Here is a 144,179-nt window from a genome sequence, read left to right as displayed (position 1 = left end):
CAGCACACATGATCACAAACCAAACCTCATACTGTCAGCTTAATCTTTGCTTTGGCTTGTTTATATTAGTAACCCATCAAAATGTGTCAGCGTATACCAACCTCTTCTTCCATAAACACTTTTTCCCTCTCGTAGCTGAGTTTTATATGCGCAGCATACTGCAAGCTGCATAAATATCAAGCTCCTTGTGGTACATAAGCATACCCAGGAAATAGTGATTGCCTGGTAAAGCATTTTAGGCTGGTAACTTGGGAACTCTGTAATGAGATCTTGCACAATGTTTGTTCACTCTTAGAAGATCAGAACGTTCCTTGCCAAACCCTCAACCTTTAAGTGGAAATAGGACATATTACCCTTCCAAGAAGATACAGATAGGATGGTACAACTCTTCTGACATGGGCAGAGGCAAAGAGACTTAAAAGAAGCAGGTATTTTCATCTAATAAGATGTGTAACCACAGTTTTTCTCTTCTTACTGACTCTTGCCAGGAGGTTTGTGCATTTGTGTTTTGGAACATGATGCATAGCAACCATGTGTGATAAAGCAAGAAGACCTACCACTATTAAAGCTTTCATACCTATTAAATAGAACTACAGCTCATAATAATGTGATTTGATCTATTTTCAGTTCTTCACATTATTTTAACGAAGTATAGTTTCTCACAATCATAATGACACATTTGATATTTAAAAACACAGCATTTTATCAAAACTAGGAATTGTAGTATTCCAGACAAATGCCCTAAATATGAGAAACTACTGTACTGACTTTTTTTTTTTTTTTTCTGGTGTTTTATTTCTATCTCCATTTATCTTTTCAAGAATATTGACAGTGGATAAAGCCGGTAATGGAACAAAAGAAAAGGGCTGCTATTCTTCCTTCCTAGATTATCCCCAAATTCTGATCATCACATCATTTGTTGAAGCAACTGACCCTAGGAAAAGAAACAGGCAAAAGAAAGGTTTTTTTGAAACAACAATGAAAATAGTAATTTTTTTGAACTGTTAAATGATAAATTGGCCCATTGGGTTTTTCAGAAGTGCCTCAGGTCCATTTGGAACAATCAAGTTTTAGTATATAATAATGGATTAAGTAATGTTACATTGCGTTGAGATTAGTATCAGACTCAGTATGCTATGTAAACTAAAGTTCCACTGTCATTTATGTGTGCTTGTCACTGTCAAGAATAATAATAATTTGAAAGAAGGAAATATTCAGTAAGTGTTTTAACTTTAAATGAGATCCAATGCCAGAAAAAGTACCAGGATAATACAGTTTCTCCTGAAAATGCTATTCTTCTTTTCTACTCTCAGTTAAACAAACTTTGTGGACCTAGTGAAAATACATGGTTTTATTCAGTGCAGAAAGGGTTGGGTATTTTGTTTAACAGTAGAAAACATTGTGTTTATTTCTTTAGATCAATGCAGAGATACAGTGTCACAAAGCAAGCAAAGTCTTGTTGCTTTCTGGCATCTTTGGGCAGTTTTGCCTTAAGCACAGTTATTAGGAGGTGATGAGGTGACTGTTAGTAAACAAATGAACAGAAAGGATGTTAATCCTAAAATATGCCAAGGAAGCCAGCTAGAGCACAGAAGAGGCATTTTTGTCCTGCTTCTACTTAGGCCAGTCAAAACTGAAATCCCAAGATTTACATAGGGTAATATCAGACATGCTCAATGCATAGCATGGTCATAGCGCAGTAAGACAGCAGATGTTATGACAGACAGCCTTCAGCTGAGGTTGTCAGAAATTTATATGGCATCAAAGCATCCCCATCTCACCAGATGTCCTACTCCATGAGCCAGATAGGCACCTACAAGCTGGCTCCCTGGCTGGCTTTTTCTCTGGGGCCCCAAGTGAAAGACAAAGCTGATTAGCTTGAGATCCAAGCAGAATAGAGTACTAAGCAGAACTGATAAATTAAACTCATTTACATTCTTCCTGTAAAGATTCTTTCTTGAAAAGAAAAAGTTTCAGATGTGTTGTCTACTCCAGACATATTATTACACATCCCCCCCTTCTTCCCCCCCGCCCCAGTTTAGGCTTTCTGTTGAAAAAGAGGTATGTAGCTGGAAAAAGCCAGATCTAGACTTTGAATTACAGTGCATAATGTTGCTTTCGCAAGCAATAAAGACCAGGCACACCAAATTTGGAATGGAAACGACAGCGTGTTTCAACCTCTTACGACTCTTACCCAGCAACAGCCCACTTACAAGGCTGGCAGAACGGAACACAGAGGATGACTGCTTTACAGCAGCATGCACGTGTGTGTCGTTTGTAGAAAGTTATGTGTCTTATGTGGCATTGTCATGTACTATATTTTTCAGTCTTTCTCCCCTATCATTTTTTTACTTGAAAAGGCAGATGACTATTTACTTATTTTTACATTGGACAGATATAGGTAGTTTCTTTTCCTTTCCTGTTTCTCAAGGTTATTTAAATAAGATTCTAGTGATTTTAACAGACATGAGGGATGTGATATTGAAGTCCCTGACAATGAAGTCCTGCATTAGCTTCATTTGTGAAATGATGATACAACAGTGTTTTACACAGGCTGCAGCCAGCCGACCTTCTGAACAGGTCAAGGGCAGGCTCTATGCATTTGAAATTAATTCAGTTTTTCTTGTTTATTTCCTTTTGAACTCTCTTCTAAAACTGTTTCATGGTTTTGATGCTAATGATGATAATGATGGCACTATTTGTATTACCCTGATACCACAAGCATGTCTTGGTAGGGCATATGTTGTACACCAGCAATTAAAATGCCGGTCGCTAATGACCAAAGATAGCCTAGTGTACTAGCTAGTACTTTTAAAAGTATGTGTTAATTAGATTAATGAGATCATTTACCAATATATAACCACAAATAAAATTCATAAAAATACAATAATTTCCTTAGACCCCCTCCCTTGTACTTATGGACAGATATATATTTTTGTACTCATACAGTTCGTAGTGGTGTGGTGATTCTTCCAGAGGGCACAGTGGTGGGATAATTACTTAGATATCCATTTTCAGTTCCAGTAAATGACAGTCTGTCTCTTAAAGTGTGGCAAGCAAACAGCTTTGAAAGATTTTTATCTACATTTTTAGAAAATAATTTATTAGGTTTTTCAACTAAGGAATTAAAAATCTTGACTGTTGTAATGTCAGCTTAAAAAGGGCTAGGAAAGCTGCAAATAGTATGTGCTGTAAATCTGTGCCATGGCAGAAACAATCAGAAGAGTAAAGAGGAATGATTAAACATTTAATCAGAAGCATTATACTTTGTTGTGTTCTCATTGTAGCTGCAGGAAAAGATGCTGTAACAGATCTTTAAATAGAAAACCTGAGGCTAAATTCTACTTCATCCATCAAAAGCAGCTGCTAGGAGATGACCTAATTTTAGTGGCTTATCAATTCCTTAGTGCTTGTTGGTTGATGTAACTTTGATCCTCTGATGCTAGATGACTTTTGTGCTGAATATAGCTAGAATTTAATGTGAATCTTTTGGATGGCTGCCCAGCCAAGCTGCATAATCCAAACAAAGACAGCGAGCAGTACATGATTCAAGCTACTCACGTGTACAATAATACAAATATATGTATCCTGATTCCTTTGGGCAATCAGCTCCATGTCACCAAGCACATATTTCAAACACAATGTCCTTGTGGGGTTTTTTGGTCTGATTTTTTTTTTTGTTTCCATTTTTGTCATTTTTTTCCCAAACAATGCTCTGCTTTTCATTGGAGAAACAACACAAGATGCAGTGAGACTCAGCTGCTGCCAAGAAATAATGATAGAGTCAATAATTGCAGGACGTTTTTAATGAATGTTTTCCAAGCAAATCATTGCCATTTCAAAGGGCTGTTATTTCTATTTATGTAGATATTAGCCTACACGTTATCAAGGAAAGGGAATAGTGATTTTTTTAATCATTAGTTTTTGTAGCATTTTTAACTGTTTTTTTTTTTTTTTAAATAACAGAATATCTTTGTCTTTCTTTCTAGCTTACTCTTTATCTGGACTTGTTTTCCTTTCCTTTCTCTCCTTCTCTTTTTGGCTCTTCACTAAAACCATCTGTGACACACATGCAAGTTGATGGGTGTGTGAGCAATGCTTCACACATATTTACTTGCCCTACTTGGCATTATTTGCTAGTCATTAAAGATTATGCAGGAGTTTTTCATGTCCCATTTTTTTACTCTCTTAGCAAATTAAGATAGAAATAAGAGTGTGGTCAGGCTATTGGACAGATTTTTTTTTTTCTTTTTTTTTCTTTTATTTCTTGGAGAGACTGTGTCTAGAGTTTAGACTGGGGAGGATTTAGACTGGGAGGATTAGACTGGAAGGATTTCTGGGTTTTCTTCCTGGCACTGACAATCATGCATTGTGTGAGCTTGAGCCAGTCACTTAGGGCCTGTTTTTCACACTCCAGTTGAAATAAATGGAAACTGCATGTGCTCAGCACCTCTGCAAACCAGGTCATTTATCTCTTCTCCTTTCATTTATGCACTGATAAATATAACAATCTTTGCCTTTGCATATGCAAACTGGATAGAAGGATACAAATATGGGCAGTTAAACATGCAAATCCCTCATTTTGATGCACAACCATCCATTTCATACAACCAGGGATTTCTACATTTGCCTTGGGTCCTTTTTGAAAAAATGGACAATAAATAACAAAATCTATACAGACTTCTCAAGGAGTCACAACTGAAATCAATATATTTCTGTAGCTTCTTTTCTGTACTTTCACTTCTGTTAAAAATACTATTAGCTAAAATAATCATTTTAGCCTACTTTATTACTGGATTAAACCATGTTGTCAATGTGCAAATGCCTTGGGTATTACATGCTAATTGTAGGTTATTACACAAGATTCAGTGTTAGCTGTTTGACACAGTTTGGGATTCTTAGGTGGGCTTAATTATCATTTCATAGTACCTGCATTTCTTCAGTGACAGTAAGGATGTCCACAGTGCAGCAACTCAGGATTGCCCTGTGAAATGCCTATAGTGTCCCAGTATGCCCTCTGGACATATAGTAAGGGCCAAATCTGGTACAAAAAGCAGGAGAAAGTTTGTCATAAGCAGTCAGACTGACATCCATTTTCACTCTGCCTACCACTGCTCAAAAAAAAAAAAAAAAGTAATAAGGACAAATTTCTTCAGTGGAAATTAGCATGTTCATTTAAATGCTACTGTTCCTGATATACAAATGTCAGTGGCTCATGGCCCCTTGGCTTCTGTGTGCTGCTTGTGCAGAAACTTTATGTAAGTCAGAAGCACTTTCTTGAGTCACAAGGTATTGTCCTCCAACTTCAATGCAATTCTGCTGCTTTAAAATGATCAAATTTTGGTGAACATAGCATTTTTAAAAATATAATATCCTCAGCTTTGTTGTGGAAAAAAGTTTAAATGCTCATGCTTTGCCCAAGGTCTCACAAAGATACCAGAGCATAACAAGGACATCCTAGCTGGGGATGGGCTTCAAATCTGGATCATGCTTTGCAGGGAAAATTCTGCTGTCTATACACCCTTGTTAGCCACTTTTCCCTGGAACCCCACAATGCTCCCTTTGTCATGGGATGGACAAGCCCATCACCTAGCTGAAAGGCAGATGGATACTCATATATCCTAGAGGAAGCCTTTTTGCCCAAGGTATTGTGCGTTCACATCTCTGGTGCCTGCATTGGCCACAGGCTGGGAAATGCTTGGATTTTTCCTTGCACCTCTAGCAATGACATAGGAGGATACACAGAGTGCATGCAGCCCTCAGCTTCATTTCAGGCTACAGGAATTGTCCTGGCCAAAAGACTGGCCATGCTTGTGGCAGAACAAAGCTGAGGGTTGCATGCACTCTGTTGTGTTACTGCCCCAGCCTTCTGCATGTGCCACTCAGCTTCCCAAGCTGAACCTGATAATTACAGAGTTGTGTGTAACCATGAGTTCACCAGGAGTCTTCAGTGAAATTGGGCCAGTTTAAACACCTATGACCCAATTTTTTTCTCACTGCAGAGATTATTAACGTCAATGGAAATAATCTTAGATGCTCTATAAGTGTCAGAGAACAAACAGCTGCTGTCTCGAGAAAGGAACTGTGTATTTTGAGAATGGGGCTGGCAGCCAGGCATTCCAGACTCTTCATGCTGGCCTTGGGCAGATTCTGTATTCTCGCTGCCTCGTCATCCCCATGTAGCACAGACAGAATTGTTTTGCCTTCCTTCATTGTGGATGTGTGTGAAGATTAAATAAATCACCTGAAAATTATAAGCATTAAAGTCACTATTTCTTTATACAAAATTCAGTAGCCTCTTGCTTCTAATCAGTCCCCTGGCTTCTGATGTTTTGGTTAAAAATTTGTACTGGATGTTTTTTGTTGCATTTATGTCCCTGTATTTCATTGAGGAGTTTGTGGTCCTTGTTAGTAACTAAGAAAGTTCCTACCTCATGTTCTTAAAGATTAATTTAATACTTCATGGCAGTGAGTCAATATTGCAAAATGCTGGGCTTTACAACTGTCAGGACTGTGTGAGCTGTTTGGGTTAATAGTGAAAGTGCTCTCCTTGCAGGGTGAGCTGCTAAGCAGCCTCTCCAAGTGGCCTGGTTGCCTGGTTTACAGAGGAAGCCAGCTGAGGCAAGGATGGGCTGAGAACCCAGATTCATCTCATTGACCTGGATGTTGCAGCTGTACCCTTCCACCTTTCCTACCTGTACATAACCTACATTCTGGATATCTCTGGATGTGGGTTACCCTATCTGCTGAATATCCCTGTGCATTTTTCAACCCACTTGCTAAGTTTGTGAATACAAGGCAAATGAGGCTGCAGTACTTATATTACCTGGGTGAAAACAGGCTTTTAGATCCACGAGTGTCATAGTTACAAGACCAGATGCAATCAAACATGTGAAATGACCCCAAAATGTTCTTAGGAGGCCAACTTGTTCTACTACCCTGCTTGAACTTTTACATTTCAGCAGTGTGAAAGCCAGTTTAGACATGAATTACTTGTTATAGAGACATCATCACTGAGTGTTACTAAATGATCACAAATGAGCAGTCAACAATTTGAAAGAACTCAAATTCTAAAATGTTTATTTAATGGAACTGATATCCTAACCAATGCTTGCTACAGGTCAAGTGAAAAAATACAGATACAAAATCAAATAATAAAAATATGTACCAAATTCTACCCGGCTTTTAGATTTTTATGCTTATTTTTACTTTACCCGTAAAGTGCCATTTACAAAAGCTCATCTTTATAAACGCTTGTGCTTTGTAACACTGTAGTTGCTGTGGTATGCTGAAAACTGAGTTTCCCTGTCCAAAATACTATTTATTATTGCAATCAGACATTTGTGCATGGAACAGCAGCAGCATAAAATACCCATATGTCTCCCCACAAGTGAACAGAGACCTTAGGCCATTTCAGCACCTTCTGAGGAAAAGGCATATTCAAGAACTATCTGGACACAATCCTGGCCACATGTTCTAGGATGGCCCTTCTTGAGCAGGGAAGTTGCACTGTGGTCCCTTCTGACCTGACCCATTCTGTGACTCTCTGATGTGTGAATAAAGTACCAAGCACTGATCACAAGCATGCAGTCCCTGTGCTAGTAGTCCATAAAATTCCACCTGTCTAAACTTTTGGGAAATAATTGAGTAAAAAAATTTTGTTTGGTAGTCAAAAAGAGGACTCCAAGAAACACCTGAACTGCAACATGTGAGACCCATGGCACTGGAAATACAGTGTTGGTGATGATCTTGACTTAAGTGGAACTTGACAAGCAAATAATTTCATGGCTTTTGCTGTAAATGGTGTAACAGACATCATCAGCACTGCTTTGGGCCAAAAACCTGTTTGGAAGTTTTAGAAGCCTGTTGTTCTTCCTGCTGCAATGGGGTGAAAACAAGAAGGGGCAACTGTGCCCTGCAAGGGCCAAAAGAGCTCTGGAGGCACCTGACTGAGGCGGCGAGACCTGTGGACAGGCACATCAAAGTTCTGCCTCAGTTTGTTATTCAAAATAGTTCTGCATAACAACCATGTGTGAACATGGTTTACCATGTGATAACAGGGAGTGAGCCCAGGTCTTCTTAGGTAATGCACCAGTTTCCTTACCTTTGTCTGATATTCCAAGGCACAGAAGAAACTGGGAATGAAGAAATCTGTGAATCTGCTATAGCCAGTGTGACTCAGACTACTGTGAATTTTTCTGCTGTCCCGGTGATATGCTGTGTAAAAAACTCCTAAAATTAACAGTGCTGGAATTACTGTAACAGGTAGTTATCAGGTATAGGTTTTCAAAATTAATTTCTTTAATTTAGGTATTTATTTTCTTGCCACTTAAGAAAATTCAGGACACAAGACCTGTGTTATTTAAGAATGCTCAGTGTCTTTTTTGGAAGGAAGACCCAGACTGTGCTACATTACCATCAATGGAAATGTGAGTTTGGAGCCTAATTCTTTTGCAGCAGGAGAGACTGGAGAATATTGTGAATATCATTTCAGTACATATACTGCGTTTCCCAAGGGTATCTCATCAACAACTACTTCAAAAGTTACTTTTATGCCACTTCCACTCAGCTGACAAGAACACTTGACATTTTGAGAAGGTTTAGAATAGAAAACATTAGCAGTTCGTGTTGATCATGCAACTCATTGGCAAAAACACTACTGTTTAAATATCATGTTCAGTCATCGCTGGATTGCAATCTAATGAGCGTAAAAGATGAGTACTTCTCAAAAGTGACTTGTTTTGTAACTTTTACAGTTACAAACTTGCAAAATGAAAACTGTGGACTTTTACTTCCAGGCAAATAGTATTTTCAAGGTCAGTGTCCTTTTGTGCCTTAGAAACACATTCCAAAGAGCTGTTAATAAATAGTCAGGATCCTGTACTTTTTGCTCAGTGAAGTCTCAATAGGAGTTTTCATTATTATGAACAGGATGAGTAATCTTGCTAATGCTATAGTGACCAAGTGTGTTCTAGCTTGTCTTTGAGCAGTTCTAGCTTTACAGATGTATTCAGCCCTTTTAAAGGAGTAGCATTCCAGGTGTCTCAAATAAAAGGAGATGTCCTTTGTCCTCTGTCCAATGTCCTCTGTCTTCCAACTGACATAATCACTGCATGACTTTTCCTCCAATTGAACCAACTAGTGTTTAAAATTCACTTTGGCATGGATCAAGGAGTGGGATTGTTGATATCTTTAACTTGGTTGTTTATTTAACTTTCCAGTACAAAATAATTTGTATAAAAATGACCTTCCCCTAAATATATCTGAGTGCTTATGTTATATTATACTAATGACTGCAACATGCAGAAAGCCAAAACAAGTACTTTGCCAGTATCAACAGAAATTATGAAAATACAGTTTGCAGCAATGTATGAATTATTGCTGCCAGCTTGCAGCTCCCAAGTTAACTCCTGATGAAGTTATAAATTGTGACAATGAGTGCTGTTTCTATCTTGAGTAACAGTGTGGCCCAATTTCTGCTGTCATAAATGGAGACTAAATCCATTACAATTGGGTGGTTCTATTTCTGTCCAACTAAACTCAGAGTTATCCTTTCAACAATGAAGTAACGATGGTGTGAGTTGGACACAGAACTACACAGTAATTTCTTTTGTGTGGTTTCAGCCAGTTCATGTACAGAGGTGGAAGATAACTCAGTGACTCAGTCTGGGAGTTAACTTTCACCAGGATGGGCGGTTCAGATCTTTGTTCACTAGCAAGGTGGCAAAAGAAATTTCATTTCAAGCTCCATTGGAAATTGAGGGGAAGCAAACAATATCTGAGAGATAGGAAGCAAGGAAGGGATAGCGTAAAAATTAATGAGAGATATAAGGGGTGGGGAGAGAGGAATGGAATTGTTTATCTGAATCCTCCCTAAATGTCTTCAGAGATTTCATTCCAGGCCATACTAGTTTTAGCTTCTTAAAAACACATCCTCCCTTCTGTTTTAAATAGGAGTAGGCTAGAATTAGAAGCACTTACCCAAGCCATCCAGGCTTTAACTTTCAGGGCTCAGAAAAAATGAGACCTGGAACTGAAACAGCTTTGGTTTGGCTTTTGCAAAGACCAAACCACCCTTTCCCTTTCCCCCTATATTTAGGCTAAAGCCTAAATCAGAGAACTAGCAATGAATGTATAAAAACAGCATACACCAGGAGAACAAAACACTAAACACTAAAACAACAACTGCAATTCATCTGCTTCACTCTATGCAATGAGGACTTATGGGCTACTGAAAACATAGTAGAACTGTTTCCACCCAGAAGTAAATATGAAAGGAAGCAGGACCTTTTGGGGCCATATTGATGTAGTAGCAGGGTTGTCTCCACAGACTTCCATTGATGTTACATCCCAAATCTATCTGTGATAGATAGCTTACATCTTGGTTCAGGATATCTGAAAGTCTGAAACACTTTAAAGTGTACAGGTATGTGTACCCTGTTTTACTTCATCACTTTGCTTCTTTACCGGAGTAATTTTCACTCTGTGTGTTTATAGAAAGCTTGTGCTTCAGGTTAGAAAACAAGAATTGCTTTCATTGTTGGACTTCTTCCAAGCTCCATCATTAATTATAAATATATCTTCTTCAAATCTTTTTTACACAATCTTTTGTTTGGAAACTTCACTATTTAAAGACCTGTAGCATCACAGTTTGCCAAAGGCCATATTATCTGAGGGGAAAGAGTACCCAGGATAAAATGGTTTTTATCTTTTTCCCCTTGTACAGTAATGCCTCATTACTGTTATTATTTGCAAAATGGATGATTTTTCTATTATCAGCATATCTCTTTACTGCACTCTCAACATAATAGCTATTAAAAGAAATAAATTTTAAACATGTTTTGCTACAGATGAGTTGAATTAAGTCCCTGTCAACCTCTAGAATCCTTGGGACTTTTTAAAGTTATTTCCCAAGACTTTTAAAAAAGTTTCTGGAGCACAGAAATCTTGTCTATTCTAATCACAATGGAAGCATTTTAAAATTAGTATATTCCTTCTGAAGATACATCCACTAACAAAAAATCATGTGGAAAAAATTAAATATATCTAAGAAAAATCCTAGGCAATCCTAATGCATTTGTCATGAGATAAGTCTCCATTTTATGAGCATTCCACTGATCCTTTTCAGTTTTTATATCTTCTTTTCTGTGTGTTTTGTTAGAGAATAGTTGCAAACTATTTGTCTTTTCAGGTAGAATATGGAAGGGTTGTTGCACCTATCCCTGGAGCCTCTTGGTCAGAATTTTTGCTGAAGAGAATAGAAATCATAAACACTGCAGATACTTTCATGCACAAGAAAAACTGGATGCTCTAGGACACATTTTGAAATAAAATTATTGCATAAAGTTTTAAAGCTTACCTAACAGCAACTTCCTCACCATGGAAAACATCTGTACATGATGATGATGATGATGCATACAGAACTGTGATTCAGTATTAGTGTAATTTCCTGTAACAGACAGCCAAATTTTAGGACTCTGCATAGAAGACAAACATCTTCTGCTGACTCACCCTCATCTTGCTCCATATTCAGGTGTTACAGTTTCTCTGGTCAGTATCACCTTTGGGTTAATACACATCTGTCCTGCTTTTATTCCCTTCTATGGAAGGAGTTTAGACACAACTTAAGTGAGATGTGAAAACAGGTGAAATTTCCAACTGCTGTTTTACATCCTTTTTCCTATGCAGGAAAGTCTGGGGTCTGGGTTGGGTTGGGTTGTTTTTGGGGTTTTTTTACAGTTTGAGCTATAAAACCATCACAGATAGACTCATGGGTGGGTATATATCCCATATAATACTGCTGTAAGAACAGGTGGGAATAGCTGTGGGGACTCATAATTTTTAGTGTTCCAGTGTTGCTGCCAGAAAATTACATGCTGCTTTTCCCCAGTCCATTTTAAACAGGAAGAGCTGCCAGAAGCTTACCCACTGTTTTCACATAAGTAGTATATGATCTGAGAGGTGGGAGTTTTGGGGCGTCACATCCATTCACTCCCATGTCCGAGAGACAACCAAAGCCATTGGGTTTAACCTGGACAGAGAGGCTGTTCAGACTCACTGGGGAAGGAGTTGCTGCTACCAGTAACAGACATGAGCTCCCTTCTCTGCAGATACACATTTGCTGGAGCCTGATGAATGGATCTGTTCATTTCTTGCTGGTAAATGCAAGGGCAGTGCACAAATTGTGTAAGACTACACAGTAGCACTGGTGGTAGGCAGACAGTAAAGTATAGGATTACCTGATGTCTTACCTTCTTGAGAAACTAGGATTACTAAAATGGGAAAAGAGTTACTTCAACCTACAAGAGGATTGGCACAGAGAAGAACTGTGAGATTGTTTATATTCCAAACAGAAGCAAAAGGGACTTCAGACATCTCTGCTATTTCTGCCTATCCTCCTTTTCTGCACTAAGTGTTGGAGCATGCTGTCCTTCTGGTTTACAATGAAATTTCCTCTCAAGTGAAGCATTTCAATCCATGGTGGTGCCAGGGAACAGAATGCCTTGTGGAAGCAAAGTGTCATCCCAAGTGAAAAATGTATTGGGTTTGGGGACAGGTGCTTCTACTGTTGCTGATGTGTCTCAGTGATTGAAATTTCCAGGGAGTGGAGCAGATCAGCTTGCTGGGGGAGCATGTGCCATCCTTGACTGTGCTGTTCTATGGGCAGAGAGGCTGGGAGAACTGACTTAGAGCAACACTCAGCGACCTGCTTTGCTCCTAGAAAGAAGAACACCTCACCAAGGAAGGATACAAGAGTTTTTGGAAGGATCCTGTAGCAATCCATGGACTGAGATAATGCACACTATAAGCGTGAGGTGAGGAGAGAGGAAATGCAAGATGCTGTTGAGTCCTGGCCTAAGAGAGGAAGAGTGTGTAGCAATATTAAATTTAGTTTGTCTCTGTGTGTAATGCTCTTTGTTGTGCTAGATAACTTCAAGAATTACAAACTGCCCTTATGAATAAACAAATCAGAGGATTGCTGCAGGCACACTGAGAGCACAATATGTGTATGAGATGTTATACAGCAAGTAATGGGATGTTGTCTTCATGATATTATGGCCACATGCTTTGCATGGAGCACTTAGACATTTACTATTTGTAAATCCATTAGGAAAAACAATCATTCCCTCATACTGACTTTCTCCAAGCCAGTGCATTGAAAACAGGCTGTTTCCTGCTCCAGACATTCCTTTAGAGATGACAGGAACTCGCCCACCACAGCCTTAGTACAGGAACAATTTATGTTAATGCTTTCTTTTTGCTAAGAATTTTGTACTTTGTTGATGTACTGCTGCCATCTTAACACAGATCCCAATGTGATCTTGAATTTAGGGAATGGAAAATCCTGATAAACATCCGGGCTGATGTGAATGCAAAGGACAAAGCCTTTGTAGTAAAATGTCTCTGACATACGCCCATGAGAAGTGTTTGATGTGCTGTAAAAGACATCTGTCTGAAAAAAAAAAATTGTTTTTCCTCTTTGGCTTTGTTGAGCAGACTGTAGAAGTAAATGACACAAAGTAACCCTTCTTTTCCTCTCCTACTGCCCCTCTCTTTGTTTGATCTTGCAGTAATGTGATAATGGTGAGTCTGTAACTTGAAAGTAATTTCTGTAAAGACTTATACCGTGAACAGAGGGGTTTTATTTTCTGCTGCTAAAGGGAGATCAAAGTATGATGTAGAGATTAGACCTGTTTTGAGAGAGAAAACTGAGTGGCCTATTTCTACCTCTGTCAGTGAATTGCTGCATCAAACTGAGCAAGTCACTTAACTTCTCTGTGCCCTGGACCTTTGCTGTGTACTGAAGCATTCAGCTCTTTCACTAATAACAAACATTTTATATAGCTTAATCATAAATGATTGCCTGTGCGCTAATTAGCCACAGTCAGTGCAAAGTTTATTATACTTGTTTTCAACCTTTACACCAATTCTGGGAACGTGATGGCTGGTTTTGATTTCATTTTGGTCACAGCTTGCAGGAAGGAAAGGAAGAAAGCACAGAGATCCACAGAGGAGCTGGAGGCAATGACACAGACTGCAGGCTGATGGGAATTTCTGGGCTCAAGGCTGTACTTTACAAAGGATGCTGGCATCAGAGAAGCATTATTACAGTGTTTTATATTGGTCTGGATGAGTTTAAACAACCAGCTGAGCTACTAGCAGCAATGTACACAGTGCCGACCAACCTTCCAAATAAGTCCTGTGTCTCACACTGACTGTACTTGACTTTTGGTCACCAGGTTTTTTCTGTTGCTCAACCCAGTTCAAATAACACTAGCTGAAGCATGCTGACCTCCTCTTACAGCTGTAGTTTGGAGGTAGTGCTTGCTGGTGAGCTCAGACCAGCAAATAATAAGTCAGGTCTGCAGTCTGCCAGTGTGCTTGCATCTGCACGAACGCACAATCTGCTGAAAAGCACTCAACTGCCCAAGCCCTTCAAATACCAGGGTAAAGCTGTGTCAACAGTTGTCTCCCTGACAACCTTCTGAGCACTCTTACACGTGGAAGAAATCAGTCAAAATTAGTCTATAAGGAAAAAAGACTTGTGGAAATCCCTCTGCTTTAGGCAAGGCTGCAGTTTTACCATTTGCAAAAAGAGAAAGATGTCAGCAGTGTCCCACTCTGTGGCAATACTGGAAATCTAATCTGTAAGTACATGCAAAGGCACTGTGATTAAATCAGAGATACAGCAGCAATACAATACTATTCTGTGCACAAAAGCAGCCTCACATCAGTTCTGCATTTTGTGCACGGGCAGCCTAAGAGAAGAGGGTCCATGATTCAAAAGGTCTGCACTCTGCGTCCCTGGAGAATCAGTAGGAGTTAAAGAAAGCTTCCAAATGTTTTAGGTGTATGTGAGGGAAACAAGAAAACTGCCTTCTCCCAAGGTATCAACAGGGAAACTGAGGAATAAAGAGATTAACAAGTTCTGTGCATGGTAACACATGTTTGGGTTTGTTTGTTTATTTTTTGTTTTTTTCTTTTTAATTTTCTTTTGATGCATCTGAGAAAGCAGTAAATTCCCCGAGTTTCCCAGTATGACACGGCAAAGCAAACCCCATGAATCCCTGCAGCAGTTGCAACAGAAACTTCATGCCCTCTGTCCTTTGTCCTTCTAAGGGGAAATGTTGGGTGGCATACAACATTTAAAAGTTAATGATAGGCTAGCCAGTAAAAGTGAAGACTTGCAGCTTTGGACTGCAGCAGAGAAACAGGAGGGCAGTCTGTTCATACCAAATGCCTGAGAGTACCTTATTCACGGGAAGCACTGGCAGACTATAAAGTACTCTGTTAATTATTGTTGACATTGCATAGAGAGCTTCATGCTGTTCTTTCTCTGCCTGCTTTGACTTAATTTGTTTGAGAAAGTACTTTTTCTGTGCTGCAGATTATGTAAATTCATATACTCTACTGCATTGACAGATGTGTCTTTGTTTTAGAAGAAGCCATTATTTTTTTCAGTGCTGAATGTGAATGGAGCATTTCACACTGGTGGCTTCCAAAAATATTTATAAAGTGAAGCTGAGCAGCTCAAAATATTTTGCCCTCCTACACTGACATTCACAAGCCTTTATAGCAGCATTATCAAAAGCATTTGCAAGTGGAACGTGCATGAGTTGGCCACAAAGACTGGGTTAGTCAACAAATCACTGAAGGCACACATTTTAGTCATCTCTACCCCACACAGTGTGTACAGCAGAATCCACCTGCAACTGCAGCTAACAGGGCAATTATTCTATATTGTGGGTCAAAGACTATCTGGTAATGATCCCTTTCTCTTGTAACTCCCGCATATCTGAGGAAACAGGATGAAGAAGTAGAGAGTGAGTAAAATTCTCCTTTCTTCCTCTTTCAGCTGGTTAAACGTGGTTTGACCGTGCACCAACCACCTCAAGCAATGCTCATTCTGAGGGCTGATGGCTGCTCACAGGTCTGATATCAGGCTGTGAGGGCTGGCATTGTTTGCCTTCCATATTTACATTCCAATTCCACCGACCATTGCCTAGGTGTTCTCCAGCTCACTCTCCCACTGATTCTTCCATTGATTCTACCTGAACAAGCTGCTAGGAAACAAAGCATGCTGCAGCCACCTGGGCAGAGAAAAAGGCTCCCAGTGAGTACAGAAATGCATCACACTTCCTCTTAGATTTCACTATAAATTAAAATGACCTCTCTGCCAGTTGATTGTAATGACTTCCATAGTCTTCACTACTGTATTGAACCAGGGCTTCCCACACATTTCTTCCCACTAGGAGTTATCCAAGAGAGCTACACCAGCAATCTGTGCCCTCCAGCTGCAGGTAGAAGAGCTGCCTGGCTAACTTCATCAGTATGGACATGATAACTGACACACAATTATTTCAGTCATAAGACTGGGCGTGCTCCATGTCCATTCTCAGCTTTGTACATTTCCAGCTTTGAAGTTTTAAATATATAATGAATAGCAGCGAGTCCAAGGAATCCTACTTATAAATCCACTAAATAATGTTAGCTTTTGTCAGTTCCTCCCCATCCCCAGGAGTGGGGACTATGCACCATGCTTAAACATTCTGATTATCCTCAGCAGGCAAACGGATAGAAAAGACATTTTAAACAGGGGAAGTCTCCCCACCTGAATTGGTACAGTGGGATAGGGAATATTTCTCATACGCTACCCTGTCTACCTAAACACAAGTTTGCATTGATGAAAAAATAATGGAAAGTTTTACTCAGCAATGAACAGGGAGTCCAACTAATCCCCCCTTCTTCATTATTTAGGAGATATCTCTCTAGTATATACCAAATGATTCCACACTGCATAGGACACCATTTCCCTTCAATGGGCATAGAAGTTTCTTTCCTCATAATCCTTGCATTGTTTGGACACAATCTTTTTTCAAACACTTGCATTTTTGCATTGCTAGGTGTTAATTTTTTAATTCCTGATGAGTGTATGACCCTTTTGTTGTCTATATGCAGCATTAATTCTGTGATATTTAAGCATGGCTAAATGAAAAGCATCTCAGCTGAAGATCATTTTTAGTGGGTTTTTTTTCTGGTAAGAAGACAGTTATTTTGGTTTTCTTGCTGCATTTTGGAGGCGTGTGCATTAAAATTACTTCTAAAACCTTGAAACAGGAAAGAATAGCACACTTTAAAGCATGTGTTTGCTACCCTCTTGCTTATAGTTTGCAGCAGGTGAAAAAGCAGTGACTAAGAATGCAATAAAGAAGTCTAGAGAACAGTAACAGCAAACACATGTGGTGTTTTGTATTCTTTTGTATCCTGTGAAGCATTAATTTCCTTTAGTGAATTTGTAGCTTAATTAAAAAAACCCCAAACAAAATCAAAACAAAAAACAAGCTGAATTTTCCCCTTTGCTCAGCAAAAAGTAAGAGAATACTAATAATTTTGATTAAAATATTACTGAAGAAGCTATGACTCGAGTACTTGTGGCCTTGTTTTGAACAGAACAGTTTGCTTCTAATGCTATCATGCCAAGGAAAGAGGAAATTGATATGACAGACCATTTCAGACTATACGAAGAACTAGGTTACAGCATGAGGGTTGACAGGGATGTTCTTCTAACATGAGGTAGCCCTCCAGATGGAGGCTGATGTTTGTCTGTGCAGGATGCACGTGTTTTCGATGGCCAAGCCATGACTGTCAAGTGTGCTTCCTTTCCCCTGGGACCTTATCTCAGATTACACCAGCTCCTACTGCAAGTGAAGAACACCTTTCTTTGACCTTGACATTACTGGAATAAATGTTTAGAGGCATGTAAAACCTCAAAACAAACACTCCTCTCCTTGGGGAGCAGATAAGTGAACTAACACGTGACAGATGATAGTGACTTACTTAATGCGTGACCGACTTGCACGCATACTCTGCTCTCACTGGAGCTGTAAGCGGCCACAAAAGAAAAGCAGGTCATGCTACTGGTGTGCCTGGTGTATTAGTGAGCAGGTCCGTAGGCATATGCCTTGACATAGAGGCAGTGTTTGAATATACTGGATTTCCCAAGGAAGCCCTGAACATGATGCAGAAATCTTGCTAGAGCATTTGAGTTTTGTAAAAATTCAGTTTCAAAATTCACCTCCCACCCAAAAAGTACAAATGGGTTTTTGCAACCAGCTCATAAAATCTTCCCATTGCAACATGGTGACTGTCTTGAGAAAGGCATTTTTGGAAAACTTTACTTTGGGATTGCATGCTTATGGCTGATAGGTGTACAGTCCTTATGTGAACCACCTTTTATCGAGAACAGCCGTGCCACTGCCCCTCATCAGGTGGAGACAATAGATGCCCAGCAGCAGCTACAGGTCTGGACTGCTCGCTGAGATGTCCAACTGCATGGAGAGACAGGAGAAACAGAAACTGGTCAGACTGGTTCTGGAGGCCCTCTTAGGGGCTCCGTGATGCTGGGTCTTGCTCAGGCAGGCTATGAAGCCTGGTGCGACAGAGTGGCTTCCACTGGAAAGAGCCCTGCACTCCCATTTTTTAATCTTCTCTCACTCACATTTTTGTCCTAATTCCTTCTCCCCGTTTTACAGCATTTTGTGTGAAAGAATACACTGGCAATGCTGAGTTCTGCTTTGGAGAGAGGCCCCGGTTAAACTGGCTCCAGATGTGCTTGCACTGGCCTGGCTGTGCGCTCCCAGGAGCAGAGCCTGCCTGCTGGGCTGGGAGCAGGCACCCATGTGCCAGGCGATGCACGTGGCTGCCTGCCACAGTTACTAACCTAGCATTAACTGCATTAATTGTGGACATAAACAGTGTTCAGTGCCAAGCATGTCACAAGCTGATTATAAAAGCTGTGGTGTAGGCAGAGTTTCAAATTGTGCTTCACTTTTAATTTCTAGCGCCCTTCCCCTGCCGTCCTATCCCCCCCTCCCCCTCTTTTCCCCCTCCCCCTCCGAAATTCCTTGAATGTGTCTGTGTATTTACCAAAATACAAATGTGTGCCGAGCGGCAGAGCCATCGTGCTGTAAATACTATGAGTACCTGCCAATGGCCGGGAGCGAGCTGCAGGCGCCTGGAGTCAGGGCTGGAGCGCCGGCAGACCCCGGCGAGGGAGAGCCCCCTGCCCGCCCTGCCGCCCCTGACCCGTTCCGTCCCGTTCCGTGCCGTTCCGCTCTGCCGCTGGGCGCCGCTGACCTACTTTCCCTGCGTTTCTCCCCCACTGCCCCGACCGCTCCCACGCGTTTAACCCGGGGAGCGCAGCGGGCGCGGTCCCGGGGCCGCCGGGCCTGCAGCCGGGAGCGGGCCCGCGGGGTGCGGCGGCGCTCGGCTCTCGGGCCGGGCTCCCGAGCGGCCCTGGTCCGCAGCACCACCCACCGAGCACCGTGCGGACCGGACCGCGCTGCGCCGCCGCTGCGGCCCGCTCGCCTCTGGCCCTGAGCTCCCCGGGCACTGGTGTGCGCTCGGCTGCCCGCGGTTCGCCACTGTTTCTCCCTTTAACGAACCTTTAACAAAATAAATAATAACTGCAATGAAATACGAAGTACCTAGAATTCACAGAAATGGCGCTGTTTGCATTTCTGTGCAATGCAGCCCCGCCTTCCTGCAAGGGACAGGACATCAAAGCGTTTTGGAGAGGCTCTGCCCTTTGTGGCTCATGCTCTGGCACCTGGTGTGGGAAAAGCTGTATGATGGTGGTGGCAAAACACGTCTGACACAGCATACGCTGAATACTGGCTTGGTGTGAAGAGCACGTTGTAGGTGCTTTGTATTTGATGTGCTTTATGTGGTCAAATAGTGCTCAGTATGATATTCAGCTGATTAATTGTAACTCACTTTTGGATTGCGCTTTGCTCCCCGTGTTTTTTGTTAAAACAGTGGGTTGTCTTTTGTGCTTTTTAGAAGAATATTAGAGGAAAAGCCCTTTAGCTGCACAGAAGTCTGGAAAGGGAGAAGATAATACTTTCACATTTTTAAATATAATATTCTTTCTAGAAAGGCCAGAAGTAAAATGTTCTGAAATAAAAAAAAAAAAAAATTGCATTGCATACACGCCTTTTAACATGCAAAAATTTTCGTGTGCATTGAAAAGTATCTCCTGGGCTTTAGTAAAGATTATTAGACAACTATGGAACTTGTCAGCAAAGTGTTTCCTCAAGTATGTAAACTCCGCTGAGTATACAAACAAATTGCATTCAAGTACATGAAGATAACAGCATGGTCACTTTGTCCGAAAAAGCTGACGTTTCCCTGGTGCAGCTGGTGAAACTTGGAACAAAAGTAAAACTGCTGGGAAACGAGTTTCTTAGCAGCATGTATTTCATAGGTTCAGGACCAATGGGCGTCCATGGAGTAATCGAGCTCCGTGGTCACTGTGACCGTGGAGTAACAGCTGTGGGTCACTCTTCTGGCTGTCGTTGAAGGATGATGGGGATGGGCAGTGAACCTTGTTCTTGTTCTAGAGGAAGGCCACTTGCTCTGTGGGTGAGAGCATTATCTGTGTTTTGAGAACGTGCTTAGAGCTGTGCTCCCTCGCTTTGACACATTTCCACTGAGTGGCCACTGACCTACTTGTAATCTGTTTCGCAGAAGTTTTATTTTGAGGTAAGTAGAGAGTTGCAGGGACATCTGGGCATGATCTTCCCCCCCCCACAAAGGAGGCACCTTGAATCAATCTTTGGGCTATCTAACGGTGTTGGATTATCGTTAGCTAATGTCATACTGCCTCACTCTTAAGGGTAATAAATAAATAAATACCCCCCTACTGTCAGATCTTTCAGCAGCCTTGATAAGAATAACTGCCAGGTGTCTGCGATAAGGCTGTGGTCCTTGGCAGCATTTTAGGATACTGTTCATGAGGAACTGCTGGGGTAGTTCCTGGAAAAGCTGGATTTTATAGAGGGATTACTGGTATTTGTTAGTCTAAATGAAGAGTGCTGCTGGTCCTCCTATGTCTTTCTCAAAACACAGTATGAATATTCGTTTGCAAATGGCTGTCACTCAGAAGTATAAATTAGAAGGGCTACAGGGTACTGCCAGTGAAACTCCCTACCTCCTCTGCAGTTGTCTTTGAGCAACTATCCTGGTTATCAGATAGTTCAGTCATGCCTTGTTTCTCTTGTTTCTTTTCAAAGAGCTGCATGCAAGTTGCAGTGAATAGTTAAGGGACAAGGAATTTGCACTTTACACAGGGAGTAAATTTTAAGGACCCATGAAAGCATAAACATGAAGATTCTGCAAAGTAATTGGTAGGCAAAAACATCTCAGCTCAAATTTGGTGATCAGTTACTATCACAAAGTGATTTTTAGGGGATTTTAACAAAAAAAATAAGCTATTTCTTTACATTATTAATGATTAAGTTGAAAAGTAAGTAATGACTGCAAAAGTTGGTCTTAGTTCCAGAGTTCATAGGAGACACTTACTAAGGGGAATTTTTTCCATGTTTTTAGGTTAACCCAGAGAATCTGTGGTATAGGAAGTAAAAATGATGTTGAATGACTGCCACCAAGTGTCTTCCTGAAGAATATGAAAGCCCAAGCCTTTAGTGGGAGCAAAAGCCAGACTGTACCATTAAGTTCTGTAATTTTGAGTGAGACATCTCAGAGGCAGTGAATTCTGTTAGAGCAAGAGTAGTTGCAATTATTATTTCACTGAAGTGCAAGAGCAAGCTCTGGAAAGCTGATGAAGGTGAATATCTGCGATAGGGGCAGAAAAAAAGATAATGCTGTGTATCCATCCTGTCTGTGTCTCTGTTCCATTTTCCTTATCTTCTGAGTGAGTGCTCAGCGTTGACACTGGACTGTCTGTGTCTGTGCTGTGTCAGGGGATGACATGATAACACCTTATCTGTAGCAGGGCTGGTGCGTGCCACAGGACCCCCTAACAGGTAAAAGGTGTTACAGATCTGGCTGTTAACAGTTCAGTTTTGGCCCTTGTTCTGCTACTATTGATCACAATGCTGACCATATTGATAGCTGACATGGGGGCGAGACTGAGACTTGTGTGTAGGAACATCAGAGATTCAACAGAAGAAACAAGCTAGCTGTTGTCAAATGCCCTCCAAGGCGGTTTAATCCTGAATTCCCTGTAGATTAAAAGTTCCTGAAGGATCTTTAGATATGCTGTTAATACACAAGAGTGGGTCCAAAGGAGGAAGATTTGTATCAGCCTCACAACTTTCTGAATTTTGGTTTGATTCAAGAAATAGATACCCTTGTGTGCTGAAACTCCAGTTGCATTTTTCTATGCTGTATGTTGAGGTAAAGATTGATGCCAAAAAGCCATTTTACATTGCACACAAGAATAGCTGCTCCTTGTCATGCTGGAGTTCATTGCCTGAATTTCCACACTGCAGCCAGAAACCATGTCCAAAGCAGCTACACAATAGTTGTGGTGGGCAGCAAACCTAGTATCTCTCCTCAGAAATGTAAAGTGCCTTTTGTTCTGGTTAAACAGCAGAGGGGGAGTGGACTAGGACAAGGGTCTAGCCAAACAGACTGTTTATTGCAGGGTTTTGGTAATGTACTTATTTGGACAGAAATAGTTTAGGTCACGAAATGTGCTGAAGGCTGCATACAGAAATTGAACTTTTTTTTCCTGGAATATATTTATTTATAGATAAACTGATCAGTGGCACCCATTAAACTTGGAGGGGTGCCAGAGAGTAAAGAGAGTACCATATATTTTGGGGACTCTGGGCAGTGAGCAGCACAGAGTCTCTGTTTAATCAGCAGCCCATTGTATGTCTCAAGGCCTTTCCACAGAAGTTAATGGGTGAACAGTCTTCTGCTGGCGCAGTCTTTCCAATGTAGCACTCTTTGTTCTGTTCTGTTTTATTATTTCACTATAAATTAACTTAAAAGGGTCAGGTTTACCATTGTCTGAGCATGCTGTGAAAAAACTCACCTTTGAAACAGTGTATAAGTCTTCTTTGTGTGATGAAGGGTGGAACTGCAAAGTACAGAGACAGCCATCAGCATATTGACCTTGAATTATTTGGAAGGACCTCCACTATTTGTATGGGTGATGTATATTTTGTGGACCTATTGTGTCCAAAGGGGGCAACTCTCAGGGTATTTGCTCTCGCTGCATGTAACATTTGTGCTGTTGATTTGGTGTTTTCCAGTATGCAGGGATATCCAAGCACCCCTATGTGGTGTGTGGGTAACTAGGCTGCCCTCTGTGTGCTGGTAGGCAAAGCTAGGTGCTAGATGTGTACCAACACCGTGAGGAGTTGAGCCTTTGGAGGCTCAGATAAATGTCTAAGCTTTTGTTTAGTCAAAATTAACTTTCTACACAGAATATTAAGTAATTAGTTGTCCTTTTCCTCTTGTGCCCTTCCCAAGCACAACAGACAAAATTATCAGTATTCTTGCCAGTAATTCACCTATTATCTCAGTTTAAAAGAATTTCATTGTTTCATGGACAGTTTTTAATATACTGGAGAATGTTCCTGTCAGGCTGTGATATCTGGGCAGGATCTCATCATTCATTCAAGAGGAAAAATAAAAGCTTCTTCTCTGAAATGGCCAACCTTACTACAACTTTAAAAGCACTCTTTGGGGAGCTGAATAAAAGCAAATGGCAAACTAAAAAGTGTTGCTAAGGAACAAATCCAGATGCTTTCAGAACTTACAAAAAAAAAAAAAAAGGCACAAGGACACACCCACTAAATTGGACTAATGATTTCCAAAAGGAAATTATCAGAGAGATATTCTATTATCCAACACTGCTAGTTTACTAAATAGGGAAATAGTAAGAAAATAGGAGCTTTGAGAACCAGTAGAATTAGTAAACATGAATGAGGAGGTTCTCCAGAGGAAAAGATTTGCACAGGACCGGAATTTGTAGTAAACATTCTACTTTAATAGCATCCATGGAAAATCACTTAAACAAGTTGAACAGTGGATTGGACATGCCGAGTTGGCGAGGATCAGATGGAGAACCCACAGCAATGGTGTGCTTTGATGCGAGGAAGGTCCGTGTTGTCGTGACAACTGATGTGTGGTTGTGCAGACATGCCCTGCAAGGCAGTCCCACACTCCCAGCCACTCACCCCAGCAAAACATGCTCTCAGCTTCCACTTTCCAGCTTTTACATTGTTTTAAGAGAATGACCTCACAGTTGTAGCTGTTCCCAGATAAGTTTTCCTTAACGCGCACAGCTCCAGGTGTTTGGTTTTCTGTGCTACCTATCAGCACTTCTTGGTGTTCCTGCTGAGCTTAGCTGGTTGACCGGGCTCACTTTTCCTTTGATTCTTAGTTTTCCAACAGTGTGGATTTTCTCATTGCATGTATTAAGGACTATGTTAACATATCTTAATATCTGGCTACAAAAGGTCAGAAGTTATACAAAACAGTTCATGAATAGCTGATGCCCAAATAAGTAATTTTTTTTTTAATGTGAAACCTTGTATCCATGAAAACTTGCTTCAAGAAATGTTTCCCGGGAACAAGTGAATGGCCAAAATACAGATTACTTGGTACAATTTACCAGAGCAAAAATCTATGGAATACCTCCCAAAATGAAATGACCAGTATGCTTTTGGTCTTGGAAAAAACTATGGTTACCTTAGGTTTTATTTGATTAAATAACATAGGAATATATTGATTTTGTGACTCTATTCTCAAAAGGCTCTCTTAATGAAATTATACCTTTATATGTCTTTGTAGAATATTTTTTTCCCAAGACAAATAATGTATATATTTTATTACACAGAATTATGTTGAAAAGCAAAAATTCTTTTAAATAATTACATGACAAAGAATTTCCCTCCTTTAACAATGAAAATACTTCCATTTCTAGCTAATGGCAACAATAAAACCCTGTTTATTTTGTTGAGGATGCTTTGCTAACACCATGCTAATTGATGCTTAATCCAACTTCATTTGAATTATTTCTGCTAAAGGCATCTGGAATGGACTCTGAAATACTGGTTCATATGGAGGAAGATAGTTAATCTGACTTTTCTTCCTAAGGTTTATTGGAAATCCCTTTGGCTATAGGGTGAAAAAAGTTGGCTTCCTTCAAAGAGCAGTTTCCTTTTATTAAAACTGCAGTCAGAGAAACATAGCTTTCATTGTGCTTTCTCCTATCTGAGTCATGTTCTCAATGGGTGATTGATCAACACTTTGTCAAGCCTGGACGTGGTAAACTACAAAAGCAACATGATGGATGGAATGTAAAATGTGTTTCAAAATAGAGTTCCTTCTTTATTATCAAAATGAGAGAAAATAGTCCATGAGCACTTCAGATCACAAAATAAAACTGCCAAGTTAAACATGAAAAAGTTAATTTAAGATTGTGTTCTGCCATATAGACCTTGAAGAGAAAAATCAGACAGAACAAGACAGATCAACAAGTAGACTAAGCAATGTTACCTTTGGTGCTCATCATTGCTCAAGCATCTTGAAAAGTCAAAAGAGAAGTGACAGTATTTGACTACATTCCTGGACTAAAGTGAGTCTCCTGTTTCTCCTATTATCATGTACCTCTAGTCCAGATCTCTCTGGATAGTGTCCAGAAGGAAGATGGGAGTTCTTCCTCCCTGAATGTGAGGCTTTTGATTACCGTGACTTCCTTGTATAGTCAGTCTTCTGGTTTAATTATATTTTTCTTTTTTTTTTTTTTTTAAGAAATGGCACCTGGAGATATCACAATATTCATCTTCCTTTAGTTGCATTTCTTTTTTTCCCAGCTACTAACCTCATGTCTCATACTGCTTCACAAGGTGACACCTGCGTTTACCTTCAGTCCTATGTGTGTTCTTGCTATTTTAGGCTACAGGCTTTCTGGGATAATTCCTTTCCCAAAAAGCTGAGCAGCATGATCTTAACTAAGTGCTTAAACATAACAGCACAGTAAATAATGAAAAATGGACAACTTCTTTTTCATCTGTAATAGAAAAGTTGGATTTTGATGTGACTGTTACTTGAAATAAGGATGATAACATTTTACAAAGTTGCTGTCAGGAAGCTGCCAGTAAGTAGTGGCCTGATAGCAACACCTTGTGATCAGTTCCCCAGGGGTGGCAGTTTCCAAGGTACCCCTGGCAGAATCTCAATGACATTTTTCATTTTTTAGAATCCATCTTCTGGTTGATGAATGTTGGTGGCCTAGCGCATGCCTCTGGCCATCCAACAGGTACTGCTTGATCTCCTTGCTTGGATGTGCTCCTTGTTAGATGGTGTGGTTAATTATGTGCTTGTGTATGACTCCTCAGCCTGACTGGGCAGGCCCGTGTGCTGCTGGAGTGCTGGAGAGCCCCAAGGATGGTGTGAGAGAGCCTGCTCCATGTCCTCATGGCTGCTGGAGGGATCCATGCCATGCCCTGCTCCATGTCCCCACTGGAGGGATCCATGCCCTGCTCCATGTCCCCACGGCAGCTGGAGGGATCCATGCCCTGCTCCACATCCCCACTGGAGGGATCCATGACCTGCTCCACGTCCCCACAGCTGCTGCAGGGATCCATGCCCTGCTCCACGTCCCCACTGGAGGGATCCATGCCCTGCTCCACGTCCCCACAGCTGCTGAAGGGATCCATGCCCTGCTCCATGTCCCCACTGGAGGGATCCATGCCCTGCTCCATGTCCCCATGGCAGCTGAAGGGATCCATGCCCTGCTCCACGTCCCCACTGGAGGGATCCATGCCCTGCTCCATGTTCCCACTGGAGAGATCCATGCCCTGCTCCACGTCCCCACAGCTGCTGAAGGGATCCATGCCCTGCTCCATGTCCCCACTGGAGGGATCCATGACCTGCTCCATGTCCCCACGGCTGCTGGAGGGATCCATGCTGTGTGTGCACCCAGATCGGTCTCTCACGGAGGGACGCTCATCCCAGCTGGCCCCGAGGGAATGAGACAGGGTCCCCTGCAGCACCTGTGTTTGTTGAGGCCTGTGGAGAGAGTCCCTGTAAGATCTATGGATTGGATAAGTGGGTCCCAGTTACTCCAAACGACCTACAGCTGCGAAGTCCTTAGTAGCGCAGCAGCTGTAGGTTGTAAAGATAACTGGGATAAAAGGGGGTGGGCTGAGAGTCCTGGAGGAGCCCCTGTGGAAGCAATGAGGAACTGTGCTGTAGAGAAGAACTGCATGGTAGAAAACTAGCTAGAAGGTATGGACTTTAAGAATATAATAGCAACAGTATGGGACTCTAGAAATATGAAATACAACAAGATATCAACCATTGGTGACCCCGATGTGATGGAGGTATGCAGCCTGAGAGTTGTAGCAGCCTGAAGAGCTGTAGAGAAGAATATAGCTATTGAATCAAGGACCTGTGGCAGCCAGGAGCTGTGAGAAATATGGCCTTTGAGTCAAGAAGCTGTGTGTGTTGTACAAGACCTTTAAGTCATGGGGGAATGTGTGTATTGTATTTGTGTGGTGTGTGAGGCCATTGAGTCTCGGGATAAAACATGTATTCTAAGGAAATGCATATATTGTACTTGAATATCTGTACTGTATTTGAATATATTTGTTAGTAATAGAAAAAGGGGGAAATGTGGAGAGAGTCCCTGTAAGATCTATGTATTGGATAAGTGGGTCCCGGCTATTCTAAATGAATAGCTGCTGCTGTTGGGCAGCAGCTGTAGCTTGTGAAGACAACTGGGATAAAAGGGGTGGGTCGAGACCCCAGGAGGAGCCCCTGTGGAAGCTGTGAGGAACTGTGCTGCAGAGAAGAACTGCATGGTAGAAAACCAGCTAGAAGGTATGGACTTTAAGAATATAATAACAACAGTATGGGACTCTAGAAATATGAAATACAGCAAGCTATCAACAGAGGCCGAGTGTGCCTGTGAGTGTGCGTGGCCCTGCCCTCGCACTGGCTCTGCTGGGGCAGTGTCACCCTGACCCCTGTCAGGCCACCAGCTCTGTCAGCACCAGAGTTTCATAAATCCTTTGCATCTCAATGGGTTGCTGTCCACAGGGAAAGCGACACAGTGCAGCAATTCCACGATATTTCAGATGTCTTCAAAATAGCATGTCTAAAAGCTTAAAAACCAAATAATGCCCATTTCTACATTTATTAGGAATTTTAGGTTGCGTGCATAAAGTTACTGGAAGCATGCTCTTATAGTTTGATTAATAATATCTTTTTTTAATAAGTGGAGTTTTGAATGAATGGCAATTGTTTCCTTCAGCCTCCTCCACAGGAGGCTAGTCTGAGTTTGCATAAGCTAACTTAACTTTCCTGTATCCCAAGAAGATAGATGCATGGAAATCCTTTGATAAAGTTGAAATGCACTTTGTTATTTTGTTTGGTGGATACTGTTGCCCCCTGGAGGCCATTTCTCAGTTATCAAAATATTAGATTGGAACTTAAATTAAAACTTAGAAATGTTTGCTATGATAAACAAAATATTCCCTTTGGCAATTAAAAATATTGCTACTTTAATTAAAAGGGTTTATGAGCTTATCAGAGAAATAACTTATTTCTTACTATGCTAATTATTTTTCTGCATTTGCTGTTTAGATTTGCAAATTGCTAGAGAGTAAAATTTAATTGGTTTTTAAGGGAGATGAATATTTAATTTGAATACAGTGCTTGGGAAAAACAAGGATTTTGTGAATATGTGTGTGTGTTTTTTAAACAGCATGGATAATCAACCCAAGGAGCGTGAATGTCTCCACATGAACTGTAGACAGGTCTGTATGCAGTGCTCCTAGGAGTTGCTCATTTTGCCCATGGAAGAATCACAGAATCACAGAAATTCTAGGTTGGAAGAGACCTTTAAGATCATCGAGTCCAACCCATGTTCTAACACCTCAACTAGATCATGGCACCAAGTGCCACATCCAGTCTTTTTTTAAACTCTTCGAGGGATGGTGACTCTACCACCTCCCTGGGTAGATGATTCCAGTATTTGACCAGTATTTGAAGCTGCCCGTGCTGCTGATCTTGCTCCTCGCAGTGCAAGGGAAAGGGCAGAGCAGGGCTGTGGCTGGAGGCAGCCCTGGGCCCTGCTCAGGCTCTGCAGGAGCTGTCTGGCCGGTGACAGCAAGGGTTCAGCTAATGGCCAAGTGACCCAGGCCTCACATCCCTCTCCTTCTCCACTGCATGGCCTCCTGGAAAGGGAGCCCTGCAGGCCTTCGTTCCGGAGCCACACAGGGTGACCTTCTGAAAAGAGAGTGGAAACGAGATCCTGCATTTGTGTGAGAAGCATGTCCTCTTTTCCCTTCATTCCTGGGTCTACTAGTCTTTCAGCTTTTTATAAGTTTGGTACATGGCTATCTGCAACTGAGATTCAGGCTAGACAGCAATGAATGTCAGTCACTGACCATTGGAATAAAATCCCAACTACTGACCCCATTCCACTGTTAATAATTAATTGGGCTGCTCATGGAGAAAGATTTTTTTTTTTTTTTTTTTAATGTGACTATAAGCCTATTTCTAAACACTTAGTTCTTGCTGGCATTTCTAAACATTGTCATTCATGCTATGAATTAAGTGTTAAGTCATACATGTTTTAAATTGTTTTGCTTTTGTAATTATTCCCTTGCCTATACTTGTAATAGACTTTTTTCTTCATAGGTGCTGTACCTGTCAGTTGGTGCTCTGATTTCTGCTGCTTCCCCTGCCTCCCAGAATAGTTTTGCTATTCTGCACCAGGCTTCCTGCCCTGGTGAGCACCAGCATTTCAGGACATAGCCATGCTGGCAAAGAAATAACCTTGTGCTAGTGCAAGGAGTATCAGGTCTGTGAAGGGAACAGAATAAGGGCAGTGCTGGGCACTGCTTCTCTCACATGTTGTCTAACCCCAGTACAGCTGATGTGTCTGGTGGTTAGTGAGCCATACACCAGGACAGACTCCCTGTTCTAGACTCCTTCTTGGTATTTGGCTGTTTCTTGCCATCCTCACATCAATCCCATGTTGCAGGAAGTCTGGCAGCTTTCTGAACAGGCATAAGGAGAGCATTTGTTTCTCCTTGCAAACTCGTTGTCTGAAGGCTGTGAGTGTCCCTCCTTCTCCTGCTCTTTCTTTTCTTCCTCTGTCACCATTGGGTTCAGTACTTCATTTTATGCAAAACGTGATTGGTTTGTTGTACTGAGCTTCATTAGCACTTCATGTAACCTGAGTTATGGCCTTTAAAACTACTGAAAAGCAAAGAAAGGGTGCCTGGTAAGGAGTGCAATATCTGGGCTAGAACGAGTTATTTTCTGCCAGTAATGTCGGTACCACATGCAGTAGGTTCAAGTGTTATAATAGAGCTGTGTAATATCAATGGTAATTATTACTGTTTTTTTCTGGGCACACTTGGAAATATTTCCTTAGATGCCAGGAATTTGTAGTTGAAGCTCTCTTGATACGCTTCCTAACAAATGAAAAGGATTACATTTTCTGCTGGTGGAAATGTTCAGTCTGTGACATAGCTCAGCAGTGTTGATAAAGTGAAAATACTTAAATTTTGAGGATGATCTGATGATTTGAGTCTTATCGAATCAGATTACATTTATATGCTTCCACATGCTTCCACCTTGTTTTTACATATCTCTTGCATATATTAAATTAAAAAATTTAAATGTACACCAACATTAACAGTGTTTATTACTGTTCCTTCCAAAATTCTAGCTTTAGAAATTAAGACATACACAAAAATTACGACAGAAAAGCATTGAGGATGCTCATTACAGTGAATAGCAAAGTCTTTACACTCCTGCCTCTCCGTAGGTTCCTTCTATTTCTTCCTGCTGGCTCTCAGCCTACTTCTACATACCTAATCCTCCAGCCAGAATCCTTCTTATGTTGCTTTCAGTAGATGTAAATATACATAAATATAATTTAAAAAATTCTCCCCAGTTCTTGAATGATCCAGGATGTCAAGTAAATGAGGTTCCCCACAGCTGCCTCCCTCACTCTTACTGCAGGGGTGCTGGCACAGCCTGGGCAGGTGGGGGTCCTGGATGATGCCACAGCCCAGGGGGTCTGAGCAGCCACTTTGCACACTGAGGCACAGAAGAACATCAGAGAAGGAGCAGGACGTAATGTGGAAGGAAGGAGAGGACTGCAGAGACTTTACCCTATAAACAAGCCAGTTCAGAGGCAGGTGGGATGTGCAGTTCATCCTTTTGAGAGCATCTGGGACAGACCTGCCGAAATGGTCAGAATAGGTCTGATTGATGAGCCTTAGACTGGGGTATAAGGGGGCTTTTAAGGTGTTCATGATTAGGTTTCACCAGGTTGAAAATGGATGAAATATCCATTTGCTATCCTTTTGAAAGGAACAAATATAAATCTATGCATTATTCACCGGCAGGAGGATTAAAATGATGAGTGAATGTTTTGGTATCACCTGGGATACAGTTAATTTTCTTCTTACTAGCTGTGGTTTGAATTCATTGCAATACCAATGTTGCTAAGGTACCTATGTTTTGGTTGTTGCTAGGTAGTGCTAACCCTAAGTCAAGGACAGCTGGCCTGAACTGATAGAATGGCATGCCCAGTGTAAACTGGGGCAGTTGTCTGGGAGCTGCTGATCTCCTCTGGGAGATGGCCTGGGTGTCAGTCAGCAGGTGGTGAGCAACTGAGTTGTATATCACTTGTATTTCTTGGGTTTTATTTCTCTTTCTGTTTCTGTTGGCTCCTTTTGAAGTACAGTTTGTGTTATGTTTGTTATTATGTCAATTATCAAAGCTCATTATGTAAGCCCACCTCCACTCCCCCACTGGTGTTTAGGGTGCAGTGAGTGGCCATGTGGTACTTAGTTGCCTACTTAGGCTAAATCATGGAAAAATCATTATTTTTGCTTTCAAAATGTTATTTTTAACCTCGTTATACTTGAGTCTTTGGTTGTGAAGAAATAAAGACTGCCTATGTAATGGGGCCTCTTGGGGAAACAAAAGGACTCTGGCCTAGGACTTAAGCTAAAGGAGGGTGACCAAGGTCAAGGCACTGCTCTCCAGTGAATGTGAGAGCCTTTACCATAATATTTAACACATAGAGAGTGCTTTCCCAGGAAAGCCTTTGAGAAACCTGAACAGCCATTATGGGGAGGCTGAGGCACAGAGGAAAAATTAGGTGTCTGCCCACAAAGCAACCACAGTCTCTGAGATAAATAATGCTGACTTCTGTACTCGTACTTGTTCTGTTGGTTAAAAAGCTGGGGAGGGGGGAAGGTATATCTTAAGGCCATATTTCTCTGGAGAAGAGAGGAAGTTAAAATGTTTGGAATATGCCTCTATTTCCTTTTAAAACCTCCTGTTTTAGGAACAAAACTTTAATGGTCACCACAAGGAAGGTTTAGGCTAACCATGGTAGCACAGACAGCTAATCCCACTTTCTGCTTCTCCTCTGACAACAAAATGCAAACCCTGAGAGGTTTGTAGGCAGTGATGAGGTGAGAGCTGCCCTGCCTGCACGCTGGGTATTTACAGCTACAGAAATATGAACAAAGCGTGCTCCAGAGGGGCGTTAATTGCCATCAGTTATGAGCATGGCAGCAGGAAGGAGAACTAAAACCAGGATGCAGCTTCTTTCCTTGGTGATGGAGGGCAAGCATAGCCACACGTGGTGGGTTTGTGAGAGAAAGAGTTATTTGTAATTAACAGCGAGGAGGAACTCTGAATTGAAGCTGCTCTGTGGTGACCACAGTGCAGCCCTGGGGCTATCAGGACTGCCAGCATGCCCAGGGTTTGGCTTTGTCTGCTGTGGCAAACGGGTGCATAAATAGGAGATGGCACGGCTGCATGTGTGTGCATGAAGCAGCTGGCCAATTGGCAGGACTTCTGGCACTTCTCTCCCTGCTAGAAGTGGAAAAAAACTCAAAATCAAATAGAGTTACTGACACCAAGAGGTGTTGGGCATTGTGATGCATCAATAGCCCTATCCTTAAAATCCCTGAAAATCAGTAACTCAGTGTTCTTCTTTCTGGGTCTAAATTCCTGAGCTCAGTAAACCCTGAGCCTGTGCACAGCTGTTCTGATCTAAGTCAGTGTCACTGACTAGGGGAAAAAAACACACAAGACTTTTGGAAGGTCCCTTCACATAAATTGCTTCCAATGAATTATTTACAGTTTACATTAGCAGCCACACTCTACACGACATCATTAAATTTTACAAGGCTGTGATGAACAGCTGCATCTTGCACAGTATTTTTTCATCTTTGTGTGTAAGGCACTGATTTTTCAAGGTTGTTCCCTAGGCAAGTAGCATTATTTTTTCATTCAGCCACAGGGAAAGCTGCCATTACTTCCTTGCAAAATTGTACCTCTCTTTACTGTGAAGTATTAACAGTATTTCTAGCTAGTTTACTTTGGCCTTACAGGTAAGGTGTGTCAGAGGGGAAGCATGCTCTCAAAATAATTCAACAGATGAGTTTATTTCCTAGTTATGGTTACAGCTTACAGTGCTAATGACTCAGTGCATAGAAATCATCTGTAGAATACCTGTGTTGGAGAAAACTCCCTGGCCTTCATTGTCATGTTAACGTGGGAACTTCAGCAGCTGCTAGATCAAAGGCTCCAGGTGTTGCCCCTGCTTGGGGATTGGAGATGCTCCAAGCTTGGGCAAATTTAGCCTAGTGGGGTTATGGTGATGAAGTCAGTTTTGCTTACATGCAAGCTGACACAACACAAGGAGAGCTGGTGCCTGGGATCTGACTGGATTTACAGCGCTTTCTGTAGAAGGGCTGAGGTAGACAGGGTCTTCCACAATGGACCACAAAGGAGTCTATCCCATAGACATACCCAGCTGATGGTGAAGATCAGTGAGCATAGACACTAAATAGTTTTATTCCTGTACTGCTAAGTGTGGAAATGTTAACTGGAATTGATATATCTGTGTGCCAATGATTGGATAAAGCTGGCAGCAGGTGTGGAGTACCTGGAGCAACTGTGTACCAGCTACACTGGGCATCTGCCAGACCCTTAACCTCTCCCAAATTTAAACTAAGAGACAGGGCCTGGCAGTTCCTTCATGTCTGGGAACACCTTCACAGCAGAAGTGATATGCCTGTACTTCCCTTCCCATTCTGGGCCCTTCTGGAAGAGATGTGATGCAAGGATTTCTAAAGCAGAGGAGAGACCAAAAAAGGGTGGTGCGTCACTTGGGGGAGAGGATGGCAGACTGGGAGAGATGGACTGGTACCCTAGGGCTCTACTAGCTGTCTTGCACGTTTGTAATTTGTTTCTGACTTAAAGAACAACATCCAAGTGTGATTTGTTAATGGACAAATGACAAGATATTATGTGGCTGCTCTTCTTATTTCTCTACCTTATAAGCAGCGGCTGCTCTTCTTGTTTCTCTACCTTATAAGCAAGGATTCTCATGGGATACCCCCTGCTGCTCAGCAGAAATAAACAATATTCTCTGGGACAAATGTAGCTTTCCTCTAGCTCTCCATAGCACTCAGCTCATGGCAGTTAATGCCATTAGTCAGAGACCTCCAGGTAAAGTGTCATAAAATATTAATTATAATAAGGCGTTCAATGTCTCTCCCCAGGTGTACCTGCTCAGGATGCTGCTCAAGTCCTCTTGGGCAGGGATTATGGGGACAGAATGAGAAAGATGTTTTTATTTGTGCTGTGGAGAAGGCTAATTAGAAAACTTCTCACATTATTGGTGAATCTAATTAATTTGATTACTTTAGAAGAGAGTCCTGATTACACCTGGAAAAGAAAAGCCTGAAAGCAAATTATGGGTAATTTGATACAAGACCACTCAAGTTTGTGGTTACATGGCAACTGCATGTTTTGCTGCCTTTTGAGTAAGAGGAGTGACTAAGTCATGGGCACAGAGAGCAGCACAGAATGTTCAGGGGTCAGAAATTGCCCTGTTCTGATTTTCTGGGAGGAAGTCCTGGTGATTTCAGGGAGTAAAAGAGAATGCTGCCATGGAAAGAGACTCCCTGGCTGTTCCCTTTTTTTGCTATAAAAATTATCTAGAAATCAGCTTTCCAATGATACTATTCATCAAATCTTAGCTATTTGCCCTATGTTTGAGCACTATTACACACTATTAATAAACTTCTTAATTCTGTCTGTGGGTTTATAAATAACTACAAAATAACTATGTTTTCAGAGATGTTATGCACATAAACTTACATGAGCTCTAAGTTTCTATGACTTTCAGCCACACTTCCACACCTGTCCTTTGTGAAGATGTGTTTCAAAAGCCATTTTTCCACCAGCATCTGAGCTGTGATATACGGGATGTCATTAGTTAGGCAGATAGATACAAACTGTTGCCTTGGTTGAATCAGCTGTTGGAGCTGGAGCTTACAGGAAATCCCTAGGGATGTGTGAACAGGCACATTGGTGAAATGGCCAAAGAAAGGAGCAATATAAAGAAAGTCTATATCTTTAATATTGCTCAGAGCTGCAGCGGTCTCAAAGATTAGTCTGGCTTGGGAACCACTATCTGAATTTAAAGAGAATCCCTATTGAGCCACACTGAGCTAAACATGTGCTTTATATTTTGCAACATCTCCTTCCTTATAACACATTTACTATACCTTGCATGTTAATGTAATAAATATACTGTTAGATCTGGCTTTCTATTGCCTGTTGCTATAAATGCCTGGGAGGCTGGCAGAGCTTCCCATGGGTTCACCAATGTTGGGAAGTCCCCCTGAGCTTTTTGGGGCATTCCTTCCCTTAGGAGCATGGTCTCCTGGGCATGTGCTGTCCCGTGGCACTGCAATGTGCAGCGGGGCATGGGCACAAGGCCTGGGATTCTCTGTGGGACTGGGAGGCTGACTGCTCTGGCTGCCTTGAGTGGTCAAACAGCGGTTCTGTAGTGAAATGAAAGAAAAATGAAACCTCTTCTAGGCCCTCTGTTAATACAACAGGGAAGGGTTTTTTTGTCTAAAGTATTTTCTTTTGTCTGTGTTGGCAATTACTGGCTTTTTGCCAAATTGATCTTGCATCTAGAGGTTTTGCTATTCTAAATGTGTCAGGCAGTGAATGAAAAGGAATCAAAGCTGCATTGACAGTACCTTTCAACACTGATGAGGAATCACACACAGAAATGGGAGGTAAGAGACTCAAGGCCGCATTCTGCTCCAGCTGTGCAGAGACGATATGCTGAAGAACAATAAAGTGGAGCAGTTTGCTTAGAAAAGTCTCTCAGGGCTGTGGGATTTTGAATATGTGCCCCTGGACTTTAGGAAAGTAATAGCATTAAGTCATGGAGAAGACAAAGGAAGACACACAGGCTTCTGAAAAATGGCCTGTTTAGTGTCTGGTTTTCTTTGTAGCAGTCCAGGGAAAATATTGTGCAATACAGGTGATGGATATGTTGCCTTTACAATATCAAATGATGAAAAGTCAGTTCTTGCAAAACTCATACTCAGGTTGGATTTTGTAAGAGAACAGACTTGACATTGCACATGATCTGATCATGAGTGGAAAGTTGTACATGTACTTTCATGTTTCTATAGATGAGGGACTGGCAGCAGATTGTATCCTGCCCCATCCAACTTTCATGCAGTTAGTGGAGTTAGGTGGTGTGAGACTATTTCTGTCAGGAAGCTTTGGCAAGCAGAATCCCCAACTGCTCTGAGCCTTGCAGCATCAACCTGAGTGTTTGTGACAGGCAGATTTTTGATCTACAAAATTTGAACTGTTCAGGTTTGCACACAGACTGGCAGTCTTATCTTGCAGCCTTCCCTTTATGCCATGGTTCAAATCTTAAAGTAGGATCTCAATAAAAGACAAATCTGAAGTCTGTGTAAGCATTGTTAGTCTTCATTGGATATGTAATGTATATGTTAAAGCTGAAGATATTCTGCCCACTTCAAACTGTCAAACCCATGCCAAAACTTACATCACACTATTTACTTGCTATAACTGTCCCATACAAACCGTAGTAATTGCACTTTAAATATAGTCTTTTCAATGCAGAGCTAATATGACTGTAAGGCATTGTTTTTGGTTTTTTTTTTTTTTCTAATTCAGTTGCTAAAGATCTGGCAGTTCTGTATCTACTAGCAGTACTGAAATGTTTATAATCATGCCAAACTGAACAGCCATAAAATGCTCAGGAACACATCCAAAAAGAGCTAACACCAGCCTGCATATTTAGTGGAGAGTATTTCTGTAAACAGAGAAGGAAATCAAGCATGCAGATGTTTGAGAACAAGTTTCTTAATTTATGGAACTCATTGCTGCCCAGTGGAAGTTGGTGAAGCTATGACAGTTCATTCCCTGCAGTGGATCTGCCTTTTGGTTTCTGGAAATGTGTCTTTGTATGGGTAATGTGGTACAAACTGAATGTGCCCATCCACAGTGACTAATGTCCTCCCATGGGAATAGAACACCGCTGTCAAAACCATAACTTTTGCAAAGTTTCTGTGCGCTGCATAGGAGCTGGTTTCTTTTTGGCTATGCAATACAATGATGCCACAGCCTGCATTTATACTCTGTTTCTTACCAGTTGCTTCTTAAAAGCTCTCAAATTATATCACTGGTAAAACTCCTACTCCCTGAGAACTATCTAGCCAAACCAGAATACATCTAAAAATTTCAGTACATGTCCTTACCGATAAGAATATGAAATCACCTTTCAAGGCGTTGCCACTGAAGACCCCAGCATGCCTCTAGGTCTTACTGATTCAGACCTCTAACAGGAACACTATTAAATAGGTTCAGGAAGATTTCAGTACTCATCTTCACATTTTTATTTGGATTTACTGTTACTAATGGGTTTTCTGAAGCTGATAATTTTGCCAGCATGTGGAAATTAATTTGGCCCAAAAAGGAAAAGAAACAACCCATAGCTGTAAACCAGAACTACTTACAATGAACTTGTAAAAGAAAATCATTTGCTGTCCCTTGTTCAAAACACAGTGCAATTTCTCTAAATTGATTTCTACTCATTTTCTTGTCCCTGTTGGTTATGACATGAAGGAACAGAATCAAAGTAAGGGTTGAAAGACTTAAGCAAGGCATTAAAGCAGAGATAGTGAAGTGCAGGGACAGATTGCCTGGAGAGGCTGTGGAATCCCCACTATTGGTGTTTGATGTTTGCCTTATCTAAAATAGGAAAAAGCATTTGTAGGCAATGACAGAGATAGCGATTTTTGTCTTAAGAAAAAGAGTGGATGGCTTCTTGAAATCTCTTCCATAGTCTTGCCATCTGTCCCTGTATATTCCCTGTGATTTACGTTTTTTTGGCTTTTCTGCCTATCCTCTCCTGTTTTATAAATCGTGTATTATGGAAGACCCACATGTAATTGTTGAATACTTGAGTGTCACAAGCTGTTTTTCATTTTCTTTGATTTTCCAACTACATTTTTGTTGTTACATATCCAAAATAGCATATGACCTTGTTAAACTGCACTTCAGTAAACCATAGTTTGGAATGAAGGATGCAGATTTGGATTCAGAGTTCAACAATGAAGAAACCAATCTCATGCCACTTGTCCTGCCAAGGAAAAATGTGATATATTTGAACTGTGGGCCCTCAGAAGCTGCTCAGAGGCCAGTGAGCCATCTCCTCAGCCACAAAGTATATGGGTTGGATCATAGGTAGGCTGTTAACCATGGAGTGATCTGGGTGGTCTTCATGCCTCAGCCTGGCTGATTCACAGACTATGCAAATCTTTGCTCAGCCGATGAGCGAGTGAAAAAATGGAAGACTACTTCTTTTCATCTTAGGTGAGCAACATATTTCACTCTGCCCTTCAGTCATGTCACTTGAAGCCAAGTGGTTCAGTCATGAACCCAAAGGAACCACTCTGTTCCCCTGTGATGTTGAGAAGCTAAATCACATTTTCTAAAAATATAATTTTGCCGACACATTGCGATACCCTTTCTTAAGGAATTTTACAAAATTTCCAAAGCAGAATTTTAATGTTATTGTCTCTTTAGTGCACACATACATACATATTTGGGATTATGTCTTTGGCTAAGTAGGCCTGTAGACCGGGCTGGGTGCTGCAGCCCTTATAGAGATAATACCCTGACTTCATTTAGAATATGTGCCACAGAAAAAGCAAAATGCCTCAGGAGGACTTACAGATCATGACTGCACACTATCTTCTCAAAGCCTTAAAACAGCATTACTTCTGAATACAAATTGTCTGTGTGTTTTATCTCACTGTGAGCACAAGTGACAGCTGCCATTTCTGCAAGAAGTGGAGCAATTAGATTGTGATGAAGTTTTCCTTCTCATATCAAAACTACAGTGGGCAATCCGAAAAACCATCTACTGCTTCCTTGCCACACTTTGTACTCAGAGCACCCATTGATGCTGAAAGATACTGGTTTAAGAGCGTGGGTACCTTGGTTTAGGACAGGGGACCTAAGTACTGGATTTCGCATCACAGAACTGACCTTAAGAATCACCCGTGAAAATAATGAAATGGTTCAAGTGAAGAAAAATTAGACATTGAGGCTATTGCTGTGTATTTGTGTTGTGTTCCCATGAAAGAACCAGTGCCTGAAACTGGCACTTGAATGACAGTATATGAGAAAGTGAGTGTGAATATGTGTGTGTGTGTGGAGAAGGGGATGGGGGGCAGGGGAGCAGGGTGTCTTTCTGTTAGCACAGATCAGGATTCCCTTACAAACACAGGCTGCAAGTCATGATGTCCTGCCATAACCATGCTCTTATTTTGTCTCTTCTCTCAGAAACAGGATTTGGGGAAGTACAGAGACATGTGGTGGATGTTGCAGGTTTTTGGAATTTGCGCAAGGTGTACCTGACACAGTAATACTAAGCGTGACTGATAGCAGTTTAATGCAAGCTAGTTTGTTGCTTTGTTCTGCTGTTAACAGAACATGAGAAGCAGACCAGAGCTGTGGCTTCAGCAACCAGCAGTGTGATGCTGGCTGAGCTGTGTACAAGGGGGGTTTGATTCTCAGCAGATGTCTCAGATACCAAGCCATTAGATCCCACCGCAAAAATAGTTGTGTAAAATGTTTGTGCATTGGTTCTGGCCTGGCAGCAATGGGACTGTTCCCCTTCACTGAGTGGCTTGAAATATCCCACTTGGGCTGGGGCTTCTGTCCAGCAAGCCTTCTTCTTCCATGGGTTGGCAAGGTTCCTCTGTGTGGGAATGAGAAAAGAAAGAGGTATGTGGAAGTTTTCCCTTCATTTTTGCACTTGCACATTTAGAAACTGACGTGCATTTTCCTAGCAGGCTGCTGACATGTAGGTTTGCCACCAGAAGGGCTTGGAGAAGGAAAACAGCAAGGTTTAAGGCTTCTCACTACTTTTAGGGATGTTGTTTGGCTTCAGGAAAAGAAGGACCTGTAGTCAAACCCACAGGTGATGCCAGCTGGCAGACATCAATGATGGCAGCACTGGGAAGATGATTTACACTGTCTGGGCATCTGGCCCTGCAGAAGAGGAGTGTTTTGCACTGCAGAATATGAGATAATTTGGAGCCTGCACACTCAAGGGTATGTTTAGTGTCAAGATAGCTGTTGGTCATTCTTCTCTTTTTGGTGTGATGTGTTTCCCACCTGTGGCCTTTCTTGGCCTTGCCAGAGGCATGGGTGTGCTTTGCAGAATTTGAAGATGGTGACCACTACTGACCACCATATACACATATTTTTCAGCTAATCTCACTATAAAAATCCTGCCACAAATTCTCCCCATTTCATTCAAATCAGTGAAATCATGCAAAAATGCTGCTTTTGAAAACAAAATGTTCTTAGGCAGAAAAGCCATATGTTTTTTTCAGGGAGTTTCAGACCTGAGTGAAATCTGGCTCTGGTGTTTTTGTTGTTCTTGGCTTTATAGGATGTGTACTGTCAAACTGAACTGTGAAAATGGGCCAAGCACCACACCCAGAAAATAACTGGGCACCTTCATCAGCAAAGTGATGGCATCAGAGCCCCTTTGTTGTTCTGCATGTGACAAGACCTTTGTCACCTGATTTTCAGGGAGAACTTCCCCTTGTGAAGTTCAAATGTGCTGCAGCCACGTGCACATGGCTTTCATAATCTTCACAGCCTACAAGAGGCTAGGGGTTTGTTTGTTTGTTTGTTCATTTCTTTCAGAAGAATCTTTAACCACAGCAGATTTTTCTATTTTCTACAAGAAGCACTACAGGACAAGAGTGAGAGTATGAGCAATGACAGGAAAAACTAATAGGTTAATAGAGTGGTAGAATCATTTAGGTCAGAAAAGGCCTTTAAGATTATTGAGTAAAACCATTAACCTAACATTGCCAAGTACGCCACTAGACCATGTTTCTAAGCACTACGTCTTCTAAACATCTCCAGGGAAGGTGACTCAACCACTTCCCCAGCAGCCTGTTCCACTGCTTGACATGTGGAACGATCCTGTCTGCTGAAGACATTGTTACTAATATCCAATCTAAACTTTCCCTGGTGGAAATAGGGGCCATTTCCTCTTGCCCTGTCTCATTACCTGGGAGAAGAGACTGACATGCACCTCACCACATCCTCCTTTCAGGGAGTTGTAGAGAGCAATAAAGTCAGCCCTGAACCTCCTCTTCTCCAGGCTAAACAGCCCCAGCTCCCTCAGCTGGTCCTCACAGGACTTACTGTCCAGACCCCTCACTGGCTCTGTTGCCTTTCTCAATGTCTTTCTTCTAATGAGAGGCCCAGAACTGAACACATGATTCAAGCTGCAGCCTTGCCAGTGCTCCCCAGAGTCAGGGGAAAAACCTCTGCCCTGTTCTGCTGGCCACACTATTGCGGCCACAGACCAGGATGCCATTGGCCCCACACCTGGGCATGGCTGGCTTCTGTTCAGACACTGTGGAGCAGCACCTCAGGTCCTTTTCCCCTGGGCAGATTTCCAGACGCTGCCTGAAGTCTGTGGCACTGCCTGGGGTTGCTGTGACTCAGGTGTGGGACCTGGCACTTGGCCTTGTTGAACCTCATACCACTGGCCTTGGCCCATTGATCTGGCCTGTCCTCACCCTTTTGCAGATGCTTTCTAGCCTCCAACAGATCAACACTCCCATCCAACTTCGTGTCATCTGAGAACTTACCAAGGGTAACCCTCACCCAGACCAGGACTGGCTCTCAGGATTGTGAGCCCTGGAGAACAGCACTAATGACGACACATCAGGTGGATGCAACTCCACTCATCAGTCTCTGGGTCTGGCCATCCAGACAGTTCTTAACTCACCAACTGGCCAAGTCAAAGGAAGCCAGTTCCTCTAGGATAATAACTGGGAAATGGTATGAAATGGTGAAAAATGTTTAGCTAATGTCCAAGTGGACAACATGCACAGCCTTTCCATTATCCACTAGGTAGGTCACCCTGTCACAGAAGGAGGTCATGTTGGTCAATGAGGATCTGTGCTTCCTAAGTCCATCCTGACTGTGTCTCATCACCTGTTGCCTCTCTTTCTTCAGTAGATCTTTTAAGGACATTCCATCTCTGGCTTTCCCTAATTGCTTTCTGCAACTTTATGATTCTGATACACAAAGCATCTTGTGGTGGTGAGTTTCTCCATTTCACAAAATGAGGACAGAGTGAGGGGATAGCATTCCTTAGCCTGCTGCAAGAAGATGGAGACACAGAGAGCACAGGGAACCACACTGCACATCAGAACCGAGCACTGATGTGAAAATGAGAGGAGTGGGATTTGTCTTGTGCCATGGAGCAGGGGCATCTACTACTAAATAGATGTTCTTTCTAGCTTCCTTCCAGGTACAGAGGGCTGGTGCCAGGTCCTGGTCCTAGGTGAGTTCCTGACTTCTAGGAGATCAGTAATATTGATCAGTTTTAGTTCAGCAGTACCTAAAGGCCTTGGATTTGACATGCATTGTTCAAATGCAGCAAAAAGGCAGCTCAACTCACCAGCACTGGCTATCAGAGCACTTAGTGAAAATAAGCAGCAGGATTTCAGTGGGTGCTGTAGATAGCCCCTGCAATTCTTTACCTTTTCTATATTTGCTGGATGCCTGATTTGGTACTAGACCATGCAGGTTTTACAAACACCTGTTAGACAATAACCAGAGAAATGAGGAGTACCAGTTGCATTCTCAGCAACTTATGATGCACTTAGAAGCAACCTCTGGCCTGGGACAAAGCACAGAGCTTTGTCTGATGTATCTGCCAAATTAATTTCTGCTCCTGATATGCCCAGAAGGTGTTAGTTCAGTCAAAACTGAGACTTTTCTTGCCAGCAATAGACTCTCAGAAAGGCAACAGAAGTGTGTATCTGCATGCTAGCCAACACAGAGCTTCCCTGTGGAGGAGTTTAAAGGGGAGGGTGCCCAGATCACTGTCTTTGTTCTTTTCCTTCTCTGAGATGTTTCAAGTCTGAACCATTGCCTGACGGTGAAGAAAACAGCTTCTTCCTCTGCTAGCTGCAGGGTGTTTTGAGGTAGGTTGCCAATTTACCTACTAGTGATAGAAACCTAACCTTTTTTTCCTGTCAATAGACCAGAATATGTCTGAACAACCACACACAAATGATAGTTTACAAATAAGAATTATTTTCTATAAGCATGGAAGTGATATAGAAGCTTAAGCTGCAATGGATATCTAAAGCAGTGTTTCTTACAAGAACCTGAAGTGTCATTGATACACTTGCTTTTCGTATGCAAGTGTATTAGTCCTAAAAAATGCTTTAAGTCAATGTTTCTCATAAGCCACCAGCAAAAGCTGTGATATGCTGTTGGCAAAAAAAACACAACAATTGTGTTTGTACAGTAGGTACACACAAAGGATTTGTACCTTTTCAGACTGAGTTTTAGATCAGACTTGAAGAACTGCCAAGAGAGTTCTGCAGGCAGAAAAATCTTGTGGGAACAGGGTAGAAATGGCCCAAGTTGTTGAAACAAGCCAAAACAAGATAATTTATTCCTAGATAATTACATCAAATCAAGTTTGACGTACATGCAATTGTGCCTGTGGAGGGAGATAATATAATGTAGCTAATATAGAATAGGAACACAAGACGTCATGAGCAAAATTAAATCCTAGTGTAGCTTCAGTGCAATTGGTACTTATTACCCTGCAATGAATATGACTCAACTTTTCATATAGAAATTATATATGACTGCAAACTTTTCAATATATATGAAAAAGACCTTTTCCATATGTTAGTAATCACTTCCAATAATGCTATTATTAAATGTCATTATCCTAATAAGTTAGCTAGTGCGTTGTAAAAGCATTTATCTAAGAATTTTTTAAAGTCTCGGGAGAGGTACAGCAAAGTGACATACCTGCTTATTACTACAGCATTTTGAAGTAATACCATAGACTATTCAGTAGATTCTGAATTAATTTGAGAGAGGATAATTATTCTGCTAATCCCAATAACAAACAACAGCTTCAAAATACAGCTGTAGTGTCCCGAAAACTAAGATTTGTGCTCTGGCCAGAATACATTGTCTAGGCTTAACAGCGACTCCTGAAATAAAGTGGAGAACTACTAATCGTTTTAAACTACTCAATCTAAACCAATAAACAGCTTCACAGAGGTAAAGATTATGAGGTGCATCTGTCAGAAGATTTCACACTGGTATTACTGTCAGAGAAAACTAAGGGAGGGAAACATGTTAAGATTGGCTCTTGGGGAGCAAATCTTCTTTTTCTATCCACCTAAGGTCTGTTTAAGTCAACACATTGATCCAAAAGGTACCTAAGAAGACATGAGAGTGGTGGCTGAAACTTACTAAGACAACTGGCTTACCCTTCTGTTTATGTTTATGTTTGTGTTTATGGTTATGTTTGTCCCTTTTTTAGTCCACTTCCTCTTACACACAGCTTGAGGAGTGTATTGAAGTGAAACTAGGATAAAATCTGGATACTATAAGGAACTGTACAAGGAAGCCCTGGAGGGTAGTGATGACACGGGTCATGCTTACCATTTGTCTGTACCAAGCACTGCTTATGATCTTGTGATCTTGCTTATTGCTGCCAAGAGCTGTCAGCCCACAGTGTGACTACTAGGCAGACTAGCAACAACATTGAGAAAATATGAAATATATATAAGTATTCAGAATCTGAAGGGAGGATAGTGAAAATTGCTTATTTCACATTTTTTTAGCCCCTTCTAAACATATAAAGAGTAGAGTGCATGTTTCTATTAAGGAAATAATACTTAGATGAGAAGTGTGAAAGAAATGCAGTCTAATACTGCTTTGGGCAGCACCACCTTCCCTCCACACTAGGCCTTCCTCCTTTTTGGCCTTGCTGTGGCTGAAGGGGCAGTAGCAGCTGCAGTGTCACCTGTTGGACAGCCAAGGAAGGCAAAGAGGGCCTCCAGCAGCACATGGGCAACTTGCCCTGACAGGCAGTTTTCCCACACGGTTCCTGGCACAGGTGCTGTGGGCTTTGGTGCCTGTCCTCTGCCATCCATCCTGTCACTTCTGGGGACACCTTGGCTCCTGCCCCCATCAGCACAGAGCCTTGCTCTGCCAGGACCAGGCATTTCCCACTGCAACCACCACAAAACTTCACCCAGCCTAGAAAAATTCCCAGGAGATGGATATTTTCATATCTGCCCCCCCACAGCACATATTTTCTGGACAAGTCAAACAAGAAATCATCAACACTGTTGGTTCTTGGCCTCTGAGAAGAGACACAGGTGATTTTCACAGACAGAGAAGGAATCTGTTTTTTGTAAATATTTGTTTTTACTAGAGGGATATTCTTACTAAGGTCAATGGTTCAGAATAGGGGTAAGAGTGGATAATTTCTTCATTTTACTATGGGCTCACTGAGTGGTCTGTGGCTCACCAGAGACCCCAGGACAGTGTGGAAACATAGTTTTCCATATGTTTTTTTCAAGTAAAGGATAAGACTTGAGTTTGCTTGGGATGCAGTGAGGCATGAAGAGCATCACTTCAGTGCAGGCTTGGCAAATTTGTCTTAATTTACTCCTTTGAACAACGATTTGATCTATATATCCATAAAAGGTTTCCTGATTGTGCATATGTGTGTGCATGCCTGACATACATAAAATATGCAGTAAAAAACTGAAAATAATGAAAAGAAATTCCATAGAACATTTTTACACAAAACAGCTGTTTGTCAGGTCTCTTTAGCTTTATGCTAATTTCTGACATGAAGCTCCAAATTTTTCAGTGCGAGAATCTTGCTCTTTCAGCTATTATGTAAAACTTCTCTTTTAAGCCCAGGAATCAACATTGCTCTCTTTTCTCTTCTTTCCACATACATCTACAGCAGACAGTATAATTCTTGCTGAATTATACTCATTCAGCAAGACAGATAGTCACTGCCTTTCAAACCTGTGCTATGTAACATGTTCTCCTTGACTCTCATTTTGAATAAAACTTTGTTCTTCATCTACCTATAGACCGGGAAAAGGACAATTTGGCTGAAAAAAGACATGCTCTGGGATCAAAAGGGTGGGGGAGAGGGGCTTGTGGAATGGGCATAAAACCACATTTGAGTTTCTCTTCACCTTTATCTTCCATCATTTGGGGTTTTCTGGGTTTCCATCAGTAATCCATGCAGCTCATTTTGACAGATTTAGTGTTTCATACTCTAATTGGAATCTCAGTGCTTTAATGTCTTCATTCAAACAGTTTCTCTGATCGTGGCACTGAAAGGTAAGTCTTATGTTATACATAGCTTTATATGAAAGAAAGGAAGTTTATGTGATAATGGTAATACTTCTTAAAATCCATCAGACAAAGAATAATTTAGAATTCATTTATTCATAACAGCAGAAGTTAATATTCTTTCCTACAAGAGATTTTCTGACATTTATATTTTCTTCAGAATTTCTGCTATTTTTGCAGAGGTTGTTTGGATTGCTTCACCATTACCATGGCCGAAACTTCTCTTTATTTTCTTTTGGTTTTGGTCCTTTTTAGTCTTTTCAAAATACTGTTTTTCCTTAAGCAAATAACATTGCTTCCATTAAGATGGTATCAGAGCTCTCTTTCAGCTTTACTGTGGATTTATGTAAGTATTTGAACAGAACATTCAATTCTGTTCTCTGTTTTGCAGCTAAACATTTTAATGATACAGAATAAATCACTCCCCTACAACTGAAGATTTAGGATTTAAACAACTTTGCATATGCTTTCATAATTTGAAAATTTCTGTTAATGGTGCATGCTTAGTTAGGAAATAGGGGAATAACATGTGTAAATGCTGGTTTATTTATGTAACTTCTATTATTTCAGTAGGAGTGATTTTCCTTTTTTTTTCTTCCTCTGCTGATCATCCTCCTTTATTTGTTCAGCATCTTTCTTATCTAAGATGCTTCAAGCCTCCCCAAATGTCATTTTGAACTGAGCTCATAAAAGGCTGGAAAGAGTTTCAAATACTTAAGTAGTTACTTGGGACCAAATTGTGTACTCCCTTGGCCTGACTGTTGAAAGCCATGCAGTTGAAAGCAGAAAAAAATTGGCATGTAGCCCTGAGAGAATTGAAGAGTGGCAACCATAGGAGCAGTGATTCAGATTAGTCTTTGTATTAAATTCACTGAAGCAATACATCTGGAATGTATTAAAACAATTTTGTTGTGTGATCTGTCAGTTCTGTGCTATTATTCTAGGGTCTTTAAAACCCTTTCCTCTAGGTTAAATGAGTTTTTTGATTGCAAAGTGACAGATGACAGGAGATGTTTTTCCTTTCCATCTTTGTCAGGGGAATCTGATGAATTTCATGCTAGGCTCAGTACCTTTTCATTATTTTACCATGGAGTTGAAAATATAGGAAAAATTGCTTGTAATAAAATTTGCAGATGACAACAGATTTGCTAGAGAAATATGAGTATAGAAAAGGCAGGAAATTTCAGACACAGGTCTTGCTATTTGCCTTTTATTAATAAGGCATGTTGGCTGGTAAGTATCCCTGACCAGTGATGCCTCTGTGTACATGTGTGCGTATGTGCACAAAGATAGAAATAACAGTTCCCTTTTTTGTTAAACTTTGGTGACCTCTGGTGAGCTTCTTGCACTCTCATTTCATTCTAGAGCTCTTTGGCTGGAAGGAAGTTTTGTCCTTTTGGTCACTGGATGAGAGACCCCCTGTTGAGGCCATTCTCAATCTTGGCAGTTTTGGAAACTTGATTGGTTTGAGCTGGTTTTCTCTGTGGCCTTGCTGAGTTTATGGCTGCAGAGCATTTTCTGGAGAGCTTTAAAGGAAGTCACCTTTTGGTTTATTCATTGTCACATGCAGACTGTGAGGAACAGAAACAAATAAGCATCACAGAACCAATTTGAAATGGTTTTGAACTGCAGGTCAAATAATTATAATAAAAACAGACCTTGACATGTATGGGCACTTGGCTACTCACTGTACAAGACATCTTTCTGTGTTCTGTAGCTTCACTTCATCACCTAAAGCTAGGTGTGTGTTTTTCAGTCTAAACTAAAAGGGGGGGAAAGCTCAGCTCAAAACCTATGCTCCAACAGAGAAAAGAGACACCTTTCTAGAATATTAACAAAAGATCCCCACCAATATGAAAACTTGCTCTGCACATCATCATACCTGTGATGACATCTAGAGGCTTATTTCTCCCCTTGCTTTCTATATTCAGACAGGTAGACTGGGATTCCTACTGGGAGAACCACAAAAGTACCTGTCTGAGACATGGGAAGAGGAAACAATTGATTAGGCTGATCAGCACTCGTCTGATAGACAGAAACAGCACCCCTACCAGCCCTTCATCTGAGGTTTGCATTGGCATCCTCAGACTGCCCCTGGCTCATCAGCAGCAAGTGGTACTGCAGAATAGCTGTGCTGCATGGCAGTGCCAGGACTGTTGCCACCTCAGTGGAACAGGATCCCAGATCCTGCTCCCCAGCAGTGGCAGAAGGGGACCAGGTGTTCTTTGCCATTTCACCATTGTCTGGAGCATTTTCCCACGGAAGTGTCTTAAGGCTGGCAGCTGTGCAGTGCCCTTCATGCAACTTACTTTTGGGTCAAAGCAGTTTCTCTGGGCAGCAGGAGAATTATGGTTATGGTCAGCCCAATGGGAATACAAATGGCCGTGTAGAAGCAGGGGAGCAGTGAGCATGCAGCAGGATCTGCAAGTTTTCTTCCTTGAAATGAGTTGGTCTGAACCAAGTTTGTCCTGCTGCTGAGGACTTCCTGCAACCAAGAGCAAGACTGGAAGGTACTTGCCTGCTAAGTAGTGGTGAGAATAAAATATTTCTGAAGTAAGGCATATTTATACACGGTTGCATGTTGCTAAGCACAGTTAAAGGAAAAGAAGCCAAAGAATTTAATTTAATCTTACATGGGCATTGTTTTTACAAAATGAAAGACCTTTGTAAAATTGTGCTCTGTCACATTGCCTCCACAAACATGGTACTGCTTGCTAGGCTGAAAGGTGAGCCCTATTGGTGACCTGAATGTTCCAGACCCAGTCTCCAGCTACTTCAAATTTCTTAGCTTATGAGTGAAAGTGTGCTTCATAGTTTTTTTTGCAAGAGATTAATATAGTGTCTGCCCTTCCCTTCCCTTCCCTTCCCTTCCCTTCCCTTCCCTTCCCTTCCCTTCCCTTCCCTTCCCTTCCCTTCCCTTCCCTTCCCTTCCCTTCCCTTCCCTTCCCTTCCCTTCCCTTCCCTTCCTTCCCTTCCCTTCCCTTCCCTTCCCTTCCCTTCCCTTCCCTTCCCTTCCCTTCCCTTCCCTTCCCTTCCCTTCCCTTCCCTTCCCTTCCCTTCCCTTCCCTTCCCTTCCCTTCCCTTCCCTTCCCTTCCCTTCCCTTCCCTTCCCTTCCCTTCCCTTCCCTTCCCTTCCCTTCTTTTGAAGTTACTGCTTTCCTGGTGACCTCCAAAAGGTAGGCAATAACATCTAGCCAGGACATGCTGGCAGCAGGTGAGCTCCTTGGATAAGAAGGAGCAGAGACTGGCTGCATTTACTGGGATAAATAAATTTAAAGGCTCCTTCCCCTTCAAGTACATGTCCCATGTATGTATGTATGACATCTTCAGCATAGGATGTTTATGTTAGGTGAAGAGGGTGCAGTACTTGGGTGTTTTTTCCACAAATGTTTGTTAATGTGTAGTAATCAGCAGGTTCCTACTGAGGCCTGGGGGCCAAGCAATGGGACATGCTGGCTTTGTGGGCCTGGCAACACCTCCAAATAACGCAGTTTTCAGGTAAAAGGTGTAGGTACGACCAGTCTCATAGCTGTCTCAAAGTCCAGTTTTTGTGTGGCATCTGATATCTTCATTCCTTCTAGCTGTACTTCAAACACACTGGGACCTTTTCATTTTGGGGGAAAGACAGAGACTGTCCTCAACCCAAGCAAACCTTGAGTGCATTTCTTTGTCCAGGCCTTGGCTTCCTTGTAATTAAATGACTCATAAAATTGCTCACATACAGTTCTGCAAACAAACACAGGAATGTGTCATATTATTAAATGTTGTTGGGTTTTGGTGTTTGGTTAGGTTTTTGTTTTTTTCTTTTATATAGCTGGCATGGAAAAAGCTGTGGGAGTTTTGGGAACAAACTGTGAGCTTTGTACTTGTGCTTGTATAGCAGGAGTTCTGGTTTGCATTAACTTGGGTACAATGTGACACTGGAGGGAGAATTTCTGAGACATGATTCAGCCTTTGCTTTTTCCTGTAATCTGACTTGTGTAGTACTCCAGCACCAACAAGAACCACTACTTGTTCTGCTTATTCCTTATAAGTAGAAACCACAAAAAGATGAGGAATGCCATGCTCATTCCCTATGGCAGCTACAGAGTGGACAGACAAAAAGGAAGTCATGGCTGACTGAGGAGTTTAAAAATAGTACCTCATTGCTGCATGCCCCTGGGGAAGCAGTAAAACCAGTGAATATACAATTTTAAAATGCCCAAAATATGTGTATCCATGACAGAGTGAACAACAAATTTACAGAAGAAAAAAAAAAAAGAAGGTTTTGTGCTCAAGTGCATTAGAAGTGTGCAAAAAATGAGGTGGGTCCTGAGTGCAAGGTGTGTAGCTGTATGCATAGAAACAGCCCAGTTTGGGGCATTTACTAGCACCAGAGGAAATCTTGCTGAAACAAAATGATATTGATAATCTAGGTTTTTATACCCAACTATGGATATAAAGATGTGTCATTACTGGGGAAAATTAAGGAAACATTGATTCTAAATATGTATCTTTTGGGAAAAGAAACATCAAACCTAGCCAAACAGTCAATTTATATATGCTCCAAAGTAGAGTGGGAAAAACACCCCAAAGTGCTGCTCTTTGACAAGCTCAGTAAGCTTGTACCTCTCATGCATTTCTTGATGTATTCATGCACCCTGAAGCCATCTCCTTGTTATCTAACAGGATAACAAATTTTCGTGTTATCTTCTAGAACTATCACTGAAAACCAACATTATTAATTCTTCCCAGATTACTGAAGGTGGAATCTGATACACCAGTCAGAGAGAAATCTTGTGGTAACACTGGTGAAATCTGCACATAAATTAGAACAAGACATGAAGATGCAGCTACAATGGTTGTTCAGTGTTCAGTAACAACTGAGGAACAAGTCATTATTGAACTCAAGTATAAACTAATGACAAGAAATATTTGCATATATGCATAAGTGTGTAATATTTTTAAAGGAAAGTCTTCAAGCTGTTTAAGAGACAGCCATTAAAGTTCTCTGCTCCATGTTCTGCTGCTCAGTGATGCAATTATAGTCTTGCTGTTGCTGAAACGGGCACAATTTCTCTTTATTAAAGCAGGAAGTAGAAAGAACAGATACTGGTGTTAATGCAGCCACTGGCAGGTGACAATGGAACAGGACAGTGTCATTGAATGGTTCTTTGCAAAACGTTTTCTCTTTTTCTGTCACTGCAGAAATGTGTTGCATTTCTAACATGGCAGAGCCTGGCAGGGAGCCTGACACTCAGCTGACTGAACCTCTGACACATGGAGCGTGCTGCATGGGCAGTGTAGCTGCAGGTGCAGGGCAGCGGCATTCCTCCACAAGCACTTTGATACAGACCTGACAGTTTCTTGGTGACATTTTAAGGCATTTGCAGCAGCGGATAGACAAGGGGAGTTTAATGATCTCTGCACACTTACACTGGACTGGTCATCCAGGGATATTTACATTTGAAATAATGAATTTTAATGGACAGTAGTGTAGTGCTTTCCCCAGCTGCCTCATTTCCTCTCTTCTCTGGTTATCAAGAAATGCGCACACCTCCACTGCCTCAGGGAAGCAGCTGTTATACTCCATGCAGGGTTAATTATACGCCAAGGAAACGAGTGGGTCTTTGTCTCAATTATCACATACGTGACAGAAAAGAGTAAAATATCTACTTGGACACAGATGCACAGCGCTAGCTTGGCTTCAGGGAACTCTGAGTTCAGACTAGAGGACTGTTCTCAGGATTTGCCTAACATCTCTCTGACTGTTTTTTTAACAGGAATCTATTTTTTCCGTCTTTTTCTGCATGCCTTGCAGTCTTCAAGACTTCTTGAGTCCGTCCTTCACCTCCCCTAAACTTAGGGCTGGTAATTACAACTGCTTGCTTAATGTTTCCCGATGTTATTCAATCCATATGTCATCCTCACTCCCTTCTAGGCACGTGTGGGGCGTAGTCTGTATCTTTCTGCGTGCAATCCCTCATTGCTGCGATCATTTAAAAGACAAGGGGACACTGAGCCTCAGAAGTCTTGGTTAATCATCCACAGCTGACTATTCACCATATAAATAAATGATGATTCGTCCTCACATGCAGCATTGCTTCACAGCAAGGAGCAAAGAGAGTGTGTCCTCTGTAACACGCAGGCACAACAGCAGCCAGGGCAGAGTAGAGGGTGCCAGAAATGGCCAGACAAGTGCTTCACTGCAATTGTGTTCAGGCATTGCCACCTCCTGGCAGTGCTTCGGTGAGGACACCCTGCTGCCTTGATGCATGACCTGGCTGTGCAGGCCAGGCTGCTTGCAGATGGGTTCTTTGGCAAACTGGCAGGGCTGACTGTGCTGATTTAAGGGGTGAAAATTATGGGTATTCCTCACTGTCTGATTAAAAGCCCCCTTTTTGCACAGTATTAGAAGCAAGGACAGGCTAGATCAGGGCTTTTAGGATGTTTGGGTGTGTTTTTATGGAAAAAGCCACATGCTTCCCATACTTCAAAATCATACTCCGCGATTTTGTAAATTTGAGCCCTAACTAAATGTGTAAATACAGAGTTTTCCTCCAGTGAAAAGCCCTATTAGCATGTTATCACCTAGTCCTTTATTTCCACCAGCCTCCCTAACTGCATGCTGCAGTTTTCTACCCCTTAACTCTGTCCTGACAATTATCTGTAGGCCTACACCACCAAGTGGCATTTCTGAGACAAGTCAATCTAAAAACAGACAACCAGATCCAGACAGCCAAAAGAGAAAAAGTCCCTTCATGTCAGTTGATGGTGCAGCCCTACAAGTGGGAAGGTCAGCAAATAGGCCAGATTTGCTACGCAGGAAAACATCCACAGAAGAACAGTCAATCAGCCACTGACTGACTTATCCAAAGGCAAACAGCTGCTTGAAGTGTTGCCTACCTTTCCGCCTTTCTTGGTTATTGTTCAAATTCACATTCACACTCATCTAGCCTTAGCTTTCCAGAGAACCTGAGCATGCAAAAAAGCAAAATGAAACACTAAGATGTTGCTGTTATTATTTTAGAATACCTAGAACAGCAGTCTGCATCTGAGGGAGGCCCCATGTCATATAATGTGACTTAAGTCTTGCATAGCTGACATCTGTAAGGCAGAAATTCTTAGCTAGCTGATACAGTGCATTGACTCCTGGCATTCTCTAACCTTACAGATTCAGCACAGAATTGCTGTAAATCACTTTGAAAGTACTTAGGTGCAATAACAATATGCATATTTTGGGAATTTCCTGCTATTCCTGAATTGCTCTGAAAGCAGCCCAAGCTTCAGTGGCTTTATCTGTCCTGGTGGGTACCTTTCACTGTCAGCAGGTAAAACTCAGTGTTCCACAACAATCACGATAACTCAGTACATATACAAACTGCACAGAATCAGGATTTTTTACAAAATGAAAGGATTCTTGTTAAGACAGCATATTTTATAAAGTATCTTTAATTAAAATGTTAAAACTGAATCTATTTATTTCACGATACTTTATATTCTCATTGTAAACTTTTACTATGTAATAATGAAGTTAAAAATAATCAAGTAACTCCAGAAAGTGATGTTGCCATTCACTCAGAAGAGAAGAAATAATCCTCTATGTTTGTTGTATCAGACATCACTTTTAAAGAGAGTGAGAGATAGAGATGACTATATCCCTCATTCTAGAAAACTGAGTACTGTCACTCGCTGGTTCATAGAGATTTGTGCAATTTTTTTATAGCTAATATCCCCATAACTGTACTAATTGCACATGAAGAGATAACAAATTCTCTGCAACATAACTAAAGTGACAAAACACGTATGTATAACTATTGCTAACTTCTACAGAATCTGGTCTTGTAGAAAAATGTTTCTTAAAAACAAAACAAAATTAAATCATCTTCAAGGCAAGTCACATTTGGTCACATTGAAACACAGTCTATTACACTCAGTATCTTCCAGTAGCTTGTGGTGCCTTGCACTGGACAGCCAAGACTAAAGTACTAAAAGGCACCAGATATTATTTAACAAACAGGCCATAAACTTAGTAAAAATTAAAAAAAAAAAGTACCAGTAGCTTCTATATTTGTTTATAGTCTCATCTTTTATGGAAATTATTTCACCCTTTTTCAGTTTAATTGCTCACACAATTTAATTACTAGAGAAAAAAAAATACCACTGCATCTCTAAGAATACTCTGTTCACACAGAAATTAAACACATATATACTAACCAGCCATATGCAATAAATATATCTAACTCTAAATCTTATTATTTATATTCTGCTAAAATCTCTATATCTAGCAAACAAAATGTAAGTAGATTCCTGAGATATATGCAAATGACAATAAAATAGCTGCTTGTAAGTAATAAGTGATAGAAATGTCCCTATTGATAATATTTAAAATGAGGTTGAGCAAGCAAAGCATAAGGGTAAAAACAGAATCAGAAATTGATTCTATGATTTGTTATTACTCTACTATACTTCCAATTTAATGGAGATGCACACTACATTACAGAAGACTGGGAAGACAAATGCCTTTTCCTGAGATGCCTTTTACTGAGATTTGTCCCACAGGACAAATACTAAGATTTTGGACCTGGTAATCTTGTTGTCCATGTGCCCATTATAAAATATTTCAACTAGATGTGAAATTTAAATTTAGAGGGAGTAAAGTGTCATGAAATTCTCACATGCTTTCTAAAGAAAGGTTTGAAGAAAAGATAGAAATGATTGCTATTCAAAGCACAACACAAGGAGCTATGGTGTACCCAAATAGATCCATAGAAAAAGTATCTCTGGAGAAGGATGGAAGAGCACAGAGAAAGGTAAGGGCTGCTCCATCACAGGTGTATTTTCAGGAATGCAGTGCTGGAGTTTATGTTAAAATATAGAATCATCTTAGGTGCTGGTATGTTTTCTTCCAAGATGAGATCAAGCCTCTGAGTTCCCAGTTTTCACTAGGAAAAAATAACTCCCTGAGGAACAGCTGAGCTGAAGAACAAAAGAAGAGATGAGGAACAAAAGAAAATGGCCGCATTTAAAGGATGTGACAATGTTAGAGAGTCAGAACTCCCAATTCCCCTCTGCTTACTTTACTACTAGAAATAATGTGATTTGGTTTAAAGGGGCTTGGTGATAAAATCAAACACACTGTCAGTCAAAGCGTCTGACACACCTGCACAGCGAATCTGCTTCATATTGAGAAATGCTTATGCTATTCTTCATTGAGGAAAGGGAAGGCTGGAACAACTAAATACATTTAAAGGATAATAATGCCGATGAGAAGAATTTAAATTCCAATTTGCATTGGAATTTAAATACGAGAGGAAGAGGGCTCAAAGTCATTAAATAGGTTTTACAAGACTGCAAAATATAATGCAAATAAAGCTATAAATAAAATGAAATGGAATGTAGCAAAAGTAGAAGCATCTTAGATCTAACATCCTTGCTGCACACTTTGAGACTGTTACAGTTCCAAAACTCTTTTGGGGCTGGATTTTGTGCAGAAGGTAAGAAAAGGCAACCTTACGGATGCAAGGCTCAGCTCTGAGCTTTGCAGGTTGAAAACAGAAGTACAAAACTCGAGGTTGCTTGGTTTTGGAAAATGTGCTGCTTCTCAGAGGGTGCTGGCTGGAGATGAGGAAGCTGCCGCTCTTCACGCCGTTAGTGGGAAATGTCATAATAGTAGTTACGTAACCTCATCTCCACTGCAACAAATCCTGGTCGGTCGTCAACGCTGTGGGAAGATGACAAGTGTCACTGGGCAGGAGGGACAGAGCTGTCAAGGTTCATGGGCCTTACAGCCCTCGAGACTCTACCTCAGTGACAGCTCACTTAAAGATGCTCACAGTATATTAAGGCTACAAAAATGACTCTACAAAATTAATACCAAGTGACAAATACTACTACAGAGCATCCTGTCAGTGGGTTTACTATCATACCTGTTTATGGTTGATGAAGACACTAGAAGAAAGAAATGGTAAATCAGCTCCATTTTCTACTTCATTTACTTTAGTAATAATCTGGAGAAAAGAATATTTGCTGTGCAATATCTGCCTTTTAATGGGTAGTACCATCACACAGAGTGGTTGGAAGCACTGAGAGGAGCCTATCCACACATCATATGACTGTACCATCTTTCTTTTATATCTGCAATTGTTTCTTTATTTGGAGAATACAAACTGACAACAAGCCCTTAAAATTTTACATTACATATTGAGATAGTTACTCTGCCTGACCTGAACTTTCTTTTTAAAATGTATTTTCTTTCTAATAATAAAGATATTTTAGTATAAAACCAAAATTAGTATGCTTTATGATATGTTTGTTACTAAAAGCAAAACCTGATCCCTTTCACTGTTGACCTGCTATAGCATTCCTTGAGTCAAACCAAAACGTAGGAATTACTTTTTGGTTGCACGTTCTTTTTAGAGTACTAGGTTTAATAAAGCTAACATGAAGCAAAGTACCTAAAATGAAGTACCACAGCACCTTAACATAGAACTTTTGGACAAACCTATTCTCCTGATGATGACCTGAAAGAATTAGTGATGTTAGAGTAAGTTTGGGTTCTTTCTACAGTTATAAGTAACTTCAGCAGAATAGCTTAAAACAATAAATCATGAAAGAGTTTTAATATATTTTTGCAACATACTAATTTAAAAAATCAGGTAGGCTTTATTTTTTTTTCTGTATTTCATAGTTCTAATTTCTAAATTGTTATGAAACAGAAAAAAATGTTTCTGACATGTCAGAAAAGATGGTTTGCCTCTCACTGATAAGAAGTCAGTGTGGTATCCAATTTGAATATATTCCATTATTAGAGAAAAGATAAATAGCTCAAAAAATTAAATATTGAGAAATAGAACAAATATTTTGGCAATATGACTTTGAAATTTCAGTAAAACTAAACCCTTGGAAATTCAAATTAAATCAATCAAATTCAGAATGAAACAAAAATATTTGCACACTTTCAAATATTCTTTTCAAAATGCATTAGACTGACATCTTTGTGTCATTATTTTTTATGATACCATGTATTTTATATATACATATATAAGTTATGTTCTGGCAAACTCTGTTCTACAAAATTGGCTTTTTGTAGTACACTCTGTAATTTAGATAATTTTCACCTGAAAGTGCAATTGACTTCTGAGCTTGGAGTATGGTTGTGAAAAGATGCTTTTTGAAGTAACCCCTACTCACCCTCTTTCTGCCTATTAATCATGTATATTAAAATGTGCTTCTATCAAAAGAGCATCCCAGCACACTCACTTGTATGTCCAACACAATTTCATTAGACTATAGACCTCTGTTGGGCAGACTTCAGGACGTTCCATTCGTTCTCCTCTTTCAATCATCTGTGCAACTTCTCCACCTTTCATTCCCTGGAACAGGGTGACCAAAACAGTCATCCAAGTTGCAAATTATTACAGCACACATGACAGCATAAATCAAACACAGGACTGGAACTGGTTTTGGGCTATCCTTTGACTCACTTCTTGCAGCAAGTCCCTTTAGTTAGGAAAAAATATTGGTTCAAATTTCTTATGAATTTTTAAAGAAAAAACATGACCAAATAAAACCACTCACCTTATATGGTTTTTGTCCATAAGAGAAAGCTTCCCACATTAAAACCCCAAAGCTCCAGACATCACTTTTGCTAGAAAATTTGTAGAAATTCATGCATTCTGGAGCATACCATTTGACTGGCCATTTTCCATGACTTTGTGCCTAAAATATGTCATAACAGAAAGGAAAAAAAGCAGACTAGATTAACTGATAAGCAGTAAACAACATCTGAATGCACATAATTAACATTAACTTAGGTCTACACACATTTATACTAAGTACCATAACATTTCCGATGCAGTTAGCATTAGAGAAAATGGGTAACAGTTTCTTTGAAAGTGTTACAAAATTGTTCTAATCTTCCACTTTCAAAATAAAGTATTGAAATGAAATCCATGGTAAAAAAAAGTGTAGCTAAATGACTTTGAGTCATGCTTTTAGCGGCATTTAATTTAAAGTTGCTCTTTAGAATAATTTTTTTCCATTTGGATCTCACAAAGGCTAAGAGACATGTCCAGATGGCTGAAGAGGTTGCTCTATTTCAAAGCACAGTGACTTGTGGCAAACTGCAGTTTACCTAAATGATGCCATAATACTGCTTTATGAACATTCAAGTGTCAAGCTATACCAGCACAGTGCTAGATCTAGTGACGGGGCCCTACTGCATCCTGTGGAGTTGTAAAGAAAATGGACTTTGATATTAATTCTTGAGGCCCTGAGACCGGGATTGAGAAGCTAGGCTAGAGATTTAAGATGCCTTTTCTGCCACCAGTGACTACTGTTCCTACACAGGAAGGTCTTCACAAGGGAGTATGGGCTTGCTTCTCCTCTGCAGTGCTTCAGGGGTTGGATTACTAGTTTCAAAGAGCTGATGAAAGGGAATAAGCAGAAGGAAGAAGTAATTTGAATCGCAAGAGTGTATATCAGGAAAACAAATATACACATGGTAACAGTCTTTGTCTCCCACCTTCTACCTTATTAAATGTTGCAATTATTTTAATCACTTGAGCTGTACTGAGGTCCAAAGAATTTAAAACCAAGATAAACAAATTTTGCTTAGGTTAATTTATTATTTAACAATGGTATTCTTTCAAAAACCTCCCCTAATTATGTTATATAAGGCAGTGTATTAGGGGTAGCATACATTTTACTTGGACATAATGGAAACTGTTTCTCAACAAACACACTTCCCCCCACTTATATAAGGTAGTATCTAATTTCCACAATAACTTGAAATCTTCTAATGACAAGTTTATCAAAAGGAAATGAAAGTAGACAAGTAAATGGAAGGACAAGCTTTTTCTTCTCTACATGTCTTAATGTTGATCACAAAATTTGAATTTGGTAATCTAATATTAGGTCTTACAATAATGAGTGATATATAATATTTCTCATTTTCAACTGCATTTCAACTGAAAATATCCTTATTAAGCTATGATACTACACAGTTTTCATGTTGTGTTCAGACCTTACCTTGTAATAATTTTCATCAGCACTAAGAGCTTTAGAAAGTCCAAAGTCACTAATTTTGGCATAATGTTGGGTGACTAAGAGCACATTTCTTGCAGCCAGATCCCTATGAACAAAATTATTCTCCTCCAGGTATTTCATCCCCATGGAAACCTGATGCACCAGCTCTGTTATATTCTTCTCTGTGACATGTCTGAAAATCACAATTGAATTTTAAAGAGGTCAGTAGTTCATTTTCATGACTTTTCATGGAGTTTAGATACAAATCTTTACTCTGAAGTTGTCCACATTACACTGGGAACCTGATTCACTTACATTTAGCTAAGCTTCAAATTGAAAAGGCAATCTAAGTTCTTATCCTGAGCAAGATGATGTGTGATCACATTAATAATGGAGAAGTTGGATATATGAAGGAGATATAGAGAAGGAGAAGAATGATATATGAAAAGTCTTTCATTTATTCAAAATACTCTATTTTGGCAGAAGTATTTGACAGTTTGGAAACATGTTCTAGTGAAGAATAACTAAAATTATTACATTAACAACATATCAATTTTAATTGTCCTTAAAGAAAAAAATAAAAGAAAGGAACTTTTCCATGCCTATGGAATGGAATCAAAGTTTACGAACCTATTTTTTTGCAAAAATTTGTTCAATGGCCCAAGTTCAGCCATTTCCATTACTAACATCCAGGCCTCAGCTTCACATATACCTATCATTCGGACAATATATGGGTTATCCAGTTGCTGCATTACATTTGCTTCTCTCAGTAACTCATCCTTTATGGCTGGATCATTACTCTCATTCTTCAGAATTTTTACAGCGACAGGCTTGGCACCCCTGCAAAAGAGAATCCAGTTCTGAGACTAGCTGCTGAAAAATATGTGCACCAATGCACACAATCTTCATCAGATATTTCCATTCACATGGTACAAATTGTGACAAAAGACAGAATTAACACTCAGAGGAAAAAAATCCAGCCATAACAGGAACACCTCTCTATCAAATGCTCAGAAGACAGCTAAGCAAAAGAGCAAGAATGAAAAGAACCTCAGAAAATTACAGATTGTCATAACAATGCCTAAAGAAGCCTGAAAAAAAAACCACTGGACAAATTTTTCTTGTCCACTCTGGTAAGATGGCATAAAGCTTTTCGGGCAAGAAAAGCTATAAAGAGTTTTCTAAGCACTGGGGCATTTTGGGGTGGAGACTGGAACATGCATCACTGCCAGTTGCCAAGGCAGGGTTCTGAAACCCTGAGAATCTAAGCCTACTTCTGCAACATTCCATTCATACAGCAAACTGACAGAGTGACTGATGAGATCAACATAGCTTGTGTGAAACATGATTAAAATATACACAAGCTGAGATCAGAGCCCTTCAAATTCCTACATCCGACATTAGAAAAATAGAAATCCTTTCTGCCTCTGAAAATCTCATTTCTCATAAAGAAATGCCTCCAACTTCAAGAGATGAGAGTGTGTACATAATCAGTCCATGCACATAAACAGCATACTGATAACATTTTACTATGAAAATGCGTGAAGAGTCAAGTACAAACAGGGTCTGTTCCTACTGACATGATGTGATGGAAAATGTTACATGTTCTGTCTCCTTGAAAATCAACATTCCAGCTTCAGGAAACTGGTATTTATCACACTTCAGGCAAAACTCTCTTTGCTATAGGTAAACTGTCCATGGCACTCTCCCGGTTTTCTGACAGAGATGTTGTGCAGATGGGAAATACTGCGCAGCATTAGTACTTCTGCAACCTATGGAGCAAGACAGTGGGATTCCTACTCTACTATCCCCATCAGGAAAGAAAATAGTCATAAACAGTGCTTTCCCACTTTATGACAGAAATGAGTGCACAAGTGTACATACAAAGAGAGAAACTGGTGAATATTAACTGAAATTATTTACAGTGTGTCACTCCAAATGACACTCTACTCCAAAAAGTTAAGGCTAGAACTTTTACATATTGGATTCCATGAAAATAGAAGGCAACACTCACTTTTTCATCTTATAGTACCCTTTCTTTACAGTACCAAAGTTGCCAGAGCCAAGTTCACCTTCCTCTAAAGTCAACAATTTCCTGTCGAGAGTGACATTTTTTGGTTTAATTTCATCTGGATCGGCGTATGGACTTTCATAGACCTCAGTATCCATGGGTAAGGCCTCTCTCTGATCACCTGCAGTTCAAACAATGAAAAATTTAGATATGATTTCAGACATTTTTGCTGCCACAGATAATATATTCATTTTTTCTACGTTCAAGACCATCAGTGTGTATGACTTGCAAGGGCATTATAAAGAAACCATATGCTGTCCATCTATATGCATTTTAGAGCAGACCAAAAGACAGAGGCGTCCCCCTGGTGACATGCTGTAACTACTGAACATCTGTGCAGGGTGAAACCAGGAGGTTACTTGATAAAAGGCTGGCTAAAGGTTGGCCCTTCTCCATGGCAGTTCCCATGAGTTACCTCACACAGTTCTTCACTCAGAATGCTGCCTTATATGTACTTCATTCTCAGGCACCCAACTTTAACTGCATTATGGTTGGCACTGCGGATGCAACTGGGCACAATTCTTTCTGAGACATGAGAGGATATAGTTTTTAGAGTCCAGGAAATAACAATCCATTTCAAAATGGAAAAAGGGATTTCTGCTAAATTATTTTTGTTATACATCGTGACAGCTGGTATCTTCAGCTACCTGGCTTCACTTATGATAGTGGTTATACCAATACATAACAGAACGTGAAATAGATGCAAGGAAAAATAAATAAGGATTGAGAAAGAGCTCTGCCATAAGGAAGAAAATTGCATTAATGATATATATTACTCTGCCTACCTCTTTCTGCTCCTGTAGGACCTCTGTTCCTTTGCAGCACATATGGATTAAAAGGTGCTTCTTCTGGTTGGTGGCCGATAGTTGACTGAAGCTGTAGCACACAAATAAAGTTTTTCTCTTTAACAATAAATAGGTAAGTTAAAAGCACCTTTTTTTCCCCCTAAGAATTTTGGTATAATGTTTGCAAGAGACACATAGGTGAGAATCAGAAAGCAAGGGATCCAAAAGCGGTTATTTCATTCTGAAGGTTATTAGAGCAGGCCAAAAGCACAGAAAGATCTTACAAATATTTCAGAACATTAGATAAGAGAGAATTAACTGTAGTGGGTCAGGCACAAATCTTTTTCTGCAGATATTAAATTTACGTGCTCTTTTCAAATTTGCCATGTAACACAAGCAGTTAGAAGGATTTCTCTTTAATCTGTCCTTCCTCCTTCTTCAAGTTATCTCTCCCCCTATCTGGGCCACAGAGAAATTGCTAGCACAAATGAAAACAAAAACCAATTTCCTGTTTCTCTTGTGGATATTACAGAGGAGCTATATTTTAAAGAAGTGGAAGCAACTGTAGTAAAAAGTTACTACTTTCATAGACTTGTGTAACATCAGGGACAAACATCACGGACCAGATACGAGGGGTACAGCCTGTTTGTCTGCTCTGAGGAGGGACAAAATTAATTAAGCATCTGGTTCAAATACAATTCCTCTGCCCTTATTCTTTACAGAGAAATAATATGGTGTACACAAACCATCTCACCCATTGTGTCTTTTGAAGCTCCTTGCCTGGCACAATAAAGTAGAGATGAGAGAAACGCTACTAATCTGGTCACTTCTGTTTGTGAGCTGTTGGGAACATGCAACTACAGAATCTATTTCTGCACATTAGTTTTTTTCTCAAGCAAAGAGAAACAAAGCTCTAGTGGAAGCTGTCCCTGACCATGGCAAAAGGATTTTAATGAAATAACCTTTAAGGTCCTTTCCAACACAAACCATTCTATGATTCTGTGAAGTTTCCCATAGTGAACTATTAGATGCAATAGAAGTCTTATCATTTGGAAACAGCATTTAGTAGGGGAAACACCAGACCTGGGAACTACAGACGTTGAAATCATAATTAAGTTATCTGCCCAGCTGGATGAAATAGAAAAGGTTTCACTACACAGATTTTACTGCAATTCATGTGTAGGAATCCAGTTTTCAGCAATATTCTGGCCTAGTAGGATGAGTACATTGACATCAGGCACAGTAAGGGTAGTATTTCTGACTTGGAACAGTGTGAAAAGGCCATTTGCTGTCAAGGCAAGCCACAAAACCCCAAGACAGTTCTGGGATATGTCAAGGAACAAACTGATTGATCTACCATTCTCAAGGCAAATGAAAGTATAAACCAAGATCCTTAGCTCTAGTTTTGTTTTTCTAGACTGATTCACCCTGACAAGACCTGTATCACTCTATTTCACACAGGCAATTCACTAACCCCAAACCCCCATTAAGACTGGAAGTCAACTGGCATACTTTGAACTGGTCAAATGTAATTAATGTACAGCAAATTTTGCACACCTCAAGAATCCTTTCACCAGTAGAGAATTGCTGTTAAAAACATAGCTCTGGCCAAGACATAGCTGAGTCCTCAACTAGACATGTGATTTATGACTGCTCTTTGCAATTCAAGAATAACAACAACAACAAAATAATAACAACAAAAAATCCAAAAGGATTGAATGCTCTTGCTCTGCATAAAACCAAAAAAGAACATCACTTCCATGCTTACAAATAAAGCTCTGCAGCTGTGAACTGAAAATCACACAGTGACACCAGATATATCAAAGCTGATTTTCTTTCTCAGAGAGCTGCTCATGTTTAAGAATCATAGTGCCTTATTTATCATTACTTAGTTTGGTTAATGCATACAGAATTTCTAATTGCTGCAGGTTGATTAAATAACAGTGATGCCTTTTATGTTAATATTCCTACTTTCCTTTTTATTTAACTATCACTTAAATGCAGAGTCCTTTCTGCCCTACCCTTTTAAAACAGCAAGTATAATTCTGCAGATCTTTTTTGGACATAATACATGTAAGGTACAGGACAACTGATTACTTCTTGTATTCTTACAAGAAACAGAGAATGGGCAAGAGGACCAAGGATTTATTCAACCAATAAAAAGGAGTACAAGAAAACAGTCCTCTAGAGGAGCCTTTTAAAAATGTGACATATGAATGAAATGGCTCCAACTACTTTAAATCTGACTTTTACAGTGATGATTATAGTTTTATAGTAAATAGCATAATACGATTCTCATGAAGGCAAGTTGTACAGAAAGTGCAATATTCTTTCAGGGCAATAACTATGATTTGAAAAAATACATGAAGTAATCTTATTTTATTAAAATCTAGTAGCTAAATACTGCATGACAAACATCTCATCAGCCATGAGAGAAGTTTTGCCTACGCCATCTCAGTTGCCACTAGGTGGCAGGATTTCACTTAAATTGTCCAAATTGCCGACTTTACACGAGTAAAACAGACTGAAAATTTTTCAACTGGATCTGAAAATGTAATACAAATAGTGCATTTTTAAAATTGAAAAAAAATTCCAGAAGTGAATAAATATAACATAACAAATAAAATAAATATGGTTTTTTCTGGTTTACTGTCTGAAATAGTAGAAGTAATTGTGTAATTAACAAGGTCTAAAGTAAACTGTGCTTATTGGGGTGAATGAATAGTTAAAATCTTTGAACAGTTCAAAGCACAACTTTTGTCTAGAGTCTAAAATCTGGCAGTATGATGTGGGGCTGAGTATTCCAGGTAAAGTACACGTAAATGGCAATCAAATCGGGTTTTTGAAATTATTTTCCTGAATGGTTTTACTCTGCCAATATGCTTCAGTCTCTACTCTGTGTATGTTTTCCAGAAGTCAGGAAATAGGTATTTGACTGCAGAAAGTGACCAGAGCAAGACACAGGTTTTACCAGGTTAACAGACAGCAGTGTGACCAAAAATAGGTCTACAGAGTTCAGACCCGACACCCATTTTTCTGAATCAACCCAAAATGTGTGACAGTTTGGCATTCTATTTCAGATGGCTGAGAGCAGGTCATAAGACTCTGTCTGTATTCGTATATAACAAACACACATTGAAAAAGAGGTATGGGTCCTGTAGGGATACATAGCTGACAACAGCTGTTGGCACTTCAGCATAAAAGTGAACTGAAGCTGTAGGAAAACAATATTTGTTATTTATCAGGATTGTCAAATACAGTATATATAAAACATAGCTTTTCACTCTGAACAGTAGCATACCTCTAGGGCTTTTCAGGCCTGCTCATTTTTGTTGAAGAGCAAGTGGAAATAAATCAATAAACATACAGACTCATGGACCAAACAGGGGCATACATATAATTCTCAGCATGCAAACAAACTCACAACTACATGCTTCAGAACTACATCAATTACTGGACAGCACCATTTTCTGGCCATGCAAAAGCATTTTCATAGGACAGGGCAGGGCTCCCTTTGGCTCCCTGGCATCTGGCCAATTTTCCCATTCTGCTTGGTCTTGTGGCATCTTATGTTTGTCTAAATTTAAGTAAATGCATAAGAAGCTCTGTGCACATAGGTTATGTAAGTATGCGTATGTTGTTGTTTTTATTGTTCACTAATGTTCACTAAATGTGTTCAGTAATAAAATTGTGTAAGTAAGACAATTTTCTGATTACAAAGGAAAGTAGAAATATAATTTTGTTATATTATAACTGAGTGGTTTTGAAAAATATTTTATCACATTTCATTCGGAGAAATATTGAGATCTGCATTATTTTGGTATGCCAGAAATAAAAATAAAAAAGAGTCCCTCTATTTTTAAAACTCCTTTTCAAACCCATCGCTTCAGTTATAACATCAAGCTCATAATTATGCACATGATTAGGATAGATAGAGAAAGCTTACAATATCTTAACAATCTAATTGTTAGTAGTCAAGACAGCAAGCGAAAAGAGGGGAGAAGCGTGAAATTAGTAATTTAAGTATTTTTAACTCAGTCAAAAACCTAAAAAAAGTATATGAGGCACCTTTTTGCTGCCAGGCTTTGGGAAGGTGTACGATTTGAGTCTTGAGATAATTCCACCTCCTGCCCAGTTCTAGAAACCACAATGTCAAAGAGGAACAGTAAATATGTCATGAAAATAGCTACAGATATTTCACAAAACAAAAAACACTCTAAAAGAACAAAACACTCCCAAACTTTCTGTTGCTTCTGCCTTCAAGTACACACATATGATGCATCAGAAAAATGCAGTACAGGAAATCTTAGTATTAAATTTTATTTCATCTATATTACCGTCAAACCATCCTGAACCTGTGGACATACCTTAAGGCAGTTTTTAAATTCAAATGCACTGCCCTTTGTCCAGATCTTTATTTACGGAGTACACTGTATGTTTCTCCTGCCTCTGTCACTGAACTTTAGTCCCCCTTCCCCAGCCCCTGAACATATGCAGAGACAAGTTGACAACTTTTGTGTCTGGAAATACTTCCTAATTGTAATGAACCTAATGTATCAAGAAAAATGTAAAGCACACCTTGGTCAAACAACAAACACTGTGGTTATTGAAGCAGAAAGCATGCTAAGCATGCTAAGTAATATTAATTTCAAACAAAAAGGAACATTGAGACACATACTTATGTTCTGTGTAAAGATACCTTTAAAAGATATGCAAATATGTTTTACAAAAACACATTAACTTAATTAAATGTGATAAATTAGCATTTTTAGGGGTCACTGAAAGATCATACATGACTATTAAAAACTGAGATGGAGCACATACTGTTCAAACATTTAGTCTGATGCTGAAGCTAAAATAACAATCTAAGCCACATTTTCAGTCATTTTAAACAGCCTTTGAACTTAGATATTCAGAACTTTTTAATAGCCCATTTGGACTTCTTATTTTCTGAAAAGGTAACTTTTTCAATTGTTAGGGTTGGTATATTCCCTAGTATTCTTTTAAAATAAAATTTTTGATTTCACATTAGAAAGGTGTTTTTTGTTTCAAGACATCAAGGACAGCCATGTAGTCCCTGAGATGCTACTGGAAGAACAGAAACCTTTTTGATGCTAGACATTCTTCATAGCTGCGATACATAAAAATTCAGTATACTGCATATTGAAAAAGGTTACTGAGTCAGCTATTTTCTTTTACTTCATGAAATTTTCTTTCCATATTGGGAATACATGAAACCTGAAGTACTACTTAGTTGCAGTTTGAAAGTAGATAAATTCTCTAAGAGGTCAAGTGCTCTGTTGCACAAGCTAAGCATGGTTCTCATTATACTTTTTCAATGAGAGTATCTCCTAGCACTTGGGAAAGCAACCACCTGTAGTTAGGATAATACTGCTTAACTCACATATTTGTATTAGACCTATAAATGCATGTTGAAATGAGTAGCTCATCAAGCACAGCAACTAGTTAATTAGGCTCTACTCATAAAGTTTAGGTCTATTATTACCACCTAAAAGACTATGACTAAACAAAATACTGAGAAAGATTAAGAGGAGAATTTGGGAAATGGCCAGAATTTGGCAGTTTCACTATAATGTCATCAGCTCGAGAACTGAAATAAAGAATAATCTCAAAAGCTCCTCTGCTGGTTTAAATATATATTGAGATGAAATTGATTGCAAGGAGAAAAAAGTAATTTACAAAATGTAAAGGGTCAAAATCACCTTAAATCTAGGCATGGAGCCTCATTTGAAAGGCAAGAAATATCTCAGTCCATGCATGTTCTGGGAGAAGCAAGAACAAGCAACTCCCCATATTCTGCATGGGAAATTACCTTCAATACAGAAATTTAGCATAAAGTCCTTTCTTTTGCAGAGGAAGCATGTTAGTATGACTAAGAAGGAACTGTCCATGTTACATTAAATTTAAGCATTTTGTTACTCCAGATTTGCCCACAGAACAATAGCAAATATTAGACAAATCTGATGCAGATTCATGCCCCTGGTGTAAATTTTACTCCAAGCTCTTATAACCAACAGTATACAGATAATAATTGGATAATTTGCATATCACCCAGCAGTTGTTTCTACATTTCATGCAGCTTCTTAAATTCAACTTCACATTTGGGCATTCTATTCCACTAAGACTTTGGAATAGCATCACTTTTTTAGGTTGCAATAAACATAAACATAAACATAAACTAGATATATGTCTATTAAAAATATTTATATATAAATGAAAAAGATACTGAAAACTTGGTCTGCATCCTGGGAGCACCAGTATTAGACTGTTGCTTAGAACTGGCCATTCTGATTTGTTCTTCTACTTTCTCTCCTTTACTTCTTTATTATAATCAATCCTTTCTCACAAGTCATGATCATCCCTGTTGTCTTGCTCTGGATTATCTCCTCCTGGAAAACATTCTTCCATGCAGTGCCAAAAACAGGTGAAAGTCTCTCAGCTGAGACCTTGCCAGAGTCGAACAAGCTGGAAACACATTGATGTTTCCCCTTCCTCTACCAGCATGGCGGCTGCTCATTCTTGTTCCCATCCTGATTCATCACAGGCATAACATCCTCTGAAAAGCTGTGTCTGCCCGCTTTTCTGTGATTTATATCTGACTATTAAAAGTGCAGTATCTTGTACTGCTTTCTTCTGAGCCTCACCCTTTTTATTTTTTACAGGACATTTCCTTAATTCATCATAATTATTTTTGATACCCAATTCAAAAATTCACTATTCCAATTTACATATTTTGGCAATGCTTTTCATAGATAAAAAACCCAATGCAGTACACTAGAATTGTCAGAAACTCCTAAATGTTAATTATCATGGTGTAAATAATATGAAGATAGATTGCACATCTTCCATATAAGATTCTGTTTGTATGTTGGTGACTGTACACCTTCTCTTCAAGCTGGCATAATTTTTGGTTTTGTGTAATCTGAATAATTGTATTTCAGGTATATTAAAAGTCTTCATGAGTCACTGCTTTTACACACAAGTATTAATGTGTGAGAACCTGGAAATATTAAGTGAAATTTTTGAGGTCCATAAGCAGTATTAGTTATTTACAATTTTCCATTTTCTATGTTTATAGTACAAGAAAGTAATTTAGCAGGCTCATTTTTAAAAAGTCCCAAAGAAAACACAAAACACAGATTTCAATTTTGAGAAATGCAAAATATCAAATATATTGAGAATTAAAACAATATTTTAGTACACTCTTTGCAAAATAGGCACTTTCACTTAGCTTTGGTGACTTTCTTTTTAGCTATCATGACACGCCTTAAGCAGTAGCAGTTAAATTTACACTTATATTGTGAATTTTTCTGTGTATATTATGATACATACACACTAAATATGCTTGCCCTATCTCTACAACTGCATGTATACCAGATGATACACATGTGGGTCTTGTAGGCTTAAACTTCATGGACATCCTTGCAAATGGCACAGATACAAACCTCAAGGCAGTATTTTTATATTTATTTTTTTCTAATTAAAAATATTATTAAGAATAAAGAAGTAATAAACTTTAAAATATTTGTAATTAAAAAGGGACTGATTTTTTTGCTTAATTTAAAATTCTTTATAAAGGTACCTGATGTACAGAAGTGAAGGTATGAGAGTGGTTATTCACAGGCCTGCTAGGAGTCAATTGTATTGAAATGGAAGTAGTCGCTTATGTGAATAAATTTCTTTTCTGTAATATGGAACTGCATCAAGATAATGATCTAAATGATTAAGTTATGCAGGGAAATTACTAAAATTCACTCCCTATTTCAGATAAAACCAACTACCTTGAACAAGACAGTATTACGTGATTCTGTGGATGTATCACACCTCAGATGGCTTCTGTATTCAATGGACTTTGAGAACTCAGGTAATTATAGTAACAGGGGGACTTGCTCACTCTTCATGGAGTGGATGAAAGAATCTCCCCTAAAGCAGTGCATAAGAAACGAAACCCTTGTGCAAAGTCTGATGTTAACTGCACAGACCAAATATGAAAATAAATTGAACTTCCATTTCTGCTTCAGTCAGCAGATTCTCAAAGTGAACAGTATAAGCAATGTCGTATCTCTCCTCCTAGTGTTGCTGGTACAACGTTATAGAATATGACTATCAATGAGGCACCTTGCCTATGTAAAATACTGTTTTATCACATACATGATATGTGTAAAAGAGGTTCACAAAATTAAATTATGATTAGTGCATTCAAAACACTGATGAAAGCAATACCATGATAGAATGTCAAGGTTCTTTTCAAATCACTGTTTATAACCCAAGAAAAATAAACTCACAGATGAAATAATACCCAAGAATTAGGATTCCCAGAACAGTATGTGACAGTAATCCTCCTCAAATGAATGCTATTGCTATACCACCATGTTCATTTACCTTAGGAAGTGTTCCAGAAGAAGGATGAGTATTAAAACCAAGATTATCTGCAAAAGAATCAAATGTAAAATGATACTGAACAAGGTGAAAAATTTGTGTAAGAACACAAAGTTTTACAGAGGGGACCAACTGTGAAGTTTTTAGATCCCATTACAATGTTTCTCTTGGACCATCTTTGCTTTTTGTCTCTTATATGCAGCAGACTCTGCTACTTTTGGCCACAGAGACAGAAGTAAGTGGAGATCCTAAATGATTCAAAGGAGAATGAAAATAATGGTGGAAAAAAAGCATGTAGTCATTCAAATGAATGGAAAATGTAAAAACTTCAGGGTTGTTACTTTATGATCTTAATGTCTTTTCTAACCTAAATGGTTCCATGATTATATTTTATTATTCTATATCTTCTCACAATGGCACTGGCATCCAGTTAGAATGACAGAAGGTGACCTTACAGAGAGAATACTAGTTCTGGAAGAGCACACGCTGGACACAGATCAGTCAGATCCATCTCTTTTCCCTCTTCAGTCAGGGAAAGAGGGAGGACAACATCTCTTCAGTGTGATATGACATTAAAGAAGAAACAGGATAAAAACCAACACTGTCACCCAACACTGACACTTTCCCCCACCTCTTCTCCTCCTTTCCCACAAGTTATCAAGGAATGGCTCTCTGACCCCACTTTCAGTGCTGGGTGCAGCCAGTGCCTTGCTCTGCCCTGCTCCCCCCAACACAGGAACTCACCTGCTGGGCGCATGACTCATTCACCCATGATGAATTCCTGCAGCAGCACTGCTGCTGTGACTGCTTCAGCTTGGAGTAAGGACCACTGGAGCAGTGCTGGGAAAAGCACTTTGTTCATGTTTGTGGTCCAAGTAACACACACTACCACTTTGGGCAGCAAAGCACATTTCTGATCCAACAATAATTTAGACCCAGCAGTAATTTCACTTGGTAGCCCTAAGCTACAGGATACCACCTCCATCATGCACAGTCTGGCAGATATTACCTCATTCGAAAACACGGAAAATCTGCACCCACCTATATGGGAAGTGGAAAAAATTCACACACATTTATCATAATTATGTCTTTTAACACATATAAAAATAACAGGAATAACTCACCATTTTCGGAGCCATGTTGTGGACAAGGAATGGTAAGAACCCTTAATAATCCATCTGGTTTGTATGAGTAATGCTCAACTAACTAGCAGAATGAGAGGGGAGGGAAAAAAAAGAAATAATGAGAGAAAAAGTTAAGAAAATATGAGGGTGGTATTAAATATATTAAATATACTGTCTCTTTAGAAATGTGTGCATATGTACAATAGCTGATCTATATTACAATGAATGACCTTGGAATACCACAATTCTTTACTGCACATGTTATTTGCTTTATTTCTATTTAGCAGGGGTGCATGTTTCTAAAGTAACCTTGTGAATAAATGTACAATGTGATGGGTCAGTACTTCCCCCCAGTTCTGCTATTACACAGCTTTGTAACTCTGAGCAAATAACTTATTTTTATGTCTCTGAGTTCCCACTTTCCTTCTTTTCTTTTTTCTTTTTTTTTTTTTCTTTTTAATTTTTGGGGATAATTACAGTGCAAGAATTGCCCTAATATGCAATGCTTTCTCTGGACCTCAGAATTACAATGGGATGTGCACAGTTAATAAAGGTAGCACCAGTAGTTGTGACCATTTGTGCTCCTGGATTGTCCTCCCCACATCATGTTTTACAGGTTTGTTACTGATATTTTCCATTTGGGTATAAAGGAGAAGGTCTGCGAGTGTAAGAGTTGCAGGCATGTTCACAGTTCACAAAAACTGTAAGATAGCAGAGCTGCTTTTAAATTTCTAGTGAGATCAGGAAAGAAACACAAAACCCCTAAGAATGAATATATGCAAGCAAAGATTCATATTTTAGATCTGTGACTCACTTAACTCATTTTAATAGATTTTTAAGCAGGAGGACATAAGAGATTTCTGCAGAGATTTCAATTCCCTTAGTATTTTCAATTTACACAGTAATTTCACCAGTATTCAGTTTTAGTATCAACTATGGCATAGTCAGCTGTGGCTGTCTTCATTGTTTATTCTTTACCAAGATCCAGACATATTTGGGTGGTAAGCCTCAGCAAGCCACGCTTTAGCAGACTTGAAGGTAGAGAATTTCAAAGCTAAAGACTGCATTATGTGTGCAAGACCTTAAACCATCCTCTTTTTGCCTGCTAGAATTCTGTTGCTGCTGTCATAAATTACATTAGCAAAAGACTAAACCAAGCATATCCATTATTGAAAATGGTTACTTGCAAATGTGAACGGATTTTCATTCTAGAGAATGTTCAGCTAATAATATAATAACTAATAAAAATCACAGTTTTGAACTCAGCCAGGCTGCAACATCATATTTAAAAATTATTGAACTCTCTACACTCACATAGCTTTCTACATCAACATATATTTTCTTCATATACAGAAACCACACAATGTTGGAACCATATCACAAATCACAAATAACCTGCCAAAATGTGTTGGTTTTAGCCAAAGACTATTGTCACAGGGCAAACTAAAACAACGTTGGTCAGTTGTATAGAAATGTGATTACAGATATCCACGTGATATAAATTTAACAGACCTGCCACAAGGTGTCAAATCTTTTTCCATCTGGTATGGAGAGTTTTCCTGTCTTATCTCTGTCAATACGATAGTGCAGTACTTTTCCATCATTCAGTAGGCACAGGGCATAGGAGCCATTGCTATCCCTTTCTCGGATACTGTAGAAATAAGAAAGACTTTCAGGATTTACCAGGAATGAACATTCTTTTATATTTACCCTTTCCTTAAAGATTTTGAATTAAAACCAAAACAAAATCAGCACTGCAACTTCTGAAAACATTTTGTTAAACCTTTCATTTATTTCTTAGTGTAATTAACTTTCAGGTTAATTGACTAAGGTTTCTCTTTTTTTCCTTCCAAAAAGGCAACAGATGAAAACAAAAAATCAATTATGTAAGGCACTTTAGGGCAGCTCCAGAACACTGTACACTGCATAAAGCACTCTTGGGGCAAATATGCATTTTAAAGGTTCTGCAGTACTGGCTTGCCTCTCTTTTATCTTTTATTTCGAAATAAAGAGATGACAGTAAGAACAGAAGATAAAATATTAAAATAACATAATGTGAAATGGCAATTTTTTTGTGTTTGAAATAGCTTGCTGTGTGGCTGGGAATTTAAAGAAAATAATATATTTCTGTAATCATTAATTCTTATAATTTCATGAAAGACATTAATGTTTTGTTGCAGATTTTACATAAAATTCCTATGAAACTTGACATGGTATTGAAGTGTATATATCTCATCTAAACTTCACCATGGAGAGACTGTCAAATGTAATATAAAAACTTTGTCTAAAATTCAAAGGTAGGATGATCTCCTCCTTCCAGGAGACCTATGAGTGCCCTCTGAGACGCCTGTAAAGCATGACAGAGTTGTTATATGTGTACTCAGGGCTAGCTGACACTGAGACCAGCATACCCTGACTACTGGATGCAGAATAGATGGGAGTTTGTTACTACCTCCAACATAGTTGGTGCAACATTTCTGAGTTTGGAAGGCAGGCTTCTTCTTTCAGTCAGGCTCCCATGCTGACTGACAGCTGACAGTGTGACAGCAATAGAGTTAGAATAAAATTGACTGGCTTTTTTCTTTTTTAAATGAAAAGCTTAGATTCTGGAGCACTACAACATTTCTTGTTCTGGTGTGCACAGAAATCTACTTTCTCTCTCTTGAATTTTTGAGCAGCCTTGAAAAGAATTATAAGACAGCCTTGAAAAGAATTATAAGACATAATTGAAAAGAATTCTCACTGAGGTTTTAAGAACCTTTGCTGGTGCAACACTGGTATTTGTTGTTATATCTCAGGAGATTGCAGAGTCAAGTATTAATGCATTCTCGTCAGCTGACTTTCTCAAGGTTGAAGTAAGAGTGTATTTTGCCTGAATTACTTATGTACCTTTTTCCTTCAAATAGAATGATTCTTGTTGCCTAAGATGTGAACAGGACACTGGCTAAAAGAAAAGAGAAGCAGGTTTTTTTTCCTGACACCAAAGTAGGTTGTGTAAGTCTCTAAAGCAAATTGAAACACATTGTGGTTTCTTCATGGCATATAGGTGTTTTCTCAGCATGCTGATTTCCTGTGCTGACTGACCAGTGAAGAGCAACAGGCTCTGCTACAATGAAGAGTGGCTTTTACTTAGTCTTCCTCTGACCTGCTCAAAGCAAATAAAGCTGAGAAAAATATTTTCAGAATAGAGGGCACTGTTTCTAAAACACAAACAAACGGCATTTCATTGTAATCAGGCTTCTGTTGAGAACAGCACAAATAAGATAATAAAAATGCAATGGATTGTTTCTCAGTAACAAATATCCTTCATGTTTCACAGGAAGAAATGGAGGCTCTAATACAATTCAGTTCTACTGAAACAAGTAATTTCCAAGACTTGTTACTCTCAGGAGAGGCATTGCAAACATTTCTTGAGAGCAGAGGCACCAATGGGATGGGAGAGCCCTGATTTCTGAAGACTATGGCACAGACCCAAAAAGCTCTATCACTCTTCAGTGCAGGATTTAGGTGGAGTTCAGGTTTATAGGGCTGTAATTGCATTTCAGAGGTTTTCCTTCCCCTAACCAAACAGCTACACAACTCTGGAGCCATCTGCAGCTTACAGCCATGACAACTTCTGTCAGAGAGCTCCATCACTGCACATCCTGAAAACACCTCCATTCTAGCACATGGTCAGTCAGGGTCCATGGGACCCTTTCTCTCTAAGGGTTATGGAGCAGGTGGGTTTTAAACTACAGTCAGTCAACTCCAGCACAACCTAGATCCCTACAGAAGATAAAATCAGGAGGTACACAACCTGGATCCCCACAAAACACAAAACCAGAAGATACTACCTTTTTTCTAAATATGTCTGAAAGGCAGAAGTATCAAGTGCATTGAATTGACAGCTTAAGTCTTAGTTTTGGCAAACTGAACCCTTACTGCGTGGCATGGATTGCCACAAGCCACGTTTTACAATTTCACTTTGGTTTTGCAGACTGTGATAATAGCTGTCTAGGTTAGGCTAAGCCTCCAGAACTGCAGCTGGGTAACGGTATTCCGTTCTATGTCAACAGCTGCTGTAAAAAATAGAATAAAAGACAAATGCTATTCAAACTTAAAGGTTATAACCTGAAACCTCTTTGAACAGACAGAAAAGTTTCACATCTTGATGGTACTGCCTGCATTACCTAGGGCCTTCACATCAAATCTGGGAGCTCTCCTCACATATGGAACTTTCCTTGTATGGAAAGTAACAAATTCTGGAATGTTAAGAAAAAGAAAAATCAAAATTCCAAATGCACTCTCTGCTTTAAAGGGCTCTGAAATGAAACACAATATTAACTGTTCTTCAATAGAAACTGCTAAATAAAAAGGCCTTAATTGAAAAATTTTGGCAAGGAAGGAAGCCAACAGTCAGGTATCACCTCGTCTTCCATTTCATGCTATTGCAGAGAATTGCAAATGTCCAGAAGAAAAACATAAAGATAATAAACACCTGCAAATAAACAACACTGTTGTTTCATCCACTGGATTCATCAGAATTATGAACAACTTCACTGAGAACAGATTTGAGTACATAGCTACATAGGTATATTACAGAAGTGCCAAGGTATCTGGATTTTTTTGTGACATACATTTTTAAAACAGCAGAATAAGGAATGTAGAAATTAAAATTGTTACCTGATGCAATGCAGAGAATATTTAGGTATTGATTTTATATTTCATGCAATGTGTGTTTGAGTATTTTTTGTGATTTTGGGAGTGTGACCTAGACAGCAACCAATAACAATCTGGAGTGTTATTACATTCAGTGTAAATAGCTATTCATTCCTTCCTTTGGTATTTTCATTTGGAAGCAAAAAGAACAATGTCCCAATTTTTTCTGTTTCCATCTGAAAGCCCAAATGATCGCCCTCTTTCTAAAGAAAAATATCCCTGAGGGTCAAAGAAATAAATTGCTATCACAATATGCCTCATTGACTGTGTAGAAAAAACAGAATTCACAGCATTCTGCAGTGGAGAATTATGAAGAAAATAAACAAGCAAAATACTTGCTTTAGGAATGGTGTGAAATTATTCTTGCTCCTGGATCCAAAGGCATACTAAATTTTATTCTTGGCATTGCTTTGCCTTCTCAGCAATTACAGCTTTGTTGGTGCCAGAGACATTGACATTCCCCACTGCTGATGGAGCTCCAGCCATTCCCTGTTTGTCTTGCCCTCTCTCTCCATGGCCATCTCTCTGGTAATGCTATTAACAACATGGCTACTCATTATCACTTCAAAGATCTGCTCCACATTGCATATGTTCCAAGCTTGCGAGTAATAAGTAATGAACTTGGCACCATCTGTAAAAGAATTATATAAAGGGCAAAGTGGATTAACTGCTGTCTTTATTTGCATCATTTCTTCTCCCCTGTTCGCTAACACATTCAAAGCTATTTCAGAAATGTCAGAACACTACAGATTTTGGGAGATATCTCAGTTTCACACTATTGCTATCTACAATAGATCCTAAAAATTCATTTCCTGGTGAGTCTGCTGCACAGTTATAAAATAATTTTGTGAGAAGGATTGCATCAAATTAGTCTATTTAGTCAACTTCACCATGGCACAAAAATACACCATGCTCCACCAAACCCCTAACAAACAGCTCTGCAGTAAAACTGCATCTGAAATAGGAGATCTTAGTACAGCTGTCTCAGTTAGGTCACAGCTTTTCTTCACACCTCAGACCCACTCTGCGGCTGAAGCACCCAGTGCAGAACCTGTCTTGAGAGGCCATAGCTCTGCCATAGTGGTCTGCAAGTGGCACCCACCATGTACCTAACTGAAGATCAGTAAAGAGCTCTCCCAAAGAGTCATGGGCATCATCCAGGCTGCTGTGGAGAGGAAGACAGCACCTCCAGAAACACAGTTCAATGTCTGTGTATTATCATTTATCTAGAAAAGGTTTTATGGTCTTTTATAGCTTGTCTAAGCCTAGCAACTCCTTGGCACTTAAAAGAGGAATTTCATCATTAATTAATATCCCTGAATGAGGGTCACATTTAATAGAATTGTTTTCATCTTCTATAATGTCAACAATATCCAGACCCTTTTATGGATAGAAAGTTAACACTAATAGAATTATCTTAATAATGCTCTATATGGTCAAAAATGACCTAGCTCAGTATGCAGTCTGGTAGCAGCAAACTCCTAGAAGGCAGCAATATTAGTGTAAATATATACTGCTACATATCCCAGAAACAAAAATCTTTGGTCAGACAAAAGACAATAAAACTCTTACAGACAACTGCACTTCAAAACTTATTATTTTGAAATGTTGTTACTAGTACTAAGCATTGTGACATGTAAGAGACAGTTTAGTTTCTAGTTGTCATGGAATGCCATGATGTGGCATATTACTGTGGCTCATTATAATAGTCTAAACCAGTTTTGTCCTCTTTAATATTCTCATTGCTTACTGAAGATACTCATATGACACCAAAATAGTTTTATACTTTCCTTTTACACAACTGTTCATATTTTATGTGAACCAGATACAGCCATGAACACATGTAAAAAGTTTATATAGACTTAACTGCTAATTTGCAATGCCTTCACTCACAATTTCCCTAATACTGAATTTTTAAGTTTACCAGTATTTCTGAATATTCTTTATTCTCCTCCAACTCCGTAACTCCTGGTTTTGAATGCATATGCAAGATCACATGCTTGTATAACTGAAGTGGTCAATACTGATGGCAAGATATGCCAACCCTTGCCACACACCAGAGGCGTTTCTTATGTGAAACTACAGAGGAAACTAACTCTTCTGCTGTTTCCTTTTAGTGAAGTTATAATTTATTTTTCAACTCTTCCACATATGCATGCATGAACTCAGATAGATATCAACAATATTATAAATATTTAATGATGCATTATTAATAAAATACTATTGCAATATTAATAAAAGTATTACCAATATTAACAGTTTAATCTATTATCAAAGTTCCCTACCAGACAAAATGTAATAAACCCCAGAAGTTTGGTCAAGAACATTCACCCAGTATAGAATGTAAAAGTGTTAGCGTAAAGTGGGGCTTCAGACATAAAGTTCTCTATTTTCAGTTTCTTTTCAGATAATTTTAGAAATATTTTACTTCGGTTCCACTGCAATTTTTTTCCCCCAAAGTTTTTGCCTAGAGTGGCAATCTTACATAAACATTCTTCACAGAAGAGGTAGAAAATACTTCCCATTTCATGTCATGGTTTCTGTGTTTAGTTCTGAAAACAAACTCTCTAGCATCCACATACAAACTTTATTGACTTTTAAGCCATGAAAAAAACTTTTAATAGATCTTTGAAAACTTCCTGGAAAAACATCCACATTTAGCTCAGAATTTTTCCTTGGATGCATTGTAGTGTTATTTTTATGGTGCTACTCCTGATATTTTGAACTGAAGTTAGGAATTTTTTTTACTATTTACATATTTAAACCATTAAAAATAATTATAGATTTGATAATCTTGTATTGCTGCACAGCAATGCTAAAGAAATCTACATGTTAGTTGTATTATTACACAGACTGCTGTATTGGATTTTGCTTTAAGATAGGTATGTCAGATGGATAGCAAATTTCTGGTGTAATGAAGTTTTGAGAGCCTTGTTAAAAATATTTATTTTTATATAATATAAAAATATTATATCCTTGTAAGATTTATTATTTTCTCCATAATAAACAATTTGATTTTTGTCACCTACAAGTATTCACTCATGGACTTGTTAAATAACCTCAGTTTACCTAATCTCTTCAATAATTTAGCTCCTCTCTTTGTTCCCATGTTCCAGTTCCTACTTCAACACGCAAACATCTCTTAGACTTACATGTCTGAAAGTTTTACTTTTCAGTCAGCTACTGGGCTTAATTATCTTGACCAGTGTTAGAAAAACACTAACTCACAGTCACAACTTCAAAGCCTTCAATCCACAGATGTACAGAATATTCTGGCAAGCACTGCTGCTGGGTAAGTAAAACTGTGATGTCTGTGCCTGAAATATAAAACAATGCACCACACTCACACTCAACAGTTTTGCTGCTTCTGCTTCAGTTAGCCAGAAATGAGTGGTTTATTTCTCAATACCTGCTGAGCAAGCCCATGTTAGGCAACCCACTGCTGAAAGCAATAAACCTCTCTAAATTAGACAGTTCTTTCATTTGTGATGAGCCTCTAAGTGTGTGGGTCTGAGAGCTAGAATGGCTAGAATGGCTCAGCAATGTAAAATAACTGATTTCAACACAAATGAACAACACATTCTCTTGCTGCACTGGCTACTGAACTATGGGATAGGTTAAGTTCTCTCCCTGTGTCTTCCCCGAGACCATAGGAGCAAATGGCAGCTGAGTGGCTACTGCATTCTAAAATGGCCAGATAGGAAGTCTGTGCAAGAACAGTTAATACATCAGAGAGCATCCTACAGATGCAAAAGTAAAGAGTCTTGTCCTTAATAACAGATATCCAAGATCAACACACTAGCAATTCATATTATTTAAGCTCCAATGGCAGTTGTCATGGTTTAAACAGAGCCTTAAAATTAGCATTTTCTCCTCTATGGGCTTCTCCTCCCAGTGTGAAAGTGGCCACCCAAGTTCCATCAAAACTATATAAATATGGATCCATTGAAATATCCAGTCCCATGGGAGAAGGTCTGAATGCTCCCCCACAACTGATTGCACACGTCACTGCAAAGAGTATCAGAAATGCCTCCTTGGCCATCTTTAAGGAACATAGGAAAATGCTGGGAAAATATTTCCAGTCAAAGCAGTAGGACTGCTCATAGAAGATTAAAAAGAGACTAGTGTTTATAATAGAGACTGAAAATGTCAAGTCTACTAGAAAATTTCACTCCCTTACTCCAAAACCTATCCCTGTTGCTAATAAATGCTAGCTAGTGGATTCTTTTCTTTGAAGAAAAACTAGATTCCTTCCCCTGTGCACCCCCCCACCGCCCTTTCCCCAAAGAGAAGTACTTTGGCCACAAAGGAACCAATGTGTGCCTGAGGCAAACTGGAAAAGCTGCCAGTTTTAATACATGATCAACATCATGACTCAGCTGATACAAAGTTGGTTTGGTAAGGTGTTAAAATGGAAAGCAAAAAAGCAATATATTTTTAGGTATAAAATTGTCATTAAAAGAAAGGATTGCTTTTTCTTTCAATTACTCGACCTTCTGTCTAAAAAGTAGGAGAAGAAACTAACAAAATCACAGGGCAAGAAAAAGGAGAGGTTGTGTGGTGATGTTGGGCTGGTAATTGGTAACAGCAGCTATGTTCATCAAATCCTCTGAACTCCTATGCAGCAGAAAGATATACATCTGGCTCCACAAATTTTTGTAAATTTTAACGGTTTTGTTTTTTTTTTTTTACTACAAGTATGACAAAATCTGTGGCAAGCTTATTACAATGTTTTGTTACACATGGCAGCCGAAGCAACTGGATAACGCCCCTCTGGATGTGGTCTGCACCAATAGGGAATATGAGGCTGAAAACAGGCATGCATGGCTACTTGGGTGAGACTGGATATGAAACACAAAAAACTCAAGTACTGAGGAAAGAAAAGAGAGTTCAAGAAATGAGATGTCACTACAGTCAAAGCATTTCTGGTTAAGACCTCATAGGAATTCACTCTACTGGGAATTGGATTTAAAGAAGTTACTGGTTCCTGTCTACTGAGACTGAAACACGGAAATATGCAAGGGTTGCACCCACATTAGCAATTAGTATGGCACAATAACAGAAAAACAGTAAAGTGAAAGAATTGGTACAGAAGAACCATATCGTTCTTGCAATCAGTTGTGGGGTTTCACTTTGGACTACCTCTAAAAAAAGCCAAGGGCTGAGTGCTAAAGAAAACGACACAGGTAGGTGATTAAATTTCCCTCAAAAATTACACAGTTCCAAGTGATCCTTACATGGCCTTGACTTTTAAGCCCAATTTTTCAATTTTTTTATCATTATATAAATACTTTCTGGGTGGGGGTGGGAGTGACAAAAGACAGCTCTGTTAAAACACTGGTATTTTTCAAATGAGGATTCTCCAAACAAACCCCTGGCTCTAGTCCCTGATGGCTGTCAGTTACTATCCTAATGCCACATTTGTGCTCAGCAAACAAAAGATCATCAGGCTCAGTAAATGCAGAGGGTAAACACCAGACACAAAATAGTGGTGTCAAGGTAGAAGTGGTCATTTTATTGCTTAACTACAAAACACAGCACTACCACTGTCCCTTGGAGACATGACAGATACAGATCCCAACAGCTGCCAACACAGGGAGTTTGTCTCTAATTGTACCAGTTTAACAATCCTGTGTATTGGTTTCAGGTGGTCAGGCTTTGACAGTGGGGCTGCAAAGGCCAGGGGGTGCCCTGGGCTGGTCACAACAGGTGCCAGCAGGTCCTAGTGGACACCCCTGCAGATGTTCCAGGCTTTTGTTATAGTTTTCCATCTTTAGTTAAGTGAGGGACTTGAGGGCAGGAAGCATCATGTCATGTAAATGATGCTGAACTGGGTGCCCTCACTGTGGATGAACCATGCTTTAGGGCACAGTCTCATTTGAGATTTATTCAAAAGAGCTGTACAGTAACACTGGAGACAAACAGCAATACCACAGAAAAAGAAACTCACAGAAATTTTCCATTGTTTCTCGACCCGATGAGGATACGGTTTTCTGACTCCGCCCGAGAGATCCTCCCATGGAACCACGGCATCTTCTCATGGGCTGTAGTGGCAATCAGCTTCTCCAGCTGAGGCTTCTGACTAATGATAGCTTGTTCAAGAGCCTGCCCCTAGAGAACAGTAAAAACACGGTGAAACAGTCAAACTATCTTCTGCAATAAAAAGATGACAGGTAGACTCTCAGTCTTTTGGGACTGCTTTTGAGACATCCAAAATCTGCACATATTTGTTGTGTGTGAAGGCCTGGCTGCTATAAAGATTTTAAAACAGAAACTAACATATCACAAAACTAGGGTTCTCCCTCTACCTCTGAGAAAAAGAAGAAAAATTAACCAGTAAATAAAACCACTGATATATTAGTATTTAAGTTTAAAACAAAGTCATATTGTTATGGTAATGAGACAGAGATAAATGAAGTTTGTGTCAGTCTGAGCTTTCAAACATACCTCCAAATTACATATCCTATGGCAGTGTACTAAAATAAACCAAATGTGCTTTGCACTGTTGCAGCATGTCTATGTCAAAGACATCAATGTAAATTTTCCCAGACAGAACAGTCCCCATTTTAGAATGAATTATTCAGAGTAATATCAACTTAGACATTTCTAACCTTGTCTACAACCTACCACTTCTAAATTGGGTTCAGAAACTGAGGGCAACCTCCACTAGTTTCACCAGCATTTAACCAGAGCTCATCAACTTCTCTCTAGATTGAGCTCAGACTCATCAGAAAAGACACTGTGAACCTCAGCAGTTATAGAAAATGTTGTATAAGTTTCAGGTTTTCCCAGCTGGGGGTTGCTCCATATATTTTACAGAGCAGAATTCATAGGGTTACCTGCTAGCAGCAAAAGAGATCAGGAACCTTGAGTATCTTCATGAGTTCATAAAGGTAACTCGTGACATCGCAAGGTGAAATAATACTCTCTTTGCAGCCTCCTACACTAGTGTTTCCATGTTAAGAATGGCTTCTTTATAGTCATTCCCAGGAAAAAATCCAACATCTGTCCACCACATGGAAAATTCCTGCTTGACCCCTGCAGCACTGAAGATGCAGTGCTCTGGAGTTTAGAAACTGCTCTCTTTCAGGAATAATTTCTGTTTTGGACATAAATTAGCATCACAGAAACAAGACCAACTAAGAGAGTAAGATGTAAAACAAGTCATCATGTCACCGTGCCTGCCTGCATATCAATCCATAACAAATCAGATTTAAAAGCAACGAGACAAACCATTTCTGTATATTGTTTATTACAGGTATTAATTTTTGGTCCAAATCTGATGGCATATATTAGTGCAGAGGTAGATAAGATTATGCTAGACCAGGACATCGTAGAAATTCTAAGGGCTTAAATTTCAGGAAAACTAGACTTATCACCAAGTTACTGCACGGACTGCGAAGAAAAACCCCTCACTGTTAAATCTCAAACAGCTGTGATTTCATTGTGAAAAAATACTACCTAGCAGCAGCAACAGCTGGAAACAAACACTGCAATCTCTCTTCTCCTAGCTCAAAGATTACTTTAGGGCAGCATCAGTCTGGTTTTACCTGCAAATTCCAAGTCTGCTTGACATACTCTCTGATGAGGTTCTCTTTCAAATCTTCAAAGGGTCCTGTTTTGGGTTCTACGCCTGGCGGCCGGTTGAAAGGTTTTCTCAGTAGACAGACAAGGCCATCCGCTTCCCCTGAGTGATAGTTAATGAGTTCAGCAGGACTGGCATGCGACTTGCCTCCTGCAATAGCATAGGAGCCACTCAGCTCCCTCTCAATTGTATAGTGGTGAACCTTCCTTCCATGGGCCAAGGATAGGGCAAAGCCCCCCAGGTAATTCCGGCTTTGGCGGAGCAAGTATAGTCCATCATTTGCTCCTCCCTGCATCAGATACTCCTCGGCTTCTTCACGTGTGATGTTACCAAAGAAGTATGGCAAATGGTTAGCAGGGTTTGATGTGTTGGAAGCCATGGTTTTTTCTTTCCCAAGTAATAAACCTAGAATACTGTATCTGAAAATACAAAGACAGAGATATGAATGTCAGTAGGAAAAACAGGATAAACCAGTAAGATGGCAGTTCACCTGTAGTATGTTTGCAGAATCACAGAATGATTTAAGCTGGCATAGACCTCTAAAATCACCGAGTCCAAACCTGAACCAAGCACCACCTTGTCAGCAAAACCATGGCACTGAGTGCTCTGTCCACTTATTTTTTGAACACCTCCAGTTCAAAAAGACAGTGACTCCATCACCTCCCTCAGCACAGGATTCCGCTGTTTAATAACCCCTTCTGTGAAAAAAATTCACCCAATGTCCTACCTGAAAATGTCCAGGGGGCATAGCTTGAGGTAATTTTAGTAAAACATTTATTGGTGATACATATGTTGACAATTAAAAAATATTTTAAAGTGAAGATCCCATTTTTTTTTATCTTGTTAGAAGTTGTTTGTCTAAATCCCATCAGCTCTCTTTTCCTGTTTCCCAGCACCTTGGCTAGAAGTGGACAAAGTGATCAGAAGTTCAGTTTCTCCTTCTATAGTTGTGAAGCACATAGGAGTTAAAATATGAGCCCTTCACAATAAAATGAAGCATCATTTCAGGGAAGTCATGCAGCAATCTGTGGAATCAGCATAAAGCAGTTCAGGCTGTAGGGAACAGTGTGCAACTGAGTTACATGAAGAAAAGTGAAGAAGACTTTATGGATAAGTATGTAAAAAGGGAGGGTCCATAATGCAAAGGTGTAACTGAGGAATGGGAGTCTTAATGTAGGGCCTTTTAGCACACAGCACTTCAGAGTGACACCTTCCCTGGCAGTCCTGAAGCAGGCAGAGCTGTTTGTGCCTACTGCTTAATTCATATTTGACCCATCAGTGCTGGTTTGCTGTCCCTTGTTCTCATATCAAAAAACAGTAGAGAAATACCTGTGTGTTATGCTGTGAATATGTAAAGGGTTGATGTGGGAAAGGAAAGAGGTAGAGGAACACAAAGTCAAAACAACAAGGCTCACACAGTGTAGAAAACTAGACAGGGCACAGTCATGTCAAACCACATGCTGTGCAGATCTTCCGGTCTTCTCCCACCATCCCAAATAAGGGAGATCTCAAAGTTGCAAAAATACTGCACCTATAAAACAGAGCTTTATGCAACATATTATTTATAACTCTTGTGATCTGCAACCAAAGTTACTGGTGTAAGTTCCCATACCAATCTAGTAACATAACTTTCGCTTGCTAATTGCAACAAAGAAAAGTTATAACTGAAGACACAGAAGGCAGTCTTTAGTCAGCCACCATCAAACATTTATTCTGTATGCAAAATGACCATTCTGACTTTGTACCACACAAAGCTTTCTTCAAATGGAATAGATTAATTCAGTAATTGATTGCAGAGCCAGGGGACTGCAGTCAATAATACAATGCCCATCTGGAGGCGAGTTAATAGTATTGTAACCCAGGGTCAGGACTGGGGTCAATGTCGTTTCATTGAGGTGGTGGACAGTGGGGAAAGCACAGCTTCAGCAAATTCACAAATGATACAAAATGGCACAGTGGCTAAACATCACAGGGCTGTGATTAAAGGGACCTGAAACGGCTAAGGAATTCAAATTAAAGTAATTTAATGAAGCTCAACAAAGGGGAACATCCGGTGGAGCAGACTTTGCCCCTTTTGGAGCATCTGCCTTCCTGGCTATGCGGTGTCTCACGCCCCTGTGATGTCACCATGGAAGGAAGGTCTGTGACCAGGATGTTTTCCAGCAGGGTCTGTCTATCCACAGTTTGTCCAGGGCCCCTGCAGGTGCACACACAAGGCATGCAGGCTCCATCAGAACTCCTGGCTTGCTCTGCCAGCTTTGGCATAGGGGACAGCAGCAGACCTGGGCAATGCACAAGCACAGCCCCTGACGGTGCTTCCCTTCCTCTCCCCAGCTGCACAGGAGGGTTTCACAGGAGCCTGTCCTGGGACAGTGCATTGATAAAAGGGAACACTCTCAGAAAACTCCTCTGTCTTCCCTAAGCACCTCCCCCAGGTACACTGTACTAAGCTGGCGGTGACTGGGGAAGGGTATGGGGGCCTAGGGTTGTAAATATACAAGTTCCTCTCCCAAGCCTTCCTGACATCTTGCCAGAGCCTGTCACTTGCAACATACATCTCAGCCGGAGCACTTGGGAGATGTGGAGGAGATCAGGGCTTTCCTCCTATTCTCCATCCCTGCCATCTCTCCCTGCCCTCCAGCGGGGTGCAGAGATAGGGGCACAGGCCAGCCGAGCCCCACATCTCACTGCCCTGTCCCAGGGCTCAGGTGCTGCTTTCAAGCCTTCAAGGAGAGCCAGCAGGAGGCTCTTTCACCATCTCCCCTCTCACACAGCCTTCTGATGCCTCCCTGACTTTTCTACTCCTAGCAAAAAACAAGTCCCATCAGTTTTTATGTCTGTCTTGGCAGGACATGGCATCAGGCACCTAGGAAGGCATGGGGGAGAACAACTCTGCTGCAAGGGACAGTGGCATGGGGCAGACATCCCAGGCAGGGCTGGAGTCAATCTCTTCCTACACCTGAGATGATGAGAGGAAAAGGCCTCCTGTAGTACTGAGGAGGCCTAAGTTGAATACCAACAAATATTTCTTCACTGAGGAAGTTATTGAGTATTGGAACAGGTGCCCAGGGAAGTGTTTAAATCACCATCCCTGAAGGGATTTAAAGACCTACAGAATGGTGGTTAGGGACATGGTTTTGTAGTTGTGGATTGAGTAGTGATAGGTTTACAGTTGGACTTGATAATCTTAAAGACCTTTTCCAACCTAAATATTCCTATGACTGTTTGATTCAATTATTCTGAAAGTCATTACAAATAAGGATATTTTGAATGTTCTAGTTCCTGTTTCCTTCACTCGTGCTTGCTTTCTTTCTTCACACACCCCACGTCATTTTTTTTTACTCCACTATCCACCACACATACTGGTGGTTAGGAGAGAAATATACATCATCCAATTTCTAGCAAAATGGTCCTGGAAGGCAGATTCCAAGTCTTCAATACCACTTTCAGGAAAGATGGAAGAAAACATATTTACTACTAGGTTTTTAGTGAGGAAAGAATTTGGACGGATGACTGATTGACACTGGCTCTTCACCAGCAATGTACAACTTGGAGAAAAGGAAGAAATAATCCCATAACGTGTCTCATGCCAAGAATGGTACTGCACTGCAGTGCCTGCTCAAAACACCTCAGTAATACATACTGAACAAATATCAAGCAGAAAAATATCCCCATACTCTTCATCTGTAGAAATTTATTTTAATGAATGTATTTCAATAAAGTTGCCATACTTCTAGTTTCAGACTTTAAAAAGATAAAGAACTTTAGAATGAAAATAACAGCCAATAAGACAAAAGTAAGGTGGGGGACAGGGTTAGAGGGGGTAAACGCATCACCCCCAACTACAAAAGCCTTTATGGCTGCTGAAATTTAACTTCACTTTGACTAGGATGTGTTTCAGATCAGGCTACTCTCCAGAGTATTGTTTTGTCTCATATTAATCTCAGTATTTTCTACACAATCTTCAGGATGATTTGCCCAGAATAAAAGCTCTTAAAAGGCAGAGGGAGCCTGGGAGGAAATCCACTGGTTGCAATTTAGATGAAATGTCAGCGATGGCACTGGTGAGGGACTCTCTCTTAAATCTTCAGAATGAGAAGGCCTGCTATATAATAAGTTTCTAAAATATGAAGAATATTCCTCAGTTATAAAAAGAACAGCAGCAGGATTCTTACGATCTCTAATATTTAACAAATTATTTATCTATATCTGTTTCAGAAAACAATGGCTTGATTTACTTTCACAAAATAGGTTACTGTTGGTAGATTTCAGGCCAGGTTTCTCTAACCCACTTGCTAATATGTGAAGAATATTTAATGTTTAGCAATGGTATGAAATGTTTGGACTGATGCAGTACCTCCTGGGCTTGCACAGAGGCAAATAATCACAAAACCCCCCTCTAGATAATGATTAAAAACTACTTTAAAATTTTCAAAGAATATCTGAATTTGGGATGGCTGTTCTCTTTGTTTGGAATTTCAAAATCTTGTCTTCCTTTTGGGAGTGTAATACCCTTCTAGGATCAATAATGGAATAGAAGAAAATGCTTGAATTCAGTTTCCTCCTCCTGGAAGTTTTTCCAGGTGCACAAACAGTGCAGTGTTTTTCGAGCCAGTGTGGTTGCAAACGTGAAACTGTAAAATGGAGATCAGCCCCCCCCTAGAGCCGACTGTCAGGCTTTACCCTTGTAAGTGCTGAAGAAAGTGTGGCTGGCTGTCCAAGAGAGAAGCTTGAGCATAACAGCCACAGAGGGGCCTAAGTGCAACTCTCCCCTTAGTTGTTAAATGTGACTTTTAAGGAAGCTACAAATGCATGCAAATATCAGGCTTATCCTACGTGAAAGAAAAAATATTGCACAAACACATAGGAAAATTAGGTACCCATTTCCCCTCAGGCAGCTTCCTCATCAACACTGCAGGGTACTTCTGACATAGCACAAGAGTTTAGTACCTAACACATTTTATGCATACTAGGAAGCAAAACATTCTCTCAAAACAGATGAGCAAAACTAAGGAAAACTCACCTGGAAGGTGTTATAAAAAAATCTGGTACACTCAGCTTAATTCTATTTGATCTCGTATTTATACAAGGATAAAAGGAGAATAATTGCTATATTGAACAGTTTGCCTAGCAAAGAGTATAATATTGCCAAGGTACTGATATCCATTATAGCATTAAAAAAAATACAAATAGGAATATGAATCTTTCTAAAAAGACCAAACAGTAGTGTGGTGGGAGACTTAGGGATTTCTGATTTATAAGTTTAGTCCTTCATAGGTAAGATGAGTAAAATGTGACAGAAGACCAAAAGCCATGGAGCAGTGAAATAAGTGTTACAAAAAACTGTTCCTTATTTGAGCAGTTATTTTTTTACCTTTTCTTGTTTTTCAAGGTAGTATTCTGTGATCAGGGCATGAAAATAAAGAAGTAAGGTTTAAAGCAAATGTCTCACATGCACACATACCTACAAGGCACACCAGACAGTGCTGAATGATGAAAATATGCCGACTGAAACAGTTCGTTCTAGAACAAGGAGATATTTCAAGCACCCACGGCACTTCACCAGTTCTCTAATTATACACATGAAAACATTAATAATAAAAGAATAATATGAATGTGTATTTTTCTGAAGCTCTTATTTAATTAGGATTCTTGGAATCAAGATGTGTGCCTCTGAGAAAAGCAGTATAAGTATTTTTAAGATTCTTCTCCACATTTTCAACTTTTGTAACACACCTGAAAGCTGAAAGAAATTCAGTATGCATAGAATTATAAATACATTTTTGATGGTGACTTGATATACTATATTAAATATTTTGGTAGTTTCAGGGTTTAAGGAGAACCTTAAAGGTATATTCCGAATTGATGTACACTTGGAAATAATTAGCAGGGAGGTATTACAAATTCATTGCCACTACCACACTTTTAAGCAAACTAAATTTGAAGAAGCTTAACAAAGAAAATGGATTTCTCATTCTTGCACCTTTAAAATCATCTTCCAGTGTGTGTAGGCAGCTGAACAGTGGTTTTAATTTGATCATCAGATTACTTCTAAATTCCTCCTTTCTCTTTTTGTATAAACATGAAGATTTAATTTCTATCCACACCTTAGGAGAAAAGTTTTTATGGGCAAATTATGCAGAAACAAAGGAAGAACACAGCAAGTGCCTAAAAGGAAGTCATTAGGGCAGGAAATGCAGCAGAATATAATTTTATCAAGTAATTCAAACAAACTAGAGTTTGCTCAGGAAACTAGAGTGAACTTACTGACCTACTGAAAAGTCTTTGAAATCCTGAGTAATTCAACTGGTAATACTGGAGATTTTGCAACTTTTGTGGACATCTTCAGACAATGTCCCACTCATCACACTGAAGGGGATGTACTGTAGTACTGCCTAAGAGGGAAAAGTGACACTTAACCATCTTTGACTTGCTGACCTTCCTCAGGGAAGTGCCCTTGCCTAGTACCGATGCTCAGGGCACTGTGTCTGCACCTACTGTGTCTCTAATCAGCTTACAGCCGACAGCAACATTCCCACCACTTATGCCTGAGCCTCCTTCTCCATGTATTTTCCCCGGCTTCTCCAAGAAAAATTTCTTCACACAATCAAACACTCCTCTCTGAATTCTGTAACCTTTTACTGACAATCTAGGCTATGCTGCTCTGTTTTTTGCCTTATTCTTCAGACTTTAAAAATGCCTTCATTTGCAAAGACTTTCTTTTTATTCCACACATGCCAGTGTGTAGCCTAGCCAGTGCTGACAGATACATGAAGCATTAGTTTTTAGCAAGTTTCATATTGTTATACCTTCATATTGTCAATTCATATTGACAAAATGCAAGGAAGCTCATATTGTCAATTTTTTATTATTTCTTCAACACTTGGCTCTTTCCTTAGAACTTCTATTTAGTAAAAATACTTGTCTCAGGTTCCATATTTTAATTTAACAGTTTGGTTTCAGAAGCATTTTCTTTCTTTCAGATATTTTTGCTTTATTGTGATGCTTTCAGGGTGACAATGGTGTTTCTGCTAAGGTTTTTAAACACTGAGATGTATTCTTCACCAGAAACATAGCTTAATTAAAATCTGTCTGGGAAAAGTAGGGAATATGGTAGCTTTGGCCCAGAAGACTTTTCTGATGGGGAATTCAAAACCTGAATCTTACAATTTGATCAGTGAGCTTTGGGATTGTCCAATCTGCAACAGGTTCATTTATTTCATTGTTATTATGGAAGTTAGTGACCTACCTAGCCTCCTTCTGAGCTTAAGAAGAAACAGCTTTTTCCCTCATTCATGTAAATCCTCAGCATTTTGGCCACATCTGAACAAATAATTGCCTACTAAACAGGTGGCACTGGTATTGCATCTCCCCTCCTGTATCAAGGAGTCATTCATAAAATGAACTAAAAAGGAATGTCACAAACACACCTAAAATCCTTATTAGCTTCAAAAATATTTTCCTATAGATTTACTTTCTGGAGTCATCTTAATACTGAGGACAGATAGATGTTTTTTTTCTCCATTGAAACATGCCAGAAATGCCCTCATTTACTCTAAATTGCATCTGACATTCCAATATCATCAGACTATTCAGGGCACTCTAGCTATTGAAGTATTTCCTGAGGAAAAACTACTTGACCTGTCAACACAATTACTGCCCTATTACAAGGCAAACAGATGCTCAGAAAAAGTACCTCAGCATTCATGTTCTATTCAGGGCTTTCCTATAAAAGCTTCTATACGCAGCTCATGGAGGAGCAGGCATCACTAAAAAAGCGTTCTTCACTGATGCTAGGAATCTATTGTCTCTCTTATACAACACCTTTCTTTTGGGATTCTTATGTATTTGGCATTCTTTTCACATGCCATAATTTTCCTCTAATAAGGTTTTTATGCTTTGATCTCTTAAAAATGTCAGAATGCTACTGTGAAAGAAAAAGAAAAAAAAAGGCCAGGTGTTTATGCATTATTATGGATTACAATAATTCTTTCCCTGGAAATAAAAAATCCTATGATTTTCACACATATTAAAAATAGAAACAAACAACCAAAAAACCCAAAACCAAAAAAATTTTTTTCTTCTTTTAGAAAAAGAAAAAACAAGATCACTCACAAAAATGTGAACATTTTCTTCTACATTTTAACCATGCTCTTATCAGTCATTCCCTTACCTTCTTTTCGACTCTTACACTGTCACAAATGCAAACACTGCCTCTCACTAAACTCGTCTCTTGTCAAATCAAGAATTTCAGACTTAAAATGGCTGGCACCATTTGTATGGGGAAACCTGCTCCCTTCTGGACAAAGTACCCGGCTGTGATTAAACTACCCTATAAGTAACAGAACCACTGGGATTAGGAACAGTTGCAAGAAAGCATTTCAGATACTATGGGCAGACCTGTCTAATCTCCTGTTTTCCTGTTGTGACAAGATGTGAACAAACTTCTCTGGGCTCAGAGGGTCCTCACTAAGACTAGCTGTGCCTCTCTAGCGACTGCAGAATAGTACAGGTATAGCTGCATCTTCCACATGCTGGGGGGGGTAAAAAAAAAAAAAAGCCTGTGTTGGGGTGCAGATACAAAAGCCTTACTCAGGGAGCCCCAACCACCTCCCTCCAGGAACTACTGACACATACATAAATGTATATGCATGTACACACACACATATATGTATGCATGTATGTATGTGTATACATGTATACGTATTGTCCCTTTACAATTTTGTTTCAAACAGGTATTTACTTCCCAGAACTACAGTAAAAAATAAAACTCCTGTGCATACCATAGATCCCACTATGACTGCACAGAAGGGGCTGTAAAGTGAACTTACAGAGGCAGTGAAAATATGTGAAGAGCAAAACAAAAAAATTATCACCTTTCTTGCAAGAAATCACTAAAAAGAGATTGAACTGCTTAGCCAACGGCCCGCATGTTTTCAGGTTCAAAGTTACAGTGACATTAAATATTATAGTATAGCAGTTGCCAAGTGGAATATATTTTCATTTTTACAGAAGAGTTTTTACAGAGACAGCAATAACAAAACTCTTATGGACAAGATAGTGATTGGAAAGTAAACAAAGTAAAAAAAAACCCACTTCTTTTACACCAAAGTAAAACAAAGACACCTCTAACTATTACTAAATTTCCCCCCAGCCCCAAATTACTCCAAAATCTTCTTTCAAGGTTGACTGCAGTCTATTGTTTGTCACAACCCAGAAAGAAGTTGCCAAAGATCTACCAGAGTGTTAGACCAAAAACATTGATTCAAAACATTCCTCTTTTTCCAGGAAGTCAAAACCTAGAATATCTGTCCAATTTCCAAACACACACAAAAAGGGCCTTGGGCAGAGAGTTGACAGTACTTTAAATTTTCAGAGAAAGGCTGGAGTCATCCAGAAAGATCAGGGTCCAAGTGTGGATGGATGCACAAGCCATAACTTTGTTTTTCCTTCCTTGTGATATTTTTAGCAAATTTTCTAGAAAGCAAGACATGTCAGAACTAAAGAATCATGAATTCTAGAAGGAAGTTACTACAATCAAACAGAAGGCGAATGAAAAGCTTCATCCCTTAAAATAAACAACCCATGAGAAAGTCAACATTATTATGGCAGTCTCAAAGTTTTGTAGCTTTACAGGACTAAGACAAAATGCCACACTTCATTCCAATGAAATTAGAATGCAACTTGAATGAATTTCTTTCATCAAAGTTTCAGATAAAGACCACTGTGGTCTTACTAGTCGGCAGACCCACAAGATAAGTTTATTTTACATTCCAGTAAGTGTCTATATTTAACTTTTTTAAAATCAGTAATTGTTGCAGGCTGTTATTTCCAAAGCTTCTATGCAGGTATGAACTCTCCTGTGTGCAGGTCTGTCTCTACTTATTTCCAAGTCTAGAGGCTACAGATATATAAATTATCTCAGTTTCTCAACCAGGAATATTAGCCTTCACTTACTGTTAAGCAAGAACATTTGGACCCCATTATACTTCATTCCTTATCTGAAATGTATTGGTCTGTCTATAGAATTGCTAAAACCTTTGATGAACAGACACCTCAATGGACTGGCCCCATGAGTCAGAGACGCAAAATTAGACAGCTTCCTCTTTCAGACCAAGGTTATTTTGTCATCTGAAACAGTCTGCAGTATCCTGCTTTATATATAAAGCATAGAAATTATTGCAGGAACAAAAACAACTTGCCTTTCATACTCCCAGAATAGGTAAGCTTCTATAAAACTGGTCAAGTCTTCTCAGTGCCACTAGAGTCTATTAAAACCATGCCACGTTACCTTAATTTTTGAAAACCTTCTGCTAGGAGCACAGACCAGGTAAACGTTCTGCTACAGACACACTGTAAGCACTATCTCTTAGCAGAAATTACACTCACAAACAATTGACAGCCATAGAAGTATGGAAAAAAAGGCCAAGCATTTCTGGTTTTTTGAAAGGAAGATGTGACACTAGCTCACACAGCCAGGTTGACAGCATTAAGGATATCTTTTCTGAAATCTGTCAATAATTAGAAATATAGACGCACAGCATTGTTCAGATTAGAAGGCACCTTAAAGGTCACTTACTTCTAAACCCCCTGTTATGGGCAGAAACACCTTTCACCAGACCAAGTTGCTCAGAACCCCATCCAATACGGCTTTGAACACTGACAAGGATGGGGCATTTACAAGTTCTCTCGGCAACCAGTTCAAGTGCCTCAACATTTGCCCAGTAAAGCCTTTTTTAACAGCATTTTTGTTAGGAAATGAAAGCTTCTCTTAAAAAATACTATCATCCAACAATTGTGCCAACTCCTCCTGACTATGTTTTATGAGGAGAATACAGACATCATAACAGGCAGACTGCTTCGCAAAAGAGGCTCTTCATAACAATTACTGCATCAGCCATCCTGAAAAGATTAAGTCTTTATCTCTCCCCATACCAACCTTTATCATCAGAACAAGCAGCACAGATAAAACTTACTTCTCATTGGTCTAAAGATAGAACAGTCTCTTGACAGGCAGGAACTTATTTTAGCCAGCAAACAAACTGAAACCTAACACATAAAAACATAGAGCATTCCAGAAACACTACACAGAGAGAGATATAAGCCCTCTCTTCCCATCCTGCAAAGTAAGCCCATTAGCAACCCCTGGACCAACTAAATACTCTTGACAGGGCCAATTTATCACTCTGGGCAGAAAGAGGATGCACCTGGCCGCAGTGTGTTCTGGGCCAATAGGCAGTATTTCCCTATCTCTTGCATGACAAACTGCCAGGCTGCATAGTCAGGCCTCTTTTTCCATGGTGTGCTGTCCTCCACACAGCATCAACAGCTACCTCTCTAAATGGTCCACTGGTAAAAAAAAAAGTTGCTATGGATAGTTGATATGTCAGGATAACAAAAAGCCACCTCCATTTGATGAAACTTGTCTCTTCAGAGTTGGAGGCAACTGGATTTCACACTTGCAACATCATGGCCTCAACACACCGCTGCTTCCAAGTGAACACAGCTCTGCATCTTTTTCAGAAAGCATGCTCCAGTGGGTTTGAGTTTACTCATCCCATACTGGGGGGCTGCCCCTGCACTTTTGTGCACAGAAGTACCTAGAGCAGATCTTTGAGGCATTTATTGGATCATGACTGTCACACAGTTATTCCCTGCACTTGAGGCAGCAGGAGATTTCTTGCCAACTGCACCTGATAACTGAGGACGGAAAAGTTACTCAAAGCCTCCCTTAATGACCACCTCAATTCTGGGGCATCAGAACTGCTCAGAGCAGTGCTCTCCAACTTGATACTTACCTTAAGGAAGTGATCATTTTCACTTCACAGCACCAAGATGCTCACTGATGCAAAAGATAGCTAATCCAGTTATCCAACTTGTAAAAATAATCTTTAGTTAAACATCCTGCTTGCTTTACCAACTCTTGAGCAAAACACTGTGGAATTCACATTAATTCTATGAAATGCAGCAGTGACATTTATAACTTTATGCCTAAATTGACAATACTAGTGCTGCTTCCTTCGCTCAATATTCCACATATTTCAGATATTGAGCAACTGGGTTTAACAAGAAGTGTCCCTGCCCATAGTAGTACAGTTGGAGATAAACGATCCTTAAGGTCCCTTCAAATCCAAACCTTTCTGTGATTCTATGACATCAAAGATTACCATCTTGACATAATTTTAGGTTTGTGGTTTTTTGCACAGATTGATCTACTTGATTCAAGTTATCAAATTTGGTCTCTTTCCCAGAGTAGGAACTTACCCATAAGCAACTGCTTTTTACACACATACCAGCTTCCTTTTCAATGTTCTCTACAAACAAAATAACTTTTTTTTTTCAGTTGAAGCTTTTCTTTAATTCACTTCACAAGAATTTTAGAGGGGGAAGGACTGTCTTTATAGCAAATTTCTAACCTCAGATTTTGAATCTAGATTTAAAAAATCAACTTTTCTGGTAACCCTATCAAAAATCAAGAAATCAGTTTTGTAAGACACATTTAGACATTGTTTTAAACTGAGCCAATTTTGAAATTGATACTAGAACTTTTAAAAGCAGAACTACACACTCAGTGGTCAGCAGCAACACACATTTTAGCATTCAGATCTAGCATACCACACGTTTTCAGTCACATGGACTTTAGCTAAGACACATACTGTCTTTATATGTTCTGGATTCTGTTTCTTCTTTGGTCTTAGAAGTTTTATGGTTTCTTCCTCTTTTTTCCCCCCACTCATTTACTTTGTCGTTTTATACAAACAGGGTGGGGGGAAATAAGAGAATGTCTCCAAGAGGGTAGGGATGGGCTGTGGCTGATGCATGAAATGGTGATACCTTACTCATTTTACTAAATCTGTTGTTTAAGATAAGGATTTATGACATTATTTGAACTTGTGCCCAATTCCTTGGTACATATCCTACTCTAACACTTCCTGAATGTATTTTCTATAGTTGCCTCCTATCACAATTGTGTTTCCTGTCAATTTCAATTCCACCCCTAGACTAGATACTGTCTCAGGAATTTACATGGCTGGACTTACACACTACCATGCCAGAAGTCCTGCTTCTTTATCAAAGCTTTTAGTACCTTATATCTTACTTCCGCTCAGTGTCAGTGCTGAAAAACTCCTTCCACTGCCTCTTTTCATTTTTAATGAAGGCAAAGTTGGAATTTTTACTGGACATTTTTTCTACTTAAGCACCTGGAAATCCATATCTGTTTGGAGGAATGCTATCTCAAAGCAAACAAGGGCAAAACTGGAGAAATGACTGAGTAGTTCTAGCTGGTCAACCAACATACTCTGTTTACTACACACTGAGTGATAGTGAAACTGGACAAACTAGCTGTAATCACACTCTGTATGCTGGTTATTTACGTTCTAATACATGCAAAGTTTAAATTATTTGCTCTGGTACCTGGTACAAAGGGAAGGCGTGCAGCATTTTGCATATCATACAATCACAGGGTAGCTTGCGTTGGAGGGACCTTAAAGATCATCTAGATTCAAGCCCCCTGTCATAGGCAGAAACACGTTTCACTGGACCAGGTTTTCTCAGAGCCCCATCCTGAGGGGCCAGCCCACAACTTCCCAGGCAAACTGTTCCAGTGCCTCACCACCCTCACAGTAAAGTATTTCTTCCTAACATGTAATCCATGTAATAATCCATCCACTAAAACGTAAACCAACTCAGTTTTCAGCCATTCTACCTTGTCCTGTCACTACAGGCTCTTATGTCTATCTTGTTGGTTTCCTTCAGATACTGCAAGGCTGCAATTAGGTAATCTGGAACGTTTTTCTTTTCCAGGCTGAACAATCCCAACTCTCTCAGCCTTTCCTGACAGGAAAGGTGCTCCATCCCTCCAGTCACCTTGGTGGCCTCCTCTGGACCAGCTCCCACAGCTCCATGCCCTCCCTGTGCTGGGAGCCCAGAGCTGGCTGCAGGTTCCAGGTGGGCTCTCCCCAGAGCAGAGCAGAGGGGCAGAATCGCCTCCCTGCCCTGCTGCCCACGCTGCTCTGGATGCAGCCCAGGACACGTTTGGCTCTCTGGGCTGGGAGTGCCCATGGCTGGCTCATGTCCAGCCTCTCACCCACCAGCACCCCCAAGCCCTTCTGGGCAGGGCTGCTCTGCATCTGCTCATCCCCAGCCTGTGCTGGTACTGGGAATTGCCTAACCCAGGCGCAGCACCCTGAACCTGGTCATGGTAAATCTTCTCAGGTTCCCATGGCCTCATTTCTTGAGCTTATCCAGGTCCCTCTGAATAGTATCCCACCTTTCAGGTGTGTCAACTGCATCTCTCAGCTTGGTGTTATCTAAAAATTTATTGAGCACGCACTTGATCCCTTTGTCTGTCATTAATGAAGATAATAAATAACATTGGTCCCAATATAGATATTCTGAAGTCACTTTATAACATTAGGATCCCTGTGAGTCTCCAAAGCATTTTTACCTTTTCTTTCATTTTTAGAAAAGCTACTCCTAAGAACTATCATTAATCATTGTATGCAAAGGCACAGGAAGCTATACCTAATTTCAAATTTGGAATGCATACACAAACTACAAAATTGTATTTCACTTCTTTGAGGCAGGCAATATTTCTGTGTCAAACACCATATTTATTTATTAATTATCATTTGCTACAGCTAATCCTGGCATTTTTTCTTTTGGTTCTCCTTCACACTTCTCGCATTTGCAATGCTGATGGTTTTCCAATCACCCCAACATGCAATGAAGAAGTCAGTAGGAAATGTTTTCTTCCACTTAACTTCTGCTTAACTGTATGCCTTCTCATTACCCTATGTTATGAAATTAAAAGGTAAACAGTGTCAGCTATGTACCCTTGCTGCTGGAACCTTAAAATACAAGGCAAATACTAAGCAAAAGCTTTGTGATCAAATTGTTTTACCGTGCCTCAAATAAATATTAATAAGTGTGTATTGTACTATCCTATACCATACAAAAGATTAGAGAAGGATACTGTAAAGCCCAAGGTTTCTTTTTCTTATAAGAGTGGTTGAAATCCAACAGCAGAAATTAATATTTTCTGTAAAAGTAGTACAGATATTAAGAACCTTTTTTTGTAAAAACATTTCTAGAAATGCCAGCTGAGACATCTAGTGAGCTGCCCTCTCCTCCTCCACCAAGATTCTTTTCTTTTGTCAAATGCAAGGAAAACTTCTGTCAAACTGAACTACAAAACTGATTCCCTACAATGAGTTGGTATTTTACTTTTTCTTAAATTAGAAATTAAGAAGATGATAGTGTAAATCCTTGCAAGATGTTTTCATTCTTATGATTGAACCTTACTAGTGAAACCCAGAAACACCTGCAAAGTCCATCTTCAGCTTCGTAACAGATCTGTACTCTTGCCCCAGTGGAGCAATTTACTAAAGCACGTTTACATTCAACCAAAAAGAGGCAGCTTTTAGAAGCAGCTACAGGTTTATTTCGAGCACAGCATAATAGAGAATACTCATTTGGAATGATTTTTCTGTGACTATTACTCACATTCATAGATAACTCTTGTATTCCTTGTAATTATCATATAAACCCTGACAAGTTCCCCTTTTCAGCTGTGCTGTTCTGGAGCTAAAAACATGTCACTGAAGGCAGATTCTGGCACAGTCTGTGTAATGTGTACACAACCGATCTTGGGGAACTGACCCAAAAGTCTATAAAGCTGAAAAATTAATAACTACCTAGAATTTTCAGTAGATTCTGATGCAAACAGATTTCTTACACTTATCGGATTCAAATCAGCAATGGCATTGGACTCATTGTTTTCTGCTAAATACTGCATCTTGAAAAAGGACTAGGAAGAAAAAAAGAAGTGTAATTTGCAGAAAAGGAGAAAATTATCATTGAGAGATCATGACTTCTGAACTTAACATATATTTCACAAGTGATTTTTCACACTTCCAATACTTCAGTCCAATCAGGTCCAGAAGAAAAGAGGGGAGACTAAGGAAATTACTGTAGATTTTTTTTTTTTTTTGGTCATTGGTGTCTTCAAAGGCGCTTAAGACAAGCTTATAATTTCACCATCAGTCTTCTAAACTGTTATTTTGTGCTCAAGATAAACCGCTAGCTAATTCTAAAAATAAGGAGGTTTTTTGTCTTCCTGTGGTTTTGGATCTAATTCTGCTCTTCTGTCAAATTGCAACAATGTGCAAAAGGGAAAGCTGCATGGTTCACCCTTACTTTGACAGAGTGCTAATATTTTTTAACTGAAAAAAACACTGAACATGTCAACAGTATTTGGTATCATGGTATTCTGTAGTGATTTTAAGTGATTGTGAAAACCAAAAGAATTATATACTTTAATCTATTTCAGCCATTTTTAAAAAGAATCACATCTGATTTCAAACTCTTTAAATATACATATCTATGACTATAATCTTTCTCCCTCACAAGATAACTGTCACAATATAAAGAACATTCAAACTTCCTTATTTATCTCTTAATGCTCAACAGAGGGATAAAATTAAAAAAAAAAAAAAAGAAGTCACAGTTCCTCTAAGGGACTGTCTCAATCTACGCTGCTACACTGTATGGCCTCCAAGCCCGTAAAAATATGGAGCTTTGCACGCTGAATCTACACACATCTGTACTCCATGGATGCGTCCATGGATTACTCCATGGATTCAACCCAAGGACTCAGGAGATCTACGCTCCTGTGGATAAAAAGAGCAAGAAAGAAACCTAATGGAAAAGAACACTTAAAAATCCTATTAACTGTTAATGCCCTAAAGAAGAATAATTTCGTTTTAAATTTACCTGAAATAATTGTTCTACAATATATCACATAACTTGGTCAGAGTAGGACTCTACTTGCCAGTCTTCTAAAGGATTGTTTCATCTAACAAAAGTCTTGTTTTACTTTGTCCAAGAAAACATCACATCACTTTAAACTAATCTAGACAGCTACAGCATAAAGTGCATGCAAATACAGTGCTAACAAAGATAACTGAATAATATTGGCAGAACACAAAACTAAGAGAAATTTCTCTGGCACCAGACTTGTAGAATCGACTACAACCGATACAATAAACACAGTTGTTTTCTTGGAATCAAAACAGGGAAGTTTGGTAAGAGAACACCCTTTTTGAAAGATTTTTTTTTCAGTCATAAATCTTTCACAGGCTATGCACCATTCAAACAGTAGCCCTACTTTTGTGCACACTTGGCTGTTTATAACCTGCCACCACAGTAACGTCTCGTAGCAAAGCAAAATAAATTTTCTTTTGCACCTAAGTTTTAGATTTAAATTCCTGAGACGCAGGGCTAGTGGTATTTGTTTTTCGAAGCACCGCAATACAACAAGGTTTCAGGCTGGCGATGCTTTTCCAGCCGCCCGCTCCCACCCTGACATGAGTGTTCCTCTCCGCCGCCGCTGCTTAGGACTCTGCTGTGTCCCAGGTGCTCCACCCTCCCTCCCACCCGCTGCTGAGGGCTCCGGCTCTCCTTTCCGCCGGTGTCCGCGACACCGCAACGCCGCACCGGGAGCGGCAGCGCCGCCCGCTCCTGTGGCTTCGGCCGCCTCCCCAGCCCCGGCCCCGGCCCCGGCCCCAGCCCCGTTCCCATTCCCGGCCCCGACCTCGTTCCCATTCCCGGCCGCGGCCCCGGCGGGGGAAGGGGCGGTGGCGCCGGGGCGGTCGCCCTACGGCTCCCCGTGCTGGAGGCCGGGGCCGCTGCTCACCGCTGCCTCGGGGTCCCTCAGCTCCGCGCCGCCGCCTCCTTCCGGCAGGCAGCCCTCGGGCGGCCGGCTCTGGCGGGCCGAACCGTGCCGGGCTGCAGCCGGACCGGGGCCGGACCCTCTCCTAGCGCCGCCGGATCCGCCGCTTCCTCGTTTTCGCTCGCAGCCGCGGCCACTTCCTCAGCGCGGTGTGGGCGAGCACTGCCTCCTCTCCAGCGGGCGCGGCCGCCGTGCCCCCGGACCCCTCTTTCGAGCGGCGGCCCCGGAGGAGGGCCGGGCACCGCTGCAGCCCCCGGCGGCGCCGGGGTCGCTTGTTGCTAGTCGCTTCTCCCGCGGGGCAGGGAGCGTCCGTCTCCTGCGGACCCCGCGGCACGGGCTGCCCGGGACCCGTGACGTGCGTCCCTTGGTGCCGCCTGACGGGGCTGTCCCCGGGACCCCGCCGTGCCGGCTCGCCTTGGCGCCCCGGCCCGGGCTCCTTGTAGCGCCGGTGTCGCCTCACGGGCATCTGGCTTTGGAAGATGGACGTGTCGTCGCTCAGCACCACTCTGGAGACAGAGGATCGGAGTGTGCCAATTGCGGCTTCTGGAAAGGGATAAAACGAGTGTGTGCATATTGGTGCACATGTCAACTGTGAATTGGTAAATTCTGGAGTACTTAGGTTCTTTGGTGCTTTCTGTGTACTTCGCCGAGAAAAGGACTCCCAGAGGGTTTCCTTTTGGAGCAGCAAAGGGGCCTGCCACAGCACGGTATTACACTTCCTGCTGTATGTCACACAAAAATTTCTCCCATATTTTGATCAAGTATTTGTAGCAACTCCAGGTGTGAAGGAGACTCTAGTGTCCCACGCATTTAGCTGGGAGGAAAGTCCCAAGGCGTCCTTAGCACCCTGTATGACGGAATTAATTCCTGTGGAAGCTGAGACCGCACAACCAAAAAGTGCTGCTATCGTGACTGCCCAGGCACAAACCACTCCTAATGCCGGTCATACAGGACTGGGTGGCATGAGGGGCCTTGAGTGAGGCCGGGGTGGGTAGGTCTCCCTCAGCGGTGACTGTGCTGCATGACACAGTGAGGTGTCCCGTGATGGGCAGTCCTTGCAACAGGAAAAATCCACTTCCTTCTTCCCCATAATAAATTGGTGTTTGCACTATTGTGGGATACAGGCATTATTTTCAGTCAAAACACTGTCTCCCTTTCCTTATTGCAAAATGGACTGTACACCTGATAGCAGAGCTGCCAAAGTACAAATCCCGCATATTTCATGCCATTTAAAAAGGTCTCTCTGCTCTTGATTTGTTTCAGTGAGACTTTTGGCAATTGCTGTAATGGCAGTGCATTTCTTATTGGTACTGTCTGCATGTTAGAAAAATGAGAATAACTTAGAAAACCTAATTCTTAGACCTGTTTTTGTGGTATTGTTCCTTTCCTGTCAACATCCAAGTGTGAGCCGATCTGCAGGAAAAGTTTTTGGAAAGTTATTCTTGGACTATGAGCTGTTTTTTAAGCATCTAAGCTTAAATTGGTGAAAAAAATCACTACTGAATAAGCAATATTCACACTACTGAATCACACTACTGAATAAGCTATTCCTTCCCTTGCTGGGATGGCATAGCTTTCATTACAGCAGCCAATATGGTGCTGAAATCTTTGATTCTGGCTAAAAGAGTGTTGATACTACACTAATAATTTGTCTGTTCCTGTACACTAGTTGCACAACGTCAAGGCTTTCTCCACTTTTCACTTTGCCCCTGTCCCCAGCGTGTAAGCCAGAGGTGCACAAGAAGTTGGGACAGGACAGAGCTGGGACAGTTGCCTGCAAGTGAACAAAGGGATAGCTCTTATCATGATCAGCACTCAAAACTGGGTATAGATGAAGGAGGGTGGAAGGATGTGGGCTTCTTCCAAGGCAGCCACTAATGAGATATTTGCTGCTTGTCACTGTGCTCGTGGGAGGCAGTGGGTGACCAGCTCTGCATCATTTGGTGTGGTTGTGATCTTGCTGCTTTCCCCTTCACCTATTAAATGATGTTTATCTTGACACATGGCTTTTTTTGATCTCCCTTCTCTGCCGTCAGTCCCACTGGGCAGGGGGAGCAGAGCGTTTGGCTGTGTGGGTTCTTGGCTGCTGCCCTAGGTCAGCTTATGGCACCAGTGGAGGGGAAACCCAGTAAGTGAAGCAGAGTTTTTAGACTGTCCACAGTTTACTTTTTCTTTCATTTCATACAAGCTATTTTACAAATAGCTGAGTTCTGCAATACTGATTTTTGGTAAGGTGCTCACAACAGTGTGGTGTCTTGTTTCATGTGTTACATGTAATGTTGTATATTAGCATGTCCATATTATCATTCTGAAGCTTTCCTGTGATGTGTGGCCAGTTCTATTTAAGGCCAGCAACCAATAAAGTAAAATGTTTCATCCTTTTTTTCTGGAAACATTTAATAAGTGTAAATCTGGATTTTCTTGAAGGATTCAGTAAATTTGTGGATTTTCCTACCCAACATGAATATATACAGTAGAAATTAATAATTTTTACATGGTGCCCAAATAGTTGTGCAGTATAATAAATGCAACATTTAACTTTGTAATACTCTGTATTTTTAGGAGTTTCTGAGAGAGTTTCAATGCTTTCACTTTGGCAATATATTTTGAATGATCTCTGCTTTCAGCAGTTATGATTGTTTGCTTTAATGATTTATTAGAATATTCTCAAACCTCATTTCTTTACAATACTGACTTCAGGATCAGTAGAAATTATAAGATAAAATTTAAATTTATAAAATTTACAAGATTAAAATTCACCCTCTCCAAAATTTGCAAATTTGAATAAAGTGTTTTTTCTGTTGCTTTCCTACTACTTCTGTTGCCTTCCTTCTGTCTTCATTGCTGCAGGGACTGGGTGGTTTGGAGAAAATACAGGTAGGTATGTTGAAATAAGATTTTGTTCAGCAAAGCTGTTGTTTCTGTTGTACAAGTGTAGGCAACTTTTGCAGATGCTGTTTGCCCTGCTTGAATTCTGCTCGAGCACAGGGGGTATTACTGTGGTTTACAGTTTAGGTAAGTACAGGCTGAAGGTGGGCGTTTTCTGCAGTGCCATCTCCATTTCTATAGTAGGGAACGCTGAAGTTAGACTCATGTTTTGTTGTCTGATTAAATGTGAAATTGTATAAAACGCATAGCGACCAGAGATGCAATGCCACTGACAAGATGATTTTATTTGAGGTTCAGTTTCTCAACATGTGACCATATTTACATTTAAAAGTAAAGGGTCTCTGTGATAGAAGAAGTTGGTGTCAATAAGATGGGACTGTACATCTCCACAAAAAGAATGCAGAAGTGATGCATTTTGCTTAAGATGTATAAAATTTCTGCACAGATCATTGAATTCAGTCATGGTTTGAGCAAAAATATGTTCTATTTGGGAGTTCTTTATTATCTGCTTCATTTTAATTTTGATGGAAGCGGTGATTCCATGCTAGCACAATAGCAGTGAACAACATTTAGAGAAAATCAAGTCAATAGCCTGAAAGCAATGTTGTGACATAAAAGCAAATGTCATAGAATCATAGAATCACAGAATGGTTTGGATTGGAAATAACCTTAAAGATCATTTCAACCCTCTGCCACAGGGAGAGACACCTTTTACTACAGATGTCCTGTATTAGAGTCAGAAAAACTGAACTTTTATCAGAAGCTTCAAAAAGTAAGGACTGTAATCTCAAATATTTTGGCCTCCTTCTGTTACCCAAGGAGTTGAAAGATCCCTATTTTATGTAAGAAATAGGCCTGAAACACTTAACAGATTTTAAATACAAGGTATACTTCTTCCATAGAGTTTTCATTCACTTGTAAATCAATTTAAGTGGAAAACACTAGTGGCAATCCCTAGGGGAAATTCAGTACACTTAAACAGAAGTAAACTGGAGATGTCCAACAAATTAATTGAATTGCTTGTTCATTGTAAGAATCTATAAATTATAACTGTTTTGCTTACATACTAATTTACTGCTTTGACCAGAAATGTCAGTAGCAATACTCTTTGCTATATGAAATGAAGAGTAATAGGAAAATTCAGGGCTGTGAAGGTATTTTCTTTGTCAGTTCATAGTAATTGTAATTATATCTGTGTTATTTTATATCTATATAAATATAACTGTTTTAATACTATATTTTTTCATGCAATAGCCACATTTATCGCCTTTCCCCTCTGTTTTTACCTCAAAACAAGAAATGTGTCACACTTCAAAGTGTTGATAGTTTTGCTTACCAGTGATTAAGAGTAGTTGTAGGATATACTTTTATACATTAAAGAGTGAGGAGGCATGATGTCTAAATTTAAGTTTAATGTGGGGCAATGCCAGCTAAGATTAGTTGAGAAAAGATGTGTTACCAGCCTAGATATCTTTACGAAAGACATACTTACATGGAAATGAAGATTTAGGCCAGTCTAGTCTTTATTATTTCCTCCACTGCTGACCCATGACTAGTTACTGCTTCTAGCTTTTGTTTTTATAGAAATGATGTGTCTGTATTAAAGAATGGTGCATTGCATTTAAACACTGGCTGAAAGAAGGAAAAACATATACAATAACAAGTTATGATTGGAAACCAGGGCTTTCCAGGGGTTATGATTTAAAAACCAGGGGTTTTTAAAAAGTAAATCTTTCTGTAAAATAATTGCCTAATTGTAGCACAAAATATAACTATGGGCAACAAGGAGATGATAAACTTATTTTTAAGAAGATATGAGCAAAATTCTTAAGAAGAAATTATTAGCATTAGCAATCTCTGCTTTGATTGAAAACCACCATGAAGGTGAAAAAAAAAGAAAAGAGGGAAGATAGATACATAATCACCTTTTAACTGTCAGAAGACTGAGTAACTATGGGGGGATTCTGTTTCAGCCCCATTTCCAGGGCACTTCAGTTTGTGAAGTGCTGGATATGTCCATAGCCTCTGACAACCATCTTGGACTGTCACAGTTGGCAAAAAGAACAGTGTTGGCAGCCCTTTCATACAGCTGATGATTGCATTGACATGTAGTTACACAATCAACAGAAGCCTTTTATTTTCCATCATTGGTTGTGTACAGAGAGCATGGAGAGCACATTTTCTTCATGCTGTTCCATTTGTGATCCCTCCTGGTTGCAGCATCAGTTAATGGAGGAGGTAATCCACCTTTCCTCCTCTTGTGTACTGTGATGATTAACACCTAGGTCGGCATTCCTCTGCTGCCATCTTAGAAATGCAAAAGCAGAGCAGTGCTGGATGGAAACATGCTGAGAGGGGGGACTGCACTGGGGGAGATGTGTGATATTGTTATCTGTCACACCTCCTGGTCATATGCATTGGCATTTAACCATCTCCAGTTTCATTCTAAGGCTATTATACATTCATATGGATAATAAAAGCAGCTACATTGATACTGAATCTAGGACATAAGTAAGTAGAGACAAATAGGTGAAATTTCCATGTCCTTAAGAGATGCAGAAATGAAAATAGTAAAAAATATTCCCACTGTAAGCCTACAAGAAGCCAATTCAGTATAAACCCACTTATGGTACTTTTCTATACTATTTCTCCTAAATTTTCCTGTTATGCCTTTGTAAATGATCCCCTCTCTAATCTCAAGGAGCAGTGACGAGACATGAGGCAGAAAGGCACTGCAAGAATCAGTGTGGTTGCAGCTGTAGTTTTATTCTCTGTGTTCCACTTGTCAGCTGTTTCCTACAGAGCCAGTCACTCAATCTTTGCACTGTGGTCAAGGGTCTTGTATTTCCTTAAATGCAGAGCTGGCACAGGCTGCATCTTTGCATTTATGCTTTAGTCTATTAAACACTTCTAGAAAATGAATTAGCTGTCACCCATAGTGCTCCAAACTAGTAATCTGAGATGGACCCACACTGCTTTCTGAAGAAGTAGAAAGAGAATACCAAATAGCAAGAAATAGTCCTCTTTGTGGAGAGACACAATATGTCTTTCTTGAAGCCAGTTTATAATTGTCTCAGTATCTGATTGATGCACAAAAGGCAGATGTACTATTTCTGGATTGTGCCAACTCTGGAAGAGCTATGAAGCATTTCCACATCACTGCACCTGAACTAATGAGTCCTGCCAGATCTGAGCTGACCTTGCATCCCAGTCATAAATATTTTCCAGCTGAACAGTGTGGGCACGTCCAGTCCAGGATTCACTGTCAAATGAATCAGGCTATAAAACATGGAAAAATTATAACCCAAAATGTTAACTATCCATTAACATGACCTAAATTCCTGCCTTTACAGTAATAAATATTTAGTCAATATCAGAGTGTCATGAATAATTTAGTTTTAACTTGTTTGCTGCTGGAAGGTATCTTGGGTCTTCGTGCTGAAGCAATATATCCAAGATGATGTAGTCTAAGGAATGCCTTAAAGTTACACAAATGGCGCTTTTCAGTCTTCCATTGTATTTTAGTTTCTGAGACTTGATTTAGCAGTGATGTAACTCTGAATAAAAACTACACTAAAGTGAGTTTAAAAAAAATCTGAACTCTTCCAAAAGCTTTGAGCACCGCTGTCTTATCCGTGGTCAAATTGATTTGGGAATCCTTGGATTCCAAGAATGTTAACATTGTTTTCAATGTACAGGAGGAGCAGAAGTTTTGCTATTTAAATGAATATGCCATTTATGCTGCTACTTGTTACCTAATTTTGTGCATACAAAAGAATTTTACCAGATTTGTAACAGCTATAATAATGCATGTCATCAGGAAGACAGATTTTCTGCCAAAAAGCAGAAGGGTTTTACAATCAGGAATTGATAATCCTGAAATTTTAGCCTAGTTTTCTAGCTTTTCTTTAGTCCAGATGATAAGAAAGAAATACCACTTGTCTAATGACATGTTTTTCCCTACAGGTGTACAAACACACACACACACTTACACACATACACACACACATATTTTAAAATGTCTTTAAACAGTCATTATTGTTCTGTCTTGGACTAAATCAATTAAACATTACTTTAAAGACACACTTGCTTATAGAACTATGCAGAGCCATCATAAGGAATTAAATCAATGTAATAAGTATTTTCTTTTTTTCATTGGGGTAGGTGCTCTGTGCAAGAATGGAAGCATCACATGGCCATACAAAAGCTTTTGAGCTCTAGGGGACAAGACAGGTGCAATATCCATTTTAAATAAAACTGAGGCTTAAAAAATACTTAGAGTGAATCATGAATATAGGAAGCTGAAAGATCTCTTTTATCTTCCCCAAATAAGAACATAGGAAAAATAATCTTAACCAAATTTCCGTCAAAGTTCACCCAAGTGCACACACAAAAGTGTTTGTAGCTCCTTGTGAACTGAAACCATTTGAGATCTCATAGTTTTGAAACAGAAAGCAGAAGTTACCTTGATTTTAATCTCATTTACATTGATGTTATACAACAGTGACTTCTGTATGTCTGGTAGATTTCTTAACTAATGCTGTCAAAATTTCCTTTTTATGTTGTTTCCAGATATTTTCATAGTTAAACAAAACTCTTAAGAAGCTGCACAGAGGAATGGAATGAACAAACCTTATATGAAAAAGGAACTTTTTTTTCTGGATTATTTTTCTAATGTAGACATGTGCTTGTGACATAGAGAAAAAAACTATAGCTTAAAAAACAGCACTTGGGGTGTTTAGTCAGATACTGTACTGCAGGTGTTCCTCATTGGGGTGGAAGTAGAGGCACTAAAATATGTCTTTCAACATTAATCACATATGAATAATGTCTTTCCAAAAGAGTCACAACCACAGCACCTCTTACAGCAAGTGAGGGGTAAGGAAATAAGGCATGCTATATGTGAAGCATCAAAAGCTTTTTTTAAAATTTATTTTCTTTTTTTTTTTTTTGTAATGTATTTCTAAATGCGTGATGCAGCAGGCATAAACAATTAAAATAAAAGATTTTGAAATTAGGAGTTATTTAAAACAACAGGTTTCCTTTGCCTCTCTGCATCTGTGGAGCAAGATGGGGTGGTTTTGTCGGGGGCTTTTTGTTGAGCAAAAAAATCTCTTTTCTGAATACAACGTTTTTCAAGTGCAGATCATGAAGGTCTACATGTGAATGCTGTACATATTGCCATGATATAATGGGGGAAATCAGACTTTGTGTTTGAAAATAGGTACACTATGGGAAAAGTTTGGAGGCAGATGTGTTAAAAAGACTCCAGATGGCTCCAGACATCCAAATAACACTCAGATCTGGTCTGGAGTGTTGGAGTCTCACTGAAATACCTGGAAAGTGATGCTTGTTTCCTAGTCCCTATCTAGCCTGATTAATCTCTTGCAAGTCATACAACAGTGTAGAACCCAGAGTGCTAAAGCAAACTGTGTATCTGACTCCTACATGGTACGTGTGCAAGGATGGAAAACAGAAATAATTGAATTTCACCAAGATTTTAGAAAGACACTGCAAATGGATACCATCCTCCTAGTCTTTCAAATAATTTAAAGGAAGCTCCACAGTAGTTGCACTTTTTATCAATCTCACCAATGATATGACAAAAAGTTTTTAAAAAGATGCTGATGGGTGAAGGAGATTATGATTGCAAGATGAGAGAAATATTTATATTGTGACAACTTTTCTTGGACTCTAGCTTGAAGAGGCATTTCCTTTGCATTTGTGAGATGTATTGTATTCTTGCTGGGGACTGTTCACTTTTTCAGACCTCACTTTTAGGCCTTCCAAAATCTATCTAGAAGAACATTCTGGTTACTTTCCCCCCTCACTTATTCTTATAAAATACCTCTTCATAAGATTTAATTATTGGCTTCTTGGGCTGTTACAGTTACAGCCAAAGAGTAATTGCTTTCCCAACTTATGAATACACTTTTTATAGCTTGAACAAATGCATCAATGGAAACTGAGACACGTGGCCCTATTTGGCTTTTGGATCATGTCTTGTGGCTCTCAGGAGCCACATAGGTTGTTGATTCCGTTTGTTGAGTACTTCAGGGAATTCAGGGCATCCTGAAATTACCTCCCAGTTTCTTCATCAAATGAGTTAAGAGAAACAGTAAACTATTGAGGTGATTTTGATTACATGGAATAAGCATTTTTTATGAGAGATTCTATTCAACTTTGAGGCCAGCCCTGTGTTCATATTTTTAAAAGCTGCTATTGTCTTAGTTTACAACATTTATATTGTTACAATTTTCATTTTCTATGTTTAATATATCTTGTCTTATTTGTGTTTCAATGCTTAGAAATCTGTGATGAACATTGTTTTGAACTTACTAGGATCTCAGCTGTGTGCATATATATTGCTATAAGGCAGTGGTAGATCCATGACCATAAGGAGAGAACATTTACTCTCTGTGATTCCATACATCCATTCATGCACATGTTGAGGTTTCGACTGGCCAGCATTCTTTTCTCTCTCTTTCTCTCTTCCTGTCTGTCCACAACATATATTCTTCTTTTGTCACATTTGTGCTCTTGTAAGATGAACAATTTTTTTTCAGTAGAGTAATTGTCAGTGAAAGGGCAGCAGGTTTTGAACAATTTGGCCATATATAAATACAGACTGCAAGCATTACAACTGTTGAATTTCTATCTCCTTAGTAGCACTGTGTGCTGCATTACACCAACTAAGGCAATATAATTTTGTATTGAATACAATAAATTACAGAAAAATATTATGTCAAAGCATTTATTTTTAATTGTACCAAGTCAACAAATATTGGTGAGAGCCAACACAGGCAGGCAGCACAAAACCATGGCTGAAATGCAAAGAGTAAGTTTATTTCATTACCTCATTAGTGGGAGGATCCTGCAGCAGCACCAGGAGGTGTTGAGAGGCACTCAAGCAGGAACTGAGGCACCGTCAGGCTCTGCTCACCCTAATGACCTTGCTTGTACCCCTTTATAAGGGACTCAAGCACCTGTAGTGGTAAACCACTCCCTGGTACTTTTTTATGATCTCTGAGATTTGATCTTCTCTTTCCCAAGACAGGCAGCTCAAGCATGTCAATAAGGGTGCCTCCAAATCTCTCCAAACACCAGTGTTATTGCTACACAGAAATTCTACTTCTCAAAACAGACAAAATACAAACAGTAGGAGGCATAAAATATGGCATTTCCCACACTATTATTTTCCAGGCTTTGGCATTCCCATCTGCAAGGTTACTTAACATAATTTACCATCCTCCTCACCATTCTTTTGCTTTGAAGACCTTTTTTTTTCCAACAACATCTAATTCAGCAGTTCAGCAATACTTCATAGGGGGCCTCCACAAAGTAAGTTTCTGATCTCTTTTTCCATTTATTATTATTGATATGACATCATGGAAGTACATGACAATTCAGGGATTTATAATATATTATACATCTCCAGCCCTGTGGATGTAGAAACAAACATGACAAATATAAATGTGTGTAGACAGGAACAATACAAAAATAAAAAATAAAAAGAAAAAAGGCAAGATATTTTGCCTAAGGAACAATATGCATTGACAAGCATATAGAAATAATACAATAAAAAGCCATTGAGGTCACAAAATTAAATTATTTGAAGGTAAGAAATGTGGAATTGAAGATCCAGTGCAATGTTTTTAAGTCATTCTGCTTGACTGCGTCTGTCTTCTGAAATTGCATGGTCCATAAGCTGTCTTTTCTAGGAACCCTGACCCATAGCATAGATAGGGTAGACTTGCTCTGGTGGTGAATCATATTGTATAGACATGAATTTTGCTGATGAAATTCATGTGGTTTTCTTAGCTGGACTGGATATTATTTGATGAATGAGGATTTTGCCTGTGAAAGAAGTGCTAAACATTACATACACATAGACTTTTAAAGAACAGTAATTCTGCGCTGAGCCTTCACTGTGGCTACACTTCACTACAGCTGAAACTGTCTTTCTGCATGCTAGTTTGCTGCTCTTTCAGAGAGGAAGGTCCTTCCTCCCATCTGCTTCTCCTCCTCCCTCGCTGTGCTGGGGGCTGTCAGTGACTGCCTGCACAAGGGGGTTACGAGGACAGCTGATGTCCTGTCAGCCTGGATTACAGCCTACTGCACTGCTCACTCTGATGGCAAATGAGCATTAATAAAAAACCCTAACTATTGGCTTACAGAAGAGCTGCAAATGCCCTCATCAAGTGAATGAAACAGGGGTCTTGCAAAAAATTGTGTTTATACAACTAGGGGATGTGTACTATGCAGCATACACATAGTGGATTTATAGTGGGTTACGTGTGACTTTAGTCTCAAATCTTATCTTATGGGATCCTAGCTTTGTAACTGGAATGCATAACTTAGCCAGGCTAATATGAGAAAACCATTAAATTTCTCACAAAATATCCCATAATGTTTATTGGATCCTTATTTCACTGTACAAAATACTACAATTCATCATTGAATAGCTGAATAGCAAAAAAAACCCCTTTATTCTAGCATACTGAGGGGGGAAAAAAACCCATAAAAACTGCCTCTGGTAGAGTTTAAATGAAATTATGAAAAATACAATTTTATGCACACAATGAAGCATGGAAAAAATCATTGTTAAAGGTCATGGTCTGATGAAGTTATAAACAACTGACATCAGGGCTTTCTCGAAAGGTCATGAACCTCAGTGCTATATAGTGCTGCAACTCCATCTACAGCATTCGCCTTTTTTTCTATGTTTTGTTTATGTTCTTTTTCCCCAGTGGGTAAAAATATTTGGAGATTATTTCAGGACTTGAATGTGAGAAGGAGGACAAACTAAGTAAATTGGTGGATTGAAAGCCTAAGTCTTCATTATGACTTCCTTTTTTTCATATGTTTATGTTTTACAAATGTTGTTGAAAGCTCTCCTTGTAGATTTAAGGGCCTACAAGAAAATTTGTGAACCATATGATCAGCTGAACTGTTTCTTCCTAGGAGTTCAAACTGAAGAGAGGCAATTTATACACCAGGTAAATATGAGTAACATGAAATGAATGGCTGATAACTGGTGCTTTATGTAGAATTCCTTGTCTACTTGAATAAAGTACAGTGTCTGCAGAAATCATTACCTTCACAAAAAGTATTTAACTGATACCCCATGTGTTAGTTTTGAAGAAAATAGAGAATGATGGGTAGAGGGATTTGCATATACTGGACAGCAGCTGAGCTGAGTTTTACCAGAGGCACATTTTTTTAATATGCTGAATATTCAAACATACTATGCTGAATATTTGCTGAATATTTGCTGAAATTATGCCTGTTCTGTGAATCAGTTAAGCATCTTTATCCTATACTGTCAATCTAGTACTAGTAGTTACTGCTGTGTCTGTCCACAGTTGCTCTCCTTTTGATTTGTTTTCTTAATGCATGGCAGTGCTTGATCACTTAATAGGTATTTGGATGTTGAATGCCAAAAAATTGGATGAAATAGACCTTGGGATCTAAAACTACTTCTGGGATGCACACTTCAGTCAATATGAGGTGGCTGCATATAATATTTAGTTATGCAAATATTTGTTAATTTAGAAAAAGCAAATATCAATGAAGAAAAGTCAGCTGGTGTGGTGAGGAGGACTCCCCTAATGTCATCTTGACCTCACCGTAAGCCTTACTCAGTGACAGAAAGAGACAACAATGCCTTCTCACTGTGCATGCATTCCTTAACTGAACTTCAGTGTGACAAAAGGGTCACCTTGAAAATGCAAGTGAGGCACAGAGCTGTCTGACATAGCAGCGCAATACATCACAATGAATCTCTGTCTGCTGCTGTTTTATCTTCAAAACATGGCACCTGAGATAAAGAAGTAGTTGGGACAAAAAAGAACACAAAAAGCCATAGGGTGGTTCGAGCTTCCCGAACAGCAGTGACAGCTTCTGCAGTCCTGATCTCATATACTTAGAGAGGTGTGGTTGAGTACATAGTTACACAGAGCTTTGGGCTTTTGCTCACAAGACAATAGAGCTCTTGGCATTGTCATTTTTCTGCACAGAGTATTTATCCAGTTATGCCTCAATATGAAGTTTATGTGAATAAACTGAATATGTGTTTACGAAAAAAAATGTGGGTGAAGTGAAACTGGAAGGCTGGAAAGGCTAGAAAACAGTATTGCATTTCAAAACAGATAACAGATTAGAGGAGTTTTTAGGAAAACTAACTCAATTTTTGACAAAAAGAAATACCAGAAACTACATGTAGGAATGAGTATCAATGACACAAATGAGGAAGAGTCAGCTAAAGATGTGTTGCTCTGAAAGTGATCAAGACGTTACATTTTATAACAGCCTCAGCATGAGCTGAAAACATCATGATACTACTAAACACATTGTACTAGAATTTAGGAGAACAATCATCAAGGCAACTGGAATACTTCTACTCTAAACAGCATTATTACAACTGTGGCTGGAGTGCAATTTTCCTTTGTGAGCACATGTATTTCCAGAAATAGGCAAAGACACTGGCTAGAGCAAAGTGATTTAGGGGTAGTCCAGTCCAATCCACAGAATTTGCAAGAAATCCAGGAGCCATGACCTGTGGGGCTGTTAGCATGAACAAAAGCTATTAGCATGAACAAAAGACTGAACTAAAGACAATGGCCTTGTAACAGAAGGAGTATGGAAAAGGAAAAAGAAATAATGTATTCAGTCTGTCTGAAAAATAGCTAGGATGAGAAATAATATGCTTAAGCTACAGCCAAAAATGTGCAGGATAGAAATAAGGAAAAAATTCTAATAAGGAGGTCAGTGAGTAACTGCAGTACATAATGTGGGCAGGTTATGGAATTACTGTCTCTTTAAGTTTACAGAACAATTCTCTGGCATACACCTCATCCAATCCTCGACTGGAACAAAGGCCTGACATGGAAGACTTCTCGCTCTTCCCTCCAGGTTTCATTTCCTAGTATTAAGTTTAACTTCTACAGTGAATTTGAGATTAATAGAGATCCATGATAGATTTCTTTTTGTTTCCAGCAGGCAGCTTATAGCACTCCTAGCCCCAGCTAGAGGCAAATGTTCACAATCCTTAGTTGTTTCCTGATTGCACATGAAGTTTTTGGTCTTTTTTGCCAAGGAGACATAACTTTAAAAATACTCTCAATGTGATATTTTGGTATCTAGTAGTTACAAGTTGCATAAAATAAACTGGAAAGTGTTCCAGCGAACCCTGAACATGTACAATGATAACATCACTTTTTGCAGATTTCTTCTATTACCATTGTATCTTCCAGCAATAGTACTGGAATAATGCACTGCTCCATCTTCTGGAATCTCATGCCTGGGTGAAAATATGAACCTGTTGGGACAAAATTCTGAGAGACAGAATGAATGTGTTGTGCTTGGAGGTAGCCTGCTTGAGCAGAATAATTTGTCGCGCATTGTTATGCAAATTCATACAGTTCATATTCTGCATGAAGACACCATGTTAATCCACAGCACACAGAAAGGGTGAGAGTCATCTCATCTCAGTCCAGACATCTTTCATTATCTAAATGGTATGTGTATCTTGGAAAGACAAGTCATCTAGAACCCAACAAAGAAGAAATGCTGTGCTTAAAGATGACCAATTCCTTAACTGTAAAAACTTATCTTCTGTGTACTTTATTTTTTCTCTTTGAAAACTGGAAATAATTTATGTCTATGCTCAATGTCTAACTTCTTCTAAAACGCTGAAATTATGTAAGCAGTGATTTCTTCTTCATTGCAACTGGATGAATGAAAGTCTAACTACAAGTTTACCTGTGGAGCCATCTCAGTCACAGCATTTAGGAAGGTAGATCACACTGTTGGAAGAATACCCTACTAAAATTATTGGACATACATTTTGACACATGGGTTTCTCTTATGCATAGGCTTCTAAAATTCCTAACTTACTTACATACTTTATATAAGCAGTAGATGAAAGAGACCAAAAAAAGAGGAATAAATTAATTGTATTTAGTTAGGGACTTGATCAAGATGACAAAACGGTAGCTTGCTTGAGTTAATGAGTTAATCTCTTTCAGTGAAGTGTGGGACCATTCCCAATAATTAAGTTTGCATGTTCTGTCAGCTATGTACATTCCTGTAAGTGACTACAAGCATTTTAATAGTTATTTAAAGTTAAGGCATCAATTTATCTATAAAGTAAGCATTGATATTAAATATTGTATGACAATTTTTTCTTAATATTGGCAGTTGTGAAGACAAGAGTACAACCACCTCTTTATATGAAGGAACATAATAATTTCTTCAATGCCTGAGCTGATTTGTATTGTCTAAAAATAAAATACCTAGTATTCTGTAGCCCAAAAATTGGGCTACAATTTTTGAAATCTGAAAGCAGGTCAGTGTAGTTATATGAAAAGTCAGATGGGTTTACAGAGTGTATTTTGACACTGCATCTGCTTGCTTGGATATCTTAGCTGGGAGCTGTGTCAACAAAAAATAGAGATTCAGAAGACTCTGCAAGAATTAACTTGACAAGCTCTTTTTCTCTCTCTACCTTTTTTTCCCTTGATGTTTATTTTTTAACATGAATAGGAAGATCACTCAGCCAGGACAGCTGGTATCAACTGAACAAATGAGTATCCCACACCACGTATTGCCATGCTCAGCAGACGAGGGAGGAGGTTGTCATAAGGGCTGCTGCTCAGGGGCTGGCCAGCCTCTGGTTGGTTGGTGCTGAATAATTATTTTCAGCTGTATCACTTATCTTGTTTGGCTTTTATAATTCTCTATTTTTTATTTCCCTTTTCCCTAAAACATTATTCATATTAGCTTTAGTATTTGTATTATTTCTATTATTGTTTTATGTTCATTATTAAACTGTTTTTATCATAACTCACTGGTTTTCTCACTATTACCCTTTTGATTTTCTTCCCCCATCTCTTCTGGGGGGAATGACTGAGCAGATGAGCATGGGTTCAGTTGCCAGGTGTGGTTAAACTACCACGCTGAGTATTGCTGTTTCTGGTTTACAGGGAAAGATTCATATTCAGAATATTTTCATAGACAACATGATAGCCAAAGTAATTTGAAGTTCCAGGTAAAGTGTAAGGTCTAAGGCAGTATTATGGAGTGAAATATCTTAGTGAATTAATAAGAAATACTTGCATATATTATCCATAGAATGGAATTGGGTAAAGAATCAAAATATCCTAAATTCTCATTTCCCAAGTGTAATCTCAGTTGCAGTTTCACCTCCTGGTTTACAACTCCTCTTATAATACTCACTTCTGCAAGTTTATTTTTGTTCAGCTCATCCCTCTATTGTTACATGCCACAGCACATACCAAGGTAATTTCCTTTATCTTGGGAGCTACTGCTTCTGATGCAATATCTTAACTCACATTTTCACACTCTGTAGAAATTATTACAATATCTACCTGGCACCTAGCAGGCAGCTTTTTCAGACATAAAATTGTTGTTGTTTAACTCTTGTATTAGTCCACTGCTTCATATTGTGCTCCATAAGTTGTTTATCTCTGTGAGCATAAAGCATATTCTGCTGTATCCATTAGCCCTTTATCAACATTCCTACAGGGAGGTATGTTGGTGGCTGCTATTCAGAAAAAGCTGACAAGAGCCAGCAAGGGCAGGAGAGCTGAAAGCCAGGCTGGGGCCAAGGCCAAAAGACAAGTCTCCAAAAGCCCTAAAAGACAACTCTCGGAACACCCCAATCACCAAGCCTCAAAAGCAAGAAGCACAAAGCCAAAAAGCAAGTCTCAAAATGCCAGAGCTTGTGGTGCAGTTCCTTTTATACCCCCTCGCCCCTACCAAGGTCTGCCTGCTGATGAGAGACCATTGGCTCAATCCAAGTCTCCACCAATGGACTGCAGGGGAAACTTGGAAATTTGCCATCTGATTGCAGAGCCTTTCCAGAGGGTGCTTGGTGTTCTTGGTGTCCTTGGTGGTCTCCTGCTGTCTGCTTGTGCCATGTGGGATATGAAACAGCTGCCAGGCAAAGCCTCTTCACAGACCAGGCTTCTTCTAGTTGCTTCTTGCACATGGCACATGTGCACCTCTCCTCCACACGCCTCTGACAACCTGCGTTGAGACAGATCAAAACTAAATTGGCTCCTCACAACTGTGTAGTGAGATTATCTTGGGTTCTATAAATTGTCCCAGAGCACCACTATTCTGCTAACAAGTCTAGCCGTCTTCTTGTATGCACAGCAGCAGAAGTCATGCTTGGTAAACCAGGCTGATAAACAATCTGTAAAAATTTAATCACTCACATTAGCCTGCAGTTCATGTATCAGCAGAGTCCCTTAGGATTCTGTTCCTGCTTGGTTTTTTGGCTTCTCTTCTTCAGCTACATATCTAAAAATGCAAAGTCTCTCTCAACCATTATTTAGATCAATGGTATAGAATATAGTCTGATCTGAATGTTAACATGGAGGAGAAAATTAGGTTTTCCAAAAGCCTGAATGATAGTCTCTGTAAATAGTACACCACAGTGTACTATTGTGGAGTGTATGCAGTGGAGAACTGCAGTTTCATACTGAACATTGATGTATACATTGAATAATCAAAATAAATTTTAAATGGAATAATTTTTTTTCAATTTTACAAACTGACACACTTCTTTTTTTCTTTGAAAAAGGAAAGAAGGCTTTTCTCTGCTCTTATGTGCTCATTTTAGAAAAGCTTTTTTTTCCATGATTTCTATGTATTGTGTTATAAAATTTATGTTCCACATTGGATCTATAATATAATTTTGTAAGGTCAGTAGAGGAAGCTGTGTCTTATATTTTTGTTTCACATTAATTCTCATTTTTACTTGGCTTTTCTGTAAAATTATTAGACCCATGGTTCTGCATATATTTATATCATCAAAATTATGTAAGGTAAGTTTGCATATAGATGTTTATGTATGATCTACTTTTTAATAACATTTCCTGATTTTCATTTGCAAGATGAAACATGTTTTTTTTTAAATTTTGGTTAGTTCATACCAGAAAGGAAATTCATGTTCTACATCAAGAGGGTTTTTTGGAGAAAATTATTTACCTACCAGAGACCTCACTGACAAAAAATAGTTATTTTGTACAAGTCGTCTAGAATGTCTGTGCACTTCCACAATGTGTGCATGTATGTTTGGGTGAGTGTGGTGTGTGTGCATGTTTGTGTGGGTGTGGTTACATCCTAAATCAGCTGCCAAGGTGTGATGAAATCATGCAAAAATTAGAAGAAAAATCCTATTTGCTATATTCCACAGCAGGAGTTCAGGTGGCTCTGTGGTTGGAAAATCAGAAGATAAAGTAGAAAGAAATATGAAAAGTAGATTCTGAGGCAAAATTTTAATGACATTTTCTCTCTCATGGTTAGGTAGGTCAGGTAGACAGGCAAGCACAGACCTTATGATTTTGTTTATCCATTTCTGTATCACTTGAGGGGAAAAAAACTTTGGCTATGAATAGTCTTGTATGATTTTAGAAAAACCTTCTATATTGCCACTTAACTGTTTTATGCTGGGTCCTTATTTTCTATTGATTTTGTACTCTAAATGCACCTATTAACACAATGAGAGCTACTACAGGGAGGGCTTCTATCTTGAAAGCAGTAACTAAGATAGAGGGAAAATCACTAAGCCTCTTCTACCTAGCAAACAGTCTGACAGGAAAGATTTCATAGAGATCTATAAAAGATCGAGTTGCATAGAGTGAGTAAGGGCAGCAGTTGAAGTTGAGAGGGCATGCTCAAAACAAAGGCATTGTTCTTCGCACAGACTTCTTCACAAACTTTGGAGATGCAGGAGGCTCTGATACATATTGCTGTAGACTTCAAAAAGTTGGTGCTAGATTAAGAGGTAAATGGCGATGCTACAGAAGAGAATTCTGTGAAGCATTTTTAATACAAAAAGCTTTCTATTTGAAGATATGATGTCTGAATCAGGACATCCCCAAGACTCAAGTAGCTGACAGTAAAGAAACTTTCATCAAGTTTGCCCTTTTCATAAGGCTCTTTTCTTGTCATTTGTGTTTAGACATTGTTGTAATCAAGATTTTAAACTAGTTTGTGTGTGGTCTTGTACATTCTTCTTTTTAAAAAATATAAACTGCAATCTAAAATATTTTTAACAACAGAGGGAAACCTGAAAGTCTCTGAATCATTTTCTTCTAGGAACAGAACTTGTGAATGATAAGGGAGCTTGTAAGTGAAGATATACAGCCTGAGATTCTTGAAAAACAGAACAGAAAAGCCAGAGCTGGATGCAGCACTCCAAGTGGGATCTCATCAGAGGAGAGGGGCAGAATCGCCTCCCTGCCCTGCTGCCCACGCTGCTCTGGATGCAGCCCAGGACACGTTTGGCTCTCTGGGCTGGGAGTGCCCATGGCTGGCTCATGTCCAGCCTCTCACCCACCAGCACCCCCAAGTCCTTCTCACAGGGCTGCTCTCCATCTGCTCATCCCCAGCCTATGCTGATACCATGGCTTGCCTTGACCCAGGTGCAGTGCTTTGAACTTTGCCTTGTTAAATCTCCTAAGGTTCCCATGACTAAATGAGTTCATCCCTCTGGATGGAATCGGACCTTCAGGCGTGTCAACACCATCGCTCAGCTTGGTGTCATCCAAAAGTTTTCTGAGGGTGTACTTGATGCCTTTGTCTAGGTAATTGATGAATTTATTAAATAACACTGATCCAAATGAATTCCTGAGAAACACCATTTGTCATTGATGCCCATTGGTGCTCTGTTAACCACTACTCTCTGGATGTCACTTCCAACCATTTTCTAATCCATCTAACAGTCCATTCATCAAATCCATCTGCCTCCAATTCAGAGATAGAGGATTGTGTCCAAGTCTCTATAGAAGTGCAGATAAATGGCATCTGTAGCTATTCCCTTGACCACTGATGGAGTCATGCCATCACAGAAGGCCACTGGGTTTGTCAGACAGGACTTGCCCTTGGTGAAGCCATGCTGGCTGTCCTGAATCAACTCCCTGTCCTCCATGTGCCTTGACACAGATTCTAGAAGGATCTATCCATGGTATTCCCAGGCATTGCAATGAGGCTGATAATTCGGTAGTGTCCAAGGTTATTCTTCCTACCCTTTAAAAAAATTTTTGTCCCTTTTCCAGTTACCTGGGACTTTTCCTGACTGCCAAGACTTTTCAAATACCATGGTGAGTGGCTTGGCAACTACATCAGGAAATTTTCTCAGAACTCTAGGGTGTATTTCGTTTGGTCTCACAGTCTCCTGCACATTTAGGTTCCTCAAGTAGTCATGTGCCAGATCTTTACTTAGAGTGGGGGAGACTTTGCTCCCTTGTTCCCCATCCTGCTGTCCATCTTACTTGAGAGCTGTGGGAGGAGAGGCTGACATTGAGGACTGAGTCAAAAAAGTTGTTGAATACCTCAGCCTAGTCCTTATCCCTGGTTACCAGATTTCCAACAGTTTATCAGGCGTGTTCACCTTATTTGACCTTTCTTTTCTGGTTACTGTACCTGTAGAAGTTACAGGTTCTTTGTGTGCCATTCTGGGCTCAGTCCCAACTGCACCTTGGTGTTCCTTACCCTATCCCTACACAGCTGAAGTTCATCTCTATACTCTTCACAGGTCACTAGTCCTACCCTCAGCTGTCTCTGCACTTGATTAATTCCCTGTAGTTTGACCAGCAGCTCCCTACTCAGCCATGCTGGTCTCTTGCCTTCCTTGCACAGTTTCTTCCATCTGGGAATTGCTAGCTCTTGTGCTCTGTGGAAGGTGTCCTTAAATATCTTCCAGCTCTGCTCTGTTCCCTTGATCCTCTGGGCAGTCTCCCAGGGCATCCCACTGACTTGAACAGCTGAAAGTCTGCTTTCCTAACTTTACTGCTTACCTGATCTATATCCCTCAGGACTGCAAACTCCACCAGTGCATGGTCACTGCAGCCCAGGCTGCCTCCAGTCTGGATGTCTCTGGTTCACTCCCTTCTCTTGGTGGCCATCAGCTCCAGGATCACATCCTCTCTAGCAGCGCTATCACCTGGCTCAAGAAGTTTTCCTCCATGCATTCCAGGAGTTTCCTGGATTGCCTGCAGCTTGCTGTGCCACTTTCCCAGCAGCTGTCAGGGTGTTTGAAGTGCCCCAGCAGGACAGCAGCCAGCAAGTGTAATGCCTCCTGTAGGCTGAGCAAGGAGGCTTTATCCAGAGGCTCCCCTAGATCAGAGACATGAGTTTCCCTCTGCAATATCTTGCACACAGACTGTCATGGGATGGTAATAATAACAGGAAAAGCTGCTCTTTTTTTCTTTATTTTAAGGCTATTTTAATTGTCATTTTCATTCACTGTAATTTCATTGTGAGCCTGTGTATCATGTTAACTATGCATAAAGGAGAACATAGGAACAGGAGGAAAATTTGCAAAGAAAGTACATCAGTAAGACACAAGCAAGATTCTGTGGGTCCTTTTCTTCCTTTTTTTTTTTTTGTGAACAGCTCCTTTTCAGGGGGAACTCATACAAGATAAAGTAACAATAAGGAGAGAAGGAAACTCATCATGTAAAGTTTTGAAACTGAAAATTTTGATGCATTGAAAAGGGGTTTGAAAACAAAATGATCTGAACAGACAGATTTTATGTGATAGAGTATACTCAAACACACTGTGAAAAATCAAATTCCTAATTCTTCAAAGTTCATAAATTAAAAGGTACCTGCTTGTTTTTTCCTAGGATATTTTTGTTTCAGTTTTGGTTTTTTATTTTGTTCTGGGTTTTTTTGTGAGTTTTTCTCCTCTAAAATACACCATGATGGATTTTTAGCACAGAAATTTCAAAATCTGAATAGTCAAAGGGTTATGTGTTGCTTTAAGTAGTTGCTGGAGTAGGTAGGTGATTTTGTACATCAGTTTACAGTCTTCAGCTGAAAACAGTATTTTTAGTATATCATTTTCCTGATGTCCAAAGTCTTATTTGACACCTAGCAGACAAAAAGAACACAAAAGAAAATGTTTATCTGAGTTATAACACTGACAGAAAATATGAAGTATGGATGTTTTAAAGAAGGAAATCCATCAATAAATTTTATTATTGTTTTAGAATTTAGACAGACTTTTTCCCTGCCAGCATTCTGTAGAAACTCTGGTTTTTCACTGCTTTTATTGGCTTTTTTATCCACTGTAATTTGACTGGGGAGTCTCCATATTATATCTTCTCTTGATACTCATATAATTTTTTCAGAGTCTGTATGTTATAAAACAAAGAATTACTTATTTTTTCCCTGACAATTCCAGTTTAAAATCACTATTTTCTCCTCTTTTATTGCACCTGAAGTGTTCAATTGTGTTCACATCCTACTTTCAGTCTATGAGGCTGTTAGAAGTAGCTTTCAGACTAAAATGTTCTAATGTAGTCTAGGTTCTAGACTAGATTACTCTTCAAAAGCATTTTTTTATGGCAGGGTGGATTGACTATGCAGATTCAGGATCAGATATGCAGCATTAAACACTTAGAAATCATAGCATATACAGCCATTAAATAATGTATTATAAAGAAGTGAAAGGATCCTTACCCACATTGTGCTGATGTTTTAATCTTCTTTCTTTTACTTTTCTCTATACATTGGTTCAAATGTTATTGTTTGTACTGATGCGTTGTTTGCCACCATTAAGCTGATTTTTAATTTATTTGACACCAGTGTCAAACTGTTGCTTCTCAAATAAGCCAGAATTACTTTCAAGCTGTGGAGGAAATGACGCATCATAGCTTTGATTATTTGGTAAAAAACATGAATGTGAAAGAACTCAATATGGTTCAAGATGAGTGAATGAAGGATTCCTCTCATATTTCTATATTATAAAATGATAGATATTAGTATTCATCATTGAAAACAATTTAGATACATTTTCAAACATCAAACTGGCACACTTACCGCATACAAATCTTCTTTTGTGCATGCCCATCTGAATGGATGTGTCACCAGCCTGTGACTTGCCCACCGGCCTCTCAGGCTCTCAGCTGATCCTGATTTCCATCACCACCCCATCCTGCTCTCCCAGTGGCCAGGGAAGCCACTGCCTGTTCTGCTCTCATTCTCCCATCTGTGCAGCATCCCTGCCCTTTCAGGGCAGCTGCTCTTTGCTTCTCCTTTGATTTTAAAGGAGAATTGCATGCACATATCAAGCACTAACTTTATTAGTGTTCTTTGAAACCTTACTCTGTTCAACCATCTATTAGAAAAGACATGCTTGTCAAAGGCCAAATCTGCTGTCCAAACTCTCTGCTTCATTAGTGCAAATTTTCTTGACTTCTTGAAATATTACAAGAGAAACCTCTGAAGAAAAATGACTGAAATATTCCATTCCACAATACAATAACAGAATATTCCAGTGACTTTATAATTCATTTTATAATTAGTAAAACTATAAAGAATTTATAATTTTTACTTGTCTGCAGAATTGTTCCTATTTTGTTGGGTTTTTTCTTACAGGTTGAACAAGAAGAAAAAAAAATAAAAGGAAGAAAATGAAAAAATGAAATGGTAGAAATTCTAGAAAGAGATTTATCTAGTATAGAGATATTACAGAAATCTTCAAAGAGATTTGTGAATATCTGTTTCCATGGGTATTTTCATTAAGCAAAAGGGAGTTTTTGGAATCCAAATCTATCATTTTAGCATTTGTAGAATTTTGTAGAACTGAGTGCAAAAAAAAAATTATTGTTCAAGGCATATCATGTAAAGAGAAATATAATTTTAAAACAAAGTATGAAAGCAAAGATGCTGCGGTTTTCAGTGCCCTGATTTAGGAATGGGGATGCAATTTAGTGTCTCCACTGAATTACTCCAAACCATGCACAGTTCCATCACTCCTCACTCCCTACATGCCCCTGCGGTGGAAGAGAAAGGAGAATTGGAGGCACGAAAGGTAAAGGCCATGGGCTGAGATTAACAAGATTTACGGGAAACAGCAATGAAATGAGACAATGAACAACAACATCAACACTAATGACGGAGCATACAAAAAAAGGTGAACAGTTCACACCTGGTTGCTCACTGTGGAACACCTGACAATAGGGAATACCCAATTGCTCCCTCTACTGCACTGTATGACCCAGAAGGGACCTCTTCACTTGTTCCCAAAAAGTGCTGTGAGATTCCATAGGATAATCCCTGGGTCCTCCTGGCTACTGCAAAAATTAGCTTTGTCCTAGCTGGAACCAGGACAATGTGGGATGAGGAAAAGACGCATAAAAATTCCTGGAAGTATTTTGTCATCAGTGACCATGAAAATCTCTCAAAGTATTTTGCAATCATTTGCTCCCATGTGAAGGAAGAAATACATCTGCTGAAGAATCAATGTCCAGATGGCTACTCCAAGAGTTATCAAGATGGTTTAATCAAATTCTAAAGGTGAAGGATGCTAGAGCCAGAACTGGATTTAGCTCATATGATGTCACGAGGCTGACAATGACTAGCTTGTAGAGGAGCTGCTTGCCTAGAACAGCTTAGAACATAAAAGTATGGCTTGCTAAAATTCAGCAATATATAACTCAAGAACATAGTTGTATGAATGCTCAAGGAAGTCACCTTTTTGATTCTTTAAGTCAAAACTAAAGTCATATGTGAACACAAACATCATAGAATCATAGAATGGCTTGAGTTGCAAGGGACCTTAAAGATTATCCATTATCCAGCCCACTGACATGGGCAGGGATACCTCCCACTTGTCCAGGTCACTCAGAGTCCTGTCCAACCTGACCTTGAACGCTTCCAGGGCTGGGCATCTGCAGTTTCCCTGTGCAACCTGTTCCTGTGCCTCACCATGCTCACAGAAAAGAATTTCTTCTTAACAAATAATCTAAACATGCCCAGTTTGAAGCCATTCCCCCTTCTATCAGTATGTGCTCTTGCAAACAGCTAGATAGTCATGCCAAGCCTTTTGTGACAATTTGCTCTCTTCCTGTAAGTTCCCTCAGGTGCTGAAAGGCTGCAATTGGGTCACCCTGAAGACTTCTCTTTTCTGGGTTCAACATCTGCAGTTCTGCCAGTCTTCCTCATAGAAAAAGTGCTCCATCCCTCTCATCATCTTGGTGCTCATCATCCTCTGGGCTCACTTCAACTGGTCTATGTCCTTCCTGTGCTGGGGATCTCAGGGCTGGATGCAGTACACCCAGTGGAACCTCTCTTGAACTCCTGGTTGTGCTGCTTTTGATGCAGCCTAGGATGCAGTTGACTTTCTATTCATCTATCTTGGTTTCATGCCACTTAAACTCTCTTGGATAGAATCAGATAATTACAATGTAATTGTAACTCTAAAGTATCCTGTGACTAGTTCCATGCCTTTCATCTAATGCATTTTAATGCTTATGGAAGAAATGCTAATCGATTCTATGAAATTCCTAGATGTCAGAGAAGAGATCTTGCGAAAAGATAGCTTCAATCTTACAAAAACACTGAGTTGTGTACAAGTAAGGGGTAGGTCCAAATTATTTTATGCACATACACAAAAATAAAGACATAAAAGTATTTGAAAGACATCAGTATTTAATTAGACAGAGAATACAGATAAATTAAAAATGTACCATAGCCTTGCTCAAGTGTTTTGCTGAAAGCAAAAGAGTACTTTTTAGTATGTCTCCTCTGCTTCCTAAATAAAACCTGTGCTGAGAAGAAATATTGGGACATGCAATTATTATTGCAGCTGTGTTCGGCAAAAGACTCCCACAAATATTTCCAGGATGTCAGTGGAGAGTCATTGGTTGCTATGGCCAAGCAAAGATCAGGAAGACAATAGCGACTGAGGGGTCTTTGTCTTAGTAGGCAATGTTTCAGCACTGAGTGTAGTGTCCTACCATGTCATCATCAGTGTGTTAGGCAGATGGAATAGATGGGAGAGAAACAAGAGCTTTTTCACAGTCTGCAGTGGCACAGCCATTGATCCAGGGTCAGAGACAAAAATATCTTTGTAAACAAGACACTTTCCTCACAACTGTTTTTCCAGATGAAGCAACGGATTCAGTGTCAATCCCTTTCTCTTCTCATAATCAGAAGGGGAAGTAAAAGTTCAGTGTTCTGTGGTAGTTGTTTATTTTGATTTTTGAGAGGTTTTTGGGTTTTTTAAATAGCAGAAGGAAAATGTTGAGAACCAGTAAAAGGCTTTTGTGCATGGAGATGGGCAGAAATTCACACCCTCAGGACTTAAGTCTTTCACTCTTCCTTCAGTGAACCGAATAAGGCTGGGACATAACCATAATGGAGCTATTAATTATTAACTGCAACAGCAAGCAAAACACTCATGCTATGTGGAAGTAAATAAAATCAGTCAATTTCCCTTTTTTGGGTTAGTAAAATGTTACTTTGCTGTGTTTCTCCTTGGCTGGCTTTTGTCTTTAGCACTGACTCAGTAACAGGTAAGGCAAGAATGGATTTGTTCCATTTGTATATTTATATTTATATTCTCTTTAATATTTTCTTGAGAATGAAGAGACTTTTTTTCTTTTACATCTTGATTTATAGTTGACCCGTTTCATTAAAACAAAGATGTTTTCCAAAATATTTCTAATTTCTAATTAGCACTTTGGCAACTTGATGTCTTGCTTAAAGAGAGCTGTTTCAGTGAGATAAATTTTCTTTTTCTTTTGGTCTGATTTTTTTTATTTTTTGTTTGTTTGTATGTTCTTTAATTTGGGGAGCAAATGTAATTTCCTTTCTTCCACCAGCTAACAGATTCCATCACAAGTCATTATGAATTATTCTTCATTAGAAAATTGTAAAACTGTTTTGAAATAGACAGAAAATCAATCCATAAAATAATTTCTTCATTTTATTTTTTTAGAGTTAATAATTTTCCATTTTCTGTGGACATAATCCTTTCTGGTTCTGGAGGATACCAGCAGGACTTATTTGTCTGGCTTAATTATACTCAGCATGACATAACTGAGCTCACTGATATGGGGTGAGAAATATATCCTAACTATCATGCCACTTGAGCAATTTGATCTTTATAATAAATACTTTGGAGAGAATTCAAAGATTCATTGGTTCTTTCTCTAACCATTTCTAATGCTTACTCCAACTCAGACACATAATGGGAATAGAGATGTGCAAAACAGCTGACTCAATCTGAAGCATGCCTGTTGCAGGTGTTTGGTTAAGATTTCCCAGTAGCAGTGGAACAGGTACATTTTGTTGTGGCCACAGACTACACCTGAAAGGGGGCAGGTACCATTAAATGCCATGTAGGAGCCTGAGAACTGTCCAGAAATTGGAGTTGTAGGTGGGCGAAGAGCAGAGTTTCTCAGAATGTTCACAATTAATTGGAGGAATTGGCCTGATGCACTTTAAGACTATGTTAAGTTTCCAGCTCAGAAAGAGTATTCACCTTCAGTAACCTCAGGTGATGAGATGAAAACCAAAAAGCACAATTTGTGCTTCAAACTCCCATCTGACTTTTCAAGACTTACTGAAGAAGTCTAAATGTTTTCTGCCAAAATATGCAAATAACACTGAAAGTCAGAGTAATACATTTAGGGATTTAGTATTTGTTCATATAAATATAGCTTAAATAGAGAGTGCAGTACGTTAGTGAGTTCTGACACACAATTGGCAGCTGTTTTAAATGAAAATATCCCATGTAAAGCAATTAGTTGAATGTTTCTTCATCATCATCATCATCATCATCATCATCATCATCATCATCATCATTTCTGAAATCCTGTCCTTCCCCTAGGGTTTCCGATGTTCCATACTCATAAGTAGACTTGGCATGACAAGATCATGGTGGTGGGTTTTGGTACCATCTGTCCTAAAAATACTCAAATCTATTTCTTGATGTATTTTAGCCATCTCCTCTGCAGGGTTGGTTTTAGGGTTGTTTTTGTTTGATTTTTTTGTTTATTTACTTGTTAGGGTGATTTTGCTTTGTTTTTTATGTTTTTTATTTTGGTTGTATTTACTGGGTAAATTTCCAAGCCCTTAGGAAATGTTAGCTTATGCGGGTTTCAGTTCCTAAAAGTGTTCACATGTGATCACTTTCAGAAGCACATGGTTGGCAGCAGCCCACTGGCTTCCAATTCAATTACATCAGCCATGTTGCAGTGCTTGAAGCAGAAAAAGAATTAGCACTGCATTTTCTTATTTTGTACCGTCCTCTCAGATGATGAAAAGACTGCAAGATCTGTACTAATTGCATTTGCTGGATAAATTTTAAAAATTGCATTAACTATCCTTTCAAAATGTTGGACTTTTGCATTGGTTGGGCAGTGGAAGTTGAATATATAACTGCACAGTACCCAATCCCTCCAATAAATACAGTCAGTGTGATGTGGCCAGTAATCTACATAGATTCAATGATCGTTGCAGCTGAGATTCTCCAAAATATCAGGCAGCCACATGTGTTTAATGAATAAGCAAGACACTGGGAATTTGTCCAGATCCTTTTATTTCAATGTCTCTGTCTGTCCTGAATTTTGAAATGGAGCAGGGAGCTGGCAAAGTAGCCATGAATACAAGTAAGTGGGGTTTCTTATACAGTATTTTGAGCATAGTGTGTTCTATTTACTGCCTGTACTGTAGTACCAGTGACACTGTGGTATTCATTGCTAGATACAAAGAATAATTATCTGGCTGATATATTAATTTCTGTTATATTTACTGTTATCCAAAATAAAAAATCTGTTTTCAAGCTTTAAATGTATGTCTAAAGAAAATAAATTTATTTATATATTTACATATAGTTACATACAGATGTACATATTCACAAAGAAATAAATGCATAATTTTAAAATGCAGTATAATTGAATGGCAAAATCACATAGATATGAAGAAATTATTGTTACTACATTTGAGATGTCTAACCATTACAATACATGAATGTGAAAAATAAGTCTGTTCTGAAAAACAAGCAAATAGTGGAACATAGAGTACAAATCTGCTTGGTGACATGTTATGTTCACCTAAAACTGTAATTCAGACAATTATGGAGAAAGTCTAGCTATAGTAAAACAAATGCTCCCAAATGTTCTGGCCTGCAGATTTCACTGCAGTGTAATCAAAAAAGGCAGCTTCTATACCAGGGTCTTTTCAAAGTATTTCTTTGTCATCTGTTAAAATTGTGGTAGCCTCTGACTTAATGCACTTTCCATACATTCTGTTAGAGGCAGAATGACCTTTACCACATCATTCAAGTCAAAGGTGCTATTTTAACTTTGTTCCTGCATTCTTTGTCCCTCAAAGGGCTACAGATATGATAGTTTTCATTTTCCATTTCTATTCCATTTTCTGAATGCCCTTTATCACATGTCCTCCTGTTCAGTGCATTAAACTGGTCTTTCTGGGAGCTGGATCCTGAAACTTTACCCCGTTTGAAGCAATTTATGCTGTCCAGTCGCCCCTCTCCCTTTTCTCATTGTGCAGAAAGTTGTTGCATTTAATAGCTTCTGACTATTTCTGTTCATATACGCTTAAAATCGTTACACGCACAAACAAAGTGGATAAAAAAAACTAGATATAAAAAATAATTTTTGTGACTAATTTGACCTTTTTTTGATTAAGCTTTATCCATCATTTGCAGTATTAGAGGTGGTGCATATTTACAGAAAACTCTTGTGGTATTCTGTCAATGAAAAGAGCTCTTATAAGATTGCTGGTTTAACTTGTGCCACTCTAAGGTACTTTGTTATGTGAAAAGGCAATTTAGACATAGCTAAAATGAAAAAAGCACTCTGATAAATTACAAACCTGATTCATTTTCTTGGCTTTATTCATTCCTGGTTTGCAATGCCAGAATTTTTTGTTGCAGCAGGACAATAAATGAAAGGATCCCTGGGAGACCAAATGAGTACAGCATTAGCTGAAATTTACTATTTTCTAAATAGGATGCAGGAGGCAAAGTGGGGAAAAAAAGAAAAAAACAAAACAACAAAAACCCCATAACTGAAACCAAACCTACTGCATTAATGTAGGCAACACCTCTTAAAGACCAGAAATCAGTGGCGGTGCTGACAGTCTTTGTTGTTGTAAAACATGTACTCAATTTCATAATCTGAATTTTTGCATCAGCTGTTTTTACTTCATCAAGTAGTATATGCCATAAATGAGTTTTTGAATCATTAACTGTTCTTTTCCCTGTTTCTATTCTGCACCACCCAAGGCAATGCTGATCAGAGCACTGACTATCAGTTAATTCAGTTTAAGTTTCTAGTGCTGCCTAAATTTTAGGCAACAAATGTATTGGATTTCCCACAGACTGCTGTATTTACATAGACCACACTTAAAAAGTAAAAAAAAAAGCATGCTGGATAATAATATTTAAAAAATACTACTAAAAATATCACTGGAGTCCTAGAGTCATATATTTGGCCTCAGTTCACATCTTGTATTACTGTGTGGTGAGAAGAGAAAGCTGCAGTACTAACTTGGTCTCTCATAGGCCTGGTGATAAAACATCTTGGTGATGGTTAAAATCTGAACAGCAAAGTCACCAGTGTCCCATTTAAAGCCGAAAAGATCCAGCACAGGCATCATAAAAGGCCTAAAGCAGGAAAATAAGATGCACAAATGATCCAGTCACCCCTGCTGCTCAGAAGGGGAGATTAAAAAGGAGGTGTAACATCAGCACAGGTCACCCTGGCCTTGTCTATTATGAGGTCAGGCACCAGCCAGGCATTTTTTTTTGCGAACTTAGCAGTCTGCAAGGCTTCCAAATACAGTCATGGCACTCCTGTGTCTCTTGCAGAGCCACAGCCAGCTGCTGTCAGAGAGTCCACTTGACATAAACCTGGCGCTGACAGATGCCATGAAATGTATTCTAGCCGTTTTTGAGTCCCACCTTACAAAGTGTGAGACCAAAACCAGATGGAGGACATCTTTTCATTCCCACATTGTCCATATACATGACAGACCTATTGTGGGATATTATATGATTCTGCTTTATACTCAGGCTATGCAGTCAAACAAAAAATTCCTGAAAGCAGAGTCTGAAGAATCAGATTTTGATTTGCTGTGTTGACTTGAAAGGAGGATTTGTGAAATACGGTTTGAAGGAAGTACTGCAGTGTGGAAATCCGCACCTATTTGCCAAGACACTCTGAGCCAGAGCAGAGTGCTAGTGATTTGTTGCACGTGGACCTCTGTCTTCACTTTCTTAGCTTTATGATTAATCATAATATTATTACTGTAGAATGTTTCTGGTTAATTTACACAATTATTAAAAGATGGAACAAAATAATTATTTACTGGAAAAATCTAAGCATATTAACATGGCACAAATACTGGTGATAGTATGGTGACCTGGTGTCAAAAAATACCTCCTTCAGAAAGGTGGACAGTGATATGCCCGTAAGTTTTTTTGTACATCTCATTTAATCTCCCTTGCAAATAAACTTTTAAAGCATCCTGTACTTATTTTAATTAGAACATTTTTATATATTTTATCATTTCTGCTAGCCACTCAAATTCCTTTTCTATAACTTTCACAAATATTCACCAGCATACCACTGTACTATGTTACTCCTATGAGTTTTCAGAGTACTGGATTTTCTATGAAACTACCAGACACTTCAAGGTTCTCAAGAGGCAGTGGAGAAATATTTCTGGTATAACTGTGTAGTACACCATAATGTCATATAGCATAGTGCAAGAAGTTATCAAATTTATGTAAATTTTAGCAATACTTTTGTGTATTTTTCTGATTAGAAGTATTTATCTTCATTGTGCTCCTGGTGAATCATTCATCTCATAGATTTCTAAGACAGTGTCAGTACTTTTGTTCTTGAGTATAAAAAGTGGAAATTTAAACAAAAAACAAACCACAAACTTTTTTTAGCTACTAGAAATTAGATTTAGTCTTAATTAGACAGAAGGTTTGATAAAAAGATAGATTCTATAAAGATCCATTTGTCTTGTAATAAGAATTACACTTTTGGGTAATGTTTTACATTTTTTAAAAACTATTTCTGTTATATATGCTATAGGATAAATTTTTTGCTGCAATAAATAATTTTAAAAGCATTGGTTTCAACAAAGCTGCAATTTAACTGTTTATAACATTGTCCTTTTAATCCTTTCTTAGAGAGGTAAAACCAAAATTATTATCTTCCCAAATATAACTTGGCATTTAAAAAAAAAAAAATCTTGTTCAGGGTGAGATAGTTTCAAGTAGATTTTTTTTTACCACTGCAGCACCAGGGGACACCCAAGGTTGTCATTATTGGCTAGGCAAGCACTGATGAACTGCTGAAAATGGAACAGACAGAGAAGGTTCCCTCTGTGAACTCTAATAAGGTGTCATCTAAGACACGTTATAAACTTCCCTTCACAGCTTTCTTTAGGGATTGACAAGAGGGGGATCAGTTCTGGTGACTGTAGCCTCTCTCAGTACATCTTTATGTACTGAATTTCTGGACAGACAGAGGACCATCAAAAGTGCATTTGAAAAAACGATGTTGGTAATCTTATTGAGAGGCTTCCTATTCCTGATTCATGCGATAAATGCCTGGATGCTGGGGTTTTGGAAATTCCTTTAACAGAAAAGTTAGAGCAACTTGTGCTGAACCATGTCTATCAAAACCTACATAAAAAGACTACAGTGCAAATGAAGGTGGCCATAATACTGTGCCGAAGCCAGCTCTCCTGAACAGAACAGGACTGCACTCTGATGCTGGGGCCACCTTTTCCCTGTTGTGAAAAAGTTATCTCATTTTTTCATAGCATGAGGGATCACACAAGGCATTCATATTTAAATTCATATCATCCTGAAAGAAGACCAACAGGCTGGGCAGGGAAGCTTTCAGTCTGTAAATCTTACGCTACTCTTTTACTGAGGCTACATGAAGTTTGGTGTATTTCACTGTAGAAGCTGTGTTACAAATTTTTGTTTTCAGCTCCTGAAAGTGTGCTGTGAAGAGCTCAGGCCATTTGTGGTGAAGTTTATTTCCTTTGTAGTGGAGCAATAGTAAGGACCTCATCAGAACTTTAGGTCATATAAAGGCTTCTCTCAAGTACTGATAGGTGCAGTACTTTTGGGAAATGTACACCTGATTTGCATGACTTTTGCAGACTTTTGAATGTTGACAAGGTCGGGGGACTGGTGTGAAACACAGACCTATACAAAAGCAAGCAAAGAAGGCAAGGCTATCGAGCACAGAATAACCCTAGCACTAACAATGTGAGGCCACAACATGACCACACATAATGCCTTGGTAAAAGATGCTGACTCATTAAAGACTTAAAGGTAGTTAGCAACAGTTTTGCTTTGTTTTGTTTTGGTTTTTTTTGTTTGTTTTTTTTGTTGGTTTTGATTTTTCGTATTTTTGTTTGCTTTTGTTTTTATTGGGGAGGGAAGTTTTTTGATACTTTATAAAATGTTAGGTAAAAAAGAGGTGTCTTTAGACCAGACTATTTGTGCCAATGTTTTCCAATGTTACTACCTCATGAAGATGAGATTGGAAGTTCTTGCTGACAAGAATCCAGACTTGCCCGAACTCCTGAACTGAGTTCTAGATTTTACTGTGAGGAACAATAGCAATGCCACTACCTCCTGACTTTTGATACTATGACAAGGTTCCCAGATCTGACACTGTTGGGCTAATATTTATTTTAAAAGCCCAAACAAACAACAGTGAGATTACTGGATTCATAACTGTGAAAATATCCAGTTAATCTTTTGCCAATAGAAATTTTGTGAGTTTGGGGTTATTTTGTGGTGATTGAAGATCAGAAGGTCATGGTGAAGGTTTGTAAAGTAATGATATATGCCCAAAAGAACAGAAAGGAAGCTGGCATATTGCATTTAGTCAGACTCCCCAAACCAAACAGGCATGTATATTTAAAATTTTGCTTTAATTGAAATAACAGATTGCAGACTTACAAGGAGCAGTTTCTCTCTTTTGCTAAAAAGTACATAAAGAACTGCAATGAAATCTTTTAAGCTATTCTTCTTTCTTGCTTTCTCTGGTAGCTCTCCTCCTTAGGGAGAAGCCTTTGTGTTTAACTAAAACAGATTAAGAATCCCTCTCTAAGCAAATAATTTCTATGCATAGTGTTTCCAGACAAAATTTGATTTAATAAAATGTTTGCCTGATTCCAATTTGTATTCATGAACACAATTCTTTCTGAAATTATATAAGGAGTATTTTACAAAATGAAATATTTAATGTCTACACAACAGTGAATTAGAGTTTATCTGTGAGGTATCAGCAAATTTAGCAAGGGAAAAGCATTTGCTAGATTTAGTAAGATTGTTTTACTCTCAGAATGATGAAGTGGTAGCAGTTAATGCAAGTGTATTCTCTGTCTATGTCAGTACAAATGATTTGGGAAGAATATACCTGCATTCATCCTCGTTCCAGCACTGCAGCAGTGTTACAGGACAGAGAGGGCTCATTTATTTGGAACAATCTTACTCAGAAAGGTTCAAAGTCTCAGCTGTGCTAATTAGTACATCTTGAAATCCAATTTGGATGAAGACAGGCTATCACCCACTAAGTGGGGCTTAAGTCTGCTTTACCTCTTACAAAATAATTTCAATTTATTCTGAGAAATTCAATTTTTCAGCAAGTTCTATTACAGAAAAAAAGGCCTACTAGACAAGTTCTGTCTCATAGTTAAGTGGGCTTTTCAGGAAAATTATTTTCTTAGGTTCATTTATATACCTGAATGACTCTCAGAATGAATGCAGTAGTGTTAGTGGTTGCATGGCTACACAGTAAGTTAACCTCTTACATATAGGAGGGCAAACCTTGAATTTTTTGGTCATTGTAGCTGTGGGCTTTTCTGGGCACTAGCAGAGGTCTCAGGTGTGCAAGCACAGTGTCACTGAAGGTGTTGCACTGCACTTTTCAGCAGATTGAATTACCTTGAGAGAACTGATGAGCCAAGGAAGTTGTACTGGTTTTGACTTTGGAGCTAGCTTATCTAGCAGAGGGTCAAGTGTCTCTGTACCCTCCACATTTGAGACATACTCTAAATTTGTTCTTGAGACAAACTCTAAATGACGCAGAGCCTAAAAACAGTAGTCATATACTCACCGTCCAATTCTACCACTTTCCTTCAACAGAAATGTTCAAACAACTCAAGTTTTGATTTAGTAGGAGCCCAGCTGGGTGTCTGCACAAAGACTCTCATGACCACAGTTACAGTCCGGGTCTTTTGAGGCTTTTAAAGCTCCAAGAAAAGCCATATTTTTGTATATTTACAAGAACAAGTATTACAATAAAAGTGGCACAGAAAAGTGCAGAATCCACTTGCATATGTGGTATAATTCTTTAATTTTTTCTTTATTTTTAAAGAACTAATTTTCTTTTATAAATATTATTAGGTTACTCTGAAAATGTTGCAAGATAACATTTCTTATTTCTTTCAGGAAAAGCAAATTCTGTCTATTCCTACATGTTGTGCGGTATAATGGCACACAGCCCACACAGTAGGTAATTTGAATGAACAGCAGGCCTTCAAATTACTCTAAAAGGGCTGTTATATTTCAAGCAGGGAACATTTTTATTACAGTCACATTCTTGACATCCCACAGGATGCATATACGTTTTTTCTTCTCTATTGATAACAGACCAACAGGCAACTAGCTGGAATAAATAGGCATCTCGAAATAACCGTGAACAGTTTACAAATACAGGTACCTCTGCTTTTTGATGCTGGGATATTTTGTACTGAGAGAAAGCTCTATTTTATACTCAGTAACTGTACCATGAATTGCATGCAGGAAGCCTCATCACATACAATCAGTGATTCACAGTTTCATTCAGAACAGACAGCTACCAATGGCATTTTTCACCCCAGTGAGCAGGGATTTGTGTAATCGGGCTTTCCAAAAGTATTAACACAGCAGTGAAGGGAGGTGGCAGCTCAATATTTTCTATTAGTGTTTGACCTTTCATCATGCTTTGGACCTTGATGCAGCCTTTGCTGCTTCTCTCTCTGGAAAAAGACCTGCCCTTTTTCCTGTAGATATGCAAAGACTCAAGCAGATGGTAGACCTACACCCACATGTTTAATCTATGTTTGCTGTCTCACCTTGTTAACTCCCTCCTTCTTCATCCTCACTGTCTCTTTCCATTTCAAGGCTACAGAAGGTGTAGTTCATTATAATGAACTGCAGTTCATTAGTGGGGCTCTCACAACCATGGAAATTCTTTTGTAAAGACCTCCCACCCAAAGAGGTGAGATAAAAGACTACAAATTTCACAGTGTTCAAATGATAGCTTGCAAGATCTTTATCACCTAAAAAAGAAAACAAACTCACCTTGTGATTCATAAAAATGCACACATTTTAATGCACTAAACACAGGGCAGTGGAATTGTCTAGGCATTTTTTAAATCTTTCCATAAGGCTTAGGTTTTGTTTTTACTGTCAACTGATAATCAGCACACACGTGTTCAAGAGAGCTATCTATCCATAGCTTCTGGGAAGGACTAGTGACCCAGAAAGTTCTCAAGGACTCAGCAAAGTCTATTCCTAGCACTGCTACCAGTGGAGAAGGTGAGCTTGGACATGTGAATTCACCTCTACTCTACCCACTGAAGTACAATGACATATATTTGTCCTTGGGTTATGATCTGATATGTAATTGGGAAAGTTTTAATGCCCCTCTTATTGTTCATGTTTCAAGGCAAGGGAAGAACACGCAAACTCTGCCTATAATCTATTCAAACTTGAGCATTATTCTAAAAATGGAAGGTCTATAGGTTCAGTTACTTAGCGTACTTATTAGAAGGGTAAGTAACTTCTGTTAATGAATGGAATTCACTCCAAATGAATAGAATCTCTGCAAAGAAACTTTGCCTACCCAAAACTGTCCTTGGAAATGTTTTTTCCTGATGTTTTGGCATACATTGTTACAAAACTGGATTTGAATTTTGTAATATTCACTAAGCAACCTTCAATTTGCATTCTCTAAGACAATTCATAAAAAATGAGGAAAAAAATAGTAAATATTTTAATTGGTTTTTTTGCTTCATCATGCTATTTAATATTGCTTGATCAAGATACTTAAGTCTATTGTGATTTTCCACTGTGGCAATTCCATGTTTCTGTGTGGCTAACAAATTTACTCAAGATTGTGTAATACTTAAAACTAAAAACATGCGGAGCCGTTCAGAAGAGAGACTGTGTTTACCAGGAGGATAAATGGCCCTGACCTGTTGTCTTCTGCAGGGAGTCCACAGTGATGAGATGAACATGGAGCAATGGCAACTGGTGAGAAGGATCAGGTGTCATTGATGGCATGACATTTCATATGGCTCTACACATAATGCATAAATGTACATATAGATGCCTGCAAAGGCTGTAAAAATGCTAATACATTGCACAGAGAAATATGTAGTAAGGACCATGGAGAAAACTGAGAAGTCAGCAAAAAGAAAAGGGCAGATAGAAATATTTCCATTGTTTATGTGGAACCCCACAGAAAATTTAGCAATAGGGTGATGAGGGGGAATCTGATAGTAATATTAACAGGGTTTTTAATTCCCATTATTTACACAGTTTTCATCACTGAAAACGAATACAACCTTTTCCTTGACTTTAGTTAGCAAGTAAGGAATCTTAGAGGGGAAGGGCTGGATCCCTGTAACATGAGGTGGCACGAGGTTCCTGCCATTGCTAATACAATCCTTCCTGATCGATGCCAGGAAGAGGAGTAGCCTGCTCAGCTTTCACTCTGACAAGTGTTAGCTGAGCAAGCTGCCCTGCAGAAGCAGTGGGGAACACAAGGTACGCTCTGCACAGATTGTCAGAGCTGCTGTCCTAGCCTGCATGTTCTAGCTTCCCAGAAGATTGTCGCAGAACTTGGCCATCATGCTGGAACACCGACAGGTGGCTGTAGTGTTCAATATCTCTCTTTCAGTCTTGACAGGTAAAAATCAATTTCACTGGAACAGGTAAAGGGCAGTGTTTCTTCTAGCTGAGTGGGGGTAACCTGTAAAATCATCAGCTATTCTTGGCAAGCTGATGGAACTCTGCTTGTTAAAACATTTCTAGAGACACACACGAACTCTGCAACAACAGCAATGCTGGTGAGACTGCTGATTCAATGGTGTAGAGGGCTGACGCAGTGGGACAGGGAAAGTGAAGCACATCAGTCTATCACTCTATTACATGACAGTGAAAAAGAAATAGACATGTTCTTAAACTTGCTTCATGCCAGATGTCTTACTCAGGGTCTAGTTTCTGATTGATATTGATTTCAAAAGGTTTGTTCACTGTGTCAAACACTGCTGTAGTATTTGATATTTCATGACACAGTGAGGAGAGCAATCCACTTGACGATCAAGCACTGAAAGACCACAGGGCTCAACTTAGCAGATGCCACTGGCAGATAATGACTCTACTTCCCACTGTGAATATCCTCAAGAAAGAGATGAGTAACACCTCTGTTAATTTACTGGAAGCCATGAGCAACAGAGTTAAGATCAATGAATGACATGCAGTTAATGTCATTCATCTATGTTAATTAAGTCAAAAGTTTCTTAACCTTCCTCCTTCAATGAATTTTCCTTCAGGATGCCTGGCTGATTATGGGTCAAGCACACTGTGGGGTTTAGTGTGAGTAGTGATCAGTAAATGGATGGACTGTTCTTAACAAACAAATTTATATCCAGTGTATTGTGCCATGGGTGCTTATGCATACTAATAAAGACAGAAATACTCTGCTTTTCTATAAAGGGTTCTTAATCTGAATTTAGAGATTTCAGCAACTTCTAATAACCTTCCTAATAACAGGACACGTGGTTTAAGGATTTCTAACAAAGCTTGGTTACTCTTTTCTCCTCAAATAAGTTGAAAGTGACCATTTTTATGCTTAGAACAAAGAAATTTTCTGTTCCTCTGGTTATTGTAAATGCCATCCATATTTTTTTTAAACAATCATGTTAAATACTGAACAATGCTACACTCTCTTACCCTTTCACAGAAAATCAGGTTAAAAGCAGTTAGCTATCAATTTCCAGTGACAATTACACTCTTCTCTGCATAGCCCAGAAAGATATTAGAGAATGCACTCAATGGACTATCTCCTTCAATCACCTTTATGACATTTGACATCCCAGAAACCAATGAGGTTTATAACTTGTGTTGCCTTTCCTGTAAATCAGCAGCAAATCTCTTGCTGTCAAGTGCTCAGAAGGAAGTTCTAGAGTTGTGACCCTCATACAGACAATAAGGCAAAAATGTCTTCTTGCTCCATTCCCTTCATCAGGAATCAGGCTAAAACGTGGACAATTTTGGTTCAGAGCAGAACAGTCAATAATGCAAGTCAGAGAGGTGTCTAATGGCAACTGTATTCATCCTCTTGAGGCATGAGTGAGAAAGACTGGCTGAAAGCCACTGAAAACTAGCAGAGAAGAAAATGGCACTCTGAAATCTGCAATATTTTCTCCAAACTACCAATTTCATCTATAGTCTGTAAAGAATGATGTCTTGCAATTTTCCAGGACTAGCTGCTTACTTTTATTGCAAGCTAAGGGCTGGACAGGATTTTATTGCAACAATAATTTTGAAGTTTATGTGTAACTTTTGTGTGCAACACAAAGTTTCCTTGCATAAAAACCCAAAACAAAAACAAACCCGCAAACGAAAAACCAAAACCAAAACAAACAAACAAAAGCCCTGAAAGTCCACACCTAGCAAAAGCAGTGTTCCATCTATCTTCCAACAGGGCCTGAAAATAATACAGTATAAAATAGCCCTGTCCAGAAGAATTGCTATCTCTAAAACCTAGACCAACACTGGTTGTCAGGTGAAACTTTGCCATTTAAACATACTGGATTTTTGAATCAAATCAAATCAAGAGGCAGTCTGGAGTTCCTTCAACATAAATGAGAACCTGGATTACACCCAGGAGGAATTTGGTCCCATCTTGTGGTTTGGGTGTAGACCATGTACAGTCTGACACATTACATATGTTTTCATCACATTTGATTTATACATAAGATGCAATTCTACCAGAGGTAGTCACCTACACCTCTGGTTCATTGTAAATTGTCTGTGATGCACTTAGATGAACAGGAAAAGTACAGTAAATAATTTGATTATTATATTTTTTTAATTATATACATTAGTTAGTTGACAACTGGTTGATTTTTTTTCTGACTTTTACATTTTCTAAGCAGTATGCAGGCACTAAAAATACCATGGAAGTTTTATGCTTCATTTACAAAATGGTGGAAGTTGCCTAGTATTCAGATGTAGTGCACCAATACAAAATACAGTCTTGTGCCCACTGCCATACCATGGCAAGGGCAGGACTCTAATTACTGCAGCAAATACAGGACATTAAAAGATCCACTGCTGACACTCAGCTGTCCTGGAGAATCACTTCTAATAACAATTTTTTGGCTGAAGACTAATTCTTCCCTGTTGGACAAAATTCCAGTAAATATTTCTGATGCTAGAATCTTTTGCAATGTTCCCATACTGATGATGTAGATTAGCTAATTTTTTAGTACAACTAAATACAGCATAGGAAGATACCAAAGTATGAATTTAAATTTACATAACTATTTGCCATTTTGAAGGATGGTTGGAAAGAGGAACTAAATTTCTTTATGACCTTGCATAACTAAGACAGTACCTTCCCAAATATGCAGAAGAAAAGGGATATATTTTAGCCAGTTTGTGGTTTAGTGAAATCATTCCAGGGAAACAGGATAACAGGAGGAAAACCATCCTAGAACAGAAAAAATTGACCTTAGTCCTTGCTCTCTGCTGCCTTCTCCAAGATTTTGTTCTGCCTTGCAGAGAGAAAATCTTTACATGTGAGCCACTGTTTTACATCTTAAACTTTTCCAGGGAAACGGAAGACTTTCTCATTTTCCTGAGCAGTATATAGGCCATGGATTGAATTTTGACTCAAAAGCTGTACTTTCAGTACTCATGCAGGTTTGTGCTAAATGTGCATTCAAGCTTTAGGCAGCTCTTATTTTGCTAACTAAGCAGATCTCTTGTTCCTTAAATGCCCTCTCTAGCTTGGATGCAGCACAGAAACCTGACAATTACGTAGCTTGCCTAAGACTTTTCTTCATGAGGGAAGCTTGTAACAGAAATACTCTGGTAGAGCTTTGTGCCCTTGCCTTCTGCACTTTCACTTCTATGCAGTAACAGATGATGCACAGTCTGTGTTTGATAGAGTGGAGCTCTCTGGTGCCACTGGGAGAAGGGAAAACCTTCACTGCAAACAGATGCTGTCCATTCTGACCCACATTCACGTGCACCAGCGTCCAGAGAAATGCAACCTCCCTGCAGCATAGGGCAGGAAAATACTTACCCAGCTGTGCCTCTGCTGGCCTGTGTGGAATGGACCTGGGTGGAGTTATCTGGGATTCTCTGCTGGGATCCCATGTGAGTAATATTATTAGGTGAGGCACGGCTAAGATTTTGGAAGTCTGTCTTGCCTGGCACACCTGAACAATGCCATTTAAAGCAGAAATTTTACAAAACGTTCAGTGATGGGGGTAACTGCCATGTTAGTTTTAGCAGAGATAGTCAGGGAAATCCGCCACAAAACTCTTTTACAGTGAATTATAGCATGGCAATTCAGTACTGTGCTTCTAATCAGAAAAATATTGTGGTGGAATAGAGCCTTGATGGAAGATGTAGAAATTGTTGGACATTTTGCTTCCCAGTGAGGTACATATCTGCAACATATACATTAAAAATTTCAGTTCGTTGGACAGGTAAGGAAAGAATGAAGACAGTCTATACCTATACTTCTATTTGAAATAAATTCAGTTTTGGAAAGAATCAGCATTTTGAAAAAGTATGTTTTCAAAGTTTGAACATCCATCCTGTTAGAATAGGGTGCAAGAACTAGATTTTCCCAGACTTGTAGTATGAACTGAGTGATTGAAAGCTGTGGCAAGTCAAGATTCTAAAATTCTACAGATGCTTGCACTGTTTTTAAGGAAAATTGAAAGATGTGTTCACAATAAGGATGCACTCACTGAGGACTGAAATCTGTTAACCTTTGAAAATTATTGAGAAGCCATATTCTTTGTAAATACAAGAGCACTTTGACTTATTAAATAAATGGATCTGGATTCTGAATCCATGCTGCCATGGGCAGAATCAGGAAAAATCACAGGCAAAATCCCTGAGCAATATTATAAATTTTATAGCTTGACCGTTGCTGTGTTGCAGTAATTATATAATTAGATGACAATTTTTAGGTTACTGTACAATTTTTTTCTTTTTGAGATATTAATCAGCTAAGTCTCCATGCACACAGGATTAAGATATTGCTGAAAACCTGTGACAAAGCCAAAGGCAGGGCTTTGCTGTCAGGCTCTGGGAGCAGGCCTGCAGCACATGGTTTGTTCCACAGCTTGCTGCCTGCCTGGGAGCCTGTGGAAACAGGGCTCAGGATTAATCTGTAGCAGAACTGCACATTAATGCAAATTATTTCCTCAGGCCATATTTTGCAGGTCATCATGTATGCTAAGACACATAGAGGAGAAACGTCTTCATTTCTCCGTTCAACTAAAGCGTTAGCACAATAAATGAACCTTTCATAAAAGCAATCAAAACAAATCCATTTTT

At 39.4% G+C, this 144,179-nt stretch overlaps 1 protein-coding gene and 1 long non-coding RNA gene across 3 annotated transcripts; both read right to left on the bottom strand.

Moving 5' to 3' along the window:
* Positions 1 to 54,718: 54,718 nt before the first annotated feature.
* SYK (spleen associated tyrosine kinase) lies at positions 54,719 to 101,915 on the bottom strand. Of its 2 annotated transcripts, XM_064735681.1 has the most exons (14): positions 101,780 to 101,915; positions 84,047 to 84,500; positions 82,447 to 82,607; positions 73,311 to 73,449; positions 71,799 to 71,880; positions 70,678 to 70,724; positions 66,343 to 66,411; positions 62,275 to 62,365; positions 61,433 to 61,610; positions 60,049 to 60,258; positions 59,422 to 59,611; positions 57,970 to 58,110; positions 57,652 to 57,764; positions 54,719 to 56,113 (listed from the first exon to the last, which is right to left on the bottom strand). In XM_064735681.1, the coding sequence occupies exons 2-14, from the start codon at positions 84,458 to 84,460 to the stop codon at positions 56,041 to 56,043; spliced, it is 1,908 nt and encodes a 635-aa protein (XP_064591751.1). In that variant the 5' UTR covers positions 84,461 to 84,500; positions 101,780 to 101,915; the 3' UTR covers positions 54,719 to 56,040. The 2 variants fall into 2 exon arrangements, with proteins under 2 accessions (XP_064591751.1, XP_064591752.1); XM_064735682.1 differs by lacking the exon at positions 66,343 to 66,411.
* Positions 101,916 to 123,353: 21,438 nt separating this feature from the next.
* Positions 123,354 to 124,666, bottom strand: LOC135459356 (uncharacterized). The gene is made up of 3 exons (XR_010443019.1): positions 124,565 to 124,666; positions 124,205 to 124,373; positions 123,354 to 123,613 (listed from the first exon to the last, which is right to left on the bottom strand). It is a non-coding gene; the product is annotated as an uncharacterized LOC135459356 (long non-coding RNA).
* Between the last annotated feature and the right edge of the window lie 19,513 nt (positions 124,667 to 144,179).

Source organism: Zonotrichia leucophrys, chromosome Z (assembly GCF_028769735.1).
Source record: "Zonotrichia leucophrys gambelii isolate GWCS_2022_RI chromosome Z, RI_Zleu_2.0, whole genome shotgun sequence".
Classification (NCBI taxonomy): domain Eukaryota; kingdom Metazoa; phylum Chordata; class Aves; order Passeriformes; family Passerellidae; genus Zonotrichia; species Zonotrichia leucophrys.
Note: the sequence above shows the minus strand (reverse complement) of the source record. Positions and strands in the feature narration are given on the sequence as shown.

What these genes read in the sequence shown, in the direction of transcription:
- SYK (XM_064735681.1), bottom strand. Translation starts at nt 84,460, where the DNA reads ATGGCTTCCAACACATCAAACCCTGCTAACCATTTGCCATACTTCTTT. An exon ending in AAATTTTTGCAAAAAAATAG is followed by an intron (nt 59,612 to 60,048) that starts GTTCGTAAACTT and finishes TGTGATTTTCAG; the next exon opens with ACATGTCACAGAGAAGAATA. An exon ending in CTGATGAAAATTATTACAAG is followed by an intron (nt 58,111 to 59,421) that starts GTAAGGTCTGAA and finishes GACATATTTTAG; the next exon opens with GCACAAAGTCATGGAAAATG.